The 111,456-nt window shown below is 50.7% G+C and overlaps 2 protein-coding genes across 2 annotated transcripts; one reads left to right on the plus strand and one right to left on the minus strand.

Moving 5' to 3' along the window:
* The first annotated feature begins 21,483 nt into the window (after nucleotides 1–21,483).
* Dbh (dopamine beta-hydroxylase) lies at nucleotides 21,484–37,522 on the plus strand. Its single transcript, XM_051183874.1, has 12 exons — nucleotides 21,484–21,891; nucleotides 23,885–24,031; nucleotides 25,865–26,122; nucleotides 26,868–27,044; nucleotides 27,970–28,072; nucleotides 29,933–30,099; nucleotides 32,234–32,377; nucleotides 32,631–32,669; nucleotides 32,997–33,056; nucleotides 35,626–35,753; nucleotides 36,164–36,323; nucleotides 37,391–37,522. Exons 1-12 carry the CDS (start codon nucleotides 21,499–21,501, stop codon nucleotides 37,520–37,522), a joined length of 1,908 nt encoding a protein of 635 aa, XP_051039831.1. The 5' UTR covers nucleotides 21,484–21,498.
* Nucleotides 37,523–43,159: 5,637 nt separating this feature from the next.
* Nucleotides 43,160–101,266, minus strand: Sardh (sarcosine dehydrogenase). Its single transcript, XM_051184933.1, has 21 exons — nucleotides 101,106–101,266; nucleotides 98,477–98,831; nucleotides 97,071–97,249; nucleotides 95,799–95,978; nucleotides 93,855–93,978; nucleotides 93,618–93,718; nucleotides 90,065–90,169; nucleotides 88,709–88,838; nucleotides 84,806–84,892; nucleotides 84,542–84,632; nucleotides 82,534–82,675; nucleotides 81,337–81,420; nucleotides 78,938–79,051; nucleotides 74,515–74,653; nucleotides 72,717–72,830; nucleotides 68,750–68,897; nucleotides 65,388–65,481; nucleotides 51,266–51,428; nucleotides 50,366–50,534; nucleotides 46,615–46,750; nucleotides 43,160–44,461 (listed from the first exon to the last, which is right to left on the minus strand). Exons 2-21 carry the CDS (start codon nucleotides 98,808–98,810, stop codon nucleotides 44,336–44,338), a joined length of 2,760 nt encoding a protein of 919 aa, XP_051040890.1. The 5' UTR covers nucleotides 98,811–98,831; nucleotides 101,106–101,266; the 3' UTR covers nucleotides 43,160–44,335.
* Nucleotides 101,267–111,456: the final 10,190 nt, after the last annotated feature.

Genomic DNA, 111,456 nt, shown 5'->3' on the forward strand with positions numbered 1-111,456 from the left:
TGCTCACCAGTTCACCCACACTTCTACTTCACATGGCTCCCAGTGAGTGTGGGAGCCATGGTCTGAGCAGCCAAGCACCCAAAAAATGGTTTGGCTGGCTGACTCTGCTTTTTCCTATGTGAGCAGGGGTGCGTTCCCAGTGATAGTGTGACTTTACTTAAGAGGTGCCCATTTCATTTAAACCATGACTGGCTTCAGTGACTCATAGCATGTATAGTAGACACCCTGTGTGTTGTGTACACATGTGTACTAGTGTGCTCTTGCATGTAGAGGTCAGAGGTCAACAATGACCATCTTTCTCTATCACTTTCCTTACTTTTTTAGACACAGTCTCTCATTGAACCTGGAATTTACATTTTCAGCTAGAATGGCTAGCCACTGAGGATGCAGGCTCTTCCCATCTCTGCTTTCCCCTGAAGCTGGGGTTACAGACACAGGCTGCCACACCCAGTTTTTAGTGGGAAGCAACACTCAGATCCTCATGCTTGCACAAGTGCCATTATCTGCAAAGCCATTCCTGATGCCTTCGTAACCTTCACTTCAAAATGTTAACAGAGAGGTGAAATGACTTTCCCAAAGTCACAAAGCCAACAGAGAAATGCACAGAGCAGATACCATTTGGAATATGGCATAATGGTCACCACTCAACTTGTTTTTTGTGTATGGAAACATGCCTTGATTTTATTTTTAAACTCATTTCTAAAATTACAAAAGCAAGGAATATGGAGAAGCCTCTGAGCTGACTTCATAGAAAAAAGGCACCATTGAGTTTCCTGAAACAGCAAGTCCTGGTACAAAACAAACAAACAAACAAAAAACAAACAAACAAAACAAAAAAACCTTATCCCCGTTCAGTTCTTCCAACTGGGCAGCGGCAGCTATGGCACGGGAGGCTGGGAGCCATTCCACTACAACAGGCTTTCCAGTTGCGTGGCAACTTCTGTCCTGTCCTAGGCATCTTTCCACAACATACAGTTTAGTGGATGTAACCCAAACCCAACAGATGGTGGAGGTGTTGAAAACTGTCCAACACGCAGCAACATGTGGGGCAGTTTGCAAGGCTTGCTTTCCAGCCTGGGCGAATGTGGCTTTAGTAAAAGCAGCCTCTTATGCTTCAAGTGGGCTGATAGATGAGCAGCTTCAGGACTGAGGGCTGATGGCCTCTACATCAGAGGCAGGGACACCAAACATTTCTTTCCAGTGCTCTGCAAATATCCAAGCTCATGATGCACTCTCTGATGGGGTGTGGAAGAAAAAATCACTAGTGACCGAAGGAGACTATGAGCACCCAGCCATGCTTATCTACCTCCAATCACTGTGGGTTAATATCTCCAATATGACAGGGTCTAGAGTCACCAAAGAGACAAACTCCTATGTGTGCCCGTGAAAGAGTTTATAGATTGGGTTACCTGTGATTGGAAAACACACTCTGGGCATGAGGCTGCCATCCTGTGGGGTGGGATCCTGGGTTGAATAGAAGGGAGAAAGGAGATGAGCACAGGCATTTACCTTTCTCTGCTTCCTGGACATAGATGCAGTGTGACCAGCTGGCTGGTGTATCTGCTGCCATGCCTTCTTCGCCATGATGGGATATACTGTCAAACTGGGTGGGCCCACATAAGCACTTCCATCCGCCTGTGGCTTTTGTTAGGTGTCTTGTCACAGCAGTATGTTGTGCAATGAGCACTGGATCCTCTGGCTTGAAGGCCATGCACCCAGCTTCTGCTCATGACTGGGAGTGTCATTCTGCAGAGTGGAAGGAACGAAGTATTCTTGGAGAAAGGAGGCTTCTGCCAGGACCTACAGAGCCAAGGACAGAAACAATTTCCAAGGCTCTTTCAGGGAACCCTTGGGAGAAGGGAGCTTGAGTCTCCAGAAATATCATAGTGAAGGCTGGTGGAGACCCTTTCTGTCCTGGACACCTGGGAGATTTTGGGAAGGGTTGTGCTGGTTGGTTGGCAAGGATAAAATTTCTATTGTTGACCATCACCTTGCTTTCTTAGGCTGCAGTCATGAGGGGCTCAGAAGTTGGTTGAACATGACAGTAGAACCATGTGTCTACCCAACTCCAAGTGATCTTCACAGGTCAAGTCCATCCAGACAATTAATGAATTAAAATTAACCAGAGACTCAGACACTATCAAGCAACTGATTATTTTGTATTGTGAGGTGGAGTCACTCTCATGTCTCAGATCAAAGTCTGTTAGACTGGGCAGCTCTGAGGCACTGCCAGGAAAATTAAAGTACTCGAGAGAACAAGCAGGTTAGACGAGTGTGCACGAGAATGGAGACTGTGAGTGGGTGGGTGCATACAGGGGTGTGAAGCCCACGGGGTGGGGGTGCGTCTTGCTGTAGTTCCCAACAGGAGCCTCGTTTTTTTTTTTTTTTTTTTTTTTTTTTGGAAAGCACTTGTGGTGGTTTTAATTACTGCCACAACCTGAAACATTTTGACAGTGAGCTCGATGTTCTCATTCTTGAGAGATCATGGAGGATGATAGATGAGGAGGTAGGTGCACTGGGATTAGTCCTGGGTCTCTTGGGGTTCCTTGTGTGAGTCACAGGCTGGAAAATCCCGATGTGGATGTGGCAGGGGGAGCCAGAATCAGGGGTTTTATTGTTTTGGGACCTGCATTGGTTCTCAGGATGTTTGACTCCGGAAAAGCCTTAGCCAGAAGGGTCCTAATCAGTCCTTCATTTCCCCCAGGCAAGTGACTCCAGCAATCCAGACAGCTTTCCAACTTCATTCATTTGTTCACCACACACTCTGGATGTGGGGAAACCAAAGTAAAGAACCTTTATATTCTGGAAGCTCAGAGCTGAGCGATGTCTCAAAGTGAGGTCCTTCATTTCACATGGGAAGTGTTTATTGGCAGCCTGGCATCTCTCCTATGCTATTTTATCTCTGAAATATGTTGACAGTGTTGAGTGGAGAATTGGTGTTTCCTTTGACAACTTCCCAGCAAGGAACCTGTGACAATAGCCAGGTCCACTGGTCTCTGAAGTCCTTGCTGGTGATATCTTGAGCTCAAACTGACTCCCTCGGGGTATTATGATTTTTTTTAAAAGCCATAAAATGTGAGACCGAGTCTTTGAATTATGTGAACCCCAGGTTAAAGCACCCTCCCAGCAATTTCCTGCTTCTGTTAGTGCTGCTTGGTAAGGAGAGGTGCACACTGGAGTTTAATAAAAGCGCAACACAGAATCCCTTCTGTGATCGACACATGCAAATATGGAGAGGTGACAATAGAATGACAAGACAGACTGGAGCCCTTTTTCTCCAGGGAAAGATGGGGTCTTTCTCTTGGGGTGGAATCTTGATGGACAGCACCGACAAGTAGCTTTGCCTGTTCAAGACCTGCCCCACCCCCACCGCGCGCCCAGACCTGGGACACCTCTTGGGCACAAAGAATGAAAACTTGTTCTCCTGTCAGAGTTGATTGCCACCACCAGCCTGACACCTGCTGACAATCTGGATTGGGGTGACAGGAGGCAGCATGTGGAGGAGGAGGTAGAGATGGAGGAGGGGGCAGTGTGGGGAGGAGGTGGAGAGGAGGGGAATAGTGAGACAGAGCTAGGGAGCAGAAAGAGCATGGCAGATGAAGCAAGAGCGGTGGAGGCAGGAGGGTACCCGCATCCCACAGCTGCCTGGGGTTACAGTTATAAGAGTAAAAGCTGGAGAAGGGGGGTGAGTGGTCCCGAGTGAGGGTCCCAGGTCAGTGGGGTCCCAAGGTAAGGGACCACGTGGGAGAGCATAGCAGGTGAGGGTGAGGATGACCGAGGTGGCGAGGCGAAGGAATAACAGGCAGGCAGATAGAGCCTAAATGAGTTTATTTAGAAAGGGGAGTGAGGGAGAAGGGAAGAGACATAGAGGCGCTGGGAACACAAGAGGAGAGAAGGGGGGGGGGGAGAAGAAGGGGAGAGGTAGCTGGTGGCCAACCGAAAGCAGGAGAGAGTAAGCAAAAGAGAAAGCAAAAGAGAGCGTTAAGTGGGCAGGGATCTGTCTTTTAAAGGGGTCCTTTACACCTGTGGGGGGGGGGGGCTGAGCTGACCAGAGTACTGCCTGAGTGCATTCTGCCAGGTGACAGGGGCAGACCAGCGTAATGACTGAATCCTTACACTAAGCAGAGGAACAGGCATGATCCCTTGTGACCCACCATAAAGCCCGGGGTGGGGGGCAGATGATGTACCAGCCCTCCTTGCTATCCCGTGTCTGTGAGTCTGATTACACCCCAACGCTTCCTGGGATGCCACTCCCAGACTCTACGCTGGATGGCAGAGCGGTGAGGACAGCACTCTGCCTCTGCTGGCAGCACCACCTCTGTGGCTATTGGCCGAAAGAATGGTAAACCTTCACATGGGCCCAAGGCTCTGTGGTGTCATGAGCACTTGTTTGGTGCTAGATTTCAGGCACCCAGAAAAACAATGTCGAGCAGCAGATCTTCTCCTGGCCTTTCAGAGGCCACCAGCCTTGGAGATATTTCAGGTGGGATTAGCAAGGGACAGGTGACTGGCTGAGCATAGAGGTAGCACAGCAGGCAGCCTGGCAGTACCAGCTGACAGATCTACCTGGCTCTACTTGTTCAGGCCTGGGAGTACAAATGCGCACTGTCATGCCTGACTCTTGTGTGGTGGCTGGAGTTCAAACTCAGAGCCTCATGTTTGTCCAGCAGTTGCTTTATCAACCTAGACATCTCCCCAGCCCCCACGCCGCACTTTTTAAAGTTGTCTTTTCTGTAATTGTTGGCTTAACTCTATTTGAGCTGGATGTCTAAAGGCCAACTCAGACTGGCTCACACATTCACTGAATACCTACTCTGTGCATGTAGACTGTTGGGTGCTGGGAAGCAGACTAAGCAGGGTGGTCTGCCTTGCTCTCTCGGGATCCCTTGTCTTCTAGGCCTGCAGTCAAGAAAAGTCTGCAAGTAGTTGCAGGATGAAGCCCCTCCAGCTGAGTCAGGTTTTGGGTGATTCAGATTTGCAGGAAGAAAGAGTGGACTCCAGCCCACCCCTTTCTCATTAGGGCCTCTTCAATTGGGCTTATTTTGGACCTCAGTTTCCCCCACAAGCAGCATGGAACTACAATCATCTTTTTTCTAGTTGGGGGTGGGATGACCCTCAGGCTTCTGCCTCCATGGGGTTTGACTAGCACAGGTGCTTTGCAGACTAAGGTAAAGGAAGAGACCCAAAGCAAGGGTTGGCAGGCATCCTTGCTTTCCCTTCTACCAGTCATGGTCCTGACCCTCAGTCCTGTGGCCTCATGCTCAGGAGTTCAGTGATGGGGGGTGGGGGAAGTGAACAAGAGAGGACCCGAGGCAGACAGCCTTGGTGGCTCTTTAAAATGTAGGAGGGTGGAAGACTCAAAACTGCTCATGCTGGCCTTCTCTGCCCCTGGCTTCATCACCACCCATCTTGTGGGCTCCAAACCCCTAGGGGCTGTCCCTCCTCCACATGGCTGAAGAAGGCTTTCCATTCTTTCCCTTGGCAATGCTCTTGTTCCTGGGAGTTGGGGGTGGGGAGCTGCAAACAACAAAACCCAAAACACCAGCATGCAGAGAGCCCTGGAGCACTAGCATGCAGAGCCCAGCACCACCACCATGCAGAGCCCTGGAGCACCAGCATGCAGAGCCCTGGAGCACCAGCATGCAGAGCCCTGGAGCACCAGCATGCAGAGCCCTGGAGCATCACCATGCAGAGCCCTGGAGCATCACCATGCAGATCTTAAGAACACCAGCATATAGAACACTGGCCCAGATGTAAATTTGCTGCTTCCTCTTTCCCACCCCAGGAAAATCCATAAGAAGTGCCCAGCCCTAGCCTGGTCATTGCTCCTCCACACTGACATAGCCTCAGCACCTTTCTAGAAGGGTGATGTGGTTCAGGAGTGAGCCCCTGTCAGCACTTCCTGCCCTAATTCTCCAGGCCAGGGAGGGAGCTATGGCTCTGCTCTTCTCCAGGACAGCATCTTCCCTCACACCTACCCAGTCTCTCCTGCATTTGCTTTTATTTTGTTGTGGTGAGAGGGTCGGCGAAGATGTGACTCTATGAAATCAACTGCACAGTGGCTTGCATGTCCCGCTGCTGCTGAGCAGTCTGTCTGCTGTCTCATGCCTCTGTTTGTAATGAGGACCCAACTGGGAATGGCCTTAGGAGTTTGGGACAAGATGGCTTAGTTGGACTGAGTTTCCATTTCCACTGAGAACCCCACTCAGCTTCCTTGCAGGGCTCCCCTTATGGATCCTTAGGAGTGAATCCCCTGAAAAGGTGTCTGTGGGCTACCCAGATAATAAAGCAAAAATGCCCAGGTGCACTATGGGTTCCATTGAGGCTGCTGTGACATCCCGACTCCCTGTAGGTATGACATATGAGCGAAGAAGAGAGGGGCAGGGGGCTCTCACACCTCCTAGTGGGACCCCCACCCGTTCTTTCCCTTGTCCAGTACGAAGTATGATTAAAAACAGGTAAGCAGAGAAAGCTGAGACAGGCTTCCTGATAGTGGCTCTCCCCACACCCGAGAAGACTCTATGAGAAGAAACAGCAAGATGGCCAGGGGAGGGTAACTAGACAGGTCCAACAGGGGAAGGGGAGGTGTAGTGAGACATCCGCCCTGCCACACTGATTGCACTGACCACACCTGTTTGGGCTAGGTCTGAGGTCCCAGACCCCAGATTGCTCTCTTGCTTCCTGGTCATGTTGCAGAGAGCAACCGGGTGACAGGGTGGCTTCCGTGGAGCATCAACCCGTGGCAGTCATCTGTTTCATGTGTAAGTGAATTCTCCCAAAATAAACCTCACTTAACCTACACTGAGTCCAGTGCATCTTAACTCCCACACTTTAGGGAGGACCCAGGGGCCTTATAAAACACCAAAGCCAATACCCAGCCTTAGGTTTCTCACCTCCTGAATGAATAAGTTGTTACTTCTCTTTCTTTTCTCTGCTGCTTGGCTGTGTGCCTTCCCTGGTATCTATTCCAGTGTTTGTTCATGCCAGGGAAATAACTCAGCAGTTTCCCAAACCACAACCATCACCTCCATTATCAGTGTCTCTGGTGAGGTTCCGCTCTTTCCTTCCCCCAGAAGTGGCAAATGACATGTTGCTCCCTGTGCCATTTGCTGCCTGGCCCACCTCTCAGGCACTACTCATTAAGGTCTCCTGACAACCCTAGGCTGAGTGACTGGCCTTCTTCTCCACAGAGATGTCCCCTACTCCTGGCCTCAGATGAGACCATCCCTCCACACCTTGTTTGGTCCCTGCCTGTTGCACAGCTCCTAAACTGGCAGCTTGCGAAGCTGGGAGTCTTTGTCACACCTTTGCTAGGCACGATTCCCACTCTGTGTCTTAGCTCCATCTTGATCGCAGATGCTGTCCATACATTCTGAATTTGAAGGCTTCCTGTTAAAGATGGGATGGTTCTTCAGTGTCTTCCCATAGCTGTCCTAGACCAATGCATATATATAAGGCTCATGTGTGGAGGTGGGGGACGACTCATGGATGTTGGTTCTTTCCTTCCATCACGTGGGTTCCAGGATGGAACTCAGGTCAGCAGACTTGGCAGCCCTTAGCTGCTGAGTCATCTTGCTGGCCTGATAGTTTTCAACTCATCCAAGATCTTGAGAGCTGGATGCAAAGTAGAAATTTAACCTTTCCCCTTTGTCTTCCATGCATAGTAGCTGGCTGCATTCTTCTCTACTGTACAAGCAGGGGTCTGTTCTTGGACCATATGCTGTCTACTTCAGGGATGTACAATAGATGCCGTTATCTCGGCTCTGCAGGGCAGTGTCACTTAGAAGGCTGGCATTCCCACATGAAAGACCTTTTATTTTTCTGTCATTTCCCTTTAGTTATCAGCTGAATGACTTTTTATAGACCAACCTGTGAGGTTTTGTCCTCTGTGGACTTTAATTAAGATTGGGTTCAATTATGGATGAGGTGGAAGAAATTGGCAAGGGGCACCCAACAGTAGAGGCTCAACGGAGCTAGCCTGGGTTCCTGTCTCTCCCTCATTGTGTGATATTATACAAGTTAATTGACCTGTCTGTACCACAGCTCCTTCATCTCTAAAGTGGGCTAATAATATACAGGTCCTTCTTGTAGGCCTGGCACAGAAAAGCCAATAGGCTAATGCTATATTGGTGCATATTGAATCATTATCTCTTTTTAAGATAAGTCATTATTGTATTTACTACTAGAAAAGGAAGAAAATGGAGTTAAGAGAGCTCTGATGCACCCTTGATTACAAAGTGCATCCATTTCAGGGATCCTCACATGTCCTAGAGTTTGCTGTGGCTGTTAACTTTATAACATGTAAATGTCAGCCCTGCACAGAGAGCAACCGTTCTTTTTTTATTTATATGTCTTTTCTTCATCTGTAAATAAGACTTTACAGTAATCTTTGCAATTATTCTAAGGGCCTAGGGTGATTTTTAGGAAGGTGAAGCAATCTTGAATTCCAGCTGCTTGAGAACCAGAGCCAGGAACCAGACCTTCATCCCATCTTCAAGGGTGCTGAGGAAGCAGTTAGTCAAGGTTGACACTTTGGTGATACAAACCAGCCAGCTGTGGAAGGATACCCAGCTGGAAGTAAACATAGAAACAAGCTGAGCTGTGTGTCCTCACCCCACAGCCTCCCTGTGACAGAGGAGGACAAGGGACCTGAAAAAGCAAAAGCAGAAATGAAAAGTCCCAAATATCAGAGCCAGGAGAGGCCTGGCTCTGACCATTCCTGACATGTGGAAAATTCCACTTGATAAATTTGAATGAATGTGTTGAAGATTTATTGGGATAAATTACAAATTTAGCAAGCTGACAGATACAAGATAAACACTTTTTAAAGATTAATGTTTTGGGCTGTTGAGATGGTTCAGCAATTAAAGGCACTTACTGATGGGCCTGATATCCTGAGTTTAATACCCAGGACCCACCTGATGAAAAGGATAAAATTAAGACCTGCAAGTTGTCCTTCTACCTCTATACATAAGTCATGGCAATCACCACCCTCAAATAAATAAATAAATAAATAAATAAATAAATAAATAAATAAATACAAGAACAAACATATACATACAAATTTAAATGCAATTAGTGTTTTATTGCCAATTCCATAGCTCAATAATATGGGACTTTGAAAAATGATTGCATACAAGAAGTCTAAATGAGGCTTGCTTGACTCTGTGGTGCAAATAACGGACGTATGCATTATCTGGATGACTATGAACAAAAGACCATTTGAGACACGGTTCACTGTATTTTTCTTACACTTAAAGTCTTTTATAAAACAAAGAAAGCAACATTCCTTAGGCTTGACATTGTATCCCCCTGGGTTTTTACTATCCTCCTCATTCTCTCTGTCCATGGCTTCATCTTTCCTGTGTTAGAGTTTTTATTTCATCAGAACATACCATAGAGTAACTCTTTCAGAAAGGAGGGTGTTGTAAATGAACTGATTCTGGTTTCTATTTCATTCCTAAACTAGAAAGCTGGGTTTGGGAATAACCAGGAAGAAGCTGGTGGGAGTCTCTCCTCTGCTGGGGCATCTCCTCTTGTGCCCAAACTAGTTATTTATTTATTGGCATGTGTGTGCACATATCTGTAGGAGTGAGGAGGAGGCCAATGTTAGAGGTCTTCACTCACTCTCCACTTTGGCCTTTCTTAAAGGTTCATTGTTATTATTTTTAATTCTGTGTAGGTGTATGGGTCAGCATGTGGGTATGAACACATTATTGCAGGGGCCAGAGGCATCTAATCCTCCAGAGCTGGGATTGCAGTTGGCTCTGAGCCAACTGACATGGATGCTGTGATCCCAGCTTGGGTCCTCGGGAAGAGCAGCAAGTGCTCTAACTGTTGAGCCATCTCCCCAGCTCCAAACTTCACCTTGTTTTTTGAGACAGGGCCTCTCACCAGCCTGGAGTTCATCAAATCAATGAGACTGGTTTGCTAAGGAGACCAAGGGGGCCTCCTGTCTACATTTCTCAGTGCTGAGATTGGAGTCACTGTAGTACTCTGCTGTTTGGTTTTTTATGTGGGTGCTGTGGTCAGACTCAGGTCCACATGCTTGCTTGGCAAGAACTCTACTAGCTATGTCATCGTCCAGCCCACTCCTCCTGCCTCTTACTCCCATTTGGTCTGTCTTGAGCTTTCTCTCTCTGAATATCAGACTCCTTGCCTTGTTACTGGCCTGTTGTGGGCCTGTTCTCTATGTTCTGCCCAGAAATAAGTTCATCAGCTTTGATGGCAGTGTTGCCCTGTGGTTTGAGAACAGCTGGCCATTCTCTCCATCTTTTTCTCCCCTTGGGAATGTCTGCCACCAGCATCTGCAGGGGGCCTCTGGAGCTGGCCCAAATCCCCCACCTTTCCCCTTCTGCCCTTTGCACTGAATTCCTCAGGCGGCACCTGCCTGATCCTCCAGCTCACTAATTTGCTCCTCAGATGTCTCTCTTTGCTTTTCAGACCATCTATTTTAAATCTCCGTGATCTCTAATTAGTTCTTTTATATAAAAGCCCATTCTTGCTTCATGAATACAATAACTGCATATCTCTTTAAAGATAGTAATTATACTTATTTTAGAGTCTCCTTCTGTTGATTTGATCAATGCTGCTTCCTCAGGCATCGGCATTTCTGCCTCTTTCCTTGTGGTTTCAACTCACACATTTGGTCGTGCGGGCAGTGTGCCCAGCTCTGCGGCTGAGATTCACCATTTATCTGTCTGCCACTGGGGCGTCTGTTTCTGCACTTCAAATGGGAGTCCGAGAGGTATAGACCCTTACCTGAGGCTTTATTTTCTGTTCCTTTTTCTTAGCTACCCAGAGGTCAACCTGGTCAAAAGAAATATTCAAAGGAAGATTCCAGAAATTAACATACATAAGTTGCAATGCCTTTAATTAAGAATATGGTTTGAGTCGCTCTGGGTTGCAATCAGTCTCTTGCTGTATTTGACTTACAAATTAAATTTGATCCTAAGCATGTGTAGCCACACAGGGCTTCCCCAGCACGTGCACAGGGGCTGCTGTGCATGTGCCCAGGTGGGATGGTGGAGAAGTGCTCTCCTTCCCCTGGTGTTGTTATCTTTCTTTCAGGTCAGCAGCTAGCTGGTCACTGATCTGCCACGGTGGCCTCTCTGGGTCTCATCCTTGGGGTCAAAGGCTGCAAATAACAGCCAGGAGCAAGCAAGTAGCCAAGTTGCTGGGCCAAAAGCAAAAGCTGAGTGGCTGACTGCCCTCTCTACAATATCCTCAGGGCTACTTTCTACCACTTTAGCTACTCACACCATGGCCACTGTCCACTATACCCCATGGCTGTGACCACTCCAAGGCATGAGGACTGCTCATGCCACCCCATGGCCAGTGTTCACTCCACGCCAATGTCCACTCTCTACCATACCCCAAGGTCACTGTCCACTCTACGCCATGACTACTATTCTCTCTATACCACTGTCCACCCCACCCCTCTTTCCACTCCACCCTCCCTGTCTACTCCACCCAGTAGCTACAGTCTGCTCCACCTGACAGCCACTGTCCACTCCACCCAGTGAACACTCTGTGCAATCCACACCATGGCCACTGTCGACTACATTCCATAACTACTATTCACCTCACACATGGACGCTGTTCATCTTAGCTCGTGACCACTGTCCACACCACCCCGTGACCGCTGTATATGCCACTATATTACCACTATTCACCTCACCTTATGGGCACTACCCACTACTCTTCGGGGCCACTCTCTTCCCCATTCCCTGGCCACTGTTCACTCCACGGTTGCCATGGCTGCATCGATTCCCATATCTTCCAGGATACTCTGTCCTCTGGCTTCTGCCTCACTCTTACAGGGGTCTGACCTGCTGAAGTCTTTTTTGAGTGCTCCTGGCCACTGAGCCCAGTGCCTCCAATGGTCAAGTCAAGTGTTCCACCCCTGAGTTATATCCTTAGCTCCCCCACAAAGGTGACACTCAAAGATAGCCTCTCTCCAGGTTGGCACAGCACTGGTACATCCTCTGGATCCTGCACCTGTTGTTTGGGTGACACCTAGGCATTACAAACACATTTGAGTCTCTTCAACCACCAGAGACCACCAGAAATAAGAAACAAGGCTCACACCCTACGCATGGTCTATGGCCAGCCAAGTGCAGCGCTACTCACCAACTAAGGTCTGTCTTGCCTCGTGTCTTAATTAGGGGTTCTATTGCTTTGAAGAGACAGCATGACCATGGCAACTCTTAAAAAGGAAAGCATTTAATTGAGGCTTGCTTACCAAACAGAGGTTTAGTCCATTGTCCTCATGGCAGGAAACATGGTGGCACACAGGCTGACATGGTGCTGGAGAAGGAGCTGAGGGTTCTACATCTGGATCCACAGACGGCAGGCAGGCAGGGAGAGAGAGAGAGAGAGAGAGAGAGAGAGAGAGAGACTGAGTGAGCCTGGCTTGGACATCTGAAACCTCAAAGCCCACTCCGGTGACACATTTCCTCCAACAAGGTCACACCTACTCCAGCAAAGCCACACCTCCTAACAGTGCCAGTCCCTATGAGCTTAGGGGGGGCAGTTACATTCAAACCACCACACCCCATTTCCCCATTGCCTATAAAGAAGCCTCTGTCCAGTTGGGGGGAGACTAGCTGGTACACCAGTCCATTCTAAGGATTTCTGGTGAATAAAAGATGTTTCCAGTCATGGGGACAATAGCACAGGCAAGGACATGGATGCTGGGGATTCTATGAGGGGCACCCTCCTCAAGCGCTGCAATGGACCAGGAATCCTTAGCAGTGAGCATGTGGTGGCCTCAGCATCCCCAGTGCTGAAAGCTGTGATTCAAAGACTCCTGTTCCTATAAGTGGGCCTTTGGCATCGACATCCACATGCCTGCCCTTCTAAAATGTCCCATCCCTTCAGACATCGACAAGTCATTACCCAGAAACGTGTCCTCATCAGCACCCAGACTCGCACGCCTCCTCTGTGCCTCGGTGCAGCTCCTCTGCCCTGGTCATTTAAAAAATCTGCCCTTTCCCAAGTGCCTTAGGCTGAGTCTCTCCTAACTTGATCAGCAGCAGGGAAATTGGATCAGGGTGTACAGATCAAGGCCACTCCTGCTGTATGAATGTCAGAGGCCCCTGGGCTCAAAGACCTGTTCTTTTCTAAAGCTTCATCTTTGACAGGCAGATGGCGAACCTCAGAGGGCCTTATTGAATTTGTCTTTATGGAAATGATGTGCCCGATTATCGCTGGAGGGAAGCAGTCTAAGCCAGAAGCTAATGTGGCCTATCTATGAGGCTTAAATCTACTTACCTTTAGGAAGGCCATGTGCTTCATGGGGACAGCTGGATCTTCCGGCTGGTGCCAGAAGAGGCAGAGGCTAAATGTTCTCCTTGCCTTGTGACCCTGGGGGCTGTCTTTGGTTGGGAGCTGAGATGCAGCTTTCATGTGCCGATGCTCTATCCATATCCAAACTGGACATAGAGAAGTGAGTGACAAAACAGTAAGGAATGGTGATGGTCCCAGGACCTGTCCTGTGGGCATCTGAGTGAGCAGCGCATAATATTTGAACACTTAGTCCCCAGCTGGTGATGCTGTTTGGGGAGGCTCAGGAGGTGTGGACTGACTGGAGGAAGTCTTTATCAGGGGTGAGCTTGAGAGTCTACTATTTCTGCCTGGCTCTCTCTGCTTCTGGCTTGTGGTTCAAGATGTAAGATGTGAGCTCTCAACTTCCTGCTCTTAAAGTGATGCCCACTGTCTTAATTACTGTTCAATTGCTATAACCAAGACAATGTATAAGAGGAAGCATTTGGTTGGGGCTTGCTTACAGTTTTAGAGGGTGAGTCCATGCTCATCATGGCCGAGAGTGTAGTGGCAGGTAGGTAGGCATAGTGCAGAAGTGACAGAGAGCTCACATCTGACCTGAAAGTTGCCGGGGGAGGCGGGGGGGGGACTGGGATTTTGAAACCTCAGCTCCCACCCTCAGTGGCACACTTCCTTTAGAAAGGCTACACCTCTTAATCCTTGTTAAACAGTTCCACTAACTGGGATCAAGCATACAAACACACGAGTCCATAGGGGCCATTCTCATTCAAGCCTCTGTACCTGCTGATTTCTGTCATAGCCTCCCCCATCATGACAGACTCTCATCCCTCTAGGACTGTAAGCCAAAATAAACTCTTCCTTTTATAAGTTGCTATTGTGTTTTATCACAGCAACAGAAGAGTAACTAACATACCCCCCAATTTACAAAAAAAAAAAAAATCACACACCTAATCTAACAATATCACTTTTCACTATGAACCCAACAGTCAAATAGTTGCAACAGGCTCATTGGTAAAGGCTACCACTTGTAATGATTAGTTTTGTCAACTTGATCCAACCTGGAGCCATCCAGGAAGGGAGTCCAGGTGAGAGACTGTCCAGGTCAGGCTGGCCTGTGACATGCCTGTGGAGGGTTGGCTTGATTTCCTTAATTGATCTGGGAAAACTGTCATAGTTACTTTTCTGTTGACATGACAATGCCATGTCAAAGGCAGCTTACAGAAGAAAGTTCACCTAGGGCTCACACGGCTCCAGAGGCTGAGTCCATGATTGTCATGGTGGGGAAGCATGTCAGCAGGCAGGCATGGCATTGGAGCAGTCGCTGAGAGCTCACACCTCGAGACATAACCATGATGTAGAGAGAGACAGGAGCGAGAGGGGGCAGCTATGGTGGAGGGAATGGTGGAGGAAGCTGGCCCCCAGTGATACATCTCCTCCAGCAAGGCCAAGTCTACTAATCCTTCCCAAACAGTTCCACCAGTTACTCAAATATGTGAGCCTATGAAGCCATTTTCATTTCAACTACAAAGACCAAGCCTGGGTTTGGGTCCTGCATTGTATAAGAGTAGAAATATTAAGCTGAGCATAGCATTCATTCTCTCCCTGCTCATGGTGTGGTGTGAGCAGCAGCCTCAAGCTGCCTGGAGTATCCCGCAGTGACAGACCTGGAATTGTGAGCTGACACAAACACTTTCTCTTTAAGTTTCTTTTTGTTAAGACATTTTATCACAGAAATGAAGCTAGGACACCAGGCAAGCAGGAGGACATGAGTTTGATCCCCAAAGCCCATCTGAAAAACAGATATGTTGGCACACCAGTAATCCTAGCGCCGGAGAGGTGAAGATAGGAAAGTCCCCAGAGATTACTGGTTAGCAAGTCTAGCCTACTTTTGAGTTCTAGGTTCAGTGAGAAGACTTGTCTCAAACAATGAGGGGAAGGAATGATTGAGTGAAGACACTGGACATCAACTTCTGGTGTCCATATTCACAAGTGCCTGTACACACAGATACTAACACAAATGTCCATCTACAGATGATGGCTAAGTAATGCGCTGCCCACCCATAACACGGTAGGAGATTATTTAGTCTAAGCCAGGAGGGCATTTTAACACCTATTGCAACATGGATGAACCCTGAGAACACTGTGCTGTTTGAGCTAGCTCAACACTTGTACAAAGTCCCTACAGTGGTGGAGGTCATACCAACAGCTGTAAAATAGTGGGTACCAGGTCTGGGGAGGGGGAACAAAAGGTGGCATTTAAGGAGGAGTATCTTTGTGTGAGGCAAGATCTCCGGACACAGATGAAGAAGGCCGTTCAGCAAGACAAATGTGTCCTGGAGCGTGTGCACTCGACAGTCATTCCTAAGACAGACATTCTAGACCTTTCTTTTGTGATTTCAGGAGTGTTTGTAGCTTTGTAACAGCAGAGATTGCTAACTTGCTGGTGTCTTTACACAGGCACATCCACCTCTGCCCGAGACAACTCAGAGAGCGACCCTCCCCCAGTGCACCTGTCGCACACACCCCCATGTGAAGCTGTCACATCAGTTCCATTGCTGCTCTGAAAGAGGAAAAGACCTAAACAGGGAGGCCATAACATGTGGCTCTGTCTCCTCTGCCTGTCACAGCAACACTCATTTCACTGCCAAGTGTCAGGGGTCATCTTTGCTTTGAGATGGCCAAGTGCTGAGTGTGAAGCTGGAGGCTGTGCCCTGCAGGGGACCTCAGCTGCCCACTGTCTTGGGGCTTAGAGGCTGGGGTCTGCTGGGACTGACATGTTTCTCCTTCTGCTTTATGGAGATCAGGTTTCCTGGCCTGGTGTGCCCCAGAGCTAGTGGGGTTGGAGGTTAGGGCTGGTGACTTCTCAGACCTTGGGACCTGAATCTCCTTGTCTCAGCTTCGGTGAGTTGGGGGCTCCTGGGGCTGAGTGGCACCAAGTTGTGTCAACAGTGCTGGGCAGCAGCTAACGGCAGCTACCATTGGTGTTTTATGGGATGTGGCAGCCCCGATACTTGAAGCAGAGGTGATATGGTCACAGAGATCTAGGCAAGGGTCTAAGGGACAATTACTGGCCTGCAGCTCAGGCTATAGCCACCATTCCCTGTCTCTAGGGTCCTAGTGCAGTCTTCTGGTCCCTGAGGTGCAGCTGAGGTCAACAAGGTCCTCATTTCTCCTTCTCTACCTCCTCCCATGAATACAGAAACCCACCTTGTCTTGTAGATAGTCTGCACTGCCACGGACAGCACTTCAGCATCTTCATGTGGCCTTTACTAAAAAGGAGAGCAAGGGGCAATACACAAGGATACCCACCACACACTTTGTCATCTAGGGAAGACCCAGTGCTGCAGATGAACCTGAACAGAGAGCATGGGGGGGACTATGGCAACATTCCTGAGTAGGCTCCTTCTGTGTGCCAAGCAAGTGCCCAGGGCATCCTCACCCACTTCTCGCTCATGGGTCTGCTCCAGGGTCATCCCTGGTAGCCGTAGTTCCCTGTGATCTCTGCCCACCCCCCATCCCCCCAGTCCCCCTGTGGATGGGATTGGCTGACCTCTGAACACCAATGCCTGGTAGCTTCCTTCACCGGTAATGATGACCAGAGAGGGCAAAGACTGGCTCTTTGTCATCTCTGTGATGGTTTGGGCCATGCTCCAGTCTCATCTAATTGCCCTTGGGAAACTGCTCACCGCACACTGCTGACTCATCTTGCTTCTTTCTCTGCGTTCATATAACTATCTTCCGTATCAATCCTTCTCTTAGCGTCTGTTTCTTGCCTGATCAGAAGGTGCAGTGCTGAACCAGCTGGATGAGTTGGAAGAGGAACAAAGGCTGGGAAGGTGGGGCCAGGCTGGAGTACACTCGACACCTCTGGTCACTTCAGAGAGTTCTGAGGTCAGCAAGGCAGGCTCCTCCTGGGCCTGAAGAGATTCCATTCCTGCCTCTTTTGCCACACTCCCTGGCTTGGGTATTCTTTCAGCATCAAGCCTGTGGTGTCTCTTCCCTAGACCTCACTTCTGTTGTCAGATCCACTCCGATTCGAGCCTCCTGTTATCTTACTCCAGGGCTGCCCTGGCTCCTCTGGGTTCACTGGGATAACCTAGGACCATCTTTCACTTCAAGATCCTCAGCGGAGTCTGGGGGAATAGCATGGTTGGTAAAGTCTTTTCTGCATAAGCTCAAGGCATGGGTTCAATCCCCAGGACGCACATGTCATGGCATGGTGGCTTGTACTCCCAGTGCTAGGGTTCAAACAGAAGAAAATGGGATCCCCAGCGTTCACTGGCTAGCCAGCCTAGTCTACTTGGTGACTCCAATCCAGTGAGAGACCCCCCCACACACACACACAAATGGTGTCTAGCACCTGAAGAAGGATATCTGAAGTTGTTCCCTGGCTTCCACATACCCATTCATATGCACCCCAACTCATGCATAGACATACAAACACACATATCTGTGTGCATGCACAAAGATTCCCTACTAAATAACGCCTACAGGATCCCTCTGCACTGTGGCCTTCCCTATCCCCAGGATTGGACACAGACATTGAGGCATGATTGTGTCAATCCACCACACCCGGGAACCAGGGAGCACTCTGCAGGTAGGACTGCCAGTCACATGTCTCTCCGGTACTCTCCTGGGCTTGCAACCCTGGTCATCCAGCTCCTGTGGTATGAGGCAGTATAGCTTCAACAGGGGAATCCTTGGCAGACAGACTTCACCTCTTTAGATTGGCAGATGTGACCAAACAGTGGGTGAACGATTCCTGAAGAGATGGTGATCTCTGAGAAGACTAAGCTGTTGAGCACCATGTGGTATGCAGCCTCACAAAGGCAGAGCAGTTTGTTCGAAGTGTGTGTGTGTGAGAGAGAGAGAGAGACAGAGAGACAGAGAGAGAATTTGTGCGTGTGGAGTGTAAGTGTGTAAAAGTGAATGTGTGTGTAACTATGTGTGTGTAAGTGTGTGTGTGTGTGTGTGTGTGTCTGGGGGGGCTGCTTCCCTCTTCACACTCTCTTTACCCAGTACACTCAGAAGACTCAGAGCATGAGGGGGACAGCAAGGGTCCAGGTCACTAACTCCTGAAGGCTTGCCCATGGTGGGCTGTGCAGGCTTGCATGGGTTTCTGGGCACCCCACACACAATTCCTTGCTCACAGATGTCTACTCATGGCCCCGCAGGGAGCTGGACGCTCCCGGATCCTGCCCTGGGTTCCAGCGCTGCTGGGATGGGCTCCTATGCTATCCATCCTGCCGATCCTTTTGTGGCCACTATTCTGGTTGCCACAGATGTCCCGTGGGCTCATCGTGGGAAAACATGCCCCTTCAACCTTCAATCACAGCCAAAGCCAATTCTCTGAGGGAAACATGCTGTCTGTCACAACCTTGAGTGTTGATCTGCCACAAGAACATCCCTAGGAACTCAGATTCCGGCTGGGGTGTGTGGCCCTATGGCCCCTGTTGCTGCTGTGGAGCTGCTTGCCCTGACTAGTCTGGATCAGCTCTCCAGGCCAGCTTCCATGCCCCTACTCCAGTAGCAGCACTGCTGGTTGTCACCGCCCACAGTCAGGACGTAGCCGCAGCTGGCCTCACGTGGCAGAGCCAATGGGGGATTATAGCTCCTGAAGGCCTCCAGCATCAGAGAAATTCGGAAAGGCAAGGGGCTTATTAAAACGCTGAAATTGGTTCTAAATGAGGTCAGCCATCGTCAATGAGCCTTGGAGCGAAGCCAGGCACTGAGCAGAACACGGAGCCTATTTCCTGACACGATGACAGTGACGTCCTGGGTGCCACCCCCAGCCCACCCCCACCCTGGGAGGGCAGCTGACACAGTCAAACCCTAGCAGAGTCAGCAGGGTGGGTGTGCAGGCAAGAGCAGGAAAGAAGGGCACCACCCCATCACTGGACTTCCCAAACACCACAAAGAAGCATCTCCAGCCAGCTCAGTGTTTATAGATGTTGAGAGCACCTAGGATATAGACAGGATGGCTGAATACTGTTGCCTCTCCAGGGTCAGCTCACTCCTTTTCAAGATTAATAAGGGGAAGGACAAATAATGATAACAATAATAAATAACACTAAAAACAACCAACACTGAAATTTAAGGGCTGGGGAGATGGCTCAGTCAGTAAAGTGATTGCCTCACAGGCATGAGGACCGAGTTCAATTCCCCAGCACCCATCTCAAAAAGCCAGGCCTGGGTATGGTGACACACGCCTTTAATTCCAGCGCACAGGAGGCAGAGGCAAAGCAGACAGACCTCTGTGAGTTCAAGTCCAGCCTGGTCTACACAGTGAGAACCAGTCTTAAAAACAAACAAGTAAAGGGGAGGGCTGGCTATAGATACCCACTGGCCCTGCTGGCTCCGCCTCCTGTCAGCACACCCTCATGGCTCCTGTGCGATTGCCCTGACCTTGATTGTCAGGGTGCACCCTATCCGTTATTCTGCTAAGAGAACCCATTTTTGGATCCTTTAATGTTGTCCTACTGGGCTCTGTCATGCCCCTGAAGGCTGTGTGATCCTGGGTACCGATCTTCCCCTCTCTGTGGCTTTATCCGCTTCTGTGTCAGATAGGGACAGCAGCAGGCCGGCTTCTCAAAGCCAGCAAAGCAGGCAGGCCCGCTCTGCTAACTATCCCTCTCCTGCTAACTATCCGGGCTGGGTAATTGTTGCTTCTGAAGTTGGCTGAATCACTTCTGCGAAGCGTTCCAGCCTTGTTCCAAGCTGCAGAACGGGATCACTTTCTGAGTCTGTTAAAAATAAACGTGTGTGCGGCACTCTGCTGTTTACTAAGAGCCATGCTTCTCCTCCTCTGAGTGCCGAGCACAACTGTTGCTCTCACCCTGGGTCCAGGAAAGGGACACAACTTGCTGCAGCCTGGCTCCTGCCAGCACTTCAGAGCCTGAGCCCTGGGAGGGCCTGAAGCCTCACTGCCCCAGGTGACCCCAAGGGTCACTGAAAACCAGGCTGTAGCTGAGCTAAGCACACCCCTGCCTCAGAGTCTGTGACTCTTGTCCTGGCCTGTGCAGAACAATGTGCCTAGTGATTAGTCCTGTACCTTTTGCCTCTCGGCATCCCAGGGCAAGCATGGGACTACCTGGGAATTTCACCTGTGTACAGGACTGAGATCCTTTTCCCTCTGTGGGACAGAACTCAGCACAGAATAGGCCTTGCTGCCAGAGACTCAGGCCTCTGTGTTTCTCAGAAAGCAGGAGGAAAAACAGAGAGAAGAAAGGAGGGAAGGCCTCACAACTCAGTTGGAGGGAATGCAGTTATAGCCAGATGCAGAGACCGGTGGCTTTGGGTGCAAGTGGAAGGGAAAGTAGAATTTTGGGGTGCATGGGTACATTGGTAGTACATGTCTAACTACTTCTCATCAAGAAAGGGACAGGACTGAGCAATGAGAAGGTGGACACTTCAGATTGGTGGCCAAAAGGGTTCAGAGGCCCCGTGGTAAGTACAGAAGAAATAGGGTCAGGGTCAGTCAGATGGCCTGAGAGGCAAGAGGGAGTCCTTCCTGGCTTTGAAAGCTTTGGAGAAACAGGTGTGTTCCCTCCCACCTTCCTTTTCCCTAAGGAGTGTCCCCACAGCATGCACCTCGCTGAGTGCCTGCTTCTCCATTCACCTCACTTTCTGCTTGCTCTGTGCTGTCTTCCCCAGTGACGCCCCATGCCAATCTGTACCCCAGCTCTGCACCCACTCCTTCTGTAGCAGCCGTGGCGCCAGCTGGAGCCCGTGGGGAAACAGGAGAAAAAGTGGGAACAGCAGGCCTTGGAGAGAGTGTCTAAACATGGACTATTTGGGGACTGTCTTTTATTTTTAGTTTGAAATGTGTCCACCCTCCAGTATTGTAAAGACAGGAGCCAGGAGCCCACCACTCTGTCACCTGGAAAAGAGCCCTCGGACCTCAGTTAGACCATGCGTAGAGGGCGTGGTACCTGGCTGCCTGTCAGGCCATCACTGGGGTCTGACTGGAGGGGTCCTTAGGACCTATGGCCACAGAGTAGCTGCTTCCAGCAGGCATCAGACCATTGTTAGACATCAGCCATCCTGCTTTGATTTTCCTGACGATGTCCCTGTGTCATTAGGGCCAATTAGGGGAGGATGGGAGCAAAGTGTTTGCCCCAGGGCATGGGCTGACAGGGAGGGCCACCAGTACAATTGAATTCCCCATCAGACAAATGTGATTAGGAGCAGCCTGGCCCACCCACACTGGACATGTATAAATGCCCCAGTGGGGCTGGTGTGCTCATCCCAGCCATGCAGGCTCACCTCACCCACCAGCATTGCTGGAACAGTCTCCCCAGCCCCAGTGTCCGTGAGGCGGCTTCCATGTATAGCACCGCCGTGGCCATCTTCCTGGTCATCCTGGTGGCTGCACTGCAGAGCTCAGAGCCTCCAGAGAGCCTCTTCCCCTACCACATCCCCCTGGACCCTGATGGGATCCTGGAGCTCTCCTGGAACATCAGCTACGTCCAGAAGATCATCCACTTCCAGCTCCAGGTGCAAGGGCTGAGGGCCGGGGTTCTATTTGGAATGTCAGATCGAGGTGAGATGGAGAATGCCGACCTCATCATGCTCTGGACTGATGGGAACAGATCCTACTTTGCGGTGAGTCCTCTCCCATCTTGCTGTCATGCCCTCGTGCCCATACACCCCAGCTGGCTATCTTTATACAGCCATGCACCATGATGGACAACGGACACTTGCCTACTGTGTTAGATGTCACTGATCTGAGTTAAGCCTGTGTACCCTGTCAGCATCAGAGGCACCCTCATTAGATGACGAAATGGTAAGGGGCTTCTTCCTGCAGTCCTTGCCTGCAACTCCAATAATGGATGCAGCGATCCCAAGAAGGGTAAGCACATACGGAGGACCCACATGCCAGGCAGCACCCAGTGCCATGTGAGTACAGACCCTCCATATCCATCAGTTTTACAAATAACAATTCATGCCGCACTGCCAGTACATGCACACCTGTTGTAAGCCAGGTGGTGGCATGTGGCTTAGTAGAGCAGACAGAATGCACTCCAGCCTGGGACACAGTACACACAGGCCTTCTGTACTATACTCAATGGTGGTAAACGCAGATGCAAATAAACCACAACTCAGGTGTGGGAAAGCCCTACCCTCACCACACAAGCTGAACCTAGGCCAAGAGCATGCATCTGGTTCCTTCCACTCAAAATCTACCTGAATGTCTGCCTGCAAGAGTGGCAAAGGAAGTCTCCTGTATACTGGAGCAGCCTTCAGGGCCCTCAACAAGCTAGTGTTGGGGTTACAGGTGTGAACCACTACACGTGACTAGGAGATGCCTTCTTGACCTGAGCAGGGCAGCCACTCTACCTGTTTCATAGTGAGGCCAGAGTCATTTGCTCAGACCTATCTGAGATACAGGGAGTGCAAAGAGCCTTGCTGTGTCCCAGACTGCTTGCAGCTTCTTTCCCAGGGAGATTTTCCATGCAGCAGCTCCCAAAACCACAGGAGCCTAGTGTTTCATCTTTCCATCCTACCAGGTTCATTTGCACAATGAATTCCTGTAAACACAAATGTCGAACCTGGGGCTCCTTGGGCAGCAGTATGCTCAGTAGCAGCAATGCCAGCTGCCTGTCTGGTCCTGCTGCAAGTCAGCAGGGTCCCCAGCAGGAGCTTCTTCACACTGCAAACTCCTTGTCTTCATTTTCCTTAAAGCTGTGATGATAGCCCTGGAGGTAGGACTAAACAGAAACAGCCCAAACAACCCTCACAGCATAGGCCCAGGGTATTCATAAACCTAGAGGGAGGCCCGCTCACTGGGTGACATCCAGCAGCTTGCCTCCCTTGCACTGGCCTGGAGCCCTACAGGGGAAGGCAGGGAGACTGGGCCAGTGATCTAGGCTCTGAGAAACATCCTGGGGAAATAGTCACTCCAGCTGCCAGTGTGGCTAGGGCAGTCTCCCCAGCCCAGGCCTCGGTTTACTCTCTCCAGGTAAGGCTCACACTAGAGTGAAGTAAGAGATGCCAAGGGTATAGTCTTTAAGGCAACTTTTGCTCTCAATGTCATGCAAGTGTGGGGTTGGTACCTGGGAGCCAGTACCACCTTAAATGCTGGTCTGCTTTTCCCACTCTGGCTTTATCATCATCAGTCTGGTCTCACATTTCTAAGCCTGGTGTGCACTCCTGTGAAAAGCCTTGACCACCTTAACAGAGCAGTGTAGTTCTCTACGTTTCTCTCTAAGGCCTGAGAATCAGTATGTCTGACTGTCCCTGGGATTCTCTGGCACCCGGTACACATGTCATAGACTGGAAGGAAGCTGGACTGGGCTGCAAGTCAGGCAGGATGGGCAACATGGGTGATACGGGGGGCTAGGAAACTTGGGTCAAGGGTGGACTGATCACCTTGCACACACACACCCAGCCCTGGGGTCTGGCCCCCAAAACTGAAAAAGAATGAGACAGGTAAGATCTAACTGGAGTGAGATTCAGCAGCTCCCTAGCCTCACTGGGTGTCCCATGGAGCTGGTGACTCACTATGGGTGGTGGATGTGCTCTCTACTATGAAGGGCAGCTATACTCTACCATGCTTGTGCTCCTTCCTTCTTGGACACTGAGCCTGTCTCTGCAGGATGCCTGGAGTGACCAGAAGGGGCAGATCCACCTGGATGCCCAGCAGGACTACCAGCTGCTCCAGGTGCAGAGGACTTCAGATGGCCTATCCCTGCTCTTCAAGAGGCCCTTCGTCACCTGTGACCCCAAGGATTACCTCATTGAGGTAGGCTGTCCAGTCCAGGAGAACAGTTTGTTTAACTGTCCCTGCACCCTACAGTGTCAGGCCAAGGGCACTCCCTCCTTGGGAAGCCTGAGGTGGTCCACTATGCATGTAGAAGCTGTTTTGAGAGGCTGTAGCTCTGCTGGGGGCTTAAGTCTCCAAAGAAGCAGCTCTCTGCAGACATGTAGTCAATGTTCCTTCCTGATGTGAGCGTTGTCGGAACCCTCTTGCTCTGGGACTTAGTTCTATCCTGCTCCCATCCCATGTCAGGTAGGACTCTATACAGAGCCCAGCATACCTGGCTTTCTACCCCACCCCATTGCTAACTTGCTGTCAAGCTCAGGACTGGTCTCTTTCTCCCCTAAACCTCAGTTTGCTATCTATAAAATAAGGCCAGGAGCTAAGGGATTCCCAATATGGAAGGCCTGATTGCATAATTCATGGTTGCAACTTAGCACCAAAACCCCTGGGCTTCTTAGCTGTTCCACAGTTGGGAAAAGCCAGTCCATCTTGCCCCTACTGGACCCTTGCAATCTTGTTATCTTAGTTAATCTTTCCTGACTGTACTGGCAGTTTGTGTCTCTACCTTAAGTTATGTTGGTGGCTGAGAGACAGAGTGGAGATGCTGGTACCATGGGAAGAGACTTATATTCATAGTCCCAGGGAGGGGCCACCACAGCATGTAGGAAGTACCAGACTCAGTCACTAGGTAAAAGCAAGGGCAGAACCCTGACAATGTGCTCTATTGGGTGAAGGCGAGAAGGGGCCTAGGGATGCTCTCTGCTTGCCAGTCCTGGCCTTGAGGTGATTTAGGACAGAGGAGATGCTAGCTTGGAGTAAAGGGTTGAACCAAGGGTTGGGTGGTAATTTGGGCTTACCTGAACTACAGGATTTGGAAGGTGGTATCTCAGGGATGAGGTAAATAACTTTGGCCACTTGCTTAGACCTGTGATTGATAAATAGATGTCAAATAGACAAACTCAGAATCCAAGAAACAGATGAGGAATTGAGGCCAGGGAGGAGATAAACTAACCCAGGAGCTCTTGGCGTAAAGAAGCTAGAGCAAGACCATTGGAAATGGGTTATCTGAGTCCCCATCCTCCTGTAGGCAAAGCAAGAACAGTCAGAGAACCTTCAAGACCATGCTTTAGGGCAGGCGGATGTTTGCATGTTCTTAGGCCAGAGACTTCTCCATAGAACTTGCATGGTGTCCTCTCCAAGAGCAGCCAATAGGGATCCTACCAACCAGAGCACACAGGCTGCCCACCATGAGTGTAAGTGTACATCCATTAGTACCTGGAAAGGGACTGCAGACATTTCCAGCAATACACCCATCCACAGACACCACTCTTCATCCATAGTATCAAGCCAGCTCCATCTCTGTGGTCTGGCTGGGTCCTTCAGCATGGCAATGTCCTACAGACCTGGTGGTTGAAAGAAACTATGTCACACAGCTTATTGCTAAATTCAAGCCCCCCCCCATAGGGGTTTCTTCACCATGGTAACTGATCCCACAGGTGTGAACCAATCAGAAGAAATACCTCTTCCCTTCCCTGGGGTTCATTCATAGAGAAAGAAAGTATCCTAGCCTGCCTCACAGCAAGGCCCAGTGACTGGATGCATGAATGGATGCTAAGCAAATGCAAAGAATGTGTGAGAAAGACAAAAAAGTGATGGGTGGAGATGGGATTCCACAAGCAGCCTGGGGCCAGGCAGAGCTTCAAAGTCTTTTCGTTTGCCAAGCTCACAATGAGAAGCTTTACCTGGTGGGGACATGATTCTCTTCTCTTACCACTGAATCTATGCTGGCTCTGGATGGTTCTCTCTGGATTGCAGGATGACACTGTCCACCTTGTTTATGGGATCCTGGAGGAGCCATTCCAGTCACTGGAGGCCATCAACACCTCAGGCCTGCATACGGGCCTGCAGCGTGTGCAGCTTCTGAAGTCTGAGGTTCCCACTCCAGCCATGCCTGCAGATGTACAAACCATGGAGATCCGGGCCCCTGATGTCCTCATCCCTGACAATGAGACCACATACTGGTGCTATGTCACGGAGCTGCCCCCAGGCTTCTCTCGACACCACATCATCATGGTACTTGGGGGTCCAACTGCTCTGCTTTTCACCTGGGGCCCAAGAGCTATGTAGTCCTTTTAGTGCATGAATCCAAAGTACTGGCCTGACTCCCTTAGAAGCAGTACATACATACTGGTCCTCTGTGAGGCCGCTGTCTGCCTCAGGGTTCCTGTATTCCTGTCTTACCTGCCTAGACCAAAGCAGTATTTTTTTTTTCTGAGATTACCCTTGAGGTGAGAACTGCTGTCAATTTTTCTAGCAACCTCCCGTCATGTAAAAGTAGCTCCAAAGCCACAACTAGGGACTTCATCACAGTGGTGCTCAGAGCCAGCTACTGCCCCTATTCTAGAAGAGGAAGAATAATCCAGAAAGGTCACATGAATATCCAGAGTCACACAGCAAAGAGTAGCCTGGTTGTGTAGCTGTGCTTAAGGCCCCAAGCTCTAACCTGGAGGCCATCTTGCTTCCCAATGGAGCTTGTTTCCCAGGGGCCCAGAGTCACCCCATGCACACAAGGATAGCTGCCTTCCCAGTTCTGCCTCTTCAGGAACAGTCTATGTGGGTCCCTATTTTCTTCCCCAGAGCTTTTCATGGGATCTGGTACCTCCTGGCTCTGTATTGGCAGCCTCAGTACCTGAAGTTGCTTTACTTACCCTTCTCATTCCTATTTGTAGCTGAGCAGACGAGGACCAGATGGCACAGCAGAGTGGGAGGGTTAGGTAGGTGCTGGGCTCCCGGCTCAGGGTGCTCTCTTCCTCTGCAGTATGAGGCCGTCATCACTGAGGGCAACGAGGCCCTGGTGCACCACATGGAGGTCTTCCAATGTGCAGCCAAGTTTAAGAGCTTCCCCCACTTCAACGGACCTTGTGACTCCAAAATGAAGCCTGACAGACTCAACTACTGCCGCCATGTGCTGGCCGCATGGGCCCTGGGTGCCAAGGTATGTGCATATTGCTACATGCTTGTCCCAGTTTCTGTTGTTGTGAGAAGTGGGGGGGGGGGGGAGAAGAGTTCACTTGGCTCACATTTCCAGGTCACAGTCCATCACTGAGGGAAGTCAAGGCAGGCCTGTTTGACAGTGCGTACAACCCCTCTGACCAAGGAACTCAGAGCCAATGAAGTACGGCAGGACCCCTGGAGGGTGCTGTTTACTCCGTCTGTGGGACAGTTTATACTCAGTATCAAAACAAACCTCACAAATGAGCCTACAGGCTGGCCCTCCTATGTCATAGATATAAACAGACAATCTGATGTAGGTAATTCCACAGCTGATATTCTCTCAGGGTGACTCTAGGCCTTGTCAATTTGAAGTTTAAAGTTACGTAGGACACTATTGCGCCATCCCCAGGCCTCCTTTGGCATCCTTAGGATCCTAACGCCCTATACCATCTTCACAAAACCACATCCTAAAAGGACCCAAAAGAGAGACAGAAAGAGGGTGCACAAGGCAGAATGTGAGCTCCAAACAGCCCCAGTCGCCAGTAGGATGCTTGAGCTTTGCTGTTCTTCGGTCCAACGAAGGCTCAAGCCTTCTGGGAAAAGGCACATGGCTGTGAGTGTATACTTCTCACAGGTACTACAACACTGCAGAGACCTGGGTTCTGTGCACAGCATGACCCTGTGGCTTCCCGTGGCAAAGTTTCATCAAACCTGTACCCTGCCCCAGGCCAGAGGATGGTGAGGGCAGGACTGGAGGGCCCAAGCTCAGTGCCCTCCTCATAGGACTGTCTGTGTGTGACAGTAAAGGCTACTTAGCTCCAGGAGAGCGCCTCCTAATCCAGCCACTTACCGATATCACCAACTTCTGCTCAGGTTTGTCCCAGGCTTCCCAAAGGACCTCTGTCTGATACCCCTATCCTACACAGGCATTTTACTACCCAGAGGAAGCTGGTGTCGCCTTTGGGGGCCTGGGGTCTTCTCGCTATCTCAGACTGGAAGTTCACTATCACAATCCACGGAACATACAAGGTAAGAGTGTTGAGGGCACATCTTCTAACCCCACTTTATCTCCAAGATGCTTGGGTGAAGCTTGTCCAGGCAGAAAGGAAACAGGGTGTATATGCGCTCCAGAGACAATACAAGACAACCCTTTGTCTATTTTCTTGTAGTCAGAAGTCTAATGAGTCCCTAGTCTGGGGTTCTGAGTGATCCCCTCAAGCCAGGGCTCGCTCTGAGTAGTGATGTCTGCCATAGACCCTGGGGGCAGGGCTTGGTGCTGTGCTGTCCAGCACCTGAACTCTCAGTGAAGAATAGGCCATGCAAATTCCATGGGATGCTGTTCCTCCCAGGGCACCACAGCAGGCCTTAGATACTGAAGGCCAAGCATCCTGCCTGTTGACCCATCTAGCCAGGTGCCAACTGCTCTGGACCAGGTTCTTTCCCCAGTTTGTGTCATGTGTTTCCACAGCCCAAGCGATCCAGTTAGCTTAGAAATGCCCAGGGCAGGACCACAACTGCCCACCTGTCTGTATTCCGTTGCCTGCAAAGAGCTGGAGAAAAGCAGGGGTGGCCTGCTGGACCTAAGAATAGTGTTAGGCAAGGGAATTTCAAGGTGAGCAAGACACATCCATGCTGCCAAGAGCTTCCAGAGACAAGGGGTGTGTGTGTGTGTGTGTGTGTGTGTGTGTGAGACAGAGAGAGAGAGAGAGAGAGTCTGTGTGTCTGTCTGAATTCATGTTTGCATACAAGGGAAAGGTAAGGATTTGGGAAGGGCCCATGTGATGTGACTAGTATTTTGGTGGCATTTAGTAGGGATCTTGCTGGCACAGCACATTCTCACATAAGGACAAAGGAGGCTAGATCACCCCGTGCCTGAAGGTGAGTATCTTGAGTGGGTCATTAAGGGTATTGACAGAGGACGCCACATCAGAAGCTAAATATTTCTTTGCTCTTGTACCCCATTTTCCATCTAATGTCTCCCCTTCCCTGGCTGTCCCCCTCCGTCTTTCTCCTTCCTTTGGGATGATGCTTATCTTCATCGATGCAAATGAGGAGCAGAAAGGGCCTGGCAGACACAGTCAGCGGTGAGGCTGGAACAGCTCCTGCACCCAGCTCCCAGCTGGGTGTGGACACTGGTTGTGCAACTTTAATGACACAAGTGGCTTTCCCTCTGGCTGTATAAGCAATGCCTCTGCCACCACACAAGTTATCTACAGCACGCAGGGAAGGCGAGAGGCAGCTGGGGCCTGAGCACCATAGGGGATTTATTGCTCATTTAAAACCTTAGAGCAAATGGATTTTTGAAAACTCCTTGGGCATCGGGGAAGTCTGCCTTCCCTGATTGTCTGCATGTATTTATGGATCTTTTGCCAAATATAAGGGTGCTCCTGTCAGTTGGCGAATTTTGAGGCGGGCTGCTTTTCTATTAATATCAAAATCCACGATTATCTCATTATTTAATCCCCATCTAAATTGTAACCAATTGCTGCTTCTTTTTATTATTTGCCTCTGATGTCATCAGCCCAGAGACACAAGGGGCTGTTTGAGCTTGGATGTTGTTGGCATGGGCAGGGGGTGGGGTGGAGAGGGAAATGAAGAGAGCAAAAAAGGAGGTGCCCTCAGATTCAATGAGTAGAAATAGCCAGGGCCTGTCAGCAACATCCTGCATCCCAGCCAGCAGTCCTGGGTTTGAGGCCCAGTTCAAATGCTTCTCAGAACTTCGGTTTTAGGCAGAATCTTCCATTCAGCCTCCAGCTTCAGTTTCTCCGTCTGTAAATGGAAAACTCCATAGAGGTACAGGTGACCTTTCTTGCTCTCTTCAATCAGAAAGCACACTGTTCCCTAAGGGGTGTCTCAGGGGCTGCTGCTTACTGCATACCTTTTCCCCAGGCCGGCGTGACTCCTCTGGCATCCGCCTATACTACACAGCCACTCTCCGGCAATTCAATGCAGGCATCATGGAGCTGGGCCTGGTGTACACACCCGTGATGGCCATCCCCCCTCAGGAGACCGCGTTTGTCTTGACTGGCTACTGCACAGATAAGTGCACCATGCTGGTGAGCAATCCGGTTCCAACACAAGCCCTGCTACTTGCATTGACCAGGGGAGGGCAACGTTCGGCTTTGAACTCTTGACCTGGGATCTAGGTTGTCTAAGTCTCTGTACCCCCATCTCCAGCAAGAACTGGGCCATGCCCATGCACCCACACTTCCATCGTGTGCCACTTTTAAATGTGTGTGTGTGTGTGTGTGTTTTCCCACAGAGGCCAGAAGAGAGCATTGTATCCCTTGGAGCTCGAGTAAGGCCAGGAAGCTGGGAACTGAACCCAAGTCATTTGGAAGAGCAGCAAGCACTCTTACTAGTTGAGGCATCTCTCCAGTATCCCCATACAGCATGTTTTAACTGCTTTTGTTATGGGAGTATCAAAACTTCCAAAGAGATTCACCTTTTACAGTCCCCATCATACCATGTTTCACCACCAGACAGGGACTAAGGGAGGCAGCAAAGAGCCCAGTGTCCCTGAGTCTGTGCAAGCACAGGGTGACACTGCCCAGTAAAGCAGATGGGGCCTTGGCTTCTTCAGTAAGTAGGCAATGGCTCCTATGCTGTGCCAGGGTGCTCTAATGCTCAGCTGGGATGTTGTCTTGGCTGGGCTCACCTCTCACCTAGCAAGAAGCTGCAGTGGATCTGGTGTGAGTCAGTAAGGGTAGGGACAGCCACCAGTGGGGACCTCACAGAACCCTCTCTAGACTGTGTGTTCCTTCCCACTCATGCTATAGGAAGTTGTGGATTTCCTCCATGGATTGAGAGGCAGGCAAGTACATTGATCTGTAGCTCTCCCTTGTCCGTAGCCTCTGCTCATTTCTGCTAGCATCTGCTCGCCCCTTGTAAGGATCTCTGGCTGTCTGCCATGGCCTTACTGTTTGGAGCTCTTTTGCTATCGCATATGTGACTTCACTCTCTGCTGTGTGTCCTGTGTTCTCTGCTGGCTGCTGCTTCTTACAGTGACCTGTCAGGGAAGTATAGATAGGTCTGGATCACAGATAGGGAGACCTAGGGCTTCCTAGAGAGGACATAGACTCCCAAAGCTGCACTATGGAGCCAGGGTGCTTTGTCCCAGAGCTCACAGTGAATTCCTCTTTCCAGCATGCTCACGGCATGACACTTGTTCTTGGGTCCTCATTACCTGATCACCTGGTTTTTCAGTGTTATCAGGCTGAGATACTGGACACACTGGTTCTTATACTCAGTCAAAGACTTTAGCCTGAGGCCACCATGAGAAATCAACCTCCCTCCCCAATCAAAACAGACAGGTCAGAGAAGTGATGCTGGCTTCTGAGACCTGTATCCGCATTCCACCGCAAAACTGCATCTCTGGCTTATTAGCAGTGGTCCCTGGCCCAGCATATATGTTTTCACAGATGTAGTCATGAAGGTCCATGGTTTTCATTGCAAGAGGGCTAAAGATACCCACAACGCATAGGGCAAGGGCAGTAGCTGGCCAGAGCAGACAGAAGGTTCGGAAGTAAAGTTGTAGAAAGCTCAGCAGTCCAGGGTCAACTACTGTCACCTGCCAACACCAAGATCTTCAGTTCTGGCTGGTGGAAAGGTAGCAGAGTCACCACATGTATGATGCACCTGAGAAAACTTTGTATCATCTTTAGAACACAGTGTAGGGAAACTTCTGTTCCCTGGGAGATTTCCTTATGCTTCAATGGGGCAGGGAAGCCTCCTCACACTAGGACTGGCTATCTTTTCCCCAATGGCTTAGTGGTCAGCATCATTGCTGTTGACCAGGGTTTCAGTGACCTCAGAGAGAATACAGCCTCTTGTTGTACACAGGGCACTCCAAGGCTTGGTTGAAGCCCTGAACATGGTGGGAATTGCAGACTGTAACTGACAGGGAACTCACAGAAAAGGGAGGTTCTGTCCAGCCTCTGCTAGCAGAGGAGAAAGAGAATTCAGTCTTCAGGCACCCCAAGGAGACCAAAGGACAGGGGTGCCATCTGCCCTGAGTGCATTCACACCTGGCTGCTGGTTGGGGTTTCTGGCCACAGTATGCTCTTAAACAAGCCACTCTCTGGCAGGTTTATGATAGACATCACAGAGAATCATCCAGAAAAAAGCACATGTTCTGTTAAGCTGAGGAATGCTGCCTCTGCTCTGGGTCTGACTCTGTCCCTCTCACAGGCACTGCCGCCCTCTGGAATCCGCATCTTCGCCTCCCAGCTCCACACACACCTGACTGGTAGGAAGGTGATCACTGTGCTCGCCCGGGATGGCCAAGAGAGAAAGGTCGTGAACAGAGACAACCACTACAGCCCCCACTTCCAGGTGGGGACCGGCCTGTCACCAGCCTTCCAGGCCTTCTGTTTCCCATGGCTGCCTTCTGACCTTTGGTGGGGGACCCTGGCCCAAGCTACTGGGTGTCAACAATGTCTTGGTGACAACTTGATTGATCTTGTCTTCTCCTGATTGGAGCACACACTTAGACTTGACTCCTTGGAAAGATTGAGGCAGAACTGATATCCCAGGGTGACTGGACCAGGGCCCACAGCTCTCTGTGTCTTCTCTCTTCCCACTCTAGGAGATCAGAATGCTGAAGGAGGTTGTGTCTGTCTTCCCGGTGAGTGTCCAGCAGGGACAGCTGTCTGGGGCAGGAGATATCTGAAGAACACTGTTCCCAAAAGAGAGACAAGGAAAGAAGTAGGGAAGGAGAGAGTCCCCAGGCAGGACTCTGACAAGGAGTTCTGACATGGCCAGGCAGGCTGCTGAGCCACAGATAGGTGTAAGCCTCAGGGAAGCTTAGATTGTGAACCTCACTGGGGAGTGCTCTAGGCTCCTCATGAGAGATCACACATCACAGTGACGTGGTCACCATGATGAGTTAGGCACACCTGTCAGCTCTGAGTGGACAGGTGCTAGCTAATGTGTCTACCACCTCACTCTTCAGGGGGACGTACTCATCACTTCTTGTACATACAACACAGAAGACAAGAAGCTGGCCACAGTGGTAAGTCACACTGACTTTCTAGCCCCCCACCCAGAAAAGAGAATGGCCCAGAGTCTGGTTAAAAATTGCTAACCATTCCTGTGGCTGAGTGTTGCCTGCCAGAAGCAGGACTGCCCCTCTTGCCTTCCCCAAATGGACCGGACATTGTCTCTAGCAATCCTCCTCACCCAGATGCCCAGTGCTTATTATCCAAGAAGCATGCTGGGCTCTACACTGGCCCCACTGACTCAGACATGGAGATGACACTGTCGATACAGGTTCAGGGCCTCATCAAAGAGCCATACAGTGGCTCTCATCAGCACCATGTGCTCAGGGTCTCTCTGGCATGGGAAGGAGCCAGGACGCACTGAGGAATTCAAAGTCCACCTGAGGGGACAGGCCACATCTGCCACAGGAGAAGCAAATGACGGGAGTCACAGAAACTTCACCAGAGCCAGGACATCGCCCAGGGATGGCAGGAGTGTGAGGCTAGGGAGAGACGGAAAAGGGCTCTGCATAGGGGCGTGTGACAGAAGCCCCAGAGGATAAAGGTTTTCTGGGTGGGGAGATGCTCAGTTGTGACAGGGTGGAGATGTGGTCAGCCCCAGGCAGGTGTCAGAGAAATGACATAGGTCTTATTTTGGCTGGACTGTGGCTAGTCCAAGGAGGAAGAACACCTTGTAGGAAGACCATTTTCAAGGTGAGGTGTGTAGGAAATGTGTCATCCATCTGGGACACATTGGGCAGGGAGACAGACATTTTCCACATTTGTCTTAGGTCACTACTATTCCCAGCCATTAATCCCACTGACCCTCTTTTAAAATTTTATTTAACTTTATTTTATGTGCATTGGTCTGAAGATGTCAGATTCCCTGGACCTGAAGTTACAGACAGGTGTGAACTGCCATGTGGGTGCTGGGAATTGAACCCAGGTCCTCCTGAAGAACAATCAGTGCTCTTAACTGATGAGCCATCTCTCCAGCCCTTCCCACTGACCTTTTAATTGATCCCCGAGAACCCACTTATTAACACAACTGTGATGTTCAGAGTGAGCCAGACCTGGGCTACATCCCACCCTAGCACCCCTGCATCCCAGGAACTCCCATCCATACTGAACCACACCTTCAGCCAAGGTTCAGGGTCCCTCATTCTGCTTCACGTGTTCTTTAATAGCTTTATTGTGAGCTGGCTCACACATCACACAGCTGAAGTGTGTGAAGTGTGCAGCTCGTTGCCTGAAAGCACATTCACAGATCCATGCACAGTCAACCCACAACTGTCACCTCCAGGCCCCCTCGCCCAGCCCAACAAACACAGATCTGGATGTTTTTTTTTTTTTTTTTTATCACTGGATTTACACAAAGTGCAGCCTTCTGTGACTGGATTGTTTTCCAAACATTTAATCCATCTTAATTTCATGCCAGTCTCTAGGGCAAGCATTTTCCCTCTGTATTTTCTTCATAAGCATCATCTCCTTCCTACAGCTGCTATGGGCTGGGGCGGGGAGGCACTTGCCAGCCATTGGTGGAAGGGAACCCCAGGCCTGCCAGAGGAGTTTCTGCCAGGGCTGTGTTTCTGTCTTGCCAGCTTCAAGGCTGGGAACTAGAGCCTTGTCTCAGGATGTTCATAGCTATGGCCTAGCAAGCACCTAAGATCTCAGATCCTAGCTCTTCAGGTCCTAGTTCCAAAGACAAGGTTCCTCCTTGGCTGTTCAGGCCTCATGTGTTCTAGGGAGGCTCCATTTGGATCAGATGAATAGGAGCTCCCAGAAGGCAGACATGAGCTTCCTGGCTCTGATAACCTGTGGATCTAAAGAGATGGTAGCCTTTGAAATGCAACTTCCTTCCCAAAGTGAGGGAGGGAAAGCAAATCTGCTCTGGCATCCAGGCCCTGTACTCATTCTTGATCTCGGAGGTGGCTGAACTAGGTGGGAGAGGGGGGCAATTGTAGGGGAGTCTCATGCCCACCGAGGGCTATGAAAGCTGGGAAATTTGGGCTCGGGACAAGTAAACACTACAGGAAGACCCACAGAGCACACAGGGGCCAGCTGAGATCTGCACAATCCGTGTGGTTTGTCATGAAGTAGTGAAGGCCTTTCTCCCTTCACTACTGACCAGCCACATAACATCTCCCTCTCCACATCATGTTCACCAAGAGCCAGGATCCTGGGAGACGGCCTTGGGCTGGGCTCTCTGCCTGGGGACCAGAGAATGTTCAGGGTACTAGCACCTCTGAAGTACCAATGTGACAGGTGGCCAGTTAAGTTTTCAATGTGGAGACCACAAGGACTTGTCCCCTATTCCCTAAGACTCAGTGGCTGTAACCCACAAGGCTATAACAACAACGCTCTGTCTCAGTTTCTATTTTCCTATCACCATCTGATGCTTACCCGCTGGGCCTCTGTCTCTCCCACCACTATCAGATGCCATGAGAGGGTGACCTCCCTCCTGGCTCTACCCTTGGGGCTTGGGTGACAGACTGCTACGAGCAGATGAATGCATGGGATAATAAGCAGACAGGAGAAAGCTGCAGGCAGACGAACAGTTGAGAGTGATTGCTGAGGGCTGATGGGATCTTCTCTCACCTCCAGGGGGGTTTTGGAATCCTGGAGGAGATGTGTGTCAACTATGTGCACTACTACCCCCAGACAGAGCTGGAGCTCTGCAAGAGTGCTGTGAATGACGGCTATCTACAGAAATACTTCCACCAAGTGAACAGGTGAAATGCTACTTCTTGCTTTCTTCCCCTGGCAAACCCTGCATGGATAATCTCTGCACTGTGCCCCCACACCCTCTCCTCTGAGGAGGCTGGTAGTGAAACATGGAGAATTTAAGCTAAGTTCTTGGAGTAAAGTTAGCATGCATGCCATCAGACCTATGCACCCCTGGGGTGCCTGTGACAGGTATCACTAACCAGTCTCCTGACTTACAAGCTATTCCCAGAACAGCCATTACCAACTATCAAAGGTGGCATAAGAGATGGAAGCAGGGCCGGGGCAGCTTCTTGGGCAGTGGATGAAGGAGGCAAGGCTTTGGAGGAGGTGACTCAAGGGCGGCTGCTGGAAGCCATGCCAGGCCTCGCCCCCCCCCTGCTGCACCTGTAAACCGAGTAACTGTCTTTCCTTGCAGTTTCAACAATGAGGAGGTCTGCACCTGTCCTCAGGCCTCTGTCACCGAGCAGTTCACCTCTGTGCCCTGGAACTCCTACAACCGTGACATGCTCAAGGCTCTGTATCGCTTTGCCCCCATCTCCATGCATTGCAACAAGACCTCAGCTGTCCGCTTCCAGGTATGACAGCGTGGAAGTGAGCGGTGAGTCACAGCAGACATGCAACACTACTCATCGCTATCCAATACCCAACACGCCCCCACTACTGCCTGAATCTCCAATCCCAGGCCTGCCCAGATCCTGAGGAGGACCCCAGGTGGGTTAAGCTGGGGCACCCTGGACCACTAACGTGAAGCACTCTCATGAGATTGAGAAAACAACCAGATAGTGACAGAGACAGGCAGGCAGACAGATGGACGGTAAGGGGACAGGCCAGCAATACTGCCAGGAAGGCCAAAGAGGCCACTTCTGGGCCCAGTGCAGCAGGGGACTAACCTCAGGCTTATCTGAATGCTATGTGATAGAGTGCCAGAAATCTCCCCAGAGCATAAAAATAGAGCTATGGGCAAGGGGAGGAAAGAAGCCAGAGTTCTGTGACACCAGCCCCACAGCCCAGCTTCTCCCTCCTTATCTGAGTCCTGCTGGGATTCAAAGGCACCTAATTTATTTCCCGGCAGAGCCAGCCAGCTGCAGCAGTGCCAGCCCAGAGCACTGGTCAGCAGATCCAGCCTGCTGCATTAGGCAGGGGACCCAGGCACTGCAGCAGTGGAGGGTGAGGGAGGGCGGGGTGGGGGAGGAGGAGAACAGTCATATCCTGTTAGGTACTGGATTCATTGCTAACCCAAATACCCACACCATGGGAGGCTTGCTCACCCCAGAGCAGTTTGGGGTGCTGCTGGATGCAGCCAGATCTTAGCTTTTATAAAAAGCCCTGCTGGAGGAAAGTGGCTAACACTACAGCTTGCTTCCAGGAATCCTGATCCCTTCCTCGGGGCACACAACTGAGTGATGGGGCAGGCATGGGGTGGAGAAGCCTGGAGGGCTTCAGGTTCTTGACCAGAGAACACAGTAGCTTGGAAAAGAGACATGGATCCTCGAGTGGTAACCCCCAAAGGCTGGCTTGGAGGAGGTGGGGAGTATTCAGCATGGGATAAACGAATTTAAGGACAAGAACCCAATCAGCTAGGGATACAGCACCCTGCCTGGCTCCTCCAGCCTCAGATTTCCTCCTGGTCCCTTCCTTACAGGGTGAGTGGAATCTGCAGCCTCTGCCGGAGATCACATCCACACTGAAAGACCCCACTCCGAACTGCCCCACCGGACGGGCTGTGAGCCGCACTAACCCCACCACAGTTAGCATCAGCTGGGGTAGGGGCTGAGGAGGGGCCTGTTCTTCAGCCCCTCCTCATGATGTCCCTGTGGGCTCACAACAATGCTGTGCACCCCTTTTTGAAGACTCCCCTTCATAGAATAGTGCTGTTCACCGAGGAGGGAGGGGCATGTTACCCTGGAGACACCTGCATGACTGAGTCCATCCTATGAGGTCTATCCAATTGGACAGAGCAGACCTGGACACGCTGCGGCCTCCACGTAGGCACAACTTGCTACTGGGGTTCCGATTCAGCACTGCAGGCCCTACCTTGCCTCCAGAACGCCTTGCCAGGCTGGGTGCAGACTCCCCAAGCCTCACAGGGCCCACCCTGTTGGTCCTCCAATGGTGACTTGTGTTGGTGTTTGCTGTGACAGCACTACTTAAACATCTCTTTACAGAGTGGCTCATGTTTCCCAGTGGGTGGCTTCCCTGCGACAAGACAGGACAAGGAGTATAGCTAGTTAGAGACTCACCAGGAGAACTTACTTCATGGCAGAGTAAACAGATATTTTCACCCACCTAGAGGGAAAGCCCAACAAGTAGTTCCACCATGGAGAGCCAAGATGGCTAGAGCCAGGCTCTTGGGGGGAATGGGATGATTAGAGCCGATTGCTTCTTCTGCTGGTGACAGACCAGGCTCTGGAGTAAGTAGGAAAAAGCTTGGCTTAGCCCTTTAATGAAGGCGTGACTAGGGTAAGCCACTTAGCTGCCTGACCCTCAGTCTTCTTGTCTGTAAAATGAGGCTCACTCTCACCTGGCACCAACTGTGGATACACAGGCAGGGCCTATGTTCCTGCTCCTGGTGCTGAGCCTTTCTGGGCCCTATTATGTCACACACATTGCCCTGTGTGAGTGAGGCCTGCTTCTATAATTCTAGTCACCTCTACCCTCCCTGAGTCCTTCTCTCCCTCATCTCCTGTTGAAGGGCAAGCTCAGCTCTTTGATGGCTTTGGAAGGGAGACGGGGACTTGGATCTTTTCAGCTATTTCAGCAAAATGCCGGCCAGGCTCCTCAGGCAGGGAGGGTGATGGATGAGCTTTGTGTCCCCCACGACCACAGACATCAGCTAAGTGCTGCCTCCCCTTCAGCAAGGCACTTTATTACTGGGGAGCGAAGGTGCCGGACTCTCTGCACTGTGCTGTGAATCATGGCTCCAGGCGTCCATAAGTCATGGGCGTAATCGGTGTGAAATGCCAGGTCTGACAGCCCAGAGCAACGCTCAGCCCTCTGTCATCTTTACAGCCTCAGAGATGGGGGAGGCAGGCTGTCTCCATAGCTCTGCCTTCCCCCATGGCTGCCTGCCTAAGAAGCCTAGAGCCAGAGAGTACAAGAAAGACTCTTGGGGCTCTGAGGAGCCTGACCTTCAACACATTCTCTTTACTCCTAGTGATGTCCCAACTTACAGACAGGGAAACTGAGGCTCATTGGTCAGTACCTTCCCCGGGGACTACAAGAGGATCTGCCTGCTGCCCATGTGACACATACAGACCACAGCCCCCTGCCTCCCCTCTAGGCTGTCATGATATTTCTCCAGGGAAGCCATCTGCACACCTTCCTGCTTCTGTGGCAACAGGCATCACTGGGGGGCCAGCTCCCAAACCTTTAAGGACTCCCTTTGTCTCTTTCCTAGACAAATGAGAAAACTGAGTCTCAGAGACCTGGGGTTAGGTGACAAGGTCTCTGGAGAACATAAGGGTAACACATCCGTCCCATATGCTCTAAGCCAAAGCAAGTCTCCAGGCTACCCCTTGGGTTGGGGTGGTAGAAAGGGCCCGAGTGTGAGTCTGTCCCTCCTCACTGGGTGTATTGCTTTCCCTTGCTGGGCTTGGGTATCCTGTGGAGCAGAGGGCTTGCTCATGGCCCAGAAGCCAGGGTTTTAGGAGGTGCCAGCGGATGGGGTGTGCTACTCTCTCTAACAGTATTGAGAGGGCCTTGGGTACAAGTAGGGTGTCCCCAGGCCAGGGACAAGGTCTTTCATGAGCTGTTCCCCCAGGACAGTGCTACCTGGTAGCCTCAGTCCCTGGTAGCTATTAAATTTTTATTTAGATTAATTAAAAAAGGGTAGGCAGCAAGGCTAGGGATGTAGCTCAGTTGGTAGAACACTTAACCTAACATGCACAAAGCCATAGCTTCTATCCCTGGGACCATATTAAATTGGACACAGTTACATGAGCATGCCTGTTATCCCAGCACTTGGGAAGTAGAGGCAGGAGGATCAGAAATTCAAAGGCATCCCTGGTTATACAAGAGTTCAAGGCCAGCTTGGTCTACATGATACTCTGTCTCAAAACTGAGACAGAAGTTGGCTAGGGATACAGCTCTGTCAGTAAAATACTTGTCATGCAAGCGTGAGGACCTGAGTTCAATCCCCAGAACCCATGTGAGGGTGTTTATTTATAGTCCTAGCACTGGGGCTGGGGGGGGATGTCTCTTAGGATAGCTGCCTAGTCAGTCTATCCTAACCCAGTGAGCCTCGGTTCCCAGTGAGAGGCCTTGTCTCAGAAAACAAGGTAGACAACTAAAACACCAAACCCAAGGTTGATGATCTCTGGCCTCTATACACTTGTGTATGCATGCACATATATGTGTGTCCATAAGCACACACACACACACACACACACACTGTGAAATATTTACAGTTCCCTTTCTGGTGTCATTCTTTCATGTCAGGGCTCAGCAACATTATGTGACTCACAGCTGTCCCACTGAATGGGGCATCCACACAGCATCCAATCCTCATGGGGAGCTGCTTGGGATGGTGGCACCAAGGGAACTTCAGAGGGCCATCATGAGTTGAAAAATCCCAAGCCTTTCTCCAGGTACCTCTCAGCAAACCAATTATCAACAATAGCTGCAGGGATTTCCTGTGCGGCACTCAGGCAGGACCTGTCTTTGAGGCTAAGGGACACCCACCATCTGTGATGCAGAAGGTGGAGAGTCAGCTCCCAGTGCAGAGCTAGTGGCACCCCACAAGCTGCAGTGACCTCCTGAGATGTTTCCATGAGCTTGCCAGCTGTCTACAGTTCCCTGAGTTGGCTGCCACTGCAGCTTGCTTAGCAGTGGGAGCCCAAGAACCTGGGCACCTACGTAAAGTGCCTGCTCACAGGTAGTGACACTATCAGGTCTTTGGTGGACCTCTCAGTGCCCAGGAAGCCCAAGCTTGGTGTTTAGATGCTAAGCAGATCTACATGGGAGCTGCTTTACTGAAGACTGCAGGGAGAATAACAAAGTAGGAGGTGATCAAAGGTGGGAGGGGCCACATGCTGGGGTATTCAGGTCTATTTGACCTGACTAGATCTGCAACTTGCCAGGAGTGACTGGACCAGCAGGAAGTCAGGGACACACTGTCCATTTTGCATCTTGACAGGATGGTCACCGGATGCCATGAGTCTAACAGCTTGAGTTAGCCATCCTTGGATGCCCACCATTGTCTGCCTCTCACCCACCACAGGAACAGCTTGGTTCCCTCTGCCCACATACAGGTTGGGCCTGGAGGGACTCAAAAGGCCTTGCTCTGCTCTGTCTGTGAGCTTTTTCCAGCTCACTTCCCAGAGACTCAGATCCACTTGCCTGCCTGCTATCCTTTACCCTTAAGAGTGACAGAGCTGTCACTTGGGTTGTCCTCAGCAATCCCTCTGGCCTCTGAGTCCCCATGGGGTAGAGCTAAGATGAATGCATAGGCTCAGCCAGGCTAGAAGGAACTCCAGGGTGCATCATTGGTCTCCCAGGCAGATTCTCTAAGCTAAGGCAGAATGAAACAGCCCATCTATCAGTTGAGTGGTTTAGATACCACCGGGGCATGTAGCATGCTGGTCAGGCCTACCTCAGGACCATGACAAATGAGCAGCTTGCTGTCCACTGCCTGTCTGTGCCTCCCTCCTCTCTTTTGCCAAATGTTTCTGCTGTCTTCCATACAGGCTAAAGGGACATGGCCTGTGTCAGCACCATGCATAGGAAGCCTCTGGGGTGTGCGGGAGAGAAAAAAACTGGAAGTGACTTGGACATTTTGCTACCAAGGCCTCAGCCCTTACCAGGCAAATGGGCATCTCAACCTGCCAGGGGCTCCTTCCCATCTCACACTGGAAGGCATGTTGTATGGTATGCCGGCCTTGCTCTCTCTCTATGAGTGTGTCCTTATGCGTGTGGGTATGCAAGCACATGTGTACCCATACATGCAGAGACCAGAAGTTGATGTCATCTGTCTTCCTGTCACCTTCATGCTCCTTGCTGGAGACAGGGTCTCTCATGAAACCTGGATTTCACTGATTGGTAGGCTATTTGGCCAGCAAGCTCTGCAGATCTGCCTGTCTCTGAGTCCTCCCTACCCCCAGTGCTACAGAAATGTGCCACCATAGCTGGGGTTTACTTGGGTACTAGGGATCCAAACTCAGGTCCTCAAGCTTACATGCCAAGCTCCAGCCCTGAAGAAAACATTGCTCAGGGTAACAGAGGCCAGGACCGGGGCAGCAAGCCTGTGTGTGCCTGTCCCCCTGTCCTCTGCAGTGACAGCTCCACCCAGAAGCCTCTGAACCCCAACACTGTTGTTCCTCACCGAGGCATCTGAGGATGCCAAGACCCTGTCGTCTCCTCCACTGCCTGCTACACTCTGCTCCTCATACTTGAGGTATTTTCACATCCGTTTTCCATGGATTTCTTACAGGCAATGCTCAGCCACCGTGGGGGCCATCGTGCTTCATTTTCCAGGGAAAAGGAGTTTTAAAATACAGCTATGAAATGTGCCTCTAGATTGGCAGTGCGGGAAGCCAGGCCTGAGGTCTCAGTGATCCATCCAGGATGGGTGCCCTGGGCAAAGGCTCTTCAGGGACTTTCCAGATGAACTTGGGAGGTGATCCTTGACAGCTGCTCTCACTCAGGGACCCAAAGCCCTTCCAAGGACTGTGCATGGGGGAGGCAGGCAGGCACCGGAAAGGCATGTGAAGTCTGAGAGAAACTAGTTAGGCTGGGAAAGCACTCAGACCTTCCTTGTCCTGAGCTATCCCCAAGGACAGATTGTGAGCTACATGTGGTGATTGGCCCAACCCCGGGGGTCTTAGCCAGACCACAGAATTGGGGGAGGAAAGGCTGAGCAATCTGGGCAGCTGCCTTCCCCCCTCCTCCTCCCCTTCCTCTACTTCACCCCCCCAACACACACACACACACACACACACACACACGCACGCACGCACACACGCACACACGCACTCATGCACCCACGCGCACGCACACACACACACACACACGCATGCACCCACACGCACGCGCACACACACGCACGCACGCACGCACACACGCAGGCATGCACACACACGCACGCACGCATGCACCCACATGCACGCGCACACACACGCATACACGCGCACGCATGCACACACACACACGCACCCACACGCACCCACGCGCACGCACGCACGCTTCTTCCCCACTCTCCCCTCCCCCGTCTTCTCCTTCCCTTCTCACTCCTCCCCTCTTCTCTGCTTTGGCTACAGAAAATGCCTGTCATCCAAGAGCCAGCACTGCGGTCCCCAGAGACCACAGGTGTTCCTTTAGCCATCCAGAGGTTCCTCCACACCCTCCTGCCTCCAGCCAGGCCCCAGACTCAGGAGACCAGATCCGCTTTTGAAAGGCCAACTACACCCCACACATCTTCCCATGGTTTCAATTTTATTAGCTCGACCTTTTCCAGCTTGGTGTGTGGTGTGTGAGCCTGTGAAGGTTCAGGACCCACCCAGGACAACTGTGCCCAACTCCCCCCTCTGCTACCTTCTTTGGGTTTAGGAGGCTCCAACTCCATATGGCATCTGCACCCTGCTGTCCTAGACTACAAGGCAGGAAATGTAAGACTACATGGTGACCTTTGTTTGAGTAGTCACAGCATTCTATTTTCTAAGTCAGGGTGTGAGGCAGAAGAGAAAGGCTGTGTCTATAGAAAATTGACAGACATTCACCCCAGGAAGAAACAGGGCCATTCCCGACATGCAGGCAGGTATAGGTGGTTATAGGAGGTGAGAGGAGCCACTCCCCCCACCAGAGATAGGGGAGCAGGGTGCATCTGTGACAGAGACAAAAGTCCTTGGAAAGGAGCACCACATCAGGGCAATATACAACAGAAGCCTGGTGTCCCTGGGTCCATGAGCAATGGCTTCGGGGGAAACTGAGACAGAGGCCAGCACTTCTGTGTAAGTAATGGAGGTTTCTGATCTGAATCCTATGCCATGTGCCCCCCATGTCACAGGGGTGACTCTCAGACAGATTTCTCTCCTGCAGAACTGGACGGTTAAGGCAAGAGCTTTGTAATACCCTTCTCCTCTCTGGTCTGAGGGGCAGCCATCCTGAGGAAGGACTACACCAGTCCAGCATCTATCCCTGTGCTCTGCATCCTATGCCCGTGGCAGACATTGCTCATCAATCTCTGCTCACTGTCCCTGATTCACTGTTCTTCAAGTGCTTGGGCTACACGGAGAAGTGAAGAACAGAGGGAGAAGCCTGTCTGCCTGCCTTCTGGTTCTTACCTTGGGTTAACCATAAACCTTCTGAGATATTCATACGGACCTTGGGCTAAGACATCTGCAGGGCACATTTGAGGACGGGGTAGATTGCAGACCACTATGTGGTCTGTGAGCAGAAGGAACTTCATGGTGCATCAGTCCTGATTAGGAGCTAGGATGGTCAGCAGGACTAGATGGTGGAGAACACTATGTTTTGCCCTGTGTCCTGGGTCTCAGGACACAGGGCATTTGTGCAGTGCAGGAGTCGACAGGCAGGGTTTGGGAAGTGTGGCAGTTCCCAAGGGCCTGAGCAGCTGTAGATGCCCTGCAGCCCATCAGTAGATGCCCTTCACCCGCTTGTTGTCAGGGTCAAAGGGAGACTTCAGATGAACCTGGGCAGGATAGGTGACCCCCATTCTCTCCAAGGCATACTCTCCGCTCTTCACAAAGTCTAGAGAGACCTAGGAGCAGAGGAAAGTCAAGGTCACTCAGTTGTTACTAGGGGGTGGTCTAGAGTTCCCGTCCCTGACTCTCTGATAAGTCAACCCCTGTCCCAAGCCCTCTGGAGCTCCTTCGAACAGCAAATCATGTGCCCTGTGCCCATGAGCCAGACAGGAATTTGAGCCCATCAAAGCTCAGTCCCAGTAGCCAGCAAGACCTTTCCCTCAGCACGACCTGTTCCTGTGACCTGTTCCAAGCTGCCTGGGAAGATGGGGCTCAGGCAGGAGCCTGGGTGGTTTTAGAGCCAGACAAACACACCATTATTATAGGGCAGGGGCCAGTAGCCAGACATGTTGTCCTGAGGGACAGAGTGGATGGAACAGCTTTCTGGATAGCATAGCCCCTGTACCCTCCCTCTCCAGCTCTCTTCTCAGCAATCACTGAAGCTGTTAGCCCTGGGAGCAGGTGCTCCTCCATCAAGAGAGAGTGCTTTAGTCTGATAATGTACTATGCTGGAGGGAGGGACACTCCTAGGCCACCCAAGGAGCTGCATCTTTGTGTACAATGAGGACTCCAGGCCCAGACTGGAAGGGTCTGGGATTTGTTTTCCCCTCATTCCTTCCAGGTGGCTCAGGACTGGAGAGAGAGAGAGAGAGAGAGAGAGAGAGAGAGAGAGAGAGAGAGAGAGAGAGAAAGGCAACACAGCTTTATAAGCCACAGGATCTTTAGGGATGAGCCCTCTGAGCATTGACTTCCCTACATGCCTGGGAGGCTGGTAGATTTCAGCAAAATGTTCTGGGACTACCCTGGTACAGTTGATAAACACCCACAAGCCACAGAATCCTGCCCCCTACATACCCCACCCCCCACCCTGCCCGCCCCATCCTAAGTCTTAGAAATGTGGGTTATCCCACCAGAGCACTAATAAGTAGAGTGAGCGGGGGTTGGTTTGCAGCATCTGCCCACTCGCATGGCATGAATATTCTAGAAGCTTGATCACAGCAGCGGGACATGAGCTTCTCACTCCTTTGATCACCTTCAGTGTCAGGCTCCTTGTCTGTGTGGGATTTATGCTGGGCCTCCTGGGCTCTGCTTATCAGAAACCCAATGAAAGGGTGGGAAGGGTGGGTGGCATTGATCTTTGAAAGAAAAGGCTGTGGGTTCTCCCCTTCCCACTAAGACTGGGCACCAGTAAATGAACATCTAATTTTGCCTTGGCTGGGACCCAGGTTGTGGCCTCTTGGTGTTAAGAAAGTCCCAGGCTGGTTTGTATGACTGTCAATTTGATGACTGCCAATCAAGTTCCACTCAGTGTGGTGGCCCATACTGGAGTCCTGTGAGGAGGATGGAAGCCCATGCCGTTTTTATAGGAAAAACATGGGATCTTAGAGAAACCCCTGGTCCATGTTCACAGAGCAAGAAAACAAGCAAGCAAACAAATAAAACACAGCCTCAAGTTAAGCCTGTGTCCTGAGCCTCCAGCTCCAGCACAGGGCCCTTCTCTACCTTCAGCCACCCCTACCTGGGTTCCAGAAGTCAGGGAATTCCCTAGGCCCCATGGGAGCCACTTGTCCTTGCTCCTTCCCCAGCCTGGCACCCACTCCCTCCATTCAGCCTGACACTGTGGTTCAACTTGTCTTGGTGTCAGGCTAGAAGACAGAGCCAAGTCACCATCTCTGGGACTAGAATTGGGACACAAAAGACCTCGGTGAGAATTGGGCAAAGATGGTGTGAAAATAAATGAAACTACTCATTACAGCTCTATACTCATGGCTGGAAAACTGGAGGAGGTAAAGGCCACACTCTCCTCCTGGGGACATAGCTGGCTCCCTCCTGTGGCTGCCTGGGCTGCCCCAGCATCTGTAGCCTGGGTTTGGCTCACTTGGGGTTGAGGTACCTTGGGGGAGGAGGAAGGACAGAGATGAGATGATCCACTAGCCCCTAGGACCAGGGAATGTTGTCCCAGGCCCTACAACTCTTTTTGATCAAGAAAATCCTGGGTCTGCCCCAGTTAGCCTCTTTTGGAGATGAAAGAGAAAACTGGCAAGATGCTGCTGGAGACCGGGACTGGCCACTCCTCCACCCTTCCTGGCTTCCTTCCTCCCGTGTTCCCAGCATGCACAGGTATGGTCCTGAGGATCTGGTGTGGAGCCTGGAAAGGGACAGGACTCACAGGCCCACCACTGGGGTCTCGGATGTAGCCATAGGCGATGGTTTTGTTCACAGTGAACCCAAAGTCTGCCCTCCGAACATGGCCCACCACTTGGCCATTTCTCCAGATGGCCTCCAGGCCAAACATAGGCACTTCCCTGGAAGAAACAAGAAGATGGCTGGAACCCCATATTGTGGTGGGAACACAGCCTGGGGAAACAAGGCAGCTGGACTGTACCTACAAGAGCACATGCCCCACATGGGTGCAACTACGCTACCAGGATCTTGAAAGGCCCCGATAGTCCACACCTGGCCTAAGATGACAGGGGCCAGGATGGGAGTGGATGAGGGAATGAGTAAAAATCTAACTATAAAGCTGACTATAGCCCTGGGCCTTCTGAAAGGCCCTCCTCCATGCCCTTTGCATTAACTTCCTTTTTATGGGACTATATTAATTATAGGGAATAATGAGGGGGCCTGGAGAGATAGCTCAGCAGTTGAGAGCTCTTGTAGAGGACCACAGTTCATTTCTCAGCACCCATGCCAGGTATTCACAATCCCCAGGGGATCCTACTCCCTCTGCTGACCTCTGTGGGTATCCATGCACGTACAGGCATACAGACACAATCACATAAATAAAACAAAACCTTTAAAAAAAAAAAGACCAATATGCTATTTCATTGTGAAATTTTGATTTGTATACATACTTTCTCTGCTCACATTCATCCAATTATCCTCTCTTGTCCCCCTTTCTACCCACACAGTCCCTCCCACTTCTACTTTCATCACACACACACACACACACACACACACACACACACACACACACACTTGCACAAACACGCAAATAAAGGTTTTTAAAATAATACATAAAACACATCCCTACAAAAAATAAATCTACAATTCCATTCTTATTTATGGGTAAATCATACAGCATTGTGCATGTACCATATTTTCTTTAAAATTCATCCATTGGGCTGTGCATGGTGGTAGACACCATTAATTCCAGAACTTAGGAGTCAGAGGCAGGCAGACCAATATGAGTTCAAGGTCGGCCTGGTCTACATAGTGAAACCCTGCTTCAAGAAAAAAAAAAAAAAGATAATAAAAATAAAATTCATCCATTGATGGGCGTCTGGGCTGGTTCTGTATCTTGGTTATTATTGAACACTGTTGCATTAAGCACGGTTGTCAAGTGCTTTTGTGGCCGGCTGACTCATAGCCCTTTGGTGTACTCCAGGAGGGCATGGCTAAGTCATATGGAAGTCCCTTGGCCACCGTGGCTAGAGTGACTTACATTCCCAGCAGGAGTGGACAAGGTTCCCCTTTCCCTGAACCCACACCAGTGTTTGCTGCATTCCTTTCCACGGTGTCAGCCTCTGACTGGGGCGAGATGGACTCAGCATAATTCTGCTTCGCATTTCCCTCCTAGCTGAAGACACTGAGTGATTTTTCATATGTTTATTGGCCATCTGCATGTCTCTTCTTTTCTAGCTGTCTACCCAGTTCACTTGCCTACTCACTCATTGGATCATTTGTGGGGTTGTTGTTCAATGCTGTTGCTTGTATATTCTGAGTATTATCCCCTGTCAGATGGATTTCTCCCATTCTGCAGGCTGTTTCCTCACTCTGATGACTGTTTCCTTTGCTGTGAAGAATTGCTTTTATTTCATGCAGTCCTATTCATCAGGGCTTGCCTATATTTGTGATTGAGTTGCCTTCCCTCCGTGTTCCTCCTGAAGTCTCAAAGTTTCGAGAGATTACGATCTCATCCCCTTTGGGTTTATTTTCATGTAGGATCAAAAGCAGGGGTCTATTTCACACCTCTACATGTGGATATACAGTTTTGCCAGCACCATTATTAAAGAGGCTGCTTCTCTCTAATGTGGTTTTGGACCCACCTTTGCTGAAAATAAGTAACTGTAAGAGTTGTGTGGTTTGTTCCTGAGTCCTCTAATTGTTTCATGGGTCTACATGTCCGTGTTTATGCCAGGACCATGCTGGTTTTGTCATCATGGCTCTGCAATATAATTTGAGGTCAAGTGTAATGAAGCCTTCTCTCTCTCTCTCTCTCTCTCTCTCTCTCTCTCTCTCTCTCTCTCTCTCTCTGCTCAGGATTGCTTTGGTGATTCTGGGTCTTCTGCTTCCATATAAATTTCAGGATGTTTTTTCTAGTTCAATGAAGAGTTCCATTAGAATTTTGATAGAGATTATGCTGAATCTAGTTCATTTAACTGACAAATGGGCTTATTTTATAGTGTTCTGGTTATCTGCTTCTTATAGTACACTTACCTAAATGATTACTCTTTATCAATGTACTATATTAATACTAAAGTTTTTATTCAAAATTCAAAATGGTAGACAAAAGAAAAAGAAACTCACTAAAACCTAGAAATGTAAATGCCCAGATCATGGTAACACTTGGTGCCATCTGCAGACTGTTCCTCTGGGCTGTCATCAGAACCACAGTGGCATGAAACCTTCCAAGAATGATGAGAGTCAGGGCAGGTTCAGATGCCCTCTTGGGTCTGAAACTCAGAGCCAGACCATCTGAGTCCCACCCATCAAAGGATGGGGGCCAAGATGAAGGCTTGGTGAACACCTCCTTCCCATCAGAGGATGAGGACCAGGATGACAGCTTGGTGAACACCTCCTCCCCAGCATCCTCACTAGTAATTCTCCATGGGACAAAGTGGCATTTTGGAGACTTAACTCACCCAAGTTCCCTCAAAGTAGCAGACACACATCATAGTGTGCCTTGCAGCCAAGAGCTTCAGGGACAGGAAGGAAGCCCATGAACAGGACAGGAGTTGACCCTCAGCTCTGGAGGTAAACACAGGCCTTGGAAGCTTCATAGAGGTTCAGGGGGGACTACGACAGCTCTGCCCTACCTGAGAGGCCCCTGCCACCCAAGCTGGGCAGAACTCAGGGGAGTGGGTGAAATCTCAAGGAGAAGCCACAGTATGACCACAAAATCTAGCTCTGCTCATTGTCTCTTATCACACTTGACATTCTGAGTGAAGTGGCAGCATTTGTGGCTGTCAGCTGCAAAGCAACACCCCAAGCCATCTCCCCCTCCTGGAGACAGTTGCTATGAGAATTCCTATGGGTGCCACCATGGGCTGCCAACACTATCCAGTGTGTAACTCTGGCCCAAGTACAACCCAGGCCTTCAGGATCCAAACTCTCCTGGTGACTTGGAGCGCTTGGGGCCTGGCTCCCAGTGACATGTTCCAAGCTGTCTCTTTGGTAAGCGGAATAGAGGTTGAGTCCCTAGAAAGGGTCTCTCCTTCCATCTCTGCCATGTGACTGGGTATGAGTCTGTCACATTGTGGCCCTCGTTTATAAATGGAGGACAGTTCTGTCTAGTTGGGATTTAATTGGAACAAGATGGAAGGTGGTTGCAAAAGGCACCAACTTTTAAGTAGGGGTCAACTTCCCAAGTTACCAGGCCTGGCTCTACTCACCACAGAGGAGCCAGCCTGCCTACTGCAGCACCTTTTCTTCTAAATGTCTTCATTAGAGAGGGTTAAGCCTTTTCTATGTCCCCTTGGGACGCTGCCTACGCCCCCACCTCTGACCCACTTCTGGCCCACTCAGCCCTAGAGGAGTCTGACTTTGCATCCCAGTTCTGCTTTTACCAATGACGATGTAGATCTTGTGTTGTAGATTTAGAACTCCTGAGCCTCATTTTTCCCATCTGTAATGGGCCATTTTGAAGAGCGGCTGACCTCATCAGTGTGCACAGTCACCCGATGAGCCAGAATACTCACTCTTCCACAGTGAGGCACACCAGGCGTCGGCAGAGGCCTGCTGCACGCTGCTTCTCCAAGGCCTCGCGGCCTAGGAAGGGCACTGAGGACTTGAGCTTACAGGTGAAGGCCAATCCTGCCTCCAGGGGGCTGTCATCAGGCCTCAGGTCTGCATGCCAGTGTCGATAGCCTGGTACAAGGAGGATGGGGGGTGGGGGTGAGTGTCCAGCTGAGATGAGCATCAAGTCTTTGCTTGTGGGTGTTGCTCAACCCACACTACCCAGTCCCCAAAGCCCCACCCTCACTGTTGCTTAGCAACCTGGGCAGCCTAGGAAGATGAGGCAGATCCTGGACTCTAGGAGGTTCCCTATGTGAGTGCCTGGAGCAGACTAGTCCCATGAGCTTTTGGGTCCCTTGTACTATCAGGGTAGGGTGTTTGGTGGACCTGGAAAGTAGAGTGAACCGCCCTAAGGGAAGGGCAGATCCCACTCTGAACTCTCTCGCCTTTTAAAGGAAGTGAGCAGCCCATCCTGACCTGAGTCCTCACCTCTAGGGAGATATCTGGGTGCTGGTAGTAGTAGAATCCTCTGGGTTCAACCTCCAGAATCAAATTCTTAAAAAGCTCCAAAGATTCTCTCAAGGGGCCCGAAGTGCTGAATCCAACCCCTCCCCACTGAGGCCTACTCCTTCAGGATTCTGGCCAGCACCTCACCTCTGAGTCCAGGTGTGTGCAGGAACTGGGGGCCCCAGCATCACTTCTGAGGCCCTGCATGGGAGATCCCGTGTATAGGCAGTGAGGAGGGTTTGAGAAAACACACAAGGCTTGGAGATAGAGGCATTTATGATGTGAAAATCTGGACGCCAGTGACAGAAGCATCCCCGGCTTCTTCCTGGTGGCTTGGGTGGCCTCCCAGAGCTTACCTTTCTCGATGCTCAGGGAGTCAATGGCACGGTAGCCTGCATTGACAAGGCCATGCTTAGCACCTGCAGCCATCACAGCCTGGTACACTGGTAAGCAGGACGCCCGGGGCACATGCAGCTCCCAGCCCAGCTCCCCCACAAAGGATAGCCGTATGGCCCGGACCTGGGGAGACAAGGGTATGAATCAGATACAGCTGCCTCAGGGTGATGAGGTCCCGGCAGACTGCCTCTTACCAGCAGACCTGAGCCTGGTCAGATTGCCAATGAGAAATGGTGTTTTCCAGGGAAGGTTTGCACAAGCTGATCTTGGAATCTTGATGTGAAGGAAGAAGATTCAACTTAGAGAGCAGGAGACAGTCTCCACCTCCTGGCCTCACACCTCAGGAGTGACCAGCTGATTCCCTAAGGTCAAGCAAGTGACCAGAAACTGGGCGGCTTAAACCGATGGAAACCATCTCCATGCCTGTTCTGGGGGTCACAGCCTTAATCAAGGCATGACAGAGCCATACCCAGAGGCTCAGGGAACCCCTTCCCAGTTTCTTCCAAAGCAAGGGTTCATGAAATGCTTTGAATGTATCTGTGGCATTCAGCATCCTCCGCCTCTTCCAGCTGTCAATCTCTGTGCCATTCCTTCATTTTAGAGGCCGCATGAATGAGCATTGTGGGTTCCAGAAACTGCGGCTCACAAACATAGAAATTGCGGTACCATTTATCTGCTGTCCCTAGGCTGAGAACTTCACAAACATCCCACCCAATCACAACCATGCAGGAAGGGCACTGAGACCAAGTGGGGAGAGCTAGAGCTGGGTCTGGGTCTGGGGTCCACACCCACACAGCTAAAACGAAGACTACCTTTCCCAGAAGTTGCAATCTTTCCATACATTTGGCTTAGGTACATGCACCATACCCTAACATACCCAACAACTGATGCCCACTTCCCCACCCTTCAGGCAAGTTCTAGGATGTGTGAGTGAATGCCCTCGAGGGTACAGTCCAATTTGGAATCACTGCTCAGCTCATCAGAGGAATGTGGGAATCTCAAAATACCTTACAAATAAGGGACTGGTGGCCAGGCCTATGTCACCAACTCCATGCTGGGTGGGGGAGCAAACGACCCTGCTGTGTGACCACGAAGCCAGCACCTTATCAACCCGACAGTCTAATCACACAGCCACTGAGAACCTGGATTCTAAAAGCCTTTGAAGCAGCACCATTTGCCTGGCTTCGTGGAAAAAAAAAAACTCAAACTGATGCTGAAACTGTGCTGTTGACATTTCCCTGCTTCCCGGTGCAAGCTGTAGGCCCCTGACAAAGACTGCCTTGTCACCAGGGTGCTAATTTTAGACAGCCCCCGAAGGAGCTTGGGGCTCAAAGCCAGCCTCATTTTGAAGCAGGGAAGTCATTTTTAAAGTGCACCCGGCCCTGCATCCACGTTCAGACACTCCTCACCCAGCCAAGCACACAGGTTGGGTAATTGATGTCCAGGGGTGCTTGAGGTCTCCTGACATCAGGGGACACAAGGTAGCCACTTCTGGGACTCTACTGCAAACTAATGTGTCCCATGGCAGGTGCCAAGAACGCCTAAGAGTACGTTCTTCTCCCTTCTGGCAAGGTAAGAATGTGGAGAAGTGCGCATGTCTTCCAGGTTCCTAGACTCTGGTTACCTGGGTCCCTTTCATTTTTTCCCCTTGAAGCAGTAGAGTTAAAAGCAGGTCTCATTTCTTTCCAGTGTTGACACTCAAGGATGGGATAAGACTGAGGAAACAAAGATATCAGAAACTCTTTATCCCCATTGCTATGGATCAGACACCTTCCAGTCGCCTCAAGGGCTCAAGCTATGGGCCCTACCTAAGGAATGTGCATCAGACAGGGTTCATGAGCAGCAGGGTTATAGACAGCTCTGCACCCAACATATATTCACCTGCCATCAAATGCTGGCTCAGGCACTCACACTACTGTATTCATTGAGCCACACTTGCAAGGAAATGGAACCAGCCTAGATGCCCATCACCATACATACAATGGAATTTTATTTATCCATCAAAATGAAATTATTAATTGTGTAGGAAAATGGGCAGAACTGGAAAATACTGTGTTAAGTGAGAAAACCCAGGCTCAGGAAAGCAAGATACTGTTTCAGGCGGCTTTAAAAGGATTATGAGAGGGCCAAGGATATAGCTTAGTGATAGAGCACTTGCCTAGCATGTGAAAGGCCCTGGGTTTGATTCCCAGCATCACAAAAAGTACAGAATAAAGGAGGCTTAAGAGGGGGCAGGGCCCCTTGAATGATGCTGTTGGCAAAGGACAAAACTAGAATTGTACAAGGTTAGCAGGAAGGGCCTTGAACCAAGTTTTGTTAAAACTATTTTCTCACTCTAAAGATTCCATAAGAAACAAATCCAGCAGTTTTGAGGTACAAAGCCAACACACACAATCATCTGTCTCCATAAGCTAGCAATGAACAACCCAGAAATGGAAACTAAGCTAAGAATGGAAGTGGAGGCAGCAGGATTGAGCAGTTCAAAGTCATCCCCAGTTACACAGAAATTGAGGCTAGCTGACTGCATGGGAGCGTCTCAAAACTTCAAAAACAGAATAAAGACGGAAATGACAGCAATTCCATTCATGCCAGCATTCAGATGTTTAGGAACAATCCCAACCAAGAGGTGAAAGGACTTTAAGACGACAACTAAATCCAAAGACAACCCATGTTTAGGGGCTGGGAGACAATTACTAAGATGCTCAAAGTACCCGAAGCAGTCACAGAGGCCACACAGCCCTGACAGAGGCCCACTGACATTTACTAAGTCGCAAAGATGGAAAACAACCTCTTAAAATTCATATGGAATCTCAACCCTGAGAGCCAAATCAGTTTTGAAAACTGACAAAATTGGGGGATTCGCTCTCTTTCATTTCAAAGCAGACAGAAACATAGCAATGAAAACCGATTGACACCCGTCACAATGACAGAGAATCAGGTCAGCGAAACCCAGCAGAGTATCTGAAAGTAAATCACCATGTAGGTGACCAGGCAAGTTTCATGCATGCAGACACACATGCACATCCCCAGTTACCAAAACAAACCTTGGACTGGAGAGACAGCTTTCTGTGGTTCAGAGCACTGGCTGCTCTTCAGAGGTCCTGAGTTCAATTTCCAGGACCACATGGTGGTTCACAATCATCCATAACTTGATCTGGTGCCCTCTTCTGCCTACAGGCAGAACACTGCACACATAATAAATGAATGAATCTTAAAAACAAACCAACTAATCTTTTAGCAGGGCAGAGGTAGCCTTTAATCCCAGCACTTGGGAGGCAGAGGCAAACACATTTCCGAGTTTGAGGCAAGCCTGATCTACAGAGTGAGTTCCAGGACAGCCAGGGTCTGAGAAACCCTGTCTTGAAAAACAAAAAAACAAAACAAAATAACTTTCCCCCCCTTTTTTAAAAAAGCAAAACTTGGCCGAAACAATGATTGGGTGGGTAAAGGTAGAGGGGCTTGCGGCCAAGCTTGAGGACCCAAGTTCTACCCCTAGAACTGACTCCTGCAACTTGACCTCTGACATTCACAGGCATGCTGTGACATGGGTCCTCACAATCAAACAAATAAATGTGACTTTTACAAAAAGTAAAACAAAAAAAATAATAATAATAACAGGTACTGGAGAGGGTGTAGAGAAACCAGAAGCTTTGTACATGCTGGCATGGACATAAAATGGTGCTGTCCCTATGGAAAAGTGTCCCCTAGGTAGTGTGGCCCAGCTTGTGGGTAAACATTCCCTGTAACACACACATAACAAGGGAGGCAGGACTCAAAAAGGAATTTTCACATTTGTGTCACAGCATCTGAAGACAGATGCAGCTGAAGAGTTCACTGACACAGGACAGTAGTGTGCCAGGAAGATGTCCTGACACCTGCTGGGATAAGGATGGACCCCAAAGCTGTGCTGAGTGACACAGCTAGTCACAGGAGGATCTACACTGCAGGGTTCCACAGTATGTCCTTTCCAGGACCAGGGTTGAGAAATGGTCTACCTGAGGACTTTGAGTATTAGCTGAACAAAATAAAACATTCTGGAGCTCACACTCCTGGACAGAGAGTTAAAATTGTTGAAGCTGCCTCAGTACTCAGGAGACTTAGGATTCAAGGACAGCCTTGCCTATATAGATGGATCCTATACCCCCCCTCCGCCCCAAAATTAAGATGGTAAAAACCCAGATCCCTTCCAGGAAGAGAAGACTAGGGCCTGAGGGCCCAGGTGAGGTGCACTTCGTCTGTGTCTCAATTGCTTGAGACAGAGAGGACAGACCCAGCCTGTGTGAGCTCCATGCTGCGCCCAGTGGTGGGTTATGAAGCATGTCCTCAGGATATGCTGTGTGTTGCAGCAGCTCTGGGTTATATTTTGGGAGGAAATGAAAGCAACATGTTGACAATAAGCCTTCACTGCCATGCTCATTGCAATGATGTCATTCAACATAAATGTAATTCATGTACACAATGGCACATGAAATGGATTATCCACTCAGCCTGATGACTGAGTTTAGTCATCAGAATCCATGTAGAGGAAGGAGCAAACTGACCACAAGTAGTCATCTGACCTCCCTCCATGGTGTAAACATACACACACAGGATCAATCAATAGATTGATATAGACAGATGATGGCTAGATAGATAGATAGATAGATAGGTGACAGATATGAAAATAAATGAGTAAATGGGGAGATGACTCATTTGGTTAAAGCTTTTGCAATGCAGGCATAAGAACATGAGTTCGACCCCCAGCCTCCATGTAAAAGCCAGGTTTGATGATCGGTAATCTCGGTGCTAAGGAAACCGAGATTCGAGGATGCTGGGGTTCACTGGCAACCAGTCTAGCTCAGCTGTGAGCTCCAGGTTCACTGAGAGACCCCGTCTCAAAAATATAGAGAAACTGAGGAATACACCCCGTGCTCTCCTCTGGATTCCACATGCTTGTACATATTCACACACTCATACCTGCATGCCATACACAGTTATGGACACACACACTACACATACAAAGAAATAATAGATATTTGAAGAGACCTGATGTAAACAGTGTGCCTTGTGTCCATTCATCAAAATAGCAACTGTGCGTCCCCATCACATGGTACCCTGCCACTACATGGCACCCCACCATCACATGGAACCTCACCACCACACAGTATCTCATCATCAGTGGTACCCAATCACCACACCCTTACATCCCAGCACATAGTGGCGCCCCAGCACCACACAGTACACTTTACCACAACATGATACCACCACCACCACCACATGGAACCTCTATCACTACACAGTACCCAATTGCCACACAGTAACCCATATTACATGGAGCCTCATTAATATGCAAATTTGTGTGTTAGCACAGACTATACAACCAGACCTCAAGGAACATCTCCGTGTAACTGTCACCCAGAAACCTAAGTGACTAAAAACACTTCTAGAAGGCCACAGGTTTAGGACTTGGGTTATTTGGGAGGATGAATGGCTATGCCCAGAACTGCAGAGCTCAGACCCTGACTTGAACTTTTCATGCAGTTCAGACCCTTAGCCAGGCAGACTACCCTGGGAGTGTTGACTAAAACATCCTGTCTGAGGCCAGCCCTGCCTCCTGTTTGGAAATAGGTACTTTGACTAAGACCAATGAGAGTGAGGCAGCAGAGAAATTCCTGTCCCTGTGGAGGGAATTGTACCCTAGAGTTATGCATCAGTGTATAGATTAATCACTACAAATAAATAAAGGAACACCTTTATAACTCAGGGGCCCCACTGGGAGGTGACACTCTCCTGCCTGGCCCTGGCTAGGACAAGGATTCAGGACCCATGGTTTTTTAGACAGTGTTCCTAATGACAATGGTTTGTCAAGGACCAGAGTTGATCATATGGCAAGCACAGCCACGGTGGCCTTTGGGGTTCAGAGCCTTGGATGGCAGAATGCAGCTGGTCAAGAATGGTCTCTAAAGAGGCCAGAAGGAGGGCTGATGTCTTGGAAACCTGCACACCTGGGTCAATATCATCACCATTCCGAATCAGTCCATGACTTCTTCTGTAATGTCCTGGATGCCTGACTCCTGGTCCTGAAGGTATTCTACAAGGTTCCATTGGCCCCCAAGGATGAGACTCCTCATATGTCTGTTCTTCTGTCCGTTACCTGTGCTATTCAGGATATCCAAGTGGTAACCATTGCTCATTACAGCAGGTATCATTACAGCAGGTACAAGAGACCTTGCTTTATGCCCCCACCCAGCACCATGTTCCTGATGGAGAGACAGAAGCCCCCACTATAGTGGCCAGCAGGCTCAGGCTCAGGCTCAGCCCAGGAAAAGCAAGATGAGAACTCAGAACTTCTAGCAAAGCTTCCAGCCCACCAGCCCAGAGCTCGTCACAGTGGAGGTCTGGCCATATCTGCTCCACTCTAGACTAGATCACTAACCCCGACACTTGTAGGACAAGACTCTGAACCCCCATTCCACAATCACCCACCTTCAAGCACCCAATTGGGTTTAAGACACAGTCCAAAGATCCTAACCTCTGGCAGTTCAGAATACATTGTCCAGCCTTCCTGACAGTCAACAAACACCAGAGAGATGAGGAGTCAGCTGCCCAACCAAGGCAGATGCTGTAAGGGCGAAGATCATAGGATGACACAGACAGAGCTTTGAATCTGAGACTGACTGCTTCTCCCAAACAACAGACCTTGCCTGAGTCTCAGCTTCTGCTTTGGTGAAACTGAACAGTAATAGCCTTTGCCTCTCCAGGACTCACAGAAGCATGTCACAAGACAATCACCCCAAAATGTAGTCAAGAAGGAGCCCAGGGAGGTCAAGTCATTGTTTGAGACTGTGATATCTATAGAGGCATATGTCTGTGATATGTTGGGAGGCAGAACTGTCCCATAACCCCTACCAATTCCCCTGGTGCAAGTGTTAGCTAGCATGGCTGCTTTCAGGTGACTAATGATTGAGTAGACATCTTATTAATAACACTGGTCCTACAAGCTGGATAAGCCCCAAAGAGGCCTCAGAGACTTTGGTGGCAGAGCAGGATTCAGCCTGATACTCACATATCCTAAATACTGAGCCCGACTCTGAAAGACACCTCCACTCTTGACCAGCTTATGGCTGGGGGATTATATTCAACATCTGGCACATTGCTGAGCTTCTCACCAGCCGTGCATGGAGGAGTTAAGAATCCAGGAAGGCACCCAACTAACCTTAGCTATAGCTTGAAGGCCATGCTGGTTCCAGAAGAGGGGAGGCCAAGCCATACCTGGGGGGTGGCCTGGACACGTGCCACCTAGAGAGAAGAGGCTCGAGAAGACAGGTCCTGTCTAAGCCTTTGCAATCACACCTCCCCATGACAGTCTCACAATGCTTCCAGAGCACTAGGTGCATCCTCCAAACTCAGTCATCCTTACATAAATGAGGACATCCCAGGGGATGGAAGGAAGGATGCACAGAGGCCAGAGCAGGACTGGAGGAATTCCATTCAAACCCTCAGGAGACTGCCAAGATACTCTAATTCTAAGAGCATCTCTCTTGGAGGGCACTCGCTCTTGCACACTTACCTGGTTTGGAGGCTGGAAGGGTAGGAGGTGAGGATGGCAGTAATTCTCATGATGATGGCACCAGTGTGCTCATGGTGCTGATGCTGGTGATGATGCTCATGAAACTGATGACAGTACTGTCAGTAGTGAAGGTAGTAGTTGGTGACAGTGACAGCAATGGTGGTAGTGAAGGTGGTGGTAGTAATTATGAAAGTTATGGTGGCCATGGGAATGACAGGGGTCAAAGTGTTGGTAGTGGTAATGACTGACTGTGACGTTTGTGGTAGTGATGTAGTGATCATGGTGAGAGTAACGATGAAAGTGATGGTGATGGTGGTAAAAGTAGTAAAGGTGGTGGTGGTGCTGATGATAGAGATGATGGTAATGATGAGAGTGGTAATAGTGGTGGTGATGGTGCTGGAAACGATGATGGTGATAACCGCGGTGGTGGGAAAGGTGGTGGTGGCTATGGTAATGATAGTGTTGATAATGGTGGTGGTGCTTATGGTAGTGACAATGTCAGTGTGAAAGGTGGTGGTAAGGGTGGTAATTATAGTGTGGTAGTGTTGGGATGATGGTGAACGTGTTGATCATGGTGATGAGAAAATGACAGAATTGATAGTGGTTTTGGTGGCAGTGATTGTGGCACTGGTGATGTGATGGTGATTTTGGTGGTGGTGGTAACGGTAGTAATGGCGATAATGATGGTATAATGGTGGTGATAGCCATAATCATTAGAATCCATAAGCATACAGTATTAAACCCATACCGCTGTAGGTCTTTTCTAGAGTTGTTGGCCCTGGGGTTCACCCTTCTGGCCTTAGGCAGACTGGATCTGCCAATGACCATCTAGCCTCTCCTCTGAGGAAATCCCTGTCCTAGCATGTCCAATCTCAGATCCCAGAATTCAAGCAGCTGATAATGATGTCTGCAGCCACAGACAAGAGTAGCAGGTCACAGAAATCTGGAGCGAAAGGACATATACCACTCCCACTTAGTTCTGGAACCTCAGTACACACTGGGGTCACACAGGGCGACCTAACCTCATTCCAGCCAGGCCTTGTTCCTACTTTTTCCTGGCAAGCAATTTCACCTCCACTGACAGCTTGAGTAGTGGCAGGGAACACATGCCCAGACTGCGGATGCCGTATCTTTCTTGGCTGTGTCATGGAACTAGAGCATAACATAGTACGGCTGTCTGAGGGCTCTGCAGATCTGCACTGGCTTCACAGCACAAGTTCCTAGGCAGCTGTACTCTGTGTGAATGCATCCTCACTGGTACTCTGTAGTTTATCAAATGCATGCAGCATGAGCCTGTTCTGTCCTGAGCAAATGGAGTCACAGCAGTTACAGGCTAGGACTTCTCCACCACCAGGAAAGAAATCCAATTTCCTTCTGATTTGAAATTAATTTTGAGAGGGAAATTGCTTTATTGTTATGCCTCATGAAGACGGTCAGCCTGGGGGCTTGCTGCTTTGTTAAAAGGGGTCTGATCTCAGCTGGGGGTTGGGAGGTGTCCTCAGCCAAGGTGCTGAGAACACGCCCGCCCCAGTGTCTGACCCAGCTGACTGGCTGAGCTGAGCTCTCCGGAGACTCGGGAAAGCTCTTCCCCACTGGGGAATCTCGCTGGCCTTGAAGCAAATATTTGAGGAGCAAAGACAGCTGGTCTGTTGGCTGCTGAGTGGACACTCACTTTCCCCAGCCCCCTTCTTCCTCTAGGAATCCAAAGACTGTGGATGCCTGGCCCAGGCACAAGCATCTCAGAGAAGCACTATTGCAAAAGTCAGTGACGTGTGGCTGGGCATCTCTGACCAAGTCCTGTCATGAGTGGATCTTGGCAACCACAGCAGAGTCCTGGGCCTCGGTCCCCGGGCCTGGGTCTGCAGAACTTGGCATTCACCAACGCCATTGCTCATGTCTCTGCTCGACCTGGGGTTTGCTGACTATGCAGATATACACATTCCTCTCCTGCAGCTGGTAGGCTCAAAGCCAAGTGATCTATAAATACGTGGCCTGGCTCCATGTTCTGGCCCCAGAGCCTCCACATGCTGATGGACAGTTCATCAACACAGTTTTAAGCCAAAGCAAGATATCACTTAGAATATGAAATTTCCCCTGGACTCCAAGAGAGGATTCAGTATTTGGACAAATATATGTGATGCTCCAGAAAGGGCGTTCAACATTGTCTAGACTTTGTACGACAACTAGGAAAACTGAGGCCCAAGAAGGGTGGTGTAAGACTGGAAGCCAATGTCTGCCTCCCAGCTCTGAGAGCAATGTAGTGCAAAAAACGTCAGTCTGTACTGCCCTTCCTATGTGTGGCCCAGCTCCCTCCTCTCTCTTGCCTGTGAGCCTGCCACTGGGGCCAAGGCTGTGACCATCCGGCCTCTACAGCTTGAACCTCTGCAGCTTGAAGTGCCACCAGAGGCTGAAATGCCACTCTGTTGCTGGCCAAGGAATAGGAGGGTTTAAGCTACCTTGGATATGTGTCTTGGGCCACACTGAGGGACAGCTTTCAGGTTAGCCCAAACCACAGCAGGAGCACCACAGGAACAATCTTGTTATCTTAGTCCTAACCCTCTTTTGAGCCCTCGGGAGAAGGTGGGGCCACGGGACAGGATTCCCTGGTGGGGCAAGTCTCACATGACCTCAACTGCAGCCTGAGCCTGTGCTCTCAGCCCAGCCCACATGTCCTGAGAGCTGTGTTCAACTACCTGGCAAGTCCTGTCCTCAGAGGTTCTCCCAATCTGTGCGACCATGACCTCTGAGGAAGTAGGGCAAGACAGGATAGCTGGCTGTGCTCAGAGACAGACAAGCATCTAATGCTTCTGGGTGGAGACTGAACCACACCGTGGCAGACCTCTCTGGTTATAGTGAACCACTGGAACATGGCTCTTGTTGGGGAGCCAGGCCTCAGGCTCATGGTTGCTGGCAGTGGGGTGACAGCAGATAAGGTTGCTATCCTATGGTGACTGTCCCTCTAATCTTAGTGTGGGCCCAGCAGGTAAGCTGTATGCTGGGAAAGGCAAAGGGATAGGAAATACAAGGCAACTGCCTGCCTCGTGGACAATCCTCAGGCAAGGGTACCCGAAGCCTAGACCTCACTTTGAGACGCTAGCATCTCCGTGTCAAACTTCTCTTACCAAGACCCAATCCTCCCCATGTGCATCTCCCAGGGACCCTAAAACCATCCACTTCTGGGCAGTGGCAGCCATTCTCCGCTGCCCTGGACTGCAGCTGCAGGCTCCCTTGAGCTCATGGGTGGGGATGCACTTACAGAGGGTGGGAGCTGCACCTGCCTCCTCAGCACTAGATCTGGCACAGCCCCACAGGTGCTCCTAGCCAACACATCTGGAATTCATTCTAAACCCAGGGGAAAGGCTGCTGGGGGAGCAGAGGAAATAAGCTGTACAATAAGAATAAAACCACCAGTTCAGATCCAAACAGCAGAACTCTCTGAGGGTCCATAATGGCGCTATATGTACGTGGCACCAGGAGGTTCATTGGCAGTGACTGCCATGGGGCCAGTTTTGATGAAGCATTGCTCACATCTGGCCTCAAAGACACAGGTCTATCAGCTAGTTGAAATGGGACCTGAGGTTTCCCCATGTTAAAATATTCTTTCATGTACCATCTTCTAGGCAGAGCTCCCAGGCTTCCCAGCTCACTTTATATCCAGTCTCCCCAAGACAAGGACTCTGGTCTTGAGAGCACTGTCTTCTCCTATCCTACTAGGCCTAGAGTAGCGCTTGAAAGGGATGCAGCCAAAAAGAAGTGGGTAGCGTAAGCTGTGTCTCTGATTCAGCAGGTTGACTTATCATTTCTTAGGACAGAAATCATACCACTAGGCTGCTCCCAAGAGCAAGAGATGGACCCTATGTTTGAACATGGGTAAGACTGAGGCAGGGGACTGGGCACAGGTTCTTGCATATTACAAGCAACTAGCATGGATTTCACACCACTAGAGAGCAAAGCACTGTGCAGATCACGGCCACTCAGGCAGGTATGATAATGGAGTAGCCTGTAAGTATGGTTGGGTCAGCTTTCTTGAATTTTCTCATGTTTTACAACACATCCAAGAGCCGGGTTATATGTGCCTGTCAGGGTGTCTTTGCCACATAGGGAAGGCCATCATTGTACAATCATGTCATGGGCTCTGGACCATGACCCTGTTCCAGGTCTGGTCAAGATCATTGGCCCAAGGTTGTGCTGCAGAAGTAGAGTCTGGCTTGGGCTCAGTACCCAGCCCTTGCTGCACAGCTATGGCTAGAAACAGAATGAGAGAGTTTGGGGTAGGTTGTGTTGTTTTGTTTTCGAGAGAGGGTTTCTCAGTGTAGCCTTAGCTGTCCTGGAACTGGCTCTGTAGAGTAAGCTGGCCTCATATTCACAGAGGTCCACCTGCCTCTGCCTCTGCCTCTGCCTCTGCCTCTTAAGTGCTGGGATCAAGGGCATGCACTACCACAGCCCAGCCTTCTCTTTGTTTTTTACAGTGTTGGGGGGGCTCACACATACTAGCCAAGCATTCTACAACAGAGCTTTTTCCAGCTCTCTTTTTACTGTTATTTTGAGACAGGATCTTGCTAAGTTGACCAGACTGGCCTTGAACTTTCAGTTCTCCTGCCTAGGTCTCCTGCATAGCTGGGATGACAGGCCTATGCTAATTGGCTGGGCTATGAATGTTATTGCATCCATATTTTATGCGACTATAGTCAGCCTGGAAGGAGACAGGCATAACCAGTGAGGAGTCCACAGACACCTACTTTGGGATTGGCCTGCCCATGACCCTGGGCAGTGTGAGCTCCGTGTCAGCTCAGCCTGGGCCCTGGCCTAACTCCCAGGCCCCAGGTGAAGATTCCCAGGCAGCCTGGGAGGGCTGGGGAGGCTGCCGTGGCCAGGATAGGGTCCCACAGGAGGGAGCAGCTGGAGTCGGAAATCCCACGTGGCTCCCCCCACGGTGGTCCTGCTGATGGGAGGAGGATGCTGATCTTGACAGGAGGGGATATGTTCCCACCTGGTCTGGCTTCCTTGTACATCCAAACCACACACAGACTGAGTCTACGCCAAGCCTCAGTGTAGTGGAAGAGAGACAGGGCTTTCCTCTCCTCCACACATCAGAACACAGCCCTAACTAAAGCTGGACTCTGGATGCTGGACTCTGGGCCACACAAATGCCCCCAGGATGCCTCCATGGACAACCCTAGCTGAAGTCCTGAGATCTGGAGGCCGCCATATCTTAGGATCCCACCGTGCCACTCTCTCAGACCCTACCCTCTCTGGGCCCAGCAAACGGCTCTGCACTAATGAGGCAGGAAACAAGCTAGACAGAGAACCCCCACCCCACTTCCTGAACCCTGATCCAGCTTCCAGAGGGGAGGTGGAGTGCAGCCTGCGTGGCTGCTTTTATCACCCGTTCTCTCTGGCAGCGCCCTCCCCAGCACTCAGCGCCACTTTGTTTATTGCTGACAGGTCCCAGCCTGGTCCCAGGATGTCTGGCCCCTCTGTGGGCAGGAATCTCATTCTCCAACTGATGCTCCTCCACACTCTCCCCACAAAAACCTAGAGATGGCCAAGAGGAGAGGACAGGACATGCCCAACAGCGGCCCTGCCCACCTGCAGGCAATGTGTGTCACCAGCATAGACCTTTGTTCTTTGGGGGCTCCTCAGCTGGACAGCCTGGGTAAGACTCCCAGATTCTCTGAACTCGGTTTAGGGAAGCAACCCTCACTGGGCAAGGCCTGAAGCTGCTGCAAAGCAGCAGGAAATAAATTATCTAGGATGATCTCAGTGGGCAAGCCAGCCTTGTCAAGACACACCTCCTATAGTCAACTCTAAGGGTCGCTGCAGATATCTGTGAGCAGAGGCCAGGGTGGTGGCACTTGGTGTATGTGCCATCAGCCCCTCCCTCAGCCTTGAGCAGCCCAATGTGTATTTTCCAACCAGGAGGCCAAGGCCCAGAAAATAAAGGGGTCAGCCTGGAACTAGGGCTGACTACCTACCAGGATCTCCTAGAGAGCCCTTGGAGTCCAGGGGACCTTGATGAAGATGACATCCATAACCTCAGAAGAGCTGGGCTTTGGCGCTTGGCCTTAGACTTCTAGAAACTGGAGTGGCGGTGCATTGGGGATCTGGCCAGGCTCCTCAACATCTACAATACCAGGATGATCACAAGGAAGGAGGAACAGCCTCCCCGGGAGATGTGGTAACCTGCAGAGAACTGTCAGCTGTGCCCAGCCCTGTTTCTAGGGAGGAGTAGTCACCCTGGCTTAGAGGGACATGCTCTGCAGCTCTGCCGAGAGGGTACAAAGGCAAGGTGCTAGCAGTGAAGGATCTTCCCAGATGAGCCTGGCACCTGCCAGTACCAAGCAGGGGACAGATGGTACAGCATCGTGGCCTATCACCCCTCTCTGAGTCCCTCCTGAGTCAGGCTGGCTGCCATCGTCTTTGACATTGGGGCTGAAGCCCAAGAGACAGAGACTTGCCTTAAGTAACAGACTCCCATTTTGCTAAAAGTGCTGCCACCCACACCCTAGAGGCTGGTGGCCATGGCTACCTACCAGGTGCCCTGCAGCTCTCACCAGCTGGTGGGTAGAGAAAGGGAAGGCCTCATTGCTCAGGTCAGCATCGAGCACATCCTGGAGAATGGCACGGCTGTGAACAAGGACAGAGTCGTCAGTCAGTGAGTCACACATACCTCGAGAATTCCCGGCCAGGGCCAGGAAGTCAGTGGGGCCAATGCTGGAGGATAACAAATGATATGTATCTAGACATTCTGGTAGGAACACACCGCAAGTGCCACCATGTGAGATAGCCACCTTCCTATGGGCTGTCAGGACCCGGCAGAGTCAGGAAGGCGAGGCTACAGATATGCTTTAGAACAGTTGTGCAACTGCCAGGTACTCTGGATCTCACCCAAGTCACCACGGTGGTCACTGAGGGAAGTTGGCAATGGCGGTCTCTGTTTTATACAGGAAAGTCCAAGTTCAAGCTGTAGTGAGTAGACAGGAGCCAGCCAGAGAGCACACACACTGCCGTATGCCACCACCCCTGCCCCCGTCACTACCCACTGCCACCACCCCCACCACCACAACCACCCTATGCATGCTCCAACCAGGCCCAAGTGTCCTGTCTGTCACGGGTCTCAGCCTCGCAGGTGTTACAAGGAGGTAGAGAGGTTAATTCGAGTCCCATCCCCTGGTGGACATCACCTTCTCAAGGACAGGGACTGTACCCAGCTGGGATACCCCTGCAGCGCCAGACTCGGCTTCCCCAAACTGTGTCACAGTACACAGTGGCTCCTACTGCCCTGCCCATTGCATTCCTAAACCACAGCACAGTACTCATGTGTCATGGAGGCACGTTCTACCACATTCCTCTCTGGTCTCAGCCCTACAGTCTCCCTTTCCCACTTCCCCACTCTTCTGCAGCCCCCGTCCCGCCCCAGGCCCTCCTGCTGCTGCGTATACAAAATCTTGTGGGCCCATGCCCTAAGGTCAACCCAACACCGAGCCCATGTACCTCCTCCCTGGTCACCTTTCCTGCGTCCCTCCATGCTCCTGCCCTGCTCCCTGTCACATTTAGTCCTCTGTCACCCTTCAGCTCTTGACTCAGCCAGCAGTCACCTGCTCTAGACTTATGGGTCTGAGTCAGGTTCCCTTCCCAGGGGTCCCACAGGTGTCTCTGTGTGACTGCAGGAGGCCTCTGGCATTTTTTCTCTCCCTTTGCCACGACCAGCCCTGTAAGCCAGGGGCTCCTTGCCAACAGGACCCCACACCGCCCTCTGCTTGGCACACAATTATCTGGTGAGTGGTACCCTTTATGAGCATCTGGGCTCAACACGGGCAGCAGGGAATGTATCCTAGGGTTGGAAACGCCCTCACTTCTACCCATCAGGGGTCCCAGAGGACTGCAGCTACTGCTCAGAAGTGCAGCCAGCCCAAATCCCCACCACACAGAGCTGGGAGTTACCACCCACGCCCGCCTGAGGTGCTCAGCCGCTGCCTTCTGCCAAGATCCTTATGTAACCCCAGCCCCACGTGGTGCCAGCCCTAGAGGTTCAGCTCAGCTCTGCTGCACCCAGACCTCCTAGAACCAGGGCTCCCACAGCCCTGGGGCAACCACACAACAGAGAGGTAGCCCAGCAGGAGAGAGAGAGCTTGCACTGTCTTCCTCATGGGGCATAAATGCTACAGATGGTTCCTAAAGTGGGGCTTGTAGGATTGGAACCCAGGCTGGGGTGTCAGACACCCAGGTCTGCCACTGCCATTGTCCTTCCTCAGAGAAGAACAGGTGGCCTGAGGAAAAGGTCACCTGGAGTCTTAAGGGCAAGTCCCAGCCCCTCACATGCCTCAGCCCTGGCTGCTAAATGGAGACTTAGACAACACTCCCAGAACCACAAAAGCATGTGTCCAGTGCCCCGGGCCCATGCTGACAACTGTAACCATTCCACATAGCTCAAGTGTGTCCCTAGTAACTACAGGAAGCCGTTGAAACTGAATGAAGATAATTAAACCAAAAAAAAAAAAAAAAAAAAAAAAAAAAAAACTCAGCTGCCAAAAAGAGTCAAGAGCCAGGTTACTGGTTGGCTCAGAGATAGCCAACTTCCAGAAAGTTCTTCCAAGTAGCAGTTCACATGGTGCCTTTCATGCCCCAGGTGCTATGCTAAGTGCTCCCCACACAGGCCCAAAACTAGGCCTGTTTATACTGGTGACATTACTGCTCATATGGGAGGAGGCAAGCTGCCAGCCTGGAGGCTGCCACCTGGCTGTCCCCTGGGGCTGTACCTCCATCTGACTGTCTGGTATCCTCACTCCTTCCCTCCCTCCTCATCCACCTGCCTCCCTCACTCTGAAAATAGCCAGGCCCTGTCCAAGGTCCTTCATTTGCAGTGAAGCTGGAGTCTCTGGAAGGCCAGGCCTGGCCTCTAGTGCAGCAGGTGGGACTATTCCTTGAAGCTGACCTATGGGCTCCAGTACCCCTGGGGGAGGGGAGGGGCTGGAAGCCACATCCACAGCACCAATGGACAGTGCTGCCAGAAGCTAACCAACCGCTCTAAACACTTGAATAAACGGTTTCTATGTCCCCATGTGGCAGCCTTGTAGTGTTGTTCCCACCACCTGCCCACCTTCCGGGCCCCTCGAGACCCTTCAGCCAGCTGTTCCTGAAAGACGCTCAGCAAAAACTATGACCTGTACCCTCCTGTTCTGCACTCAGCCAGGAGTTGCTGGTTGGTCAACCCCAAGGTGACAGGGAAAATGGACACCAGCAGAGTCTGAGCTCACTAGTCAGGGTCCCCAGCAGGACACCCAGGGTGGAAGAGATAGACATCACCACACAATAATACTGATCCCCTGGGGATCCTGGGAGCCCTTTATCAGGAAGGTATCTTCCCTTTGCCCCTCCCCTAAGAAGTGGGTCCCTTCTGCCCTATCACTCCCTCCCACCTGTGGTTTAACACCTCACTTCCAGCCTAGGCCAGAGGATCCACCAAGCACAGGTTGTATCTGTGGAACCAACACATGGCACCTTGCTGGTCACCAGTCCAGGCGCAGCTTCTCATGAGGGCTCTGACTTGGTGACTAGGGTGGCGACTATGAGAGATGGGGGTTCCCATTTCTTTCTGCCTTGGCTCCCAGGCACTGTATGACCCTGGAAATGTCTCTACCTCTGATACATCAGTAAGAAGAGAGAATCCACAACCACTTGGGATGGTTAACCTCATCAACTGTTAGACTGAGAGGCATCTCCTAGATCAGGAGGGAGAACCTCCAGGTGTTATCCTCGGAGCTATTTCAGAGACCAGCTCTGAATGTCGGTGACACAGGCACCAGACAGACTAAAACAGAAAAGGAATAAGCCCTGTCATGTGATCTCTCCTGAAAGCTCGCCTAGATGCACCCAGGTCCCTGTCCCCTCTCACCTGGCTGGGCCCTGGATGCTGAGCATGCCCAGATCTTCGGAACTATCCATAAGCTGGCACCGGAACTTCTGATCCTGTAGAACCGTGGTTATGTGGGACCAGTTGTGTTGGGCCACAGCCCCACCTACAGCCAGGTAGTAGCCATCCCCTGCAGGAGAAGTACCAGGTTTAGAACAGGACCTTCGGACAAAGAACATGGTGAGGGTGAGCCTAAGGGACACCAGACTTTTACTAAAGAAAGAGAATAGCTTGGTTCCTTCAATGGGCAGTGTCAAAGGTTTCCACCTGCTTCTCAGAGAAAGGGCTAAGACTTCAGTGCCTTCAGGTCCTGGGATTCTATCCAGCCTCAACCTCTAGGGCTAAGTGGCCTCAGACAAATATCTTTCTCTCTCTCAATCTTAACAATCTTACTAGTTCCCATCATCATGAACATACCCCGTGCTCCAGGGCTCCCTGTCTCTGCCATTCTGAAGCTCACTGGGCCAGGCTTAGAGGTGGGAGAGTTATAAGCAACAGTCCCCTCAAGATGGCTAACCTTGGTGGTCAATTTGACAAGATCTAAAATCACATAAGAAACAGGCCTCTGAGCATGTCTGGGAAGGGGTTCTAGATTCAGTTAATCTGGGTAAGAAGCCCCACCCTGACTGTGGATGACACCTTGGGCTGGGGTCCTAGATTAAACAAAAAGGAGAAATCAAGCTGAGCACCAGCATCCATCCATCTCTCTGCTTCCTGACTGAATGCAACGTGACCAGTCTTCTCAAGGAACTGCTGCCATATTCTCCCTGCTGTGCCCTTGGACTGTGGACTGATAAGCCCCTCCTTCTCTGAGACACTTTTGTCATAGCAATGAGAGAAATGGCTAATATAACCTAGATCACCCAGGATGTTAACACACCAATTTCCCCAGAAGTTCAGGGAGGAGGCATGTGTTGGAAATAGGTGAAACCCCACTGTCCCTGTGGCCATAAGGCATCTACAAAGCCACACAGGCCCTGGGCCTCCAGCCCTGCCAGATACTCTGGGAAACCACAGCTTCAGAGCTTAGTGGACCCAGTAAACAAGCTCACCAATCTCAGTGGTCCAATCTGCCATTCAGGGTTCACAAAGCTGTCACTGCAAAGGATGCTATGACCCGTGGTAGTCAAGTACCCCTGAACCATTGCCTTTACCACCCCCTGGGTCAGTTGGGGGAAATGTGACACAAGGAAGGCAGGGTGGGAGGCTTCTATTGCGCCCCCCATCTTTCTGACATCCTTCCTCACTGACTCCCACAGGTCCTCTGCTTTGCAGTGAAAGCCCTAGAAGTCCCTACGTTTCTGGGCCCTGATCACTTGCTGAGGCATCAGCATGCAATTGAAACTGCCTGGGAGGGCTGCTGGGAAGAGGCAAAGCCACAGCAGGCACAGGAATCAGGGTTTGGGGGCAGATGGCGATATTTACACGCACTGCTTCCCTTCTCCTTCAGAAGCCCCTTCCTGCCCAAGCTTTCCCAAACTCTGGGGTCCTCACCACCAGCCTTGCAGCCACCCTCAGTCCCCGCCAAGGGACTTGGTTCTATTAGGGGATGCTTCCATCCTGCCCTATCCTCTCCCTTGCTTGCTGCTTCTCCGCCTCCATGACCAGGTAATGTCATCTCTGCCTGGAGCCCCTCTCACCCTAAACCTGCAGAGTTCTGTACTTGGCTGAGTCTATGACAACCAGACCTTGGCACCTGCCTGTTCCTCCATCCATTCTCCTCACACTAGGGATGCATCCTGAAGAGCAGCCTCTGAGCCACAGGTGGCAGAAGGCCTAATCCTTCAAGCCTGGCATCTCACAGGAACACACACATCCATGGGAGGATGTGGTCTTCTTGGGAAGGCTTTGGCCAGCCTGTCCCACTGCACTGTCTGCAGCTTGCTGGCCTCGCTATTCATCTTTCTGAGACTCTCCATTTCCACCTGTACAATGGGCCTGGTCCCAGCACAGGGCTACTTAGAACTTCCAGGGGGAAAATGCTACCAGAGCATCAGTCAGGGCCCACCAAAGTGACCCTCCCTTCCTCCTCATGAGTAGAAAAGAGGGAGGGGGAAAGAGAGAGAAGGAGCGAGGAAGAGAGGGAGGGAGGGAGGAAGAGAGAAAAAGGCTGCAGTTACCAGAGGATGCTTGAATTCTGGAAGCTGTCCTCAACCTCTTGCTAAAGGGTATTCCACCATTACCAACTCCCCCACGCACACTTTAGCCCCCATTCTGTTACCAGCCTGAGTTCCCTACCAGTTGGCTTGAGAGTAATGTCCCTGCCCTGGGCAGCCGTCCCCACTCAGCTGTCCTACAGAGACAATGCAGGGCCTGGGACATGAGCCCAGGGGCACAGTCTCACCCCAGACTCCTCTCTGCCATCTCCAGGTGTGGGGTGAGCATTGTGGGTGGCAGGTCTTATATGCCATTTTCATTATGTCAATGTGTTTCCAACAAGCAAGTACACCTTTTAACAATATTAAGAAAAATGAATAAAGATAATTTAAAATTGCTTCCAAGATTGACAGCTGCTTAGTACACAGCCTTGATCACATGTAAATTGCCACATTCTCTTGACTTACTGGAGCTCTGAGTCATATGCATAATTAACATGCATATTAAATATATACATAATGCAATTGCATATGCATCACAGGACCTGTCAATTCAAGAGCCATTTCTCTGCTGTTTTTGGGTATCCCCGGAATCTGTAGCCTTCAGGGAATGGGGCTCACTGGATCATCCAGCCATGCCCCCTGGGTGCAGGCCTCCCCCCCCAAAGCACTCAGCCCCAGGAACTGTGCACAAGATAATATGTCACAAAGCACTTGATAGCTTCCAGCAAAGTCATTATTGCCAAGATGGAAACTGAAGCTTGGGAGGCTGCACCTCATCTCTTAGTTCTTATTCATCCCTGTAGCAGCTGGGAATGTGGGTTCTCCAGTCCCCATTTCACAAGTAGGGAAACTGAGGCTCAGAGAGCTAAGGTCTCAGAATTTTAAAATTACATAAAATGGTGGTGAGGACGTAGCTCAGGGATACAGTACTTACAATATGCTTGTCCTAGGTTCAATACCCCCAATACAAAAAAAAAAATCAGAACCATGGCTGTATCACATGTAGATAAGGAGAATGACTCCTTAGTGGGCACCCCCCCACACCTATGCCAAGACTGGGGCTTAGCCCCAGGAGGCTTCAGGAACAGTGAGAAGAGCTAGCAAGTAACCAGGATCCATTTGGGCCATCCCTGCCTGCTGTCACCCTCTTGGATGGCAGCCCAGAGAGTCACACAGTGGTTCCTCCTCTCTGTAAACCACTCTTTTAGACGCATCAATGCCCTCTTGAGAAGACACATGCCCACTCTGTTCCTTCTCTTCTCCTGGTGGACATAGGCCACAGGACAGGAGGTGGACTGCCCCTCTGGAAAGTGACAGGCAGGATCCAGGGTTGGGGTGACAGGAGGCAGTCTTGTCTAGCTGTTAAAGGCTGCACAAGCAGGACTGAAGTGCTGAGCTACTTGTCATTAGGAGTGTGCAAGGAGAAGTGGAGGGACACAGAGGCCATCCAGGTGCCAGTACAGACACTGAACCAAGTATGGGTGGACCTGCCCAGGCCTGAGGATGGCTCAAAACTGGGACCAACCCAGGTGTCAGGGAGTGGCCTCCCCTGGGCTGATGCTAGCCTGGACAGTTGGGTTGAGTCAGCCACTCCAAGGCTGCTCCAACATGCCACAGCAACAACAGGTTCAAAGACATAATTACAGAGTGCTCAGAGCAGCGCACAGCCGCCAGAACAGAGCCAGCATTTAGCCTGAAATGAGACTGCTAATCTCAGGTCCTGACCACAAGTGGACATGACAGGTTATTATAGTTGTCCCAGACAACCCTCCCTGACCTTCTGGCCACCAGTGACTTCCAGTGCCCTGAACAGGTCACATCCATGCCCAGACTTCTCACAGCAGCCTTACCTTCGAAGGCAGGGGCCAGGGGACTGGCCTGGGTGCCAGGGGCCAGGCAGCTGACGGTCAGGTCGCTCTCCGTACCTCCCCGGTGGTTCAGCATGCATGTGTACACCGTTGAGCCTGGCAACAAAGACCTAGGTGTGAGCACCATCAAAGCTTGCTCCTCCTCAGAGTCTAGGGGGCCCCATAGCGGGTCTCCCTCATAAGACCCTATAGCCCTATTTCAACCAACCAGACTAATGATGAGCTCATTCATGGTTGTCATCTGGGGAGGGGCACTCTTTGAAAATGCTTGCCTGGCTCCTCCCTCATCCCTACCCTCACCACCCTCGGCAGCGTGCCTGAAATGGCAGAAGCAATATCTATGGGGTGAGTGAGTTGTGTGGATGAACAGCGGGCAGGCAGAGGAATGAGTGAGGAGAGTGGGGTAGGTGGAAGGGTGGGTACCCTGGGTAGTGAGCACATGGATGGAGAAAAGGGTGGTAGAAAGGGCTGGAAGGCAGCTGGTGGCAGTAGAGGGTGGGCAGGTAGGTGGAGCCGTTGGAAGATTCACAGGAACAAGGCCAGCTGCCCCTGGGGCTGGGGCTGGTGGCTGCCGAATGGCTGCACACGGGATGTCTTAGATTGAGTCATGCCACACAAATAGACTTACTAGGATTTGACTCTAAGTACTTGCAGGTGAGACCTTACTTGGAAGAGTGTGAGGAACAGTCATTCATATGGCCTCCCAGACAGTAGGACTGTTTACAGGAGGAAAAAGTTAAGGAAGGCCTGGGGAGTTGATTCAGTGTGTTCAATATACAGGATCCACATTAAAGAAAGAAAGAAAGAAAGAAAGAAAGAAAGAAAGAAAGAAAGAAAGAAAGAAAGAAAGAAAGAAAGCCAAGTGTGGTGGTACACACTTGTAATTCCAATGCTAGGGAGGCAGAGCTAGGACAATCCCTGAGTCTTCCTGGCCGGCCACCCTAGCCTACTTGGTGAGTTCCACCACCAACAAGGTGGATGGTTCCTGAGGGAAGACAACCAAGAATGTCCTCTGACCTCCGCATGCACGGGCATATATATGCACCCACATTCCCCCACACACAAACAAGGAGAAAGATGGGGGACAGCAGCAGTGTCAGAGGCAGAGCTGGGTGAAGGGCTGCAACCCTATCAAGGTCAATACTCTTGGTCCACACCAAGCTGGAAGAGGCAGGTGGGAGCCCGCTTGTGATCTTGGAGCAAGGGGGCTTACCCAACACCCCGACTCTGGCCTCTGGCCTGGAGGCCCAGGAGATACTCTATTGCTTATTTTAAACCACTCAGCTGGTGGGACTTGTTACAGCAGTCATGGAAAAGGAATAAAGATGAGGATGGGTGGGTGGATGAGTAAGACGGTGGTAGGTGGGTGATAAATAAGATGATTATCCCAAATATTTCAAGGGATACACCATAACAGAAATTGTTCATTATTTACTCATGACTAAAATGTAACTAAGCATTATGGATTATTAATTCTGGCAACCCCATAGGAGGAAAGCACCCTGGTGATGGAGAGATGTGACTGGGCTCAAGCGCCAGGAGGTACTGCTGAGTGCTCGCGGCCATGTATTTCTTCTGTGGGCAAAGAAAGATGGGATCCAGAAAGGGAAAGAAGGAAGGATGGAGAAAGTGATGAAGGAGGGGGAAGTCCATGGGGTTGGATATCGGGGTGACAGGACACAGAGGGCCAGACATCAGACTGGGAAGAACAGCAGGCTCCCTGGGAAGAAGAACTCCAGGCTAGAAGAGGAATGGCTCTATCCCACCCTGAGCCCAGTACCTGGGGGTCGGTTGACATCTGCTGAGAAGAGCCAGTCAGCGGCCTTCCTGGCGTCCACCCCCAGCAGGTAGAATTTCCCAAAGTAAGACATGTTGAACAGGGCAGCAGCCCGTCGGCAGGCCAGACATTCCTCCCGGATCTGAAAGGCCCAGTGGAGGAAGGCTTTTCGGGGTACTGACCCTAGCTGGGGGCACGGGGCTGGGCCTTTCCTGACACACTTGCTCAGAGCCTCCCCACCACTGCCCTCCCAGCTTCACTCATCCCAGGGGCACACCATAGTGCATTTTCTCCAGAGTGGGAGCACATAGGGGACACTGGGCTATGGCATTCAAAAGAATTGCTGTGAAAACCAGACATGTCATTCCAGCACTGGGACAGTATTGGCAGGAGGACCAGAAGTTCAAGCTAGTGACCCTGCCTTGCCCTACATGAAACTAGAGAGAAAGTAAACTAAACGGACAAAAAGCAGAAGGAAAGATGGCCAATATGCAAAACCTACTCCATTTCTGTGCATTAACACAGAGCAATCTAAAGAGAAAGCAGGAAAATGACTCCATTTTCATAACCCCCAGGACCATAAAAATATCTAGAAGTAAGCCTGACAGAAGAAATGCAAAGTTCTTATTATAAAAAGTTAAAAAAATGTGTGTGCATGCATATGTGCATATATGTATGGAGATCATGGGTTGATATCTGATGTCCTCCTCAATTGCTCTCTGTGTTACATTTAGAGACAGGGTCTCTCACTGACCCTGAAGTTCACTGGCTAGACCCACTTGGCTAGGTTTCTGTTGTTGTTTTGGTTTGTTTTGGTTTGGTTTCTCTAGACAGGGTTTCTCTGTGTAGCCTTGGCTGTCCTGGAACTAGCTCTGTAGACCAGGCTGGCCTCAAACTCAGAGAGACCCACCTGCCTCTGTTTCCAGAGCACTGGAATTGAAGGTGTGTGCCACCCCCCTCCCCTCCGCACAGCAGTGCCTGGCTTTTTATATACGGTCTAGGGGTCTGAACTCACTCCCTTAGGCTTCTGCATCAAGCACTGTACTGACTGAGTCATCTACTCGGGCCCTGAAGAAACATTTTTGGGAGAAAATGATGACCAAAACCAATGGAAAGACACCAAAGTTCATGGGACAGAAGATATGCTTTCCATAGGTGACCACACACTCAAGTTGATCTGTAGATCTGACTTGGTCCCTATCACAGCCTCAGTTGGATCCTTGCAGAAGTAGACAAGCTCACCCTAAAATTCACATGGAATTTCAAAGGGCCAGAGTATCGTAAACAATCTTGAAAAAGAAGACGTTAATGTGTTCATACTTCCTGATTCCAACACTTGCTGGCATGGGGTAGCGGGGTACAGTAGACAAAATATCCAACACTTGCTGGGGGAAAACTACAGTAGACAAAACAGTGTTGGACTGAGCTAGTGATGGACATGTGGACTAATGGGGTAGAGCCCAGAGTCTGGAAATCACCCGCATGGGATGGAGATTGGTTTTCAACAGGGATCCCAGGAGAACTCCATGGGAATACAGTCTGTTCAACAATTGGATATCCACATGCGAAAGGAAGATGCCTGAATACTTCCTCGTGCCACACACAAGATGGGTTGTGGGTTGTAGATACAATGACTAAAGTGACAAATGCTTAAAAGAAAACACAGAAGGATGTGTGTGTGCCCCCAGCTGGTCTCTTAGACATAATGCTGAAGCCACCAGCAAAGCTAGGGTAAGAGACATCATCAAAACTTTAGACTTTTATACAAAAGGATTAGAGTTTGTGTTACAGATGACTCCATAATGACAGTGAGAAGGGAATGGGAGAGATTATTATGTTATACATCAAACCAGGGACTTGAATCCAGGATAGTATTTATTTTAGGCTTTGTTCATATGTGTATGAGTATGGTCTATGCATGCCAACATGCAGTTACAGGAGCCAGAGGACACTGGTTGTCCTGATCTTATTAGTTTCCACCTCTTTCTCTTGAGACAGGGTCCCTCACTGACCTTGTGTGTGGGATAGAGTATGGACTGGGACGACTCCTGGTGACTGTGGTGTTTCATGTATGGAGAGATGAAGCTGTCTCAGTGACTTGCTGAGGAACTGTGAGTGGAAAGCTTTCAATCCAGGGACTGTGTGCTATGGGAACTATATCTCAATAAAGGTGTTAACAATGAAGAGGGGACACACCCCTCCCTGCCTCCTCCTGGCCACTGATCATCTGTGCCAACCCCACAATGATAGTGGGAGCAGCCGCCATGGGCTGGACAGCCAATGTGTATCTCTGGAAACTGGACCACATTCCCCTCAACTCATCACCCACTAAGATGGCTGCTACCAACTCTTAGTATCCCCAGGACTCTGGAGGCCAGAGCAACACAGTGAAAAACCACAGAAATGTTGCCAGCATGGCCACAAAAAAAGCCCTCATCGCAAGGGCAACAGTGGAGGTCTACAATGCCACACCCAGAGCTGAGCAATCATCCTCTTAGACCTTGCAGTAAAGCTTAGCCTTCAGCCAGCAGGTTGGCATACCATACTGCCTCCTGAGGCCTCAGCTCCTCTGCCTCCCTCCAGACATCATTAGGGATGGCGTGCTGTCCGCCAGGCTTTGAGGTGCCTTTGCTGGCACTGTTAGAGCTGTTGACCCAAACCCAAACAGCTTCCTGGGCTGACACTCGCTGTCTGCCTGGCTGGGGAAGCTGCCAATGTGGAGAACAAGTGTGTGTTTCATGCTCTGGGACTGTCTCTGGTGCATTTGCGGAGGCTGGATGGAGCTGCTAAGCCAAGTTGGCATCTACCCCAAGCTTCCACACCCTCCAGGGCCAGGAGTCCCACAGGCTGTAGGAGCTGCAGGTGCGGAGGTGCCAGACACAGCCATGCACTCCCTTGAGGAGGCTGTGAAAACCGGGCACCAAGCCGATCCTGCAACTGTTGCATTTTATAAAGCTCCCGACTCCTGGTACCACTTCAGAGAGCATTGATCTGCCTTAGCAGCCATCTAGTTCTCAAACAAGCTTAGGGGGAAATGTTGGGAACAAATGGGCCCTTGGCCTCAGGACTGGCCATGAAAATGAGGCTCTGGTTCCACAGTTTGGGGAAACAGAGACATCACTGACAGTGAGGGGCTTGAGTGATGGCAGTCCCTGCCTATGAAGACCTACCTTGGATACTATAATGCCTTCCTGGTGCTTTGCCCACAATCTAGGGCCCAGGCTGAGGGCTTGGCTCTGCACCTACCTCAGATGCATGCTGAGATGACATTACAGGTGCCTTGGGCATAGTGACATGCCCAGAAATAACTATAGTTCTCAGAGGAACTAAGGATATCTTCATTACTCATTATGTGTGAGCTGCTGCAGGAATACCTGGCCCCCAAGACTCAGCACCTCATCCCTCATAGGGTAGAGAGCCAGGCACATTGCACAGGGACCACAAGCTGCCTGCACTGCCTCACCTGCCTACTTCTGAGTCAGTAAGCAGGCTCCAATGGTACAGCCACCCCATCCCTGGCCTCTTCTGTTTTGTTATTTGGAGGAGCCATCCAGTAGCCTTGGGCATGGGGCCAGAAAACCTACCTTGTTCTAGACCCACTGCACTATAAGTAGAGGTTGCAGGCCTCTGTAGGCAGGCCTCAAGAAGAGGAAGCCCTATCCCTCAAGGAGCTTCACAACCTCAGGACCAGAGGACTAAAAAAGGGTACAGTCTTATCTCAAAGCCACTGCCCTTGTTTTGTTAGTTTTTGTTTGTTTGTTAGCTTGACACGAGCTAGAATTATGTGGGAAGAAGAACCTTAGTTGATAAAATACCTCCATTCAGATTGCCTATAGGCAAATCTGTAGGGCATTTTCTTGGTTAACAGTTGATATAGGTGAGCCTAGCTCACAGAGGGTTGTGCCACCCCTGGGCAGGTGGTCCTGAACTATATAAGAAAGCCGACAAAGTAAGATATGAGGAGTGAGCCAGTAAGTTCTGTTGTGCCATGGCCTCTGCTTCAGTTCCTACCTCCAGGTTCCTGCCTTGAGTTCTTCTGCTTCATAATGGACTACAAGCTGAAGCCCAAATACCCTTTCCTCCTTGGGTTGCCTTTGGTCGCTGTGTTTTATCACAGCAATAGAAACCTCAACTAGGACAGCCACCCGGGCCAGACACCTCAATCCTGCCTCTTGCTTCCCTCCCCCAGCAGCAATATTGAGGGACCCCCAGACCTGACTGTTGGCAAACTGCTGGCTCAGAAGAGAGGAAGAGGAAAACATTACGTGGTTCCCACAAAACTGCATTAACCAGAAAGGGGTGACCCTGGAGCAAGCAGATGCTCCCTCCGGGACCCAAAACCAAGGCCCCCTCAGCTCAGCAGGGACTTCAACATGAGGGACAGAGACAGCTGGGGGCTCAGCCAGATCCAGCACAGGCTGCTTACCATGTGGTGGTGGCGTGGGAAGTCGAAAGTGTACTCATCGCCCAGCAGCCTGCTGTAGGTGTAGTCCCTGTGTGCCTGGTTCCCGTAGGCCCCGTAGTAGTCGTAGTCAAGGACCTGTTAAGGAAAGGTGAGGTGTCTCCCACTCTCCCTTCACATTCCCTCCTTGTTATGGCTTGAGAGCAAAATGTCCCCTCAGGCTCATATGTTTAGCACTTGGTTCTTGTCTGGTGGTGCTGTTCAAGGCTGTGGACCGCTTAGGAGGTGGAGCCTTAAGGAAATGGGTCAATGGAGGAAAGAGTATTGAGACTTTGTAGCCCAGCCCTACTTTCTTTCTGCTCTCTACTTCCTGACTGATAGGAAGATAGAGTGTGACCAGCTGTAGCCGGGTGGTGGTGGCACAAGCCTCCAATCCCAGCACTCAGGAGGCAGAGGCAGGAGGACCTCTGTGAGTTCTAGGCCAGCCTGGTCTACACAGCTAGTTCCAGGACAAGCTCCAAAGCTACAGAGAAACCCCACCTTGAAAAACAAAATGATGCATCCAGCTGCCCTGTGTTCCTACCACCATGCCTTCCATACTATGATGCTATGTATATCCTGCTCATGTAAAGACTGCCTCCCTCAAGCTGTTTCCTCTTGATCAGAGCACGATCCCCTCCCCTCTCTCTCCTCTCTTCACAAGCAGGCTTGGGAAAGAGGCTCTGCAGATTCTCACTAAATTCTGTGGATACCAGTATGAACATAACGGGGTTGGTCTTGTCCTCCAAGAACTTTCCCCACGCCCATCCCCACCCCCGCCCGACACTGAGTGGGTCACAGACATGCACCGAGTTTGTACAATTCAGGTAACACAGGGATACTTGCTCAAATGACAGTTCAATCCCTGCTTTGCTAGTTCTGACTCCGTGACTGGAGGGTGGGGAAGAAACTGGTCACAAAACGAGCTGGAGAGGAACATGGGCCACTGTGAGGGCTTCTGCCTGATGCCAGGACACCAGGTGGAGGGTGAAGGTGTGGGTAGGAACACCACAGTGTTGGTCCCACTGAAAGTGCCCACAACGCCTAATGAGTCACCCATTCTGCAGAACCTGAAGCCCAGGTGATTAAACCCACCCCAAAGTACAGACCAAGCCGAGGAGTCAAGGCACGAAGCTGGGTAGGTGTGAGTAGGGTCTATGGCTGTTCCTAGGAGACTCTGGCAAAGGTTCCAGTATCGGCTCTTTTCTGTTGTTACAGCCTGTCCTGAGTTCTGTTGCCTGGGTCAGATACCATACCAAACACTACCCCCTTTGACCTCAGGCCATGAGTGGCTTCCTTCTCACTACAGGGGTGAATAAGGGAGCTATGGTTCTCCTTTCCCAGAGCTCCAGTCACAGGCTTCACCTACTTCTCAGGAATGAGAGCTAAGCTGCAGGAGTGGGAGGGTCATCTTAGCCTCATAAGCCTGACCCCCTGCCAGTCAGGGCGCTGGTGAGGCCCTTCCCAGCACCTCTCCCTTCCCAGCCAGGCACACCTCCCCTGACCCCTGAGGCCCCAGCAGGAATATCCCATCTGCTTGAGCCCCACAAGGTTTCTAGGCTGGCTCCTGGGTAGGTATAAAGTCTTCTCATCTGGGGACCAAAACACTCCCTCTTCCACTCTCTGCCCAAGGCCTGTAGGGCACAGGGTCTGTCCAACCCATCCTGCCTATTCTGCCTCCAGGAATAAATAAAAGAAAAGACCCTAACCCTGGGACAGAGGTCTTGGTTGCATATTAATGATTCTGTTACCCCTAAGTGAAGCATGTGCCTGGGTTACAGAGGAGATGGAAGAGGGTCACACCGGAATGGAATGGGACACCACAGCAGGAAGGAGTTAACTTGCACACTCCTAGATGTGGGCCTCAAAGCCTCTGTGGCCTGCTCCCAGGGGCTGTTCCGAGGATGCTCTAGGGAGGTCCCTAAGGCATCCCACAGGCCAGCATATGGGATGGTTCAGTAGCTAAACTGACACACAGAGGCACAATTCCTCCTGACAGCAACTAACAGCTGGTGTTGCCAAATATACATTCTGAAGGGTGTGTAAAAGGGGGGCTGCATTCCTCTTATAACCAGGGATCTTCCATTCTGTCCACACTGTGGGTCTGTGCTGGTATCCAACGCTTGCCCATACAGGCCTGGGAAGCCTGGGCTACTGCAAGCAGACTGGGAGTTGGGCCTTTGCAGATGCCTTACCACTGAGGTGCTGACAACTCTCTCTCAGATTGGTACTCAGTTTCCTGAGTGTGGATGACTGACCAGTCATCCTGAGGCACACTGGATTGGCCTGACTTTGGTGGCTGGGAGAATGCTGGGATAAGGAAGGGTATGCGAGGCCCAGAGCCTCCCAGTCACGTAGACCTGTACCCAGGCATCATCACTCACCGGAGCTGTTTCTTGGGGGTTGAACCATCCCGGTCGTTCCCAGCCCTGTCGCTCTTGAAACACACAGCCTTGTCCAAGCAGCTCCTGAATGGACACAGAAGTGGCCCATACATAAGGCCAAACACTGCTTGGGATGCAGTGCCAGGACACCCACTGCCCATACCAAGAATGCTCAGGGAAGCAAGGTCCCCAGCCCAGGTTGCTGCTCCTCCCCAGACTCCCTCAGCACCTTCACCTCAAGAATCTCTCATCTAGAGAATGACCTGCTATGAGCTGAACTGTGCCCCATCAGAACATATGCTGAAGCCCAAACTACTGTGTGATAGTCTGGAGACTGATGAGCCTATGGGGACAGCATCAGGGTTGAGTAAGGTCATAGAGTGGGTCCCAGTCACAGAGGGCTGGTCCCTTTCCAAGAAGAGGAGGGCCTGCCAGGATGCTCTCTGCTCTGGAAGGACATGGCAAGACAGTGGTTGTCCTCAGCCAATAGGGCGCTGATCAGGAACCACCAGGTGGTCATGGGCAACTTGGCCTTGAATCTTCCAAAACACAGAGACTGTATCCCAAGAAGATTATGACAAGGTCTGTCCTCGATGGCTGCTCCTCTGACATATACCTGTACACACTTACCATGCCTTCTCTGCCCAGACCCCACTTGCACTGCTGTAGCCTTGGGGCAGACTCCCATGTCAGTTCTTGTGTGAGTGTGTGCCTGTGTGTGTGTGTGTGTGTGTGTGTGAGAGAGAGAGAGAGAGAGAGAGAGAGAGAGAGAGAGAGAGAGAGAGAGAGAAAGCATGAGTGCAGAGGACAGAGGACAACCTTAGAAGTTAATTGCTCAGGTGTTTTATGAGACACGATCTCTCATTAAACCTGAAGCTTGGCTCCTGTCTCTGCTTCCCTAGTGCAGTGTTATAAGTGGGTAGATTCTGGGGCTTGAATTCGGGTCTTTATGCTTACATGCAAACACTTTACCAACTGAGCTATCTCCCCCACCCCCAAGTCTGTTTTTCAGGACATCTGCCACTCCACTTGGTCTAAAGTCCCTGCAGGAGCTAGTATTCCCCCCACCCCAACCCTAGCATAGCACCCTAAACACAATTCATGGAACACGGGCTTACAATAGAGTACCCCACATGTGTCTGCTAGCCCAACACCCCAAGGCCCTCCAGGAACCTCATCTTGCGTAGCCTGGTATACCTCGTGCAAGGGGTCTTTCCTCATGTTGCGTCCTGCCAGTGGCTCATCGTGGGGGAAGACAACTGAGTAGTTCTTGGCATAGGACTCATGGCTGCGCTCTCGGATCCAGCGGAGGTGGTCCGTGAGTGAGTGATGGAAACGCCTGCCACCAATGAAAGAGATGGACCACTGTGCAACCTGTCAGGGAGCCAACCTGCAGTCTGGGCCTCTTCACTTCCTCTCACAGCTAACCCAGCTAAGGATGGCATGAGGAGGCCAGTCCATGGTTGATCTCTGCCAGGTTGGATAAAGCAACCACACGGATGGGCCCAAGATTCTCAGGGGAGGTGGGTGGTCCATCTTCCCATTTCACAGGCACAGAAATTTTGGCTCAGAGAAGAGGAAGGACTGCAATCCATCTATTTAGCTGTGAGAGAAGTATCTACTGTGATCTGGAAGCCCCTGGTGCTGAGCAAGTCCTAGGACCTTCCCTTGCAGTTAGGGTCTAGACATGCCCAAGACCCAGTGCTGGCTGCCCTACCCAGACATGTCCCCTACTGAGGGTACCTCCTTATAGATGTGAATGAAGGAGTGCACCCCTGCCCTTGGTCTAGGTATGGGCACAGAAGAGAGGCAGTTATATTCTGACTCACATCGGCCCCCTCTGATTCTTTCTGTGCATCTGTCTTCCTGTGTCTGTCTTTCTCTGTGTCAGCAGGTCTCTGTCTCTGTCTGTCTGTCTCTCTCTCTCTCTCTCTCTCTCACTCACACACACACACATGCTGCGAGCAGGTCTGGAGTCCACAGTGGGTCCTCAAGTGTGCTGCATAGGTACAGCTGACCCCAGCTGATCTTGTCTGGGCTGAATGAACCCCTGATGCTGGAAGGATGGCACTGAGGATGACTCTGCACCTGTGATCACACAGCTGAAGGAGGTCAGGCTGCCCCACTCTGTTTGCAGTGGGAGGGATGTGAGCAGGCTCTTCCCTGAGGCCCCTTGAAGCTGTATCATTTCTAGAACATTCTTCTGGGAGGAAAGCATAGGTGTGGCTGCAGACAGTCTCTGAGGGGATAGAGCAGACCTCGCAGCACCAGAAGCCGGGTAGGGGGTGGTACTCTGGGGTTCTCAGAGTCCGCCATCTGTCTTTGTGGTGGCATACGTCACCTCCCCCATGAGTGCAATGTTCTCATCCAGTCAAGAGGAGACAAGCTGGCAGGGCTGTGGGACATCCTGCACTGAGCCAGCAGTCCCTCCACCCGACTCTGTCCCCATGTCAGGCCAGCAAGACAGCTGGGTCCCTCCTGGAGACTATTGGCCAGACAGAACAGGCCAAGAAGCAGCTTCTTGCCTGGCTGCTCAGTCCTTGTCCTGCCTGCAGGGCCTGGTATGGCCCCAGCAATGGGCCACACTGCACAGGTGAAAATGACTATTCTAAGAAATGGGCATGGAGCCTGGGTCAGGCAGAACTAGGGAGTCTCCTGCTTCCGGCCTGGGAGTACTTACAGCAGGCTGTGGAAACCTAGAATGCCTCCAGTCTCCTGTCATCAGCATTTGGCCCAAGCTATATGGTTCAGTGCCCCCCATAGACCCAAGTCACTCTCTGTACCCACACCAGCCTGTCCGTGCTGATGGTCCTGCATCACAGGGCAGAGCCTGCCCGGTATTGAGTCTGACTCCTTTGTGGTCACCAGACAGGGGCCCTGCTCCTGGTCCTAATGATGGTTCCAGCTATGACCTTCTCCCTAGCCTCAGTCTCTCCAACTGTGCAGTAGAATGATAGGATCCTGTTGATAAGGATAGTGGGTCAAGTAGGACCTGGGCCAAGAGATCCTGGATCCACAGAGGCCTATCAAACCCAGGTGTTCCTCCATGACACCTCCCACCAATCACACTGCCTTCTTCCCTCCCATTGCTGCTCCACTTCCAAGAGATCATCTGGATTCCAAGGACGGTTCCCTCCTAAAATATCCCTCACCCCTTTGTCCTGTCCAAGACACCCTGCTCTCTGGCTCCAGCCATCATACTTACCTGATGTCATAGCTGTACATGTCCTTCTCTGGGCGCCCGTGAACAATCCAATTGGCCAGCTCGTGCCCGCAGCCACCACCCAGCATCATGCCTGGTGAGATGGAGTATGTGCTATAGACTGCTCCCTCTACACCCAACTTCACACCCGTCTCTACGGCAGCCCCCCCCAGCCCCTGTTCTCACATGTGGGCTGAGGGGCTGAACTCTGCACCATAGGCCTCCCTGTCTCCATACCAGGGCCTTCCCCGTCAGGTGCCCCCTCACCTGCACTGTTGAAGCCACAGCCAAGGAAGAAGCCACGGAGCTCAGGAGCCTCCCCCATCAGGGGTTTGTGGTCGGGTGTGAAGGACTCTGAAAAGAAGGGAGGCCTGAGACTCCCCTAGGCCCCAGGACCTTGGGGTAGGGTGCCCTAGGACAGTAGGGATGGGAAAGTTGTTCTTGGATACTTCCTCTGTTGAAACTTTCCATCCTTACAACCCAAGGCAATAAATACTGTTTCCTCCAGGGAGCCTCCCTGGTTGCCTCTGTCCCTGTTCCCCTAAGCACTTGACCTACAACTTACCAGCTCTGCCCCATGGGCCCAGATTCATCCCAGGAACATTGTCACTGTCCCACCAGCAAGGGGTCTCCTCAGACCCAGGAAGTGCTGCGGTTACCCTCACTGAACCAACAGCTCTCTGTTATCACCTGCTGGATATTGAGGGCAAGGACCAGCCTTGCTAAAGGCTATGTACTCAGGCTTAGCAGAGGCTAGCCAGGTACTCAATATATGCTCATGAAAATGAATGAATGAGCGAATGAATGATCACATTTTCCTTGCCGCCAGAGTGCCGCCCTGCCTTTGTTTCCTCTGTTGAATAGTCGTGATTCCAGTACTGACTTCACAGGGTAGGGTTAGCCTACAAACATTTGTACCCAGCCTGTCATGTGCTTGGCCCTTGGGGCAGCTCTAAGCAAGACAAATTCCACCAGAGCTGATTGGACAGCAAGAAAGGCAAAAATCAAATAGCCAAATAAGCAAAAATTAGGGTGTCTCATAGAAGGCACCCCAAAGTAAGCTAGATGATCCCCAAGTCTTGCATGGTGTGAACTATCACTGCCCAGTGTTTATCACAGGAGAAGAAGCTGTCTGGCTGGGCTCTGATATGTTCCAGTCACTCAGCAAAGCTGCCCGGATGTAACCAATCCCAGGCTATTAGCCTCTGCAGGTAGGGAAGCAGCATGCCCATGCTCTCCCCCAGAAGGTGTTTAGAGGCCCACCTGCTGATGGGCACAGTGTCTGAGTTGAGGGGCAACCAGTTGTGGAGCAAGAGGAAGCTTTCAAACAGTAGGAAGCTGCTGGCACACCAGAGACAGGGCCAAGTAACCGAGTACTTGTCCTTCAGATGAACTCCATAGGAAGGTTCATCCCTGTATGTCAGTGCCAAAACATGTAAGGCCAAAGTCAGACATTGTACTGGACCACAAGAAATGGTCCTGGAATAGCCTGTGAGAAGCTGAAACAGGTTCTGCTGATCTGATCAGCCACACTATATATGCTGACCAAATGTGAGCTTGGCATTTCTCTCATGGTTCCACACCAGCCCTGTGTGTGTTCTGGAAGGCCTTGGCATTTGAGTGAGCATGCTGAGAGAGGGCTCAAGGCCAACACAGCCCTGATGAGCCAACTGAGTATGTTGAAGATCATGGAGATGCTACACTGAAAACCCAATGGGAAAGGAGAATTTGGTCTGCAGGGCCAACAGCCTTTCATACTCCTAGTAGAAGGGTCTCGCAGAGAGGAGGATGGCCTGTGACAGAGCACTGGTGATCATCCAGGGTTCAGTGTCAGACCGGACTGGATGTGTGAGGGTGGGGGCAGCCACCTGGGTAGGACCAGAGTGGCTGGAGAGGGTGATGGAAGCCATGTCCAGGTCTAAAAAAATGAGAGAGGAGTCACAAGCAGATTTGTTGGAGTTGGGAATGAAATTTTGGTCAGGAGGGCAGGTGTGGAGTACAGGGTCCCTTAGATTTTAACATAGGCAAGACTGGTAAACTTAAGGACACTGGATCCCCCAACAGCATGAGTGGAAGGGCTTAAATTTGCCACCCCACCTTAGCTCTGGATTCTTGGCCTAAGTCTGTCTGTCTGCCCCAGGCCTCCCCAAAGTCTGGCGCTCAGACATCTCTGAATTCTGGAGCCCAAACCTCTGAGCTATCTGGCAAGGAGAAAAGCTACCCATCTCCGACCCCCATCCCCAAACACCCTTGCTGCTAGGAAAACAGACCCAAACTGTCTTCCCAAGCATACTTCCCCCAAAATAGGGCCCCAATGGAGGAGTGACAGCTTCCAGGCTAATTAGACAAAGAGAGCCTCTGGGGACATTCATGCCCCTGGGATTCTTCCTGTGTTTCTCACCATCGGTCCCACTCTGGCTGAGCAGGGACGTGAGTCACAGCCCTCGCCCACGTCCCAGATCAGGCGTGCTCCCAGCCTGCGCATAGAGGCTAGCAGCTGACTCCATCTGGCCTCCCTGAGATTACACCCAGTGCCACAGCCTTCCTCTCCAGCCACACATAGGAACACAGACTGAGCCGGCTGCTCTGTAGTCACCAAGCATATCCAGACAGTGAGGGCTACACTCCCTAGAGAGCCATAGCGCCCTCCATCTGGAACCCTTTGTCTCTCCTGAGATAGCCTGGCCACCTTGCCCCATGGAAGACCCTTGGCTTCCTGGCTTCCTGCTGTCCCCTTTCATCCATGGCTTTACTTACTGGCTTGGCCCCAGCCTGTGACTTCTCAGCTGCATGCCACCTCTGCTGCTGGTGTTCTGTCCCTACCTCCCAGGTAACACACTGTGGTGCTCAGGGGCTCCCAGTCCTGGCTGCTCAGACTATGGAGTTGAAGACAATTTCCTTTTGGGCTAACCTACATCTTTCTGAGTTTGAGTCTCAAGGAACCTAAACTGAAAGCAAAGCAGGAAACACACCCCTGAGATTCTGCTGAGACCCCGTTTCTACCCTGCCATGTAGTCGGCTCTGTAATGACTGATGCTGATCTTCAGGATCTAGAATTACCCAGGTTAGCCTCTCAACTGTGAGGAATCATCTAGACTAGGTTAGCCTTGAGGCCTGCTGGTGATGCTAATTGAGTGAGAAGACCTATGCTAAAAGTGGGTGACTCCATCCCTGGGCTTGGGTCCTAGACTGAGCACCATCTGTCTGCTTCCTGCCTATGCATGCAATGTGACCATCCGACTCAAGCTCTCCATCCAGGACTTCTCTGCCATGACTGTACCCTTGAACTGTGAGCCAAAATAAGCCCTTTCTCCATTAAGTTGCTCTTGTGAGGACATTTTGCCACCATAATGGAAAAAGTAACGAAGACAGGCTCCTTCCTCTAGTCAGCCCAGCCTGTGTCCCCCCTGCCAGGCTGGGAACCCTCACCCAAGAAAAAGATGGACTTTGGCATGAATGAGGGCACAGAGCTGCTAGGCTGTTCCACACTTATCTCCAAGGTGCAGCTGCCTGAATCTCACACTATCAGAGCCAATCAGCCTGGACCTACTTTCCAGCATGGCCTCTTTTCTAGGATCCTCCTCAGGTAGCCCTGCACCCTCACTCTGGGATGGAGCCTGGAGTACCCTGTGAACAGTGGCTACTCTGTAATCTACAGGGAGAGGCTCTAGGAGCTAAACTCACTCTTCTTAACCTCTAGGAGAACAGAGAGGAGGCAGGGGCTTGGGAACCCCTCGCCAGGAATCTTTCCATATCCAGCTCATCGCTAACCATACAGAGTTCTGGATACCCAAGAACCCGGAGTGAAGCCAGTGCTTGGGGACACTGGCCAGGGAAGGGAGAATTGAGATTTAGTAAATCTGGGGTTTCTACCAGGCGATTGCTGTGCTAGAGTCACAGTTGGTCTTCCTGTCCTCGCTCTGCCTCACATGGGGCTAAGATAAGGTCCTGCCTTTCCATTTTCAGATGAATGGAGTCTAGAGTCTCAGTGTTGGGCTCAGAAGCCCAGGGATACATTGCTGCCCTTGATAGCTAGGGTTTTTTCCCTAGAGAGGAAATAAAAGCACCTAGCTAAGCCCAGGTAACATGAGACAGGTCACCCTCAGGAAGGCACTGTCACCCAGATGGACTCAAGGATGCCTCTACTCCAACCCCAGCATCCCCACTCACCAGGGCCACAGACAGTGGACTTGATCCCTGTCTTCTCCAGCACAGGGACACGGTTAATGGCACCGTCAATGTGTTGGGTGAACACATCCCAGTCCAGGTCGAAGAGGCCAAAGGCAAATTTGTCTGACACCTGCAAAGGCAGCATGGGAAATCTGTCAATCTGCCATGAGAAAAGCACCAATCCCTTCCAGGCCCACCTCTGACAGAGCTCCAGCCCTAGCCAGGTAGGGCACCTGACTGACTTCTGCCAGGTCAGATGAGACAGAGGTCAGGGCTCCCTCACAATCCACCCACTCCCCTTCCTTCCTCATCCCTCCCCCTCCTAGCCTCCCTGGACTGTTCCTGTGGTCTCCAGCTGGGCACCAGCTTCTAGCCTCTGACTTGTTCTCTCAAACCATACAGCACCCGCCCTTCTCTGAAGCCTCCCATGGCTCCCAGTTACCTACCACAACTGCTTAAAACCCTCTATGGACCTGCCCTCCCAACCATTCCCCTGTGCTTGGCCTTCTGACCTCCCTTCTGCTTTTAAGAAGGGCAAGCTGAGCCAATTATGGTGGTGCGCACCTTTAATCCCAGCACTTAAGAGGCAGACACAGGGGGCTCTCTGGGAGTTCAAGTCTAGCCTGGTCTATATAGTAATTCCAGGACAGCCAAAGCTATAACAGGGACACCTGTCTCAGGAAGAGGACAGGGCACACTGCTCCTAGGCCTCCACCACAACCTGGGCAACTGGCCACCCAGTCCACATGGGCCTTCAACCCGACTCTGGGTGGTCCATAACCTGCTAACTATATTTGGAATGCACCACCCACAATGCATTACTTACTTATCTCTTAACTTTTTGGGTTTTTTGTTTTGGTTTGTTTTGGTTTGGTTTGGTTTTTTGGTTTTTCCAGACAGGATTTCTCTGTGTAACTTTGTAGGCCAGACTGACCTCAAACTCACAAAAGATCCGCCTGCCTCTGCCTCATGGTGTGCCACCAGCACCTGGCTACCTCTTAACTTTTTGTTGGACTTCCCACCTCCAGACATCTTGAGGCAATTCTGAGGCTACTATCTTAGTCTCCCCAATACTTTCTAGAAATAAGTGGCATTTGGTGTAGACTAGTCATCTAATCATTCTGTTTGTGGACACATAGATGAAAATGTGTGAGCTCCTGAGTTGTCCTCGAGCCCAGAGCCCCACTGTGGCACTGGGAAGGGGCAGGGAGCTTCCAGGGAACCCACCTTTGCTGCTGGCAGACCAAAGACTGAGATCTATGGAAGCTTAGCTGGAGTCTTAGCGTTGCCTCATGCTGAGGGGTGCAGCAATCCCACCCTAGCTTCTGTGTACCTGAGTGCCCTTGTGGGTCTTACCTCCTCCCAAAAGATGGGGTTGGCCTCATAGCCACCCACAGACAAGGCATCCCCCTGCAGGCGGAGGTAGACAGAAGCATCGTGATCTCGGACATTGGGCATGTTCTGGAAGGCAGAGAAGAGAGGCCATAGGCATCAAACAAGCCTGGTAGTTCTGGTTCCCATGCCCTGAGTTAGGCACAGCTCTGGAGAGACATGTGACATCTTCTCCTGCACTAGAGATAAACAGGGAAGGAGACAGGCAGAGAGACAGGCAGGAGTCCCTTGCAGCAGCCCTGTTCATTTGTGAGCAGTAATGAAAACGTCCCAGTTAAGAGCTGCTTTCAAGAGCTCAGTGATACTTTCAGTAACCAAATACCACTTTAAAATACTAACAGCTCTTCCAGGACGACCATCAGCACTAACACTCCAAAAATAAAGGGACTCCAGAGCATTATAGCACGGGATCGTGGAGACCCCTGGCGGCCAGGGAAGCTCCTGCTCCTGTCCCAGCAGGACAGTACCCACCTCCTACAACTCCAATAACAGCACATGCTCAGCTCAGCATACACATGTCCACCCAGAAAATCCACTGCTCTTTACATACAGGAGTCCACCCTACTCTTAGTGGACACTATGACCCTACTCCAATTTTTATCCCAACTTCTGACTTCAATTTATTCTCCCCTATATGCTTCAAACCCTGCTGGCTACTTCCTCTTGAAAGTCGGCCTGATTGCTCCTGCTCTTAGTCCCTCTGAAGCAGCAGCTAGCTAGGTGACTCCATGCTCTTCTGTCATCATCACTGTCAACACAACTACTCTGTGAGCTCTGGCCAGAGGCTGGTACCTTGATCACTACACCACTTTGCTCTGCCTCAGCAAAAACCCCATGCACAAGAATCACCCATGCTGCAGATAAAGGGAACTGAAGGCTGAGGATGTGGCTCAGTTGATAGAGCGCTTGCCAGCAAGTCTGGGATGCAGGATGCAGTCCCCAGCACGGAACAAACCAGGTGTGGTGGTACATAGGATGATTGGGGGGTTCTGGCTCATCCTTGGCTACAAAATGAGTTCAAAAGCAACCTGAACTACAAAAGAGGAAGAGGAGAAAGGGAGAGAAGGAGAGGGAGGGGAGGAAGAGGGGGAGGGGCAGAAGAGCAGGAAGGATGAACAGAAATAAGAAGAGGAGGAGAGAAGAGAAAGATGGTTCAGTGACATGACTCACTGGGTAAAGGCGCTTGCCACCAAGCCTGATAACCTGAGTTTGATATCAGATATCCACATGGTAGAACTCCATAAATTATCCCCTACATGCACACATGCCCAGGCACCACACACACACACACACACACACACACACACACACACACACACATGCGTGGGAACTGGGGCTCAGAATAGTGATTACACTCTTCTAGGCTGGAGATGGGAAGATGGGAAGAGTTTGGTTTTGGACCTACAGCCCAGGCTCTGGCCCTGTGCTTGGCACCTGGATAAGGCAACCATCTCCCTGAAGAAGCAGGTAAGAAGAGGATGAAAATGTAAGGACAGAAGCATGCCTTAAATGGGATGGACCATGTCCACTGGTCAGGGCAGAGCTAGCTAGGACCAAGGACCTGGACAGCTCTTCAAAGCTGAGAGAGCCCTATATGCTGTGGGAGGTAATGTCCTGTAGCACAGGCTGCAAGGTTCCAGGAGCTTTCTGAGCTGACATGGGCAGGAGGGAAGCTGACATGAACCCTGGGGCAGGCTCCCAGTCTTAGAACCTGCCTCAGCACAGAGCAGGACCACAACAGTGGACAGGGTCTGAGGCCTGGCTCAGCCTGCCTGGTCCCAGCATCTGGCAGAGCCAAAGTCATGGAGCCCTCCACATGGAGGGATGGGGCCTATGAACTCTCTTATCATACCAGACTGTACCCAGCACTGTCTTGAAGCATGGAACATGGATGTCCCTATCCATGTTCTCTTATGTCTACAGGCACACAGCTTCCCGAGGCAGATGGCCAGCTGCAATCCATCCTACTGCTTTCCAGAAGGGGAACTTTTTCAGGGATCAGGAGAAACTAGCTAGGACTGAGGGGTGGTACCCCTCAGTGGACCCTCCCTGAAACCCCAACCCGTGACATATCCCCTGACCCCCTTTACGCTACACCTTCCCAGACTCAGCTTGGCTCTCCTGGATCCCTTCATGGTCAGAGAGTGACCCCTGGTGGCCAGCTGGGGAGCGGGTTCTCCCCACTACTCTGAGCTTCAGTCGTCAGCATGGCCATTCATTCTTCCTTGCTCACCTAATACAGTACAAGCTAGGTGTCTCTGTGAATAAGGACCTAGTGTGTTCAGGGGAGTTGCCCTGGGATTAGTGGCAAGAACCCACCAGACCCAGGTTTTTGCCCTGCTGTCTCCTACATTCACACTATGAAATAGCCAGGCTTGACATCTTGGAGGCAGGAGGGAAGCCAAGCTCGTGTAGGGTAGGGGAGGCAGGCCCCCAGGGACAAGGCTTCTGGCATGGGGAAAAGCAGGTGCCCAGGTGTTCAAGACTCTCACCACTGGTCCCTAAACAAGAGCATTCTGCCTCTCACACTCCTCACCCCACAGCCTATGGCTCAGCTCTGTGTGATGGACCTTCTCCGTCACCCTCAAACCCCCACTGAGGTATGGCCTCCTCCTTCTCCAGCTAGCTCCAAAATGTCAAACTGGTCCTCTAATTCCATGGCCAGCCACATTCACTTGACCTAAGGGAAGTCAGTTGAGTATCTTTGGGTATATATAGTCCACTGGGACAGGATGTACCCTGCACTAGATCTCAGAGCCCTGGAATCCCTGAGGTGTTCCCTTCCAGAACCATTTGCTGCTCTTTTGCTTGTCTGCAGGATCCCCCTTTTCTCTTCATGAAAAAAAAAACTGGGTTTTTCTCTGTTTTAGCCTCACCTCCTGGGGCAGAAACATGAAGCCCCTCCAGTCAGTGTTGGCTGGAGAGAGGATTCTATTTCCATTATGAAGAATTGGCCATTAGATGCATGATGGAAGAACAGAAGAAAGGAAAGGTTTGGGGGAGAGGGAATGATGGATCATGGATGGGTGGATGGAAGGCAACAGAGAAGAAGGGATGGAAATGGACGGATGATAAGTACATGGGTAAATGGTTGGGTAGATGGAAGAAAACACTGAGGAAGAATGAAGGGTGAGGGTAGCAAAAAGAATAAAAGGAAGGGAATAAATGGAGAGATAGATAGAAGAGGGATCAATACGAAAGGATAAAGGGATGGAATGAGAAGAAAGCATGCATGGGAGGTAGAGAGGAGAGAAGGATGGGTGCAGTAGGTTTAGAATGAGTGATGGAGGGGTGGGGAGACATGCTCAGATGATTGGTGGAGGGAAGTGGGGTGGTCAGTCACTACAGCCACCAGCATAAGAAAGAGCTGAGCCACCAGCACCCAGAGGTCTCCATTGCACAGAAAGGTGCCTAAGTCTGAGGACTGTGCCATTGTCTGTACCCAAGCTAGGTCTTAGGGCACAGTCCTTGACCTCACCAGCCCTCCCACTGCAGAGAACCCGGCACCATTGATTACCTGAATCCCCTCAATGCGCTCAGTGACAACATAGGCATGGTGCATGGCCACCAGCGGGACCTTCACTCCAGCCATCTGGCCCACAGCACTTGCCCACACTCCTGGGGACAGAACGAAGAGCAACTTAGCTGCCACCCAAGGGGACACAGGACATTCCTCAGCATTCCTGCCTGTCCTGACTTCCCAGGCCAGAAAGGTGTGACTAGAACTGGGGGAACCAGAGGGACATCATTGCACCTGCACAGTTGACCACGCAGGGCGTCTGGATGGAGCCATGCTCTGTCTCCACGGCTGCCACCCGCCGCACTCCGAAGTCATCTGTCCGCACACGAATGCCAGTCACTGGGCAGTTTTCAATGACCTGAGGTAGGGAAAAACAGCACCTAAAAACCATGTGGACACTTCTGACGGCCTGACCTCCATCCCTGACAGGCTGGATGGGGCCAGGGGATACTGCTTCTGTGAGAGATGCTTTCTGATTATATTTCCCTCATTTGACCACATCACAAGAAAGCAGAACCCACTCCCTCCCTTAGTTGGAAAACGTGCAGATGTGGGAGGGGTGAGGGCACTAATATGGAATAGGAGAGGGTAGCTAATTGTTTTTCAGTAAGATTCATTTGAGGAAAAATGTTTGTACATCGCGTTGGTTAAAAAAAAATATCACGAAATGCTGTGTGCCTGTTAATGCCTTCATGGGAATGCTTAGAGAGAATCACACTAAAATACCCACAGTCCTGCCAGATTTTTTTACTTTCTTTTTGCTTATTTGTCTTTGTGTGTGTGTGCCTGTTATGTGTGGTGTCTGGGTGTATGTGTGTGTGTGTGTGTTATGTGTGATGTCTGGGTGTATGTTTATATGTTAGGTGTGGTGTCTGTGTGTACACATATGTTATTTGTGGTGTCTGGGTATGTGTACATGTGTTATGTGTGGTGTCTGGGTGTATGTTAGGTGTGGTGTCTGGGTGTGTATGCACACTTTATGTGTGATGTCAGTGTGTGTGTAGTACATGTGTTGTGTGGTGTGATGTCTATATGTGTTGTATATGTGTGTGTTATGTGTGATATCTGTGTGTATTATGTGTGGTGTGTGGGTATGTGTGCATATGTTATGTGTTGTTGGTTTCTGGGTGTGTGTGCGTGTTATATGTGATGTCTGGATGTGTGTACATGTGTTGTGTGTGTGTGTGTGTGTATGTGTACGTGCATATATCGGTGCACACATTGTGCTGGTTAGTTTTAACTGTCAACTTGATACAATCTAGAATCACCTTGAAAGAGTCTAACTGGGGACTTACCTAGATGAGGTTGGCCTGTGAATGTGTCTGTGGAGAATTGTTTTGATTGTTAATTGACCCAGCCCCCTGTAGGCAGCACCATTCCCTAGGCTAAGTCTGCACTGCATGAGAGGAGAAAGATAGCTGGGCAAGAAAGCAGGTAACATGGATGCATTCATCTCTCTCTGCTCTTGACCAGGATATGATGCGGCTAACTGCTTGAGTTCCCACCTTTACTCCTCAGTGATAGACTATAACCTGGTTGTAAGCCCAATCAACCCTTTCCTCCTCTAAGTTATTATTATTATTATTATTATTATTTTGGTCAGAGTGTTTTATCGCAGCCACAAACACACAAGTGGGACATGCAGGCATGCAGGCTGGAAGTCAGAGGACATGGGTGCCCTCCTCTGTCACTCTCTGCTTTACTCCCTTGAGACAGGATCTCTCACTGAACCTAGATCTCACTGCATCCACTAGGATGGCAGACAGGAAACAGCAATCTTCCTAACTAACCTCCCCAGCACTGGGGTTACAGTCACCTACCCAATAAATGCTGGAAATACAAATGAAGTCCCCATGCTTGTGCATCAGGTACTTTTATCTAGTGAGTCATGTTCCTGTTTGTCATTTTAGATTTTTCTACAATAAGTGTGGGGTTGAGGCAAATGAAGACAAAATGATAAGAATGGATCCATAGACTTACTCTGTATCAGAGTAGGATTCTTGAGTGAAGGTGATGGGAATGCAGATATCTGAACAGAATGGACCCAAAGACAGAGAGGTTCTAACTGGCCCAGAACCACATCTCAGACCAAGGATGGAGTCTGTTCTCGGGCCTTGGGATTTGTAGGGAAAGGGCATGGGCTCAAAGCAAAGGCCCAGGGTTGGCAGTGAAGGGTACCTGAGCTCCTCTAGCCACTGCTGCCCTGGTGAGGGTGGTGCAGGTGCCAGCGGGGTCCATGGTGCCATCCTGTGGCACATACAGGGTCCCATAGAGGTCGTCCACATTCATCAGTGGGTACAGATCCTTGGTCTCCGCTGGGCTCAGCACATGGGACTCTATACCATAGGCCTTGCCTAGCTAGAAGAACCCAGAAGTTAGTACCTGAACCCATGAAAGCAGGTCTTCAAGCCACTCACCCAACCAGGGACCCTAGGTCCAACCCCAACCCTGCTGCCTTGAGAAGTCTGAGCAGTCTCCATGCCCAGAGGACCCCTTGGGTCTACTCCAGCAGGAGGGGGAAGGTGTGGATCCAGTGCAGAGGCAGGGTCTGGAGCCACACCCCTTTGGCTCTAGCATCTGCTCCAGGACAGCATTGTGATGAGGCTGGGGAGACTTAACATCCACTCCCAGAAATGGGCTGATAGTCATTTGTGCAGTTAAGAACTTAGACAAAGATGAGCTACAAATTGCTTGGTGTATTGTAATAAAATTGAAATGACCCTCATTCTCATATTTTGGGTCTGAGGATTAGGTTTTCAGGTTGCCCCCAAGAAACATCAATATTATCCTGCCTTGGTGGCACAGTCAAATAGACGATACCCCGTATTTAATTGGACCAAGGGCAGCCAGTCAAGTGGAGGTAATGACTAGAGATGAGATTCCCTGAGAACGTTTTCCTTTCTGAGACATGGTCTCATGTAGCCCAAGCTGGTCACAATTATATAGCCAAAGATGACCTTAAACTCCAGAGCTTTCTGATGGGGTAAAAGGCATGCACTACATTATCAGGCTTCAGTTTGCTTCATAGGTAAAACAGTAACTCTGAATAGTTCAAAATTCAAGGTCCGAGAGCAGGTGAGCTACCACATAGAGTTATGGGTGAACCCAGGGCTTGTTCACACCAAGCAAGCACTCAACCAACTGACTCCCATCCCCGCACTCCCTGGGAATTTTGAATGAAGAGTGTAGCCAAGCCTCTCCACCCAGGTAGCCCAGCTATCGAAGAGCAGCAATAGCGTTTGAACCCATATCTGTAGGCACTTGTTTCCAGTGCCAAGGGACAATTGCATGCACTCACTGCTGGGGCCGCCTCCACTGTAGCCCCACAAAGAATACAGCGTCTGTGTGAGCTCCCAAAAGACACACACCTCACCTTTCGCTCAGGGAATATAGTCACCCACCTGAGCCCCCTGCAAGAGCATGCCCAGCTTTCCCTAGGAGCATACCCACCGACATAAGCCTCTTGTACTCGTCCAGGCGCTGCCGGTTAGAGGCAATGAAGAGACCACCATTCTGGATCCAGCCTGTATGCATCCCAGTTTCCTCCTCCAGATCACGGCTCACCACTTGCCGTGTGTGGGCCAGAAGCTCTACCTCCACATCACTGGGCCGCAGCTGCCACAATAAGCCTGGCCCAGAACAAGGCACAATCAGTCTCCTGCAAGGTAGCATCACACCCACTCCTTCCAGCCAAACAATGGGCAGCAATGGGGAGCCCAAGGAGGCTGAGTAGGACATAGCTTGCCACAGTTAGAGGTTAGGGCTATTCTGGGGCAGGTCCAAGTGACAATATCAAGGACTCCCATTCATAAGTGCCACCTATGTGCCAGACTTGGTACAGTCTACCTAAGGGTGACCTCAAGAATCCTCAGCATCTCTTGAGAAGTGTAGGCTAGCCTCAAACTTGCTATGTAGCCAGGAATGAACTTGAATTCTTCCTCTTTCTGTCTCTGGCTCTTAAGAGATGACATCTGACTTTGGGAGATTATAGGTGAAATCCCATAGGCAGCAAATAGTTGAGTTCAAAGTCACAGAACAGGTGACTATGAGACAGAAAACTGCTGCTTGTAAGTGGCAGAAGCTGAGTGGTAGAGGCCAGAAATGAGGCTGCTGTGACATGGAGAGGCAGGGCTTGACAGCCCAGCCCGTCTTGGCCTTGGGAGATAGGGTGAAAGCCTAGAGCAGCGGTTCTCAACTTTCCTAATGCTGCAGCCTTTTAATACAGTTCTTCACGTTGTGGGGACCCTCACCCATAAAATTATTTCACTGTTACTTCAGAACTGCGATTTCACTACTATTTGAATCATAATGTAGATAAAAAAGATCCCCCCCAAGGGGATCATGACCCACATGACCGCTGGCTTAGAGGCAGTATACTGTGCACTGCCAGACTGTGTCAGCTCTCCATGCTCCGAGTTCAGCAGCCTCCTGTTAGCCTCCTGACAGCAGCTGAGGTACAAGTACACATACCAAATTGTCAGCTGTGCACCGGTACATCACTGATTAAAAGTGTTGAGGGCATGCAAACTGTGGGTGCTTAATGGTTGTGCACAGGGTCAGCCAGGAGAGTCCCACAGAAGGTGCAGTCCCTACCACAGAGGTCCATCCACTCTCCAGCAGACATGCCACTACCCGGTGGCTTTCTCTGGGGAAGGGGCTTCTGCTCAGACAGCTGCCTGGACCCAGCTTCATCCCGACCCAGAAGGCCACAGGCAGTGCCTACCACACTCTTGCTAGCACAGCTCTCTGGAAAAGAAATTCTAGCTGGCCTTTCAACCCAACCACATATCTTTGCTCTCCCACTCTGCTGCCTCTCCCAGACTGACCCCAGCAGTCCCTACCCGCCAGGCTCCCACCTGCTGTGTGCCAGGTGGTCCCAGAGGTCAGCCGCTCTCTCTCCAGCAGCACTGCTCGGCCCACACCCAGCTTGGCCAAGTGGTACAGGGTCTGGCAGCCCAGGCTGCCCCCACCAATGATCACAACATCGGCTGTGCTAGGCAGGGGCTGGCTTGGTCCTTGGGGCAACACCGAGGAACCTTGTGCCTCCTCCTTCAGGATCCGCTGGTACGGAACACTCTTCTCGGTGGTGGGCTTGGCTTCCCTGGCTAGGGGCTGTAGACCCAGCTTCCTAGCAGATCTCCCTCGAGGACAGGCGGCAGCAATACGCAGGGCTCTGCTCAGTGAAGCCATGGGGACTTAGGGCTTCTGTACCTTGGGGAGCAATCAAAAAAGTCAGGCTGGGTGGGGTAGAGTGTAGAAGCTGTAGGAGTTGACTAAGTGCATGTCCATGTAACCGAGGCTCCCATGCTACATCTATGGCCTTCTTTCTGCTGCTTCCCTGTGGTGAGTGTTCACTCGCTCACTCACTCACCCATTCACTCATTCATTCCTTCACTCACCTATCCCCTCATTCACCCACTCACTCACTCATTCACTCACTGACCTGTCCACTCATTCACTCACTCATTCACTCACTCAGTCACTCATTCACTCACTCACTCAGTCACTCACTCACTCATTCACTCACTCAGTTACTCACTCATTCACCCACTCACTCATTCACTCACTCACTCATTCACTCACTCACTCACTCATTCATTCACTCACTCATTCACTCACCCACTCATCCATTCACTCACTCACCCATTCACTCACTCATTCACTTACTCACTCAACCATTCACTCACTCACTCACTCATTCACTCACTCACCCATTCACTCACTCACTCACTCATTCACCCACTCACTCATTCACTCAATCACTCATTCACATACTTACTCAGTCACTCACTCACTCATCACTCATCCAGCATTGATGTACCAAGGGCTGGCTGTACAGCAGACCCTAGCTGGGCTCACGGGAGACAGCTCTGGGTAAGGTGAGGATGTCAGAGAAGTGGGTTGACACAGCTGACACAGCTGGCAGATATCCCAATGATACCTAAGGAAGAGGAGTTAGAGGACATGAGGAGGGACACATGATAACTTGTGGACAATTCCTTTATGCTGTGTGGGTTAGGCATAAGAAAGAGCCATCATATATGGAGAGATACCTTGCTCAGCTTAGACATGGGGGGTCCTGCCTCAAGGAGACACCCTTAGTAGACTTCCTAGGGGAAGCCTCATTCTCTCTGAGGAGCAGATGGAGGAGGGAAGTGAAGAGATCAGGAGGAGAGGAGGCAGGGGGAACTGGGATTGGAATGTAAAAAATAAATAAATTGAAAAAAGAAAGGGCCCTCAGAGAGACGCTTTGTGTCCTCACAGGACATGAGGGACCCAGACAGCATGATTCAGAGGTGAGAACACCCAGGGCCTGGTGAGAGTCTAGCTGAGCTTCCTGAGGGTGTTGACCTGTCTTGGTCTGCACTAGAGAAAGGCCCAAGAGATGCTGCACAAGGCTTGGGAGGGAAGACTGCAGCCCCAGAGGAGCCATGACTCCATTGATAGGAATGTGTGGGATCACCTGCACACAGGGAGAGCCAGGGTAGCCATGTGGAGGAGGCACTGGGGTAATAGCCCCAAAATGGTGCTGGCAGTAGACCCAGCAGGGCCCCAGTACAATCCCCCAGGACTGTCCCCACTCAACCCCATATAAGCTATTGCTCCTTCAGATGCTCCCAATGGAAGCCAATGGAGGCTGTGGTGTCTACACACTCCCACCCCGCCCCAGGCATCTGGATTTCAGATGAGACTCAGATACTGGCTTAAGAGGCCTCACTTCTCTCTGTCCCATCCACAATCCTCCCAGTTATCCTTAAGGGCTCATCAAGAGCTGCTCCTTCAGAGAGCTCCCCAACTCTCTATCCACCAACATGTAATAATAATAATGTATGTACCAGGAAGAGTGGTACCCAGGGCATCTCCTGGGGAGTGCTCCTTCCTGAGATCAGCAGGAAAAGTAAGGATTTGGTTGTGACCCAGAGTGCTGGGGTAAATGGAGTCAATTTCCTTAGAATTAGTAACTGTTACCAAGTGGCCAGTTAACTGAGAAAGTCACTTCCATCCTCAGGTGTGGAGGACAGGCTCTGTGCATTCACTCACTGCCACAGAATGATCTAAGACCCATGGGGAAGAGACCTAGGCAATGAAAAGCTGCCTAGGGTGGCCAAGGCAACAGGCCTCTATTTGGCTGTACTGAGCAAAGTCAAATGTTCCCCTGATCCCCCCAACCCCGCCCCAGCCTCGGTACTTGGACCCACTGTGGCATCATATCCCACCTGTGAGCACTCCTGAGCCCTCACTGGACACAGCAGGAAATAGAATGGGTCAGAACCAAGCTGCCCACCTCAGCACCTCACCCCAAGGGTAGGGCCCAGGAGTCTATATTGAAAGGCCTGGAGGTGGGGAGTGATTGGACTTGCAGGCAGGAGCCTTACAGTCTTTCAGGCCATCCCCATCCTTACACTTACACTGACAGCTGCCAGTCTCCATGGCTTCTGTAGATGAGACCAGAAAGCATTCGCCTTGACAGGAGTCTATACATACCTTAGTCTTGATTGTCCTAAGTTTTCCAGATGCTCCTGAGAGGATCCTAGCAAGGGAAAGTCAGCATGATATGGACCCAATCCAGGCTCTGCAAGGCCAGGCATTACCTCCTCCGTAGGACACCACACCAGGCACCACACACCTGCCAGAGGCACCTCCTTCCTCTCCAGACTGTGCCAATGCAAAGCTGTTGGCCTGGGGAGCTGCCACGTGCCCCTTCCCTGCCAGCCCAGCCAGTCGTGGCGGGAGTGGGGGTTGGGGAAGTCAGGTCCCCAGCCTGTTCCCGCTTCAGAACAGCTGTTTCATTAACTTTCCCTCTGGCCCCTGCCACTCCCTCCCTCGGCTTCCCAAGGATTAGGGCATGGGACACATGGAATGAGTGCTCAGCCACAGGCCGGAGGTCTCAGACACAGGGCTGCAACAGGGTAGAAGGGAGCCCAGCGGGAGAAGGCACTCTGCAAAACCCTCCCATAGGGGAGCCCTCGCCTGCAGCCCCACAGTTACCATGGCCTTCCCACCTATTCCACAGTCCCTTCAGCCAGAGGCAGAGGGAGGTCCCGCTAGCCAGCAGTCAGTTCTAACCTGCCCATGAAGGGGGGCCAGGACACTGCTCCTCTCTTCTTTCCCAGGCTGCTTCTGGGTCTTGCTGTACGCCCGTGTTGCTGGCCCAATGGCCTGCCTATAACTGGGAAGGAATGCACCTCCCACTACCCCAGCTTCCTGGCCAGCCCAGCTGGGACAGCTGCCAAGTGGGCAGTTTTCCTAGCTGGCCAGCAGAGCAGAGTTGTGAAACCTGAGCCTAGCTCTGTGGGTGACCCCCTTCCTCACATTTCCTTCCTCATCACTAACCCGGGGGTCTCCATATTGCTGTAGTGAGCCCGGGCATTCTGTCTTCCCATGCTTGCCTACCCTGGTTACCCAACCCCTGAACTAGCTGGCTGCATGGGTAGGCCATCTTTCCTCGAACTGAGGCCCATGGTGAGGTCATCTTGGCACAAGGATGTGTTTCCAACCCCAGCTTGCTCACCCGCAGGACCTGACAGAAAGTTCACTGTTGGCGGAAGCCAGCAAGGAGTCTGTGCTGCCCTAGCAGCCTACTTTGTTTCAGATTCTCCCTAGGACTGCTGGGAATACCTGAGTCCACACAGGCCATGGAAGGAGACTGACAGCTTCCCACAGTCTGCCTGTGTCCAGAACATTGTATCTGTTCCAGGCAGAAGAAGATGCCTGAGTAAATCCAGGAAGAAACAGTGTGTTTCAAAGCCTCTAGATTCCTGGGGAGGCAGAGGCAGGTGGATCTCTGCGAGTTCTGATCTACAGAGCTAGTTCAGGGACAGGCTCCAAAGCAATACAGAGAAACCCTGTCTCAAAAAAAAAAAAAAAAAAAAAAAAAAAAAAAAACCCCTCTAGATTTCCAAAGAATCAAAGGAGGGCTGCTGGTACCGGATAACCCCTGCTTCTGCCTCAGCTGGGGTAGAATGACCGAGATTTTGTGGGCAGCTCTACTCACCACATAACAGTGCCCAATCAAGAAGGGACAGGGGTATTAGGTGCTGGAACTCACCTAATACTTGTATTCTTACTCACAAGGAGCTGTTTGGCTATCTGCCTTGCTGTCAGCTTGTCTCTCATGTACATTTACTGAGCACCTACTGCATACAAAGAATCTGCTGGGGATCCAGAAACACCTAAGATCCAGGCCTGGACTAATGGAGGGAATGGGAAACAGGAAGCAAAATTGGAGAGGAGAGCCCCCACAAGGCTGACTGGAGAGCAGCTTTGCAGCTGGCCAAAGTGGAACATTTCAGAGAAGGTGGCAAGGGTCTCAGTGTATGTATGCCTGGTCCTACCGGCTTGGGGCTTCTCTGAACAACGGGGCAGGGAGGGCTACCTGATCCCTTCAGATGCAGCTTGTCCTGACAAACTGAGGTCAGGCTGTGCTCACTGGACAGGCTGAGTGGAGGGACGGAAATAGGTCATGGCCTATATCTTTTTCTGTCCCAGCCTCAGTGGCGTGTGACAGAGGGACACCTGGTCAATATAGCCCTGGGGGCAGCATGTGGGCCAGGCTCACACTCTGAGACTGACATTGGCAGTTTCAAAGTTGTCCTGAAGCAGGAGGGCAGCATAGCCACACGGACTTTGGATAGGGGTGGTGGCTGGAGGCCGGGCCTGGTGGCTGGTCAGCACTGGAGAAGTTGTTGACCCTAGCATGTCACCCTGCTCAGGTCAAGGAGAGGTGGGAGGCTGTGTCCCTGAGAGCTGAAGGACACACACAGCTCACATCCAAGGGTTCAAGGGCAGGATCCTGGTGACACTTCCATGGTAGGCTGGTCTCCTCACTTCTCCCACTACCCAGGCAGAATTATCACACCCCTACTCCATCCTATCCCACCCCCACATCTCATCCCACCATACCCCACCACACCTTACCCCACCCCAGGATTATGATCCTCCTGGTATATGCAAAGGGCATGAGTTGGGGGGATGGCAGCTCCGTGGGTAGAAAAGGGAAAGGTTTATTCCAAACTGCCAAAGCTGTCTCTCGGAGAAGGCAAGAGGGACGGATCTTGAGGGTAATAAGAGTATTACTCTAGCAGAAGGGGAGCCTATGAGCTGGAGGGGGCTGTGACGTATATAACAAGTGTTTGTGAGTAGGGGGAGGGAGCCTGTAGGCTAGAATGGACTTTGATGGCTGATAGACACCACAGACATATGTTAATGACAGAGCTGTATATCCCTTCTGCCAGAGGTAAGGTACTTCTTTTGTTAATGGGAAGCACTTTCATAAGTTCCTGAGGAATGCTTTTACCCACCAGAAATCCTCCTACACTACAGGTTGAGTTCATTTCTGAACATTTGGACTCCATTTTGACATTTCGGCCTGACACTAGAACACTATAAAGACACCACAGTACGAGCAGGGGTCATAGTTGATACCATTCTCCAGGGGCAGGGATTATCTCCAGGCCATGCCCCTTCCCAGCTGCACAAATTCAAGCAAGACTTGTGGCAGACTGGCCTCTCATGCCCTCAAGACCCCCCCATCCCCAGACCTTTCCTTCTAACCCAGCTGGGCTCCCACTGGTGGCCAGCCTTCCAGGGCAGAAGGGTTGCCGGCCACCCTACCTGGGTAGAAGCCCCCTAGCAGGAAGGGTCTCCTACCAAGCTCTACATGTGACTCTGGAAGAATCCAGAACAGAGAGAGAAGGAAGTAGATTGACCATGGCCAGTAGACTGGCCCTGGCCCTGACAGAAGCAGGAACATGGAGGTGGGGGGATTAGGAGAAGGGGACAGAGCAGAGTCACATGGAGAATGAGTAGCTGTGGGGAGGGAAGCCCATGAGCAGGAAGAAAGTTAGGGTGGGGAAGGTAAGGAGGGCTGGGATGCTAGCATGGACTTTGAAATGTGTAACTTTGAAATGGTACTTGTGACCTGAGGGAGCCTGAAGGTCAGCAAGTGTTAGATATGCTAATGGCACCAAAATAGCTATTTGTCCCTTCTGGATTTTGGAATTTGGAGAAATGGAGTCTCCTTTGGACCTGACAAAGAACAGATACAGAGGAGACTGGGTGCTCCTTGGCAGTCACTCTGGGCAGTGCTGGAGTGAGAACTGACAGGGGCAGTTAACATGCATCTGTGTGTGTGACCTCTCAGAGGGATAGGAATAACCTCTGTCATTGTAGAAATGAGGAAACCCAGGCAGAACACAGCTCTGAGGTGCCAGATGGTCACAGGCCACTGATAAGTTTCTAGGACATTGTTAGAGGCGTTGTTCATGCCCCCAGTATTTAATTTTTCCAAGAGAAACGTAAAGCCAAAGGGGCTGGGGGATGGCTGAGTCAGCAAAGTGCCCCCTGCACAAGTCCCTGAGTCTGATCCAAAAATCCATGTTTTTTTTTTTTTTTTTTTTTTTTTTTTTTTTTAAAAGCCAGGTGCTGTGGGTGACTGCAGGAGGCTGTTAGCCAGTCTGCCTCACCTACTTGGTGAGCTCCAGGCCAATGAGACCCTATCTCAGAAAACAGGCAGGCTTGGCTGTGAATCTCTGCTTCTGCTTCCATCAGCTATTGGATGAAAGCTCTAGGATGGCAGTTAAGGTGGTCATCAATCTCCTTATAGGGGAAGGGCATTTAAGGTAGCCTCTCCGTTGTTGCTTAGATTCTTATTTGGGCTCATCCTTGTGAATCCTTGGACATTTCCCTAGTGCCAGATCTCTCTTTAAACCTATAATGACTCCCGCTTTTAAGGTTTCCTCTTTTCTTGCTCTCCTCTATTCTTCCCCCAACTCAGTCTTCCTGATCCCTCATGTTCTCCTCCCTCCTCTTCTCCTTTCCTCTTTCTCCTCCCTCCCTCCCCATCTGCCCTCCCCTTGCTCCCAATTTGCTCAGGAGATCTTGTCTTTCTCCTTCTCCGGGGGACCATGTATGTCTCTCTTAGGTTCCTCCTTGTTTCCCAGCTTCTCTGCGGTTCTGGACTGTAGGCTGGTTATCCTTTGCTCTATGTCTAATATCCACTTCTGAGTGAGCACATACTGGAATCAAGTTGTAGAGAGGGAAGAGTGATGACAAAGGGGTCAAGACCATGCTGGGGAAACCTGCAGAAACAGTTGACCTGAGCAAGTGGAAGTTCATGGAACCCAGTCTGACAGCTGGGGAACCAGCATAGGACCAAACCAGGCCCTCTGAACGTGGGTGTTAGTTGGGAGGCCCGGGCAGTCTATGGGGCCTCTGGCAGTGGAAACAGTTTTTATCCCTAGTATACAATGGGCTTTGGGAGCCCATTCCCCATGGAGGGGTACTCTCTCAGCCTAGAGAGGGAAGAGCCCAGGTCCTGCCCTAAACGATGTGAGACAGACTTTGATGATCCCTCATGGGAGACCTCACCCTCCCTGAGGAGTGGATGGGAGGTTGTGGGGGGGGGGGGCATGAGAGGATGGGAGAGGGAACTGGGATTGGTATGTAAAATAAGATTGTTTTCAATTAAATAAAAATTTATTTATTAAAAAAAGAAAACAGATGCCAGGTAAATCAGGTGTTGATAAACCAAGAACTATTCACATTCCAGAACCAGGTGCTCCTGAGCCTGCCCTCAGTAACCCAGCAGCTGCATCATCACCAGCCACCAAATGCCACACATTTCCACTGTTGTCACAATTTGCATACTAGAGCCCCCATAGAACAACAGTTGTAAACTTTTTAGTCCTAATAAGCTCTCTGTATATTATTGCATCTCCTTTTGGACTCAGGAAGCAGCATGTCTCCAAAATATTTTGGATTGGTATGGATTTTTGTATGACGATAAAAATTTAAGGTTATATTTGTAAGGATTCAGGCATTATGCTGGCCTGCCCCTGTCACCTGGCAGAGTGCACTCAGGCAGTCCTCTGGTCAGCCCAGGGTTCCATGAGTACTAATCTGCAGGCAGGTGTAAAGGACCCTTTAAAAGTCAGACCCCTGCCCACTTACTATCTCTTTGCGCTCTCGCTCTCTCTCTCTCTCTCTCTCTCTCTCTCTCTCTCTCTCTCTCTGTTTCTCCTCTTCTGTTCCTGGTGCCTCTATGTCTCTTCCCTTCCCCCTCACTCCCCTTTCCAAATAAAATCCTCATTCAAGCTCTATCTGCCTGGCGTGTTATTCCCTTCTCCTCGGTCACCCTCACCTGCTATGGAACCTACTATGCTCTCCCATGTGGTCCTTTACCTTGGAACCCCCATTCAGGACTTCCCCCCTTCTCCAGCCTTATCCTATAACTATAACAAAAACACAACAATTTTTGCTACAACATACTATATGTGATTCAACTCTGGTTTAGAATATACTGTATATGATGGTAAAATTTTAAGGTTGTAAAGGTCTACTCAGATTAACAAAAGCTGGTTTAAGATATATGACTAACTACTTATGTCTTTGATAACTGTTCAACACCAAGCTTCTAGAAAATTAGGATAAGTAACAACATATGTTTGATAAATAAAGTATATTTGATAAATAAGATTTATAAATTCCAAAGATCTACTCAGGTCCAAGTAATACTTATCTAGCTTCTTTGTCTTGGTAATTTTGCTAAGCTTTAGCTATTTAGATAAACCAAGTCATACAAAAAATGTATGATATTCTATAATAGTATACTATAAAGATCAATAAAGTTCCCAGTCTCCCCATGGACTAAAGCTTACTGAATTTATGGCTTATTTTGATGCTAATGGGTCTTCAACTCAAAATTTTAAGGCTCAAACTTAACAGGTATAAAGCTACAAAATCCTAGTCTTATAATGTAAACTGTGAAAAATAATTAAGACAGGAAAGTTAATAGACACCTTATAATTAAATTCTTTAGTGTGTTCAGAACTGTACTTGTAGCCATGCTAAGTGCTAATGTAATTAATCACAGGAATAAGATTTATTTAGCCTCTTGTATATGCTTCCAAACTTAAGCCTAAAATAGGTAACTAGAAACAAGCAAAGTTTGTTTAGTTTAAATATACTTAATAGAGAATGGTCCTCAAAACTTTCCAGAGATCTGCTGAATATGATATTTAAAATGTTTAATGGGAAAAGCTTACTATGACAGAGAACCCCCAGCTCCTAGTAACCCAAAGGTCCCCAAAGAAGATGATGGAACACAGAACTCTTCCTGGAGCTTGCTTTAAATGTAAATATGCAAAAATGAAAAATGTTTCCAATTTCTTTCCCTCTCTATGATATTGTTATTTTAAGACTTCAAAAGTGCAGAATTTTAACATTAATCAATAGAAGTCTGATAAGCTATCAGTCTGGCTCTCATAAGTGCTGACTACTGTTATCATAGTCACAAGCTCAAATTTTTAATTTTCCTTTGGTTGCCTTCTAAGTACAGACTTAACATTGCCTCTCACTCTGCTAAAACCACCTGTCTAATCTTACACACCCAGCATTCTGGGTAGAGGAAAGAGTGTTCATGCTTTTAATCGAGAGCCATTTTTGGGTCCCCAAGCTTCTTCAGTGACTCAGAGGCACAAGTCTTCTGCCTTTTCCAGAGTGTGGATTTCAGTACAGAGTACAAACAGTGGTAATGCTAACACATTTAAAACTTCTCTCTTTAGAAACTTAAAAAAATCATGTAAGCTTCAGGAAATTGACTTGAATCCAGCTGTCATGGGGAAAATGGACTCCAGACAAGTACTGTCAATCAAGAGCCCATTTCCCCATCTGCCTATCCCATTTATTCCTGAAGTTGAAATCTTACCCGCTTCTCCTGGTCTTGGGACTCCTCTCCACCAACTACCAGGATCCAGGACCTAAAAGTTTCAAATGTATGCCTATGAAAAAAAATTTTTTTGCCATAATCTCTTTAACTTTACCTTCTGTCCCTAATATATCTGTTTTCCGAACCCTGCTTGCCCCATGCACTCCCTCAAAATCTGTGGTTGCTAGCTGCTAACCCCAGGGTTCCAGTCCTGCCAGTCCCTAGCCCCAGAAGGTCTCACAGAGCTTTGTCAGCAAAGTGAAACAGCTTGCTCCTCCTGACTTGGCCCAGCATCCCAGCTTTCTTGGGTTCCCCAAAGCTGTTGACACCCCCAGACGACAGATAGCAGTCTAAAGAAAACGGCTCACCCATTCCTGCCTCACCAGTTACCCGTCCTACTTCCTCATCCTTTATAATAAGTAAGAGGGAGGAATATTGGCAAACTCAAAGCCATCCACATTCTAGAACCAGGTGCTCCACTAGCCCATTTTTAGTGATCCAGTACAAGCTGCCATGTCATCACAGGCTACCAAATGTGACACTGTCACCATAAGTCAAATACCCATTAAAAAGCCCTCACCATCATGCCTCCCCTCCCTCCCTCCCTCCCTTTCTTGTCCCTGCTCAAAGGTGGCCTTACACACACACACACACACACACACACACACACACACACACACCAATAGATCTCTTGAGTGAAGTCTGTTGCATGGTGTGATCTTTGCAGTACTCTTTGGCCTTGTGATTGATGCAAAACCCTAGCATCAGGATCTTCCCAAGGAGCAAATAGCAGCTCTCCCAGGATAGCCAAAGTGCCTCATGTTCCAGGCATTCCCGAGAATGGTGTTGGGCATATCTCTGGCCTTGGCACAGTGAGTGTGAGCATCGAATCTCCAGGAGGACCCGTAGTTTCTTGGCAGTTTGTGAAATAAACATGATGGACAGATGGTCCCTCCCTGTGGCTGTGCCTATGCCAGGCAAATGCAGAACTCACTTCATAAATGGCCTCTGGCATCATGCCAATCCTGAAGGTGCTGGCATGCCCCCATGCTCTAGGGCTAGCCTCAGGCCCGGCCAAGACCCCTCTCTTTGCTGGGGTGTTTGGAAGGAAGGAGCGAGAAAGAATAGCTACAGGTAAAATGTGGCCTCAGCAGAGCCTGAGACCCCACAAGCACCACCCAGAGCTCTTGGTTATTCAACCAAACCTTCCCAAGTTGGCTTCTCGGGACAGAAAACAGGACTGGGGCTGCTCCCCGTGTGATTCACACTGGACTTTGCACCTTCCTGTCTAACCTGAAGATTCCTTACAAACAGACAAATTCCCAAACTTCTCTTGAAAAGCTGAGGCACAGTGACTGAATGAAAATGAGAACATGATGCCCCTAAGCATGGTTGCAGAGAAGGGTTTTATTGTACATATGAGGGAAAGAACAGTCAGAGGAATGTGACTGAAAATGGCCAGCAGAATAGACCACGAGAGGAGGTGGGGGAGTGCTGGAGAGGAAGAGAAGACAGGAGGGCAAGAGAGGGGCCAGGAGAAGGAGAAAAACTAAGAGTTCAAGAGGGTGCAAGACACGGCCAAAATGCCTGAGTTGTGTAAGGATCAGAAGCTGTGGGGAAGGAAGCAAAGCTCAGGGTGGAGAGGTTTAGGATAAGGAGTGTGAAGGAAGGTGGGGAGGCAGGACTCACTAACAGGCAGATGCTGAGACTGGCTGCCAGAGTCCACTTTGATATGTTACTAGGCACCTCAGTTAAGCTATTTGTCCCAGGTTTCTTGGAGACCTGACAGTGGCCACCCTGGCCCCCATTCCCATGTGCTTGCTTGCTAGACACACTTAGGTAGGGGTATAGTTAGTTCAGTTGGACAGAATCCCTGTACTGGCTAGCTTTATGTGACACAAGCTAGAGTCGTCAGAGAAGAGGCAGCCTCAATTGAGAAAAAGATCAGGCTATAGGCAAGCTCGAAGGACTTTGTTTTTCTAGTCAGGATTTCTGTGTAGCCCTGACTGCCCTGAAACTCACTTTGTAGACCAGGCTGACCTCAAACTCACAGAGATCTCCTGCCTCTGCCTCTGCCTCTTGAGTGTTGGGACTAAAGGTGTGTACCACCCACCCCACAGGACATTTCCTAATTACTGATTGATGGAGGAGGGTCCAGCCCATTGTGGGCGGTGCCATCCCTGGGCTGGTGGTCTTAGGTCCTGTAAGAAAGCTGGCCGAGCAAGCCATGGGGAGTAAATCAGTAAGCAGCACCCCTCCATGGCTTCTGCATCAGCTTCCAGGGTCCTGCCAGGTTTTGAGTTCCTTTGATGATTAACTATGATGTAGAAACAAGCTGAATGAACTCTTCCTTTGGTTCCTTTGGTCATGCTGTTTCATCACAGCAATAGTAATCATTTTGTCCTCTGACATTTTCCACTAGCCTAGCTTCACCCTCCCAACTGTTTTCCAGGGTTCTGGGGCTGCATTCTCAACAAGCTCGCAGGGCAGAGGTACCGCTGAAAAACAGCCCTTGGGGACCCAGGCATCCGGGAAACTACCTCACAGGGAGGGAGCAGGAGCACTGGAAAAAGCTTTCTCTGCTAGGTTCAAACGCCCCCTCCCATTCCTAGAAAACACAGGAGCACCAAGGGTTGGGGCTGTGGTTACCCCAGGAGGTCAGCCTTTCTCAGAGGCCATTTGGGGTGGTTTGTGAGTTCTACATTCTGACAGAGCTGAGCCCTGGCCCAGGAAGGGAGCCATGGGTAGGCAGGACCGACCTTCCACTGGATTGTCAGCTTGGGCTCTCACACAGCCCTGCAGACACTATGGACCAGCCACCATCTCAAGAAGTTCTGCCCACCAAGCAAAAGAGAGAAAGGGGCCAACAGGAAGGGAAGAGGAAAAAGCTCTTTAGCTCTACCAGTCAGAGGGAGGGAAAAGTCAAACATCCCTGGACCACTGGAGCCTTGTCTAGTGTGCCATAAATCCTCTTCTTACAATGTACACATTCTAGGCTGTGGTGTGCCATGCACTATGATCGGGAGTTATTACCCTATTCTTCTCTCAACCTTCGCTCACATTTAGTAATACCTTCGGGATCCAGTGGGAGGTGAGGGCAGCTGCCTGCCCCAGGCTCTGATCTGATGC

This window comes from Phodopus roborovskii, unplaced genomic scaffold (genome assembly GCF_943737965.1).
Source record: "Phodopus roborovskii unplaced genomic scaffold, PHOROB, whole genome shotgun sequence".
In the NCBI taxonomy this organism is placed as follows: Eukaryota; Metazoa; Chordata; class Mammalia; order Rodentia; family Cricetidae; genus Phodopus; species Phodopus roborovskii.

Bases quoted from the DNA above. Each gene is read 5' to 3' on its own strand.
- Sardh (XM_051184933.1), bottom strand. From the start codon at position 98,810: ATGGCTTCACTGAGCAGAGCCCTGCGTATTGCTGCCGCCTGTCCTCGA. The intron at 88,839-90,064 runs GTAAGACCCACA...CTGCCTTTGCAG, and splicing joins ACCCCATCTTTTGGGAGGAG to GTGTCAGACAAATTTGCCTT. The intron at 65,482-68,749 runs GTGAGAGGGGAC...CCTTGTTCACAG, and splicing joins AGCATCCAGGGCCCAGCCAG to CCGTGCCATTCTCCAGGATG.
- Dbh (XM_051183874.1), top strand. From the start codon at position 21,499: ATGTATAAATGCCCCAGTGGGGCTGGTGTGCTCATCCCAGCCATGCAG. The intron at 24,032-25,864 runs GTAGGCTGTCCA...TCTGGATTGCAG, and splicing joins CCAAGGATTACCTCATTGAG to GATGACACTGTCCACCTTGT. The intron at 35,754-36,163 runs GTGAAATGCTAC...CTTTCCTTGCAG, and splicing joins TACTTCCACCAAGTGAACAG to TTTCAACAATGAGGAGGTCT.